This window comes from Mixophyes fleayi, chromosome 7 (genome assembly GCF_038048845.1).
Source record: "Mixophyes fleayi isolate aMixFle1 chromosome 7, aMixFle1.hap1, whole genome shotgun sequence".
NCBI classification, from domain to species: Eukaryota; Metazoa; Chordata; class Amphibia; order Anura; family Limnodynastidae; genus Mixophyes; species Mixophyes fleayi.
The window spans coordinates 5,110,731-5,254,909 of record NC_134408.1 but is presented as its reverse complement, the minus strand read 5'-3'; the positions used below and the strand labels follow the sequence as shown (position 1 = coordinate 5,254,909).

The following is a 144,179-nucleotide window of genomic DNA, read 5'->3' as shown; positions in this document are numbered from 1 at the left end:
GTCTGAAGAGGTAGGTTTTCAGAGAACGCTTGAAAGTTTGTAGACCAGAGGAGAGTCTTATTGTGCGAGGGAGAGAGTTCCATAGAGTGGGTGCAGCCCGAAAAAAGTCCTGTAACCGAGAATGGGAGGATGTAATGAGGGTGGAAGAGAGATGCAGTACATACAGCTGTCTGGAAGCTGATTGGGAGGATCAATGAGAAGCTGCAGATAACTGTTTTTTCTTTCCTGAGTAGAGATGGGAATCTTTATCTTAATTTGGGGTCCTGGACAATTGTGTGACTTCCCCTCAATCTCCGGCCCTACTTGTGATCTCCCTCACGTGTACGTCCCATATTTTTATTCTCTTTCTCATCATCGTTTTGGTGGCAAATTACATGTGTTTCTCCATTTCTGCTCCACATCTCTTGTATTCGCCACACATTTCCTTCCTATATTTCTTTTAAGCTTCCCCATTCCAGCCCTCACATCCTTTATATGTTTCCCAAATCATCTGTATCCAATATTTCCTACAGGCCTTCCCCATGTCTACCCCCTGTTCCACATCACTGCCACATGTTGGCTCCCATCCATTTCCTCTATGTCCTGTTATTCTCCCCCTAACCTCTTCTTCTTCCTCTTTTACTATAAACAGTGCAGTCCACACTGTAATCACTGTCCTCAGATTTATTACCAGACTCATGGTCTGCTCTCTTCTCTGCAGATTCTAAGTGAAAAGCAAAAATATATAATATGAAGTTTGTTTGTTGGGATCAAGGACAGGAGACCCCCAAAGTGCAATTAATATGTTACATTATGCTGTAATATCACCATCTCCAATGTGCTTCAGCAGTAAGTGGTGGATGGAATCACTGCTGGTGTAAATTGTACTATGTATCAGCCCCCATAATACTGGTTAGCGTAAATAAAAGTGCCCAACCTGTACATGAATAAGGGTCTGATTATGAAGTGTAGATACAATCTGGTAACTGTGCATAGGTATTTTAGATCTGCATTTTTTTTATTTTGAAAGACAACATTTATTCCAATCTTAAAACAACCCCTTCAAATTCAATTATCACCAAATTGAAATAAAATACAAAATACTGAAAGTGTTTCAGGCTCTAAGTTACTTTGTCAATATCTGTCAGTGGACCCCAACCCAGCTGTGACTGTATTCACTTATGAATAACTGGATAGTTTCATCTGATTATAGAATATTTGTACCACAGCTGGGAAAAGCTCCATCTATTGCACCTGTGGGATGTTATGTTTGCAGATAGTGTATTACTGGGTGGAAAGCTGTGAGCCTGGAAAAACCCTGCAACATAAACGATGTAGTAGATAAAATCAGAGTTTCTGTTTCAAGTTTCTGATGTTCTGGGTAAATGTGAGCACTGGCGCCCTCTAGTGCAGTGGAGAAAATAAACGCCCTATTCTAACAATTCAAGAAACATCGCCATCCCCATATGCCTCACATTGTACACACAGTACATACAGCTGTCTGGAAGCTGATTGGGAGGATCACTAAGAACTGCAGATAGCTGATTTTTTTCCTGAGTAGAGAAGGGAAATCTTTATCTTAATTTGGGGCCACGGACAATTGTGTGACTTCCCCTCAATCTCCGGCCCTACTTGTGATCTCCCTCACGTGTACGTCCCATATTTTTATTCTCTTTCTCATCATCGTTTTGGTGGCAAATTACATGTGTTTCTCCATTTCTGCTCCACATCTCTTGTATTCGCCACACATTTCCTTCCTATATTTCTTTTAAGCTTCCCCATTCCAGCCCTCACATCCTTTATATGTTTCCCAAATCATCTGTATCCAATATTTCCTACAGGCCTTCCCCATGTCTACCCCCTGTTCCACATCACTGCCACATGTTGGCTCCCATCCATTTCCTCTATGTCCTGTTATTCTCCCCCTAACCTCTTCTTCTTCCTCTTCTACTATAAACAGCGCAGTCCACACTGTAAGTATAAAAGCTTCCCAAATTGTGAATTCTTGTAAGATCCTGTATAATGACGTCATTGCACAATGTCCCCAAATTCACAGTACAAACATCTTATTTACTTACAGATTGGGCTCTGCTGATAATAAAAGAGAAGGATGTGCCACGAGAGTCAAGGATCTGTTTATAATATAATACATTTGGTGCTATAGGCATCATGTCAATGTCATATTCCCCATGTGCAGAACTAGAGTATAAGGTGACTGTGAGGATGACTACAATCAAATATTATAGTCCTGTATGGGATATGTCTTGTGTTAGCATGGTTTTTGCTGATAAATTTGTGTTATTTATTATTACACCACAGAATTTACTCCCATCCCTAATTTGAAAAATTCTAGCACTTTTAGAAACTTCAGTATGAGACCATTACTCAGCTATTCCCTCAGTTATACCTTCTCAATGCCAATTTCTCTGTTACTTGGAAAAATGAAGCCATTACCTATATAGACATTATGGGGGGAATTCAATTGGCCGCGTTCTTCTTGAGAATAACGGAGCCCGCTCACTATTACCGCTATTAGGGTAATCTTAATGCGGACTTAATAATAGTTGTCTGTTTTACACGAAGATACCAAGTAACTTCCCAGATTAACAGTCATAGAATGGGAGCTTTTAAATACAATAAGAATCACATTATCTTAATTTTAAGAACTGTGCATGTGTGCAAGTCCTGGTACAATTGTATATAGTGATCAGTCACAGCAAGCTGGTACCTAGAGATGAAAGAAGTTGTGGCACAAGTGTTGCACAAATCACATTTTGTAGTGGAACAGACTGTTCTGCACATGTGCGAAGTTCCACGGACATGATCTTCAAGTTGCACATTTGCGTTACCTTTCCGAGAACCGGTATTCCACACTGTAGGGCTCATGTATACTTGGACAAATTTTACTTTCAAAAAGCAGAAATAAAATGAATTAAAAAAAATATACAATTATATGTTCGGAGTTGCAAGTATATACATAATATAGTTCATTGATACATTTTACCAATGAACTACATTGTATCTATGTAGTTAATTGCAGTTAGTTTCTATTTGGGGTCAACCACTACAAACCAATCAGTGTGACTTTCTCATTTTCTGACAAGTCAGAGCAAAGCTTCCGGTCTGTCATTAGCATTGCAGTTCAGCAAGTCACCGTCATCTATGTGTTTTATTTCTCCTTAACATTGGACTAAAAGCTTTATAAAAGATCATGGCCATGGATTTAGTTGAATCACCAGTACAGATCTTTCACTAGGGGCAAGCACATTTGTATCTATGACAGCTTCACCCCACAGAATGTGTCATAATTGCATGAACTTACTTGGCCTATGCAGGTTTGACCCTCCCCTCCCCTGTTCTGCTTCTCTAAGCATAAAGAGTAGTACATGTAAGATGCAGCCCAGTCTGCATAGGGACCTAAGCATGCCAATTCTTGTGTGTTTGCACTGTGGGGAAACATGAATTTACGCAAGAAAAGAAATGTCCATCCAACTGTATATGAGACCCTGTATTTGTAAATTCTGCATTTTGTCGAATTTATAGTTTATAAATGGAGCTGGGACCATGACTGTAAGAATTTTGCTTAGTGGTATGCTTGGGGTGGAAAAAGAACAAGGTCCAGTTATAAAAAGAAGACGGAGAACTAAACGTGGACACTCAACACCAAATTCCGTAGACGAAATGCATCAAATTCCAAAACCAAATGCAAAATGAGAAGAATATTCAGTGGAACAGTTTTGGAAATGTTACTCAACTCTACTCATATCTTACCTGATGGCATTAGAGGCTTTCCTGAAGCAAAGTCTTCGGGCTCATCCTCAGACCCACGGTCTAAGTTGTTAATTTCAGCTTGTAAGTTTAAAACAAAATTAAAAATAAAATATAGGAATCTCATTATGAATCATGTATACAATATGTCAAAAAATATAGATCTTGTAATTCTGCATTGTTTTCAAAGAGATTCAAATATAAATATGAAAATGTTAATATATTTATAAAAATAAAACATTAAAATAAATATATTTTCCTGCTGCCATCACTAAACCACCATTGTCAATCACAGCCTATAAGCAGGAACTATTTTGTTGATAAATGGATTTTTAAATACGGATGAGGATCAGAGGTGTTGGTGCAGTGACAGTAGTTGTGGTCTCTTTTCTAACCTGGGATGACACATACAGTGTGGTGTAAGTGTGGAATGTTCTGTTATATATGAGCTCTAACTTGGATCAAGGGAAGAGCGAGATGAGGACACACGATGAAGAGTAAGAACATAAAGAGAAGAAGAGATGGATTGGAGGGGAGACATAAGACAGGAAAGTAGAGGAATATACAGATTGGCATAAATAATGAGGGCCAGAAACGTACATAGAGATCAGGGCCTCATGTAGAGTTGGATGAAATTGACACTTAAATTGCAAGCGTAAATTGCATCCCATAGTTTAACCTGCATTTCAGAGCTACACATACGACTATGAATATTAAGCAAAATGCATACATGTAGTAAGATACGCTTAAAGAGTACCCTATGACAAAAGCATAAGACACACTTTTAGTGTACCATATGCTACGGGCTGTAATCCCAGCAAATAATGCGTTCCTCCCCAAAAAAAGTGAAAGTATCCATATCTCCTTGCTGGAGCACAGGTGTATTCATTACTGACTGACACATTGTAACAGATCCACAGGTGGTGTAATTCTTTTACTTGTGACCTACAAAACCTGCACTGTTAGGTTATCCTAGGATGGTGATAACACAAGAAGGACTTCTCTGTGGATATTTCTCAGTCATTCTGAATGTTATTAAATAGATGTGGGGGTTTTAGAATATTTTGACATTTTCTATCCCATATAGATTAGGAAAACAGCTCTGGAATAATAAATACTGATGATGTAATAATGCTATAATCCCCGCTAAATCCTAAATAGCACAGGAATAACTAGGAAGATTAGGGAAAAAACTGTACAATGATATATCAAGTGTTGTCAGAATGCTAATTAGGAACAAGACTGTAATATAGATCTTTATTTTGCTTTAACAACACAATGATAAATACAAATACTTAATAACTTTAGTTTTACACTGAAATTTAAAAATGACTTAGGACGTGCCCTACCCCAACCATAAATCTGTCCCTGCATTTTAAATTTACCTCCACTCCAATGCAACATGGTTTTGCCCAGATGCAAAGTTACTACTTTCTTTTGCTTTGCTCTCCTTAATGAATCAGGCCCTGAGTTTCTTTGTTGATATGAATGACATGGTAGGGTGACCCCAAAATACAGTTGGTATGTTAGCTTAGGATGCAATATCACCATATCCAATGTATTTCCCCATCTTAGCTCATAACATTCAATATACCTCCAGTTTACTATCTTAACTCTATTATTAGGCATTTTCCTTTACAGTCTGTCTCCACTTCAGTCTATGATGGCCACTGATGCTAGGCTTCTTACCTACCCAAAAGCACAACCTAGCAGTTTTTATCTGCCTATCTATTAACTTGTTCTCCAAACCTACAAAGCCATGTACAGGTTTTCTTCATCTTAAGCCCCAACTCAAATATGCTTCCTACCATCCATTATGCCTGTCCTACAAGCTGCTGTTCACCACATCTCTTGTTACCTCCTAACACGCACATCTATAAAATATTTCCAGAATGACTCTACTTCTCTCCATCAGACTGTTCCCTAATTTCTAAATCTTCAAGTGTTTGCTGTAAACTAACCTGAATTCTCTAAGTCCATCATCAACCTTTAAACTTTCCATGTGCCTTCTACTTGTTTCCCCACAATCCATATAACAAGGCCCTTTCACCCTTTTATTAGTGGTTGATTTGGCATGTATGTATCCCTTAAACTGTGCTAAATGAAATGTTAGTGTTTAAAAAATACTGGCACCATGATGGTATCAGTGTAAGCCAGCTGATATCTTACCTGATGGTATTAGAGGTATTTTTTCAGATGCAGCACCAGACTCGTGGTCTGACCTCTCCTCTGCAGCATCTAAGTTAAAAACAAATAATAAATGTAATCCTTTTATTTTGCTTTCCTCTTAGTTTATATGTTGGGATGAATGGCATGGTAAGGTGACCCCCAAAATACAGTTGGTATTTTAGTTTATGATGCAATATCACCATCTCCAATGTATTTTCCAATCTTGGCTCATAATATTCAATATATCTCCGGTTCACTATGTTAACTCTCTTAACAGGCATTTTCCTTTACAGTCTGTCTCCACTCCAATCTATGATGGTTGCTGATGCTAAGCTTATTGTCTTCCAAACAGCACAAACTTAGTAGATTTTATCTGCCTTTTTGTTTTCAAACCTACAAAGCTATGTACAAGTTTACTTCATCCTACATCTTAAGCCTCGTCTCAAAATACGCTTTTCCCAGTGTCCATTATGCCTGTTCTACAAGCTGTTGTTCACCACATCTCTTGTTACCTCCTAATACACACATCTATAACATTTTTCCAGAATGACTCTCCTGCCCTTGTACCCTCTCCCACTCTCCATCAGCATCAGACTGTCACCTAATTACTTTATAGTGTTTTCTGTAAACTTAACCTGAATTCTCTTAGTCCTCCATCATCCTTTAAACTTTCATTTGCTTCCTACTTGTTTTCACTCAGCCCAAATCTTGTATCTTACTTGTTCCATTTTACATTTAGATTGTAAGCTCTTTTAACAAGGCCCATTTCACCCTTTTATTGTTTGTAGTTTGGGCATGTATTTACCCTTTAAACTATACTGGATAAAATGTTGACATTTTAAAAATATTGTCATCATGTTGTGATCAGTGTAATCCAGCTGATATCTTACCTGATAATAATATAGATAATTCTGAATCACTGTCCTCAGATTTATTACCAGACTCATGGTCTGCTCTCCCCTCTGCAGATTCTAAGTGAAAAGCAAAAATATATAATATGAAGTTTGTTTGTTGGGATCAAGGACAGGAGACCCCCAAAGTGCAATTAATATGTTACATTATGCTGTAATATCACCATCTCCAATGTGCTTCAGCAGTAAGTGGTGGATGGAATCACTGCTGGTGTAAATTGTACTATGTATCAGCCCCCATAATACTGGTTACCGTAAATAAAAGTGCCCAACCTGTACATGAATAAGGGTCTGATTATGAAGTGTAGATACAATCTGGTAACTGTGCATAGGTATTTTAGATCTGCATTTTTTTTATTTTGAAAGACAACATTTATTCCAATCTTAAAACAACCCCTTCAAATTGAATTATCACCAAATTGAAATAAAATACAAAATACTGAAAGTGTTTCAGGCTGTAAGTAACTTTGTCAATATCTGTCAGTGGACCCCAACCCAGCTGTGACTGTATTCACTTATGAATAACTGGATAGTTTCATCTGATTATAGAATATTTGTACCACAGCTGGAAAAAGCTCCATCTATTGCCCCTGTGGGATGTTATGTTTGCAGATAGTGTATCACTGGGTGGAAAGCTGTGAGCCTGGAAAAACGCTGCAAAATAAAAGATGTAGTAGATAAAATCAGAGTTTCTGTTTCAAGTTTCTGATGTTCTGGGTAAATGTGAGCACTGGCGCCCTCTAGTGCAGTGGAGAAAATAAACGCCCTATTCTAACAATTCAAGAAACATCGCCATCCCCATATGCCTCACATTGTACACACAGTATATACAGCTGTCTGGAAGCTGATTGGGAGGATCACTAAGAACTGCAGATAGCTGATTTTTTTCCTGAGTAGAGAAGGGAAATCTTTATCTTAATTTGGGGCCACGGACAATTGTGTGATTTTCCCTCAAACTCCGGCCCTACTTGTGATCTCCCTCAGTTGTACGTCCCATATTCTTTATTCTCTTCCTAATCATCGTTTCAGCACCAAATAATGTGAGTTTCTCCATGTTGGCTCCATATGTTTCTTGCAAATTTCTGTTCCACATCTCTTGTATTCGCCACACAGTTCTTTCTTATATTTATTTTAGGCTTTCCCATTCCTGCCCCCACATCCCTTATATGCTTCCCAAATCATCTCTATCCAATATTTCCCACATGCCTTCCCCATGTCTACTCCCTGTTCCACATCACTGACACTTGTTGGCTCCCATCCATTACCTCCATGCCCTATTTTTCTCTTTCAACCTCTTCTTCCTCCTTCTACTATAAGCAGCGCAGTCCACACTGTAAGTGGAGAAGCTTCTCAAAATGTGAATTCTTGCAAGAACCTTGTTTAATGACGTCATTTTTCAATGTCACCAAATTCACAGTACAAACATTTTTTACTTACAGATTGGGTTCTGCTTATAATAGAAGAGAAGGATGTGCCACGAGACACAAGGATCTGGTTATAATGTAATCCCTTTGGTGCTATAGGCAGCGTGTCAATGTCATATTCCCCATGTGCAGAACTAGAGTATATGGTGACCATGACAATGATTACAATCAAATATTATAATCCTCTATGTTATATCTCTTGTGTTAGCATGGTTTTTGCTGATAACTGTAATATATATTACTATACCAGGGGCGCACGGAGGATTTTTCAGGGGGAGTTTCCTCCACCCCCGGAAAAAACAAAACCCCAAAGAGCTGGCGTGCATCCGCCCGTGCATGCATGGCAGCTCCGTTTCGGCTGCTCTGTACTATACAGCAGCCACGGCGCTGTCAAAGAAGCGTCCGCGGCGGTGCTGTATACAATACAGCACTGCCGCGGAAGCTTCTTTGAGAGCGCCGCGGTTGCTGTATAGTACAGTGCCGATATGTAGGGCACTTTTTTAGCCAAGGTGGGGGGGGGGGTTTGGAGACCCAGAAACCCCCCCTGCATGCGCCACTGTACACCACAGAACTTACTCCCATCCCTAATTTAAATAATTCTAGAACTTTAAAAAACTTATATAAGGCCCTTACTCAGCTATTCCCTCAGAGTTATAGCTTCTCGATGCCAATTGCTCTGTTCCTTGGAAAAAAAAAGCCATCAACTATTTAGATATTATGATCCCAAAAGATTTCTCTAAATTGGAATCTCACAAATGTTCAAATTTTAAAGTTTTTTTTTTGTAATTTGACTAAATCTGTTTTCATCTTTCAGTATAATTTGCAGGGATCTTAGGGAGCCCTGTTCAATATACTGTTATCACTGGAGTGACTAAGTTCTTAATTACATCTTACTCAACAGCAATCCCAGCAGTTTTAAGTGCAGGGCTGTTTTTGTCAACCCTCTGACAGGCTTAAGATGAGCGGGGGGCAGTACAAGGGTCAACTCAGTTGGTAAACGCTCCTGTCAGTACATCAGATGATATCTTACTTAATAGTCCTAAACCATCAGGATCCTCCTTTGTCTCAAGTTCTAAATTCTCCATTACAGCACCTAGTAGAAAAAATAAATATGTAGATAAGAGTCTCATTATGAACCATTGATACAATCTGAGGTGCTTGTAGTTCAGCATTATTTTACTGGGCAAACAGAAAGCAATGGTTGTACTACTTTGAAGATAACACTATGTTCCATACATTATAGATATACACTGTCTGTATTTTATCCGTGTCGGGATTTTCTCCATGTCAGTAATTACACTGTTGGGATTTTCATGTCAATATTATTTTCTTCAGTATTTTCACCATCGGAAATATGACTACCATCGACTGATTTCTGTGTTTTGGGTTTGGTGAAGCTCTGTTTTTAGGAGCAGTCAAAATTGTATAAACCTTTTCCTCTATTATATAAAATATAATTGAACCTTTATTCTGATAAAGAGGGGAAGTATAATAGAATTCTAATAATAAATGATCTGTCATTTATTTGAACTATGCTTGGTGCAACTTGTTGTCAGGAATATAGATTTTACCAACCAAACAAATCTCCAAAACATGAGAGAAACGTTACGTAGAACATTTGAGCGTGACACCGTATTAGATCTACATTTTCGGTATAGGATGTAAATGCCATGAGTCTGAGTGGACGTAGAGCAAGGTGGCCTCAATGTGACCAGTCCTGAGCTGCTATGTTTGTCTGAAATAAACGTGCTCTGCTTGTACACAGTCACAGGACGTCATTGTTTAGACACTTACAAGATATAATAAGATGTGAATGTCCCAGTGATTAACCCTTCCCCTCCCTCTTAAATCCTGTTGTGTTTTTTTCTGTTGTTTCATCGTGATATCTCTCGTGCTATATTTATGCATCAAACCCCTGGTTCCCAACCTCTTTATTAGCTGGACCATCCAGTGTCAGTAGGCCAATGTTCTGTGACCCCAAAATAGTCACCTCAAAGTAGAATGTATTACATATGTGACAACCGGGGAACCCCAAAAATAGAATATGGGACCCAACTTTGTTTTCCAACCCACAAGTTATGGACCTCTGCATTAAACCACACTGAAATTAATTTAACTGTAGACGTTGATCAGATGTTTTAGATTAGGATAGTTCCAAGCACCTCCCTAGTAACTGTACATACAGAACAGTTATTATTCTACAATAAAACTCACCTCTCTTCGGTATATTTACTTTATTTTCATCCATAGTTCCAGGACTCGGTCTTCTGACTTCTCGTCAGCTTTGTTTTTCTTCTATTTTGATCGTCTGTAGTTTCTCTTTCACTTTGTAATCATCAACGCTCCTCCTGATATGTTCAGTCATCTGCAGTATGTGGACTATGCACTTGTGACATGTGATAGGCAATTACCTGCTACACAGAACCCATGTTATTTCCTGAAGTCACCACTTTGAGGACTATGCAGAATGAAATAAAATGTGTTTTATGCAGTAAAATATGAGTTAGAAAAGAACATTTAAAATACATTCACAAATACCCTTGAGTCCATTTTCCAAACACCCTCCAAAACAAACCATAAAATGCATTAACTACATAAGACACATACACAACAAAACATAAACATAGAATTGTGTGACTCAAGGTAAAAAATGCAATTAAGAGTGTGCAGTACGTACAGGATGTGGTGCTTCCTGTGATCACAGAGAGCCCCCTGCTGGAGAAACATGGATTAGCTCTCATATTAATAAAATATATAAAGGATAAGTGAGCTCTAGTTGGAGCTGGTATATTAGCTCAAATTAGAGAAAACAAAAAGTTGATGTATAAATAGAAAAATATATATGACATTTCAATATGTGACAGAAAAAAAATGTACTAAAAAACACACATTAAGTTATATATATATTGGTGAGAACAGAATAAGGAGACTGTGGTTTTTCAGTGGCTTAAGAAACACAACAAATACATATTTTGCCTCAGGGTGTGGTGTGGGGTGGGGTACACTTGACACCAGTCACTACAAAATGTGTGATTGTGCAAAGAAAATAGCTTGTTCGGTCCCGATTTATGAGGACCAAGCCTGTGGCTCGGTACTTTCCACTTTTGCCTTATTGCTCAACTATTACTAACCCTGATTAGCCCATACAGGGAATTTCACAATAATTCTAGTAAAAAATCACCTCAAAAGAAAGGCAATCACCTGTATCAGCAAATTATCAGACTTATTTAGGTAAAAACACTATTTTCCTTCTGTTTGACTGTATTGTGTTGTACACCTAGTTTTGTTGTCCTTCTAACCCCTGATATGCAGAGCGTACAGTTCAGCTAATTTGCATCACAGTTTCTCTCCTTCAAGAGACCTTCATCAGTTGGGTAAACCTTTCTAAATCCCTTTTTACCAACAACCTGACCTTCTTCTGTCCACAATGTCTTTCTCAATGGTTTGAGCATTAACCTCATCTAAGAGAGTAAAGAAGTCAGCAGTATTATACCCCAGGCAATTATCACCACAGCCTGTGGGGGGAAATGCATTTTACTATTTCTGCATAACAAAACATAATGTCAGTGTACCCCACTACTAGGGGGTGATCCTAAAAGTCAGGCTAAGGTGCTTCCTACAACCTAAAGTCATAACACTTTCCAGTCACTGTCTTTTCCCTCATGCAGGGCTAATGTAAATCAGGGTTCTGTTCTTCCATAACTGTGGATGTAAACGTGCTGTATTCCAGTGTGAAAGTTCCTCAGAGGGTACAAGCATGTCCTGATATAGCAGGACATCTGGTGCAGCATCAACGCAAGTCTCACGAGTGGAGGAAATACCATTTGAACCACTGAAAAACAAAAGTGTCTTTATTTTGTCAAAATTACAGACATTTGGATGTAAATGTTATTGCACAGAAGGTAACATCACAGACATCAATTACTTTTTATATCAGGGAATAAGTATGAATAATTATGCAATGCATCTTACTAGTTGCTTTGTATACAAATCAGTACAGCCCTTGCAGGGTTTAGGACACAGAATATAATATGTAATTTGATTAGTGCATCACCTGCATTGCATACAATGATTTGTTTCTTATCACATCACCGTTCCCCTCACTTTTGTTTACAGCTATTTTTTACCTCAACCAAGTATGAATGTCAGTTAATTACGATATTTTTAATAGCACACCTGGAATAGTCTTCACTCTTCCAAGCTTCAACGGAATATGGTGCTTGTCCTCAAACCTCTACACCAACCACCACATCTTCCAGCCAGACCTCAGCGCTCTCTGTGGGCTGTGATTATGATATCAGCAATAAGTTTTAAATTATTATTATTATCATATATTTGTAAGGCGCCATAGTGCTCCGCAGCAACGTACATGAGGAAAAGCGGTATATACATAAAATAGGGACATACAAGGTAGACAAAATAAATGCAGACATGAAAGATGTGAGTTGGCAAAGAGGTGACATAGGTTAGAAGACTGGGTGGATATTAGAGATTTGAAGAATGTTTGTTTGGCAATTACATGGGCAGCGCTGTAAGATGAAAGGATTAATTTAAAGTGGAGGAAATTGGGATAGGAATGAGATTTCCTACATTGGCGCTCAGCAGTGCGGGAGCACTTTTGTAGGTAGCGGGTCTGTTTGATGGGCCATGGTTGGGGTTTGGATCATCAGAGACTATATGTAGTATCTGGAGCTGCATTGTCTAGGGCTGAAGTGAGTGTTTTGTTGAAGAAAGAGGCAGCCTGATTAGGACAGGACAATGCAGTAATTGGAGAAAATAGTTGTTTTATTGAAAATAAGAAGTGGTTTGGGTTAAGAGTGCTTAGGTTTCATTGTGTACATGTGTATTTGGGTGCAGGGGGTAAGGTATGAGGTATGGTGAGGCTGAAGGAAAGGAGGTTGTGATCGGAGAGTGGGAGTGGGAAGGCTAAATTGGAGACCGTGGGATTATCAATGGGAATGTTTTAATTGCCTAGTATGAGTGTGGACAGGTCAAAGGATAGGAAATAATTGAGCCAGGCCGCAAAGTTGTCAAGGAATTGGGAAACTGGACCTGGGGGTGATAACTGACAGCAACACGAAGGTTGAGAGAATAAAATAGACAGAGAGTGTGGACTTCAGAGGAACAAAATGAGAGGGAGGGTTCAGAGGGTATGACCTGGAAGGTACAGCTTGGAGAGAGTGGAATGCCTACTACACCACCTTGTCTGTTTCCGGTTCGGGGAGTGTTCGGGGAGTGTAGCTGTGTAGTCCCGCATAGGATAGAGCTGCAGGGGATGTAGTGTCAAAGCCAAGTTTCTGTAATGCAAGTAGTTTGAGGGATTTAGAAATGAATAGTTCATGGATGGATGTAAGTTTGTTACAAACAGATCTGGCATTCCATAGTGCACAGGGAAGAAAGGGTAGTGGAGATATGTGGATAAGGTTGGCAGGTTGGGAGTACGGGATGGGTGGAAAGGTTATATTGACAGTGGTCCCATGAGCTTACTGGTACAATGCAAATGTTTGTTGCTGTTTTTCCAGGATCCTTTAGGAATATTTTAGGTCTCTGATAAGATGACCATTATGCTTTTTTAGAGGTTTATATAATTTGTCTTTGTCAACGCTGCCCCAGGATCTGATGTATAGGTAGAGCTCACTCATCTTGGTTTGCTGCTTGCGGTGTCATATGCTTCACGTGTCAGCACTTCTTGCTGCTCAAGTTAATCTAGGATGGGATCAATCAGCGGCAGCTACTTATCAGAGCAACACAAAGCTTATCCACAAAGTGGTCACCAGGCAAAGTAGTAAATATAAAACTAGACAAAAAAAAGTTGGCATCGTCATGGGATTTATCAGAATGTCTCAATCAAACAAGCAGCTTGCAGACTAAAGGTAATAGGAAAAGTCAATGATGTTGATAAGTTAAATGTGGAAAATATAGGGACCAATTAGATATATATATATATATAGTGACAGATAATAGTGATGTTGGTGATTATCTTAAGCCAGTTTAAAAAAGTATCCAAAACAATTAATTTACAGTCCTTTCTGGTTTTTCAAAATGGCAGTCATCTTTAGTGAACCTGCTGTTAAGGTAACAAATTAGGAAAAGTTGACCTCTGATAGTGTAGATTGTATAAAGACATCCAGTGAATAAATTAAAGTGAATAGAGGTAAGCATATCTGTAATTAATTTACGTCGTCAGACTCCAATCCTAGGGATTGGTAACAACACTCACTTTACAATGCATAGAACAAAAACAGGAAAGGACAATATAGTGTCTAAACTAAATATAATTTTAATAAACACTATACAAGTTAAATCTACATCACATTAAAAATGAAAAAGCAAATCTGTACTAAACATCCAAGGGGCTGTTTCCAGTAGTTCCAAACAAAGCTGCTTTGTTTCCTGCGGTTCCTTGTACCTCTCAGTGGTGTAGTGATGGTGCTGGTGGTCCAAACAGAATTTAGGAAGAGCTTATTACACTTTTAAACCATTCACAACAATATACCCTACGCATTTTGTCCATTTACAGACTTCATCAGGTTGAACATACATAGTAAGCTATGTAATTTACTATTATGTGCACCACATATTTATAGCTACAGAAAACCTAATGTGAATGCTCCAGCATTTCTAGGTAGCCCATTGTGCCCAATTACATCATTTCAGATAACTTTCATATCTTATATAGACCTTTTTCAAGATACAAAATACAGCGCATGCGCTGCTAGGCTTAAAATTACACATAAGTGTCACCCATGGTAAGAGGGGAATCTGGTGCTGTTGGAAAAATGTATTGTATACATGTAGGGCCTGAGTCATTAAGGCAAAAAATGGGTAAATGTTCTCTGGGACAAACCATGTTACAATACAAGGGGTGCAAAATAGTTTATTGTTTTGTGCATAAGTTAAATACTGGCTGTTTTTTCATCTAGCACACAAATACTTAATAGCTTTATTACTACACTGAAATTTAAAGTTGATCTAGGACATGCCCTACCCCAACTATAAATCTGTCCCCACATTTTAAATTTACCTCCCCCTCCAATGCAACATAGTTTTGCCCAGGTGCAAATGTTACTCCTTTTTTATGCTTTGCTCTCCTTAATGACTCAGGCCCGTAAAGTACAAGTGTGTTCAAAACTGGTACCATGCTCTACTAGTCCTAAGTAAAAAGTCTGCATTGGCCATACTTTATTAGTGCTCACATATAGATTATAAGTGTGCTTTGCATCATTTTCTAGTGGACCTTAAAGAAGGCTGATATAAACACTCCATGGACCATTGTCTATTAGGCTAGAAGGAGAGGATAGATATCTGTCTATGCAATTCTTCCACCAATTCCTAGTAGATCCATATATCTGAATGCTCATAAGGCATTTATAAATTATAAAACTCATACAATGTTATAAAAACATATTATCTGATAGTGTTAAGAAGCATAAAAACCAGAGTAAATGTAGCAGAAATAAAAACAATTATATTTACAAAAATGGAACAATATTATAACTTTCATTTAAGGAGATAAAGTATTTAATTAGTAAATTCAGATTTCTTTAAAGATAAATATATGGAGCCAGAACCATGTTTACATTTAAAAATGCTTAGAAACTGAATGGATTTCCACTTTATTTTTAATATTGCGTACATGTTCCTGTATTCTGAGTTTAAGTGGGCATTTTGTTTTGCCTATGTGTAGTACATCACAAGAGCTTTTTATTAACTATATTACTGATGTAGTTGTACAATTGATTAGTTGTTTAATGTGAAACTGTTTGGAATTATTGTAGCTGGCACATGTGTTATGCATTGGGTTGATATTTTGGGCTTGGCACATGTTATAGTGATTGCACTTGAAGAACCAAGTAGATTGTACTACCAGGATACTAGAAATAGTCTTATGTGCCTGATTGAGCATACTGGGGGCTAGATTGTTCTTCACATTTTTTGACGGGGACAATAATATTCGGTTTATCAAGAAGACATTTATTTAGGATTGGGTCCATGTTAATATACCCCATTGTCATTATCACATCCAAGCTGATCACTTTACAGCCACTAGTCACCAGTCTAGAGCATATGATAGGAGAGTGTAGGTAGCTGGAATGAATGAACATTTGCTAAATGCGTGGTTTCTATATGTAGTTCAGCATTAGATTTGGGGTTACTCATTGTGTAGTTATTTTTTCACTTGGCCTGACACTGATCTACAGGCATTCACTTCACCGCATGGCCCAACACAAGCCATTCAGCACCCTATACATACATTAAACAAACAAACAAACTCTGGGAAATGGAATGTCTCCTGCTGTCTACTGCACTTTAGAGCTATTGTCATTAATGTCCCTTATGCAAGTAGTTGAATCTCTCAACAGCTGTCGTTCAGCCAATGTTTTCTGCCAAAAAGGTTTAATCTCAACATTATGAATACCATTACCTATACATTCACAGTGTTGAATTAAAACTTGATAATATATACCCTAACAAAATGTTAGGCAATCTAGCTGAGCTTTAAACAACTACTGCCCTCTGCCTGCTCAAGCTCCTTCCCAAGGTCATCTGCTTTAAGCATCATGTCCATTTACCCCTTCCCCTCACAATGTCCCTAAAGAGCAAGAAAAATACCCACTTGGATAGAACTCTTCTTTCTCTATCTGAACAGTTGAATTTGTAGCCACCAAATTCCCCCAGCCCAAATGCCCCACTATATGAGGAATTGGGAGCCAGAGTAAAACATTCCAACAGAAACTCAGAAGAGCTAATAGTGACTTCAATGCTGATGTTACTTTCTTGGTCAATATAACAAATTACCTTGGAACAAAAACAGACAAATTGTAGATGTACAAATTGTAAATCTACAATCTGCAAAGAACTAGAGACACTGATGTAGAAACAAAAGGATCTAGAAAATCGATTCTGAATAACATAAGACTTCGACATATACTGAAAATATTAAACACCCAATTCATCCCATCACTCCTAGTGGGATTATTTAAACATATCCTCCCTGACACAGCTGAAACTATCCTGGTCTGGGACACACAGAGGCCTCATAAATTAGCCTTCACTTATATGCAAAAGATGTAAAAATACCTCTGGTTGCTATAAAATGAAGGACAAGTTCATGTATACTATCTGTAATTGCCTACATATCAAATATGAAAAACAATATATATACCTTTTCCATGACCTTACTACCTCTATAATACAAAACACTTAGGAGTTCAAAGGAATTGTCAAAATATGATATCCATCCTTTAGAAATTGGGGATCCTATCTGAACCAATACCATGGGTCTTGACTACAGGTCCCCCAAATGCACTTACCAAAGCCTCACTCAATTTAATCGCAAAGAGTGAGATCTCATATACACCAGAAGACACCTCCACATGATTAGCGTCACATTGCTCCATATAATACAGATTACATAGAGCAACATCTGCCTTCTATTGTCCTTTTATAATTTAACTTCTTGTTGGAGCTGTCTACCCTCTATACTACTACGACTAAGAACTACTTACTCACGGGACTAAGGAACCTATATAAGCTGCTACAAAGTGCACTTTTATGCTAAGCAGAGTAATATTCAGTAACAATAAGTTCTATTAGCAAAGTGTGGAGCAGCTTTACCCTATTCAGACTGCAGCTAATTTTAGGTGTAAGGTTCATTAACACAGTAGAATTCGAAACTGTTACAAAATCTTAGCAGCTATGTTCAGGTTTATAATGTAGTTCCAAAGAAATGAATAACTCTCTTCTGACCACTGCTTGCTTAACCTTTCATGTTCTCAGTATATAGTCTCTATAGATTGCTTTATTAACATAAGACATAGCCATAATGTAATCATAAAGTAATGATTGCCACAATAATTCATAAGTCAATGCTGCCTCCTGTTATGTTATGAATGGTGAGATAGTTCTAACAGCAATCAGTTTGCTGGTGGTTTTCGTGAAACCGCTGCTTCAAACGTTCAGCGGTTTGTATGTTGTCAAAGCTAAAAGTCGTGACTGCGATGTTGAACACTTTATTGGATGAAACAGGAGTTCTTGAGCAGTTTATCAGCGGTTTTGTCTTTAACACATCAAGCTGTTTAAATTCGCCCGTAAAAACGCCTCAAATCAGCGATTTAACAAAACCACTGTTTTTATACATTTACCAATGGTCTTGGATTAAGACTTGATGTAACTTCAGATTTAGGACGTAGTTAATGTTAGGGCAATGTAATTGTCAGTATTTTGATTATAAGACTGAGCTTAGAATTTACTTTAACTTAAACATTTTAATTTTAAATTTCAATGTAATCCAGACTCCTTAAGAAGTATACTAGTGGATCTCCTAATGACAAATTATATGCGTACAGAGAAAACCATCTGCACTAAATGATCCCTTAATGACATCAATTGCTGTATTTCTTCTTAATTAAAACACCTTTGAACTGTGCAGGATGATTGTGATGAAATCGGGTCCCACTGGACAGAGGTCTTTTATTCATCTCCTGTTTCTCATAGTTTAATGTACTTTTTTTTATCCTTGGCCAAGTCTAAGTATATACACCAGAGCATCAGTGTATTATGTGTATTGTTATTTCATCTTAGTAGGTATATTTTACCCTTTGTATCACCTACAATAGTGTATATATTAGAAGTATAAACTGTTGCCATATTGTGTTAAAATAATAGGACAGCGGAAGCAATTTTGCTTGTGTTGGCTAAAAACCAATTGTCTCAAATGTCCAATCCAAATCCGGATCCCAACTTTATGCAACTGTTGACAACAGGGTAATCAGTAGTTCCCCCTATCTGTTGTAGGAAATTAGACACTGCACACCATCTGAATGATGTTAAATCAAGGAGTGTAATCTTTCTGTTACCTTCACCAGTTAACTGTGGCATCAACACGTTGGCCCAATAAAAATGTCATAGGTTCAAGAACACCAGGGAGGCTAGTCCACTTGCCGATGGGACATAGTGGGAACTAGACAGCTTACCGCTCTAGAATGGAACAGGTGAGTTGTAGCTACTTCAGCACTAGCTAAGCCTCGGTCTTTGAAACACTCGGTGACTGGTACAATTCCGCGGTATAAGAGGATCCAGGGTCAATTTCCAAATTGGTTTTAAAGTGACTCACACTGTTGTTAGATGATTCAGATTCCGGAAGTAACAACCACAGTATATAAAGGAGTGGAGTCATTAATAGGTATATTTAGTATAAACAACTGACGCGTTTCTTCACCATTCGGTGATTTCATCAGAGGAACAAGTCTCTCAAAATGCAAAACTCCATATGGTAAAATGAGAAGCATAAGTAACCATGTACTTTGAATAGCGCGTTCTAATTAATCAATTGTAACAGTTGTGAGCAGAATTTATCTGTGTTAGTGGTATCTTACAAATGAGTTTAAACACACATATATCAAAAACACATATAAGATAATGCCTCTGCATTAGTGAAAGACAAGACGTATAAAAACATAATAACTTGTTGATAAAAATCTAAATAAATATTAAGGATTCTAGGAAACTTTTATTTTAATATCATTTAATTAAATTAGTTCAATATCCAAATTCACCCTTATTAGAGATACTCTTATATTTCTTTTCAGGTGGAATCTTAAAATAATCTACATAATGAAAAATAATAATGACATTTATAATAAAAATAAAAAATACCAACTTAGCTCCATAATCATAAAAATGAAAAAAATGAAAGAAAAATGATATTTAAAACAATTCACTTCAACTGGGAGTCAGTCTTAAGACTCCCACATCAAGTATATCTCATTACTGACTCAGAACTGCTTGAGCCACCTGTTGGTTTAGTATCACAATACACGTACAGAAGACTAAGTTACTTAAAGGCTTATATTAAACCAATGTAAATGATTGCTAAAAAAACAGTCCCCTGGCCTTATTATATGTTATTTGATTAGATTGGGAATCAATTTCAGAGCTAGTAGTTCTCCACACATATAGCAGATTACAGCTACATCTAAGGAAATAGGTGACATAATTCATATTACAGTCTATAAATCCTATTATATGATACTGTACATCTTTAAATACAAATATTTTCATCTTGAACTCCCATATCTGTAACAATTACTGGTTTTGATGGAAGCCAGCTATTTGTCTTTCTATTTTTAATATTTAACCCTTTTTTAAAAATCACCTTAGATTTTATTGGAAGAATGTAGAGTCCTGCTGTAATGTCTTGTACTTATTATTAACTATCCTTTTAACCTGTCTAGATTTTGTATTGATCCTGGAAATAAATGCTTCACCAAAAAGATTGTGAACAGCTCCTTCTACTTGACTCAGAGAGCTAATGTGATTATTTTGTAATTTTTCTTTCAACCTATTCTCTGATCGGGATGATTTTAGAAGTAGCGTTCTCTCTCTTTCTATTTGATTTAGTTTTCTCCAGAATATAAGGAGGATATTCCCTATCTTTAAAATTTTGAATCAGTTCTTTAACTTATATCTGAAACGTTTCATGTGAAGAGCACTTGCATTTGAGCCTCAACAACAGACCCATTGTAATATTATTTTTCCGTGGTTTTTAATGTGAGTTTTTGTAATGTAGATAGGTCGTAAAGTCTACATTATTTTTATAAGCCATAGAAGTAATGGTCAAATCTATAATTCTCAGTGAGAGGTCCAAGAAATCCATGATGAAATTTGGTATCGATAAGTGAATCTCATATTATAATTATTATTTTTTTAAATCTCTTTATTTTTGCAAAAACATGAGCTCCACACAGTAGGTTACATAAAAAGAAAAAATAAGTTGAGGTAGATGAATCAAGACATAACAATGAAAGTATATAAAGTTATTACAAAACATGAAGCAGATTATTACAGAAAATTTGTTTTAGTATTTAAACAATGAATTAATCTATATAAATAAGAGAGTTGAGGAAATGTAAATTAGACTAGAAGGTTGATCCAGTCTACCAATGAATTATAAAGAACTCAACTACCGTGGAACTCCATAAAGTTATTACAGAATTTTTATCATTTTTTTTCCTATAAAATAAGGGGAAAAAAAAAAGAAGAAGAAAAAAGGGGGGGGGGAAAGAAGATAGAAAAAGTGTGTAAAGAAGGGAAGGACGGGGGTAAAGGGGAGAAGGGGTATATCTTAAGTATATATCGGAGGAGAACAATTTCAGGTTGCGGGCGTTGTTGCTTGATGGTAGGAGTACCAGAAGTCCCAGACCTTGTGAAAATTTAGAATTTTGTCATGGAGAAGACTGGTAATATATTCCATAGTGGCCAAGTACCACACACGGGAAACTACACTTTGAAGGCTAGGTGGGTGGGGGGATTTCCACTCTTTCGCTATCTGCAGGCGAGTAGCAGCACAGATGTGTTGGACAAGTCTGTCTCCCTGTTTATTTAGAGCTTTAACTCGGGAACATAGCAGCATGACCATTGGGTCGGGCACCACCTCGATGTCTAAAATTCTTGTTATTAGATCAGCAACCAACGACCAAAGATTACAGATACTAGGACATGTCCACCAAATGTGGAAAAATGAGCCCACCTCTCCACAACCTCTCCAACATAGATCTGAGGTACCAGGATAAATTGTATGTAGTCTTGCAGGCACCAGATACCATCTAGTGTATACTTTAAATGTGTTCTCTCGTATTGAGGTATTGATGGAGATTTTAGAGATTCTCACTCTGAGCCGAGACCATCCCTCCTGATCCAGGATCCTGCCAGTGTCCTGAAGCCAAGCCTCCTCGAAGGATTCAATTGAATTAGATTTTGGACTCAAGAAAATGTGATACACCAGTGATATCAATTCTTGAGAAACTGAGCTGCGCATACACCTCCTCTCGAAAGGTGAGGGTTTACGTAGTTTGGAGGACCTGCAGAGTGATTGTATGAAGCCTCTGATTTGTATGTAAGCAAAGTGTAAGGATGAGGGGAGACCCTTTTTCTCTCTGATATCTGGAAAGGTCTGGGGAGCATATTCTCCCAGAATGTGGGTAAACTGAGTGATGCCCGCCTCTTGCCAAGGACGTGAAAATGACTGACTGTTTCCCATCGGGAAATCTGGGTGGTGCCACAGCGGGGTGAGTGGAGAAGGGAATGAGGTGAGTTCCCACTTTTTGTGGAGCTTATCCCACAGGTTAAGTGTAAACTGTATGGAGGGGTGCGAGTACACTGAGGCCGGCCTTTGATTCCTGGGGAGCCAGGGTAATGAGTTCAAGTTGTGGGTTGGAGTATGGGCATTCTCCAGATCGACCCATCTTTTAATCCCCGGAGCAGACTGCCAGGAAATGATATGGCTAAGGTTTACAGCATGATAATACCGTTCAAATAGCGGCAATCCGTATCCTCCTGACTGAGAGGATTTAGCTAAGCAGGATCTTTTAAGTCTTGATTTTTTCCCTTGCCAAATAAAATTGCCGCAGATAGTTTGTAAATTCGCTAGATAAGTGCTTGGGACTGGTATGGGTAATGTCTGAAAGAGGTAGAGGACTCTTGGCAGAACGTTCATCTTTATTGCATTAATTCTACCGAACCAGGATACAAAAAGCGAATCCCATTTTGACAGGTCCCTTTTTATTGAGTCAAAAAGGGGAGTATAATTAGCATGGAACAGTTGTTTATATTCTTTTGTGATCTGGATCCCCAAGTAACGCACCGCCTTGGGGCGCCATTGAAAATCGAACGAGGATTCGAGTATAACTTTAGTAACATTGGAGACTTGAAGCGAAAGGGCTTCCGATTTAGTGCTATTAATTTTATAGTCTGATAGGAGACCGTATTCCTTAAGTTCCTCGAGAAGATTTGGGAGTGAAATAAGGGGATTTGAGAGTGTCAATAAAACGTCATCTGCGAATAACGAGATTTTAAAATGACGGGGACCAATTTGTATCCCTGAAATGTCTGGGTTTCGTCTGATAGCCGCTGCCAAAGGTTCTATGCTTAGGGCGTACAACAAGGGAGATAAGGGGCACCCTTGTCTGGTACTGTTGCCTAAAGAGAAGGCCTGGGACTGAAGTCCATTAGTCAAAACCGAAGAGGAGGGGCGATGGTATAGTGCCTGGATGGCCGTTAGGAAGGCCCCGTTTAAGCCGAAGTGACTTAGCGTGCTAAACATGAAAGGCCAAGAGAGTCTGTCAAAGGCCTTTTCGGCATCTAATGCTAGGACAACGGATGGAATCTTGTTCTGATTAACATGGGCAATAATGTCTATTGTGCGCCTAGTGTTATCTAGAGCCTGCCTAGTGGGAACAAAGCCCACTTGGTCTGGGAAGACCAAAGTTGGCATATAGACATTTAAACGATTCGCCAGTATTTTGGCAAAAAGCTTGATGTCTGCGTTGATTACTGATATTGGGCGGTAACTAGGGCAGCATGTGGGATCTTTATTAGGCTTAGGGATTACCACTATATTGGAGCGAGTGGATTCAGCATGAAATTTACCCCCCGTGAGAATGTAGTTAAACAGCTGGGTCAGGTGGGGCACCAGTTCTTTGGAGAAAGTTTTGTAATATAACATCATGAAGCCATCAGGACCAGGGGCCTTAGAGTTCTTTTGAGATTTTAATGCCAATACTATTTCTTCACTGGAAATATCTTCGTTAAGGGAAGAGGCCTGAAGGGAGGTTAGCGAGGGTAATGAACATTTGTCCAAGTAGGTATTGATAGTTTGAAGAGATGCTCTAGGGGAGGTCTGGTCCTTGTGGAGGTTGTACAGGTTTTCATAGTAGTTATGAAAAGTTTTATTTATGATCCTAGGGTCGTAGGATAGATCCCCCTTTTTATTTCTGATTGAGTTGATCATTTGAGAGCCCCGCTTGGCTCTTAATCTCCTGGCCAGGAGCGAATCAGCCTTGTTCCCTTTCTCGAAAAAAGTTTGATTAAGCCATCTTAATTGGCGTTCTGTTCTCTCTGCGAGAATAGACTGAATTTCACCTCTGGTTTTTTGTATTTCTTGCATAACCAAGTGGGTACTAGACTCCTTGTGCAATGCTTCCAGACGTTTAAGCTGGAGTGTAAGTTTATTGAGAGTCTCATTGCGTTCTTTTTTTCTGCGAGAGGCAAACTGAATGACATCCCCCCGTATGACCGCTTTGTGAGCTTCCCAAATAGTGGGGATCTGGACTTCTGGATTTGAGTTGGTTTCAAAATATTTTGTGATGGAGTCAGATATTAGGTCTTTAAACCCCGGGAGTTTAAGAAGGGTCTCGTTTAATTTCCAAGAGGTTCTGCCCCGAGGACTCCGAAACAGGTCAACCGTTAAAGATAAGATAGAGTGATCTGACCACGTATTAGAAACTATATCGGCCTTTTTTATATTTTGGAAAATATTTGTACAACCCATGAACATATCAATCCGTGAGTAAGTTTGATGGGGAAAAGAGTAAAACGTATAATCCCTAGATGTAGGGTATAACGCTCTCCAGACATCAAATAGGCCAGCCTCAGTGACCTGTTTTAGCAAGTGTTTTGTATGTGAGGATGGGGGGGAGGAATGTCTGGGGGCAGATCTGTCTAAAAGGGGGGACATGACCGTATTGAAGTCCCCTCCAAGTAGAAGCAGACCCTTACGAAATTGATGTAATTCAGAGAAAAAGTGTGTGAAGAAGGTTGTCTGACCTGTATTTGGAGCATAGATGTTAGCAAAGGTTATGTCGAGATGGCCAATCTTTCCAGATAAGAAGAGGAACCCGCCCTCAGGGTCATTCTTGACTGCAGACATGACAAACGGCACTGAATTGCGAAGGAGAATGGCAACTCCATTTTTTATTGAAGGGTGAGAGGAATAATAGACACTGGAGAATCTTCTTGAGGTCAAGGAGGGATGGCCGCCGGCCCTGAAATGAGTCTCCTGCAAAAAATTATATCACCATTAAGTTTGTGTAGAGTGTGGAATAGCATGGAACGCTTTTGAGGTGTGTTGAGCCCTTTAACATTAAGGGAAAGTGACGTAAAAGTCATGGTCAGTATTCTAGGGGGGGAATACCAGGAAGTAGAGAAATAGTCTCCAAAGCTGCAATACGAGGGGGTTAGGGAGGAGGGGGGGATGACTGGGGAGGGAAAAATAGAGTAAAGGAAAGAGAAAAAATGTGTGAGGAAATAGAGAAGAAAGGTAAGGGAGTAGGTTCAAGCCTCAGAGGCCAAGGAGAAACCTACTAGGATAGTGCCTAATAGATCTATGTAAGCCAAAAAACTAGGCAGATTATGCCTATTCTAATATCTAAACTAAGGCACAGAGTTTGGGAATGCGTAAAGTATTTAAACTACAAAATGAACGTTTAAGTAAATCCCAGTATATACGGGTGCGCGGCCAAGAGGACAGAGAGTGTCCCCCGCCCGTCTGTGAATAAAACATTAGAATGAAACATCAGCTAAACATGCAATCGGTTACAACTAAGGTAAAGCGTCCAAAGAACCAACATGAGTATGTAAACATTTGCTGAGAAATTAAGACAAAATATAAACATTTGAAGGTCAAGAGAGGACGAAAAGAAAGGAAAAATAAAAACAGTGTTACTTCAAGTATTCACAATCAAAAAATCAACTTTACAAATCACGGAGGTTGTTGCGAAGAGCTATGGGAATTTCCTCCAACGGTCCTGTCTAGACGAAAGAGATGGAGCCTGTGAAGTAAGTCCTTTCCTTCGTTAGGGGTACGAATCGATTCCGAGCGTCCCTCCACTTCGATTATCAGGCGAAAAGGGAACCCCCAGCGATATTTATAGCCATTCTCTCTGAGGATGCGTGTTACCTCCCTGAGATCCCGTCTCTTGGCTATCGTTGAGGGAGCAAGGTCTTGGAATATTTGGATACGAGTTCCTTCAAAGAGAGTGTAGGGGGAATTCCTGACTGCATTAGATATGAGCTCTTTGGTCTTGAAAGATAGTAAACGCAAAATTACGTCCCGGGGGGGATCAGCATCCTTCGGCCTAGGTCTCAGAGCCCTGTGTATTCGTTCGATCTCCAACGGGTGATTGGATAATGTGGAGTTCAGAGAGGAGAAGAATCTGATCACGTATTCCTCCAAATCTTTAGGTTCGACTGATTCAGGTATATTGCGAAGTCTGAGGTTATTGCGGCGTTCCCTGTTCTCGACATCCTCCAATTTATCTCTCATGAAGTCGTTTTCTTTGAGTAGAAAATCCAGGTCCTTTGAGGCCTCATTTTGAAAGGTGAGTGACGACTCCATTTTGTTTTCCAAAACCGATGTTCTCTTGGAAATTACAACCATTTCTGCTTTAAGATCCCCTATAGCTTTCTGGAGATCCACGGAGAAAGCGTTGGTACGCTCAACAATTAGGTTCCGTAGTTCAGCAAAATCTGCCTTGGTTGAGGGGATGGTTGTGGGTGGAGGGTCCTGACCGCCGGGGTTCCCCGAAGGTGAATGAGGAGGAGATGAAGAAGGAGCTTTGTCTTGGCGGGAGAAATGTTGAGTGATCTCTCCTGTAGTACCCTTGCGTCCTCTTCCTGCGGGTTTATTCATGTTGGATGCAAACTCGCTGAGGAGCTGAACACTGACGTTGAGTATGAAGTAGACGGGTGGGGGACAGATCCACGTGGTCTAGGTGGACATAACTCCGGTCTCCGCTATAGCAAAGTTACCCAGAACAATTGTGCCAAAACTGGATACTTGGGGAGACAATGATATGTCAGGAAGACAATAGGTGAAAATAGTTGCTACAGCTGTGTATAGTAGTTGTAATGAATTTCAGTGGCGACTAGGGGGCAATATGGCTCCACTGAGAAACAAAGTAGAACAGATTATGTAGTGCTGTATATTAGATGACCAGGCAGGTGAGGCCAGTGACCCGGCAGGTGAGGCCAGTGACCCGGCAGGTGAGGCCAGTGACCAGGCAGGTGAGGCCAGTGACCAGGCAGGTGAGGCCAGTGGTCATTTGGTGGGCGACTCCAGATGAGGGTGGCCACAGACGCTACAGGGGTAGTGAGAGGGCAGTGGGCAACTATCACCTCACAGCGCAGCTGGGTAGAGATGGTATAGTAGGTGGGACTACTTACTGTGCTGTGGAGCAGGGAGCCACCGGCTTAGGCTGCAGATGTCCTGGCAGCGAGATCGCGCTGCCGCTAAGCTCCGCCCACCACCGGAAGTTAGGAGGTAACTGGCACTTTAGTCCGGGGATGCCGCCGGAAGTAGGCCCCTCTGTCGCTGGTGAGAGTTGGTCCCGGTGAAGAGGCCCTCGAGGTTGAGTGGTGACCCAGGGAGTGTGCTGCACGGAGACAGCCAGCCAGGTAAGGGGGGAGGCGGCAGGATAAATCAGCGCTGCCCCAGCCACGAGTAGGCGTGCGTGTAGCTACGCGAGGATGACTCTCCGGGACCCCCAGCCTCTCCTCTAGTTAATGAGGTGACTTTTATCAGAGGGCGCAGATGGTAGGGGATCTTTTTCTAGAAGTTTAGGGGTTTGGAAGACGGAGCTCCGGAGAAACGCGACCATTCAGTATGGCCTCCAAGCCACGCCCCCCTATTATAATTATTTTTATTGAATGCTTTAACAAAAGATAGTGCCTTTGCTTCACCTTCTTTCCAAATTATAACTAAGTCATCAATGTATCAGCCAAATAGGACCAGATCTGCCCTGTGCTCACCTCCCCACACATGGGTGTCTTCAAATTCACTCATCTATAGGTTGGTGTAGCTCGGGGCAAAGTGAGTCCCTGTGGCCATACCCATCAACCATAAACAAAATAAATTATCATAAATGAAAGAATTATGTGTAAGAATGAAAGAAATTGAGTCAATCAGAAATTGTCAATGAGAAACCGTAATGCTGGAATCCTTGGTTAAGGCATTTTAAATAGTTTTAATCCCCAACTCTTGGGGTATATTTCAATATTATGCCTCCACATCCAAGGTCACAAAGGCATAAGTCTCTTGCCACTTTATAGATGATGATGTATTAAACAGTCTCATTTCTGTTTTAAGTAAACTTTCCAAGGTCAGGAGAACTATTATAAAGAAGCATATAGACAGTTAAATAATACTACATTCTATACAGTTTTAAATATAGCTCCAACATTGAATTTTCAGAAAGAACTTGGGACCCTCTTGGAGAGAGCCATAGAAATGAAAGTTATCACGAAAGAGGAATTCCACTTTTTACTTTCTGATCATCCTATCTCAGCAATTTATTATTATTTACGCAAAATTCACAAATGTTTGAGCACTCCACCTGGTTTTCCTATATTTTCAGGTATTGGTCCCTTACACTTGCTCACTTTTCCCTACAGAATCCTCTTCAAACTCCTCACTCTCACCTACAAAGCCCTTTCCAATTCCTCTACTCCCTGCATCTCCCACCTCATCGTCATACATATTCCTTCTCGCCCTTTAGATCGGCCAATGACTACTGCCTCCCCTCCCTTCTAGTAACATTGTTTCATCCGAGATTTCTCCTGTGCTGCCCTCCACCACTGGAATTATCTCCCTTATTTAATCAGATTGCCGCTAGCCTGCAAAGCTTCAAATGCACACATAAACCCTGTTGATTAAAGCCTACCATCAGACTGGTTAGCAACTCTTCTACTATGTTTATCTCCTCTCTTCATGTGACTTTTTTCTCAAACATGAAGTATTCCTCACCCACATATATCCTTCACTCTTTGTATCACCCACTGTTTTCTAGTTCCCCTTGCACCCTGTTCGTTTACCCTTTTCTTTAGATTGTAATATCCTGCGAGCAGGGCTTTCGTCCCTCCTCTACCCCTTTTCTTGTTATCTTTGCCCTTGGCTTGCCAGCAATATTTTGACCTCTTCCCTGGTCTCAATGCCCTTGGTCTTCACATCTACCTTGTCTTCACACTGCCATGCACAATAGCCATCTTATTCATCACATCCTCTTCCTTCACCTTCCATCTCCATTTTCTCCTATTTGGTCCTACTGTCTTTTACCACCCCTCCTTCTAGAATGTAAGCTCTCACGGGCAGGGTCCTCTCTACCTATTGCCCTATGTCTGTCCACTGTCTGACTCCCTCGTATGTCCTGTCACTCATCTGTTCTAGTTACGTGTATTACCTCGTCTATTTGTTACTTGCTTCTGTATCCGGAGTTATGGAATCTGTGGTGTCTTTTAAATAAATAAATAAATCATAATAATAATTTAGTAAAAATGTATTTATGAAATCAGACTTATGTGAATTAATAAATATATGGTGCAGTATGTCATTTAAATATAATGTAATGAATAATATAAAGCCAATTGACAACTTGCAATTAGTTATAAAGAAAGCTGTGTATCTGACAGGGCTTGCACTGCCTGCACAATATTCTCTCCTTGCTCCCTTGCACTGATGTGTATGGAGAGGATGCATCTGCTAGTGGCTGAGCCCATGTTTCCCTCTGCTTTGTTGCACTTGTCTCCAACATGTCCACTTCTGTGTGATCACATGGACATAAACTTGACCAATATACAGTTTCATCTTGAATGAACGAGAAACAGTGGTTGCCTGTGAACTACTCACCAATCAGAAACAGCCATTGTACTTCTCAGACAGTACTGCGGCTGCTGACTCTTACATGGGTAAATCCCTGGTAAATAGACCACAGGGCTAAGTTTGAAGCTGTAAATTGGAGGATACCCAGGCAACTGGAGAACCCACCAAGTGTGCGCCTGCTTCTTTTGAAACATTAAACAAAGATAAACACTCACATAGGCACAGGAATGAACACACACACAAAATCATACACACAAATAGGCAAATGTAAACACATAGACACATGCGTACACACATACACACAGAGGCATATGTATTCATTAAATACACCTGTGTGCACATACATACACATGGATACACACACAGGAAAATGCATACAAAACATATATTTATGAAGAGATAATTTGGTGCTCTTCTGTATATTGTTCTGTATCTTTAAAACAACAAGATCTAGCACCAACCCCACATAGAAAATAGATAATAACCTCACATGGTGATAAATTCCAGGAGATTGAGGTTACAGCGTCTGAGGATCCACAAGTATTTATTTATTTTTGTATTTTGTGAGTAAGTTGGAGTTCATTTGGAGTGATTTGGCTGCTTTTTTTCAGTAATTGGAGTGCTCTCTGGCATTTTTATCTTATTATACACAGGCATGTGTACATGCACACACAATCATACACACACATAGACACATGCATATGGTGGATATTTATATATCACTTCAATTCATTCTCTTTCTACTCCTCTTTTACTGTAAATGAACCAAATTATAAATAGCAGACAAATAGCTAGTTTCACTTTTGGTTCTATTGTAGTCTATAAAGGACGTTACCTGTTCTCCACCTTCTCATTGTCTGTGAGCTCTGAAGAACACGGCAACCAACACAATATACAGCAATCAAACATGGATGAAATTTCTAAAATGACTGAATATATCACTAACTTCAGTCTAAATGATTGTCCCAAAGGTAATAGGGGTTTTACCCGCGTTCTCATCCAACTCTTTGGCTTTTTAGGTCATGGAAAGTCATCATTCATCAACTCCTGCAAATATGTCCTAGAAGATGGAGAGTTTAAGACTATTGCAGATGTGACATTATCAGATGGAGGTAACACTATGGCGAGAATCACATATCCACTGACGAAGACACTTACTCTAGTGGACAACCGAGGCTGCTCCACCATGAAAAACTATGAAGTAGGAGAAATTTATGGACAAATTGGTACGTGTATAAGAGCATTTGTATTGCACATGTATTATTCATGTATAATTTAACACAAAATAATATATATATATATATTCTTTCGTGTTTCCTCAATCATGTTTATTTATAATGTCATGCTTTAAGAGACTGAATACACTCATAATATATTTAATAATACATCTCTCCCAGGCAATCTGTTACCACTTGATGCCAAGGTTGAGTGGAGTAAAAATTCAGGACTTATGGAAAAAATTGTTGATGCAGAGAAATTAGTGCAAGGCTCTGACTTCATCTATCCAGTATTTGTGTACAGGTAAGAGACCAGTATTCCACTTACCACTCAAATCTTTTGTATGTACATTATTATAACACTGCATAGACTTGTGAAGTTTTATAAGCTTGCATGACACAATGTTATATTTACATACTGTTAGCATGTTTTGTTTTCTGAAACACATATTTTGGTGCCATCAAAACATTTTGTGGAAAGTTTGATTATTTAAATTGATTTTTATAGCCAATATTGGCTTAAACTAACATTTCATTATGCTAAATAACTTTCATGCTGTGCTCGCAGTGAATGTCGGGCGTGATGACGTCATCACGCCCGACATTCACTGCGAGCGCATCACGGAAGAGAGGACCAGGGAGTGAGCCGGATCGTCACCAGGTGACCGCAAAAGTTAAGTTTCTTTTTTTTTTTCTTTACAGGATTTTTTTTACAGCAGACCTGCCAGGGCCCCCTTTCCCCCTGGGCCCCCGAGCACCTGCCCATCGTGCCCAATGGGAAAGACGGCCCTGGGGACATACTAAGTAGACAATAAAATACAGACATGAATACAGCGAGTGTGGCTCAGAGTGGAGATTGGGACAGTTGTGAGGGAGCATTAGTGTATATAGTGTTATCGGGGATAAGGTCACCTCTAAAAAAGAGAGGGATTTTCAGAGAGCATCTAAAGATTTGAAGGCTGTTGGAATGTCTGATTGAGCGTGGTAGGGAATTACGTAAGTGGGGAGTGAGAGATGGTTACCAGAGACAAGGCGCAGGTCAGAGGGAGATCTAAGAGGGCAGGAGGGAGGGTATTTTGATATGAGATATGAGATGTATGCAGGGGTAGTGTTGTTGAGGGCTTTGTAGGTAAGGGTGAGTAATTTGATTCTGGAGGACACAGGGAGCCAGTGTAGGGATTTGCAAAGTGGAGCAGCAGATGTGGAGCGGTGAGAGAAGAAGATCAGTCTTACAGCAGCATTTAGGATGGATTGAAGTGTGGCTATATGGGTGCCAGGAATGCAGGAGGTTGCAATAGTCAAGATGAGAGATGATGAGAGAATGAATAAGAGTTTTGGTAGCATGGTAGCATAAAATTATTACTATACATCCATGTGTTTTTGGGCATGATTCTTTAAAGAACGCAAAGTGAACACAGTTTACGTTTTCTAAAACAAATGAAAATTGCACACACATATGCCTGTATCAAAGTACAAGCAGATATGAACAAATGTTTCCATTTGAATGCGGGTATAAGTACTCTCTGGCTATACAGCACTTGCCATAAGCAGACAGACAGAGTACACTTCAGGATACACACAATGCAATATAAAGACCCAACAGAACATCTGTTAATACTATAATCATTTTAAATATACAATTAAAAAAATATATATAATTTTATTAACATGAAATATATATATATATCAGATTTTTTTTAATGTCAACTCTACACAAAATGCTTTTTTACAGTTACTCTTAATTGCAAACACATGTTCTAGCATGTATATGCAACCATCATCTCTTTCAAAGGAAAGCTTAATATTAATGTTAGTAAATATTATTTTATAGAACATGAGGCAAATACTTGAAACAAACTCCCAGGAAATGTAGTATTGAAAAATAAAAGTAATAAAAGAACACACGCCCATGCAAACATACACACATGCAAAAATACCAGTAATGGAATGTAAACAGACTGGTAAATGCAGGTCTTTATTTAGAATGCAATACGGGTAGCAAGTATAAAGGACATGGACCTTAGAGGCTTTGAGAAATCCCCTTAGTTGCTGGGCCCCATATCAGCTGTGCCAACATGGGGGTCCAAGCGAGTTACAATAAGGACTAATGATTAAGTACCCTAGAAACCGATACTGTGTTACTCAGTCAGGAATTCTCAAACTCCAGATGACCTCTTGGTTTTCTCAATTTTCATTCCTATATAATAACTTTTATTAAATGAACAAGTTGGTGAATACTTTATTGGTTAAATAATGTTTAGCTCAACTGAAATATATTTGGCTGGCTGAGGGAATCACAATGCTATTATAATGCTAGTGCTGGTAATCCTTTATTAGGGCTGAGAATTGAAACCACAATATGGCCATCCCAGCGTGGCAGTCCTTTCTTCAGTGTGCCCCACCCACAGCAGTCCCAAAATTGATAACAGGGAATATGAATTCCTTTGTTCCTACATGAAAGCTCCCACAAGGAGAAAACTGCACTACCCAGCCAGACGAAATTCCTTTGCTTCCTGTGGTCACCACAGACCTGACTAGGGAGTTCACTTTCATCAGGCTGGACAGAAGAAGACGCATATTTCTAAGATTAAGAAACAAATGTGGAACATTGGCTGTGACACTGAATCCACCTGACAAAATTATGGAGATGCAGATCCAGTTATTGCCTTGCAGTAGAAATGAACATGGGGACTGCATCCAAGAGAGTTACTTGGAGAAGATGTATTCATCTCCTCTGAGATGCTGATCTGTAACCACAACAAGGCAACATGGAAGAGGACACATCCATCCTAGCAGAGACCTACAGACTGATTTGCATTCAGGACTTTTAGACCCCCCCCTAGTGCTGGTAAGACTATTCCCTAAGACAGCTCCTTCAACGTGGGGTGCCGTGTGGTTTTTATTCATGTTTGTTGAAATAGACTCTTTTAGTGCTAGTGTTAGTGCTACTGCTACCTGTCCCAATAGGTTTTGATACTGTGGATATAAAAATTATACACATCCTTATCGAAATTGCAGGTTTTTGTGATGTAATGCCTGAAATTAAGATATATCATGTTAAAACTTTTTCCACATTTAATGTTACCTTGAAAACAATAAATTTCAAGTGAAAAACAAATGGACAGTTCTTAGAAAAAGAAGTGAAATTCAAACTTACAATTCCCTGGCTGGGTAAGTGTGCACATCCTTTCATAATGGGGCAATAGCTGTTTTCAGAGTTTACCAATCACATTCAAATTAATGTCCAAAGCTAATTAGCATATATATGCCAGCAGGTGTGCCAAGATAAATATTGGGCTCAGGTACAGCAAGGGGGTGTGGTCAGACCAAGTTGGTGACATCTCCCACTACACAAGCAGAGCAGGACCCCTGTGTTTTGTACCTGTCAGAAAGGGAAGTGATGGTGATTAACCTGCCAAAAAGATCAACTGTCCCTGTAGGATTTCTTTGCAGTGTTCTTGGTTGCGTCCTACTGGTAAAGCCATGACCTGCAAGGAGCTTTCAAAAGATTTAGTTCTCATTATTGAAAGGAACCAATTAGGAAAAGGATTTAAAAGAATTTCAAAATGTAGCACAAAAGGAATATTGCCAAGATCAGGACGACCCTCCATAGTTGATGACATTGCAAGGAGAAAGCTCATAGAGGCTTCCAAGAGGTCTATGGGATTATTAAAGGAGCTGCAATAATTTCTGTAAGGAACTGGCCATCCAGGCACGTGGCAAAAATGTCTGGATTCTGCACATATCAGATTATGGGGTACGGTGGCAGGACGGAAGCAATTTTTCACAAAAAAGAACTTTTATGCCTGTTTGAATTTTTTTAAAAAATACATTCAATCTTCCCAAACCATTTGGATTCTCATGGCTTGATGAGGCCAAGGTTGAACTTTTTGGCCTTAATTCTAAAATATATGTTTGTGCAACGACAACAAAGCTCCAGTCCTAAAAAAAACACCATTCCTAATGTGAGGCATGGTGGTGGCAGCATCACGCCTTTCGGCTGCTGCTTTTCAGCTTGAATGGGGCTTTAGTTAGGAAAGAGGAGATAATGAATAGATTCAAATATCGAGATATTTTGGCTTATATAGAGTATGTAAACCTGCTGGTCTCTGCCAGAAAGCTGAAGACGAAAAAGAATTTCACATTCCAACATGATAATGATCTAAATCACACATCCAAGTCAACCAACGGAGGCTTCAGAAAAGAAAGATCAACATCTAGAGATGGCCCAACCCGAGCTCAGACCTTAATCCTAATAAAAACCCATTGAATGACATAAAGAGGGCTGTGCACAGGAGATCCCCACGCACCTTGATGGACCTTGATCCTTTCTGTAGGGAAGGGAGGGATAAAATTCAAAGTCCAGGGGGTAAATGTATCAACTGCGGATTTTTTCATCTCGCCGCTATCCGGCGAGTTTGCAGTGAAAATTTAAAGCGGCAATGGCTTTAAAGGCATTACCGCTTTAAATTATCACTGCAAACTCGCCGGATAGCGGCGAGTTGAAATTATAGGCAGTTGATATATTTACTTCCAGGTGTGTGAAGTTGACATAGACTTATTCAAAAAGTCTCACTGCTATAATAAAAGAAAAATGTGCTTCAACAAAGTATTAGTTTCGGTGTTTGCACACTTATGCATCCAGGGTATTGTAGGTTTTTTATTTTCAATTATTTTTCTTAATATATGTTTATTTATTTTTACTTGAATTTCATTGCTTTTGAGTTCACATTACATCTGGATAAAGGTGTGACATGATATTGTCTTGATGCTTTTGGCTTTAAATTTCAAAGACCTGCAATTCATACTCTTTTATATCCACTGTAATAGGTTGCCTTCTGTGTCGTGTTATTATTCAATGGTACTTAAAAAAAAAAATAGAAGTCCATTAATAAAGCTGTAATTTTTTGTATGGTACACCCCATTTCCTTTAAATAATGATGACACACAATTGCAGTAGGGATGCATGCAGCCAACATCCAGACGTTTGCATTGCATTGACAGTAGCTGCTGTCCCTAGGTAGTTAGAACCATGATGTTTGGATTTATTGATCTTTATCTGCCAACAATATTACATATTTCTGTGTCCGTCTATATTCAATTATTTACTAAGAGCAATTAAATAAGGTATAATATTTCTACATAATTATACAATACAATGTATAGAGTAAGTGTATTGACATAATGATGTAATTGTATAATGATGTGACTATCTTCTAGTGTGATGAGAGGAATATCTGTCCATGAAGTAAAAGAATTAAAGGAACTACTGACCAACGCTAGAGACCTGACAGGTAAGAGTGATGTTAGACCAAGAGATTTAATATTCAGCTCATACTGGAATATATATAGTGGATAGACTGCATGATAGTGTATATGTTGTGGATAAAAACTATGTCATATAATCACTTTCAAGTTCCCTTGTTATTGAGCAAATAGTAGTGTCTTTGGGCCTGATTCATTAGGGCATGAAATGCGTGTATTTCGGCTTTGCACACTCTTAATTTCATCAAGGCACGTATCTCAAGATAGGTGCGCTGTTGAAATCGGGAGCAGGTCTGCTGTGCTCTACTACACAATACGCTGCAGAATACGTCTAATATCTATGTGGATTATAAATACGACAAAGAGCATACATTCATGGCCAAAAGTTTTGAGAATGATAACTTGAGAAACAAGTATTATTTTTCACAAAGTCTGCTGGATCAGGTTTTATGATGGCAATTTGCATATACTCCAGAATGTCATGAAGAGTGATCAGGCAATTAATTTCAATGTCCCCCTTTGCCATAAAAATTAACTTCATCCCAAAAACAACATTTCCACTGCATTTCAGCCCTGCCACAAAAGGACCAGCTGACATTAGATCAGTAATTCTCTCGTTATGACAGGTGAGAGTGTTGACGAGGACAAAGCTGGAGATCACTCTGTCATGCTGATTGAGTTAGAATAGCTAAATGGAAGCTAAAAAAGGAGTATGGTGCTTGAAATCATTGTTTTTCCTCTGTTAACCATGGTTAATTGAAAGGAAACATGTGCAGACATTGTTTTGCACCACCACTAATGCAGAGCTTGCTCAGGAATGGCAGCAGGCAGGTGTGAGTGTATTTGCACGCACAGCGATTTTTGGAGGATGGCCTGTTGTCAAGAAGACTAGCAAAGAAGCCACTTCTCTCCAGGAAAAACATCAGAGACAGACTGTTATTTTGCAAATGGTACAGGGATTGGACAGCTGAGGACTGGGGTAAAGTCATTTTTCTGATGAATCCCCTTTTAGATTGTTTGCGACATCTGGAAAAATGCTTGTCCGGAAAAGTAAAGGTGAGCGCTACCATCAGTTCTGTTTAATGCCAACAGTAAAGCATCCTGAGACCATGCATGTGTGGGGTTGCTTCTCAGCCAAGGGAGTGGGCTCATTCACAATTTTGCCTAAGAACACAACCATGAATAAAGAATGCCTTTTCCAGCATGATGGAGTACTTGCCCTAAGTAAAAAATGATAACTAAGTGGCTCGGGAATCAAAACATCGGAATTTTTGGTCCATGGTCAGGAAACTCCACAGACCTTAATCCCATTGCGAACTTGTGGTCCATCCTCAAGAGGCAGGTGGACAAGCAAAACCCAACAAATTTTAACAAACTCCAATCATTGATTAGGGAAGAATGAGCAGACATCAGAACAGTATGTGGCCCAGAAGTTGATTGACAGCATGCCAGGTCAGATTGCAGAGGTCTTCAAAAAGAAGGGCCAACACTGTAAATATTGGCTCAATGCCTTTGACACTTATGAAATGTTTGTAATTTTACTTCAGTATACCATAGCAACATCTGACAAAAAGGTCTAAAACACTGAAGCAGCAAACTTTGTGAAAACTGATTGTTGTGTCATTCTCAAAATGTTTGGCCATGACTGTACAGAAAAATATATAAACACATGTTATAGCATGTATACGAGTCTGTCATGACTAATGATCAGGATTTAGATTAACCCTTTAGCTGAAGCAAGCTACACAGCAGAAAAACAAGCAATTTTGAGATGCCAGAGCCTTGAGTTTGTCCAGAGCTCATTGAGTTTGCCTCATGAAATTTGACTGTGGCAAAAATGCACCTTCCCACCCCATTCACTCCCAGAAATGGTAGGCTGTAGTAAGTGTCTTTTACGTTCCAATACACAATGAACAGGGCTGAATTCAAGGAGGTATCTCCCGGTTCTGTGCATGCGCAGAGTGATTTTGTGTACTACACTCAACATCGGCAGATATGTGCCTTAGTGACTCAGGCCCAGCAAGTCTACAACCATAACAGGCAGCTGTCAGTGGCTCCTTCTTGTTGACAAGCTCAAAAGCTCTCTAGCTGTGCAAGATTCTTTATGACAAATAATATGTGTCAAATAATGTAATCCACACAAACTGTATCATGTATACCACAAACATACTCAACAACTTCATTATTCTACCTAATTATACCATAGAAAAACTCAGCCTTGAATGTGATCCTAATCCTGCTGAGCTGCTTGCTTGCTGGCACACTTACAGTAAAGTAGCAATACTATGGCTTAAAAATTCAACTCTACCACCCCACTCTCTAACCCCGGTACTGTGGTATTTCTTTGAGCGGTCTTATAATAAGGGTCTTGTTATAAAACTTTTTTTTACATATAAAATTATTATACACATTATAATCTTATGTCTATTGAATAGTTTGGTATTAACATTTAACATGAAACACATTTCCATACTGCATTTTTGCTGAACTGCCATCCACGTAAAAAATATTATCTAGAAGTAAATTAGTTACCAAACATTTATGAACCATTCTGGTGTAATTGCCTACTTGATAGCTTTCATTTGTAATTCAACTAGTCTCTGCTAAATATAAATAGGAATATAATCAACTGTAATACCCTTTAATTAAGAACTTGACTTTCATTTCTGCTGTTTGTGTCTCAAAGTGGGAATCTTCTGTACATTTTTTTTTATTCTTTTGAACTGATCCACTGGTATGTTTTTAAGCTAATTATTATAATGATGATGGCTAACAGCTTTGGTATAGGAATTACAGGTTAAGTTTGTTTATGAGGGAGAATTAAGTCTTTTTATTTAACAGAGATTCTTCTTTGGATAGTACAAAGATGCTCAAAATAAATATCTTAGTGTCATCTTCTTCATTCCTCTGGTTTATAATCATACCCTTCTCTTCCGATCCAGAAGGATTTTCCTATTTTTCCTACTTTGACTGTTGTAAACTCTATTAGTAGTTATTGCTTAATTATCTTTCACTGACCTAAAAAATGGGGGTTACATTCTTGACTAAACTTTAGAAAAAAAAAATTCTTAATTTTTTTCTGATTTCGATTGTACAATACAATTTCTACCTTTGTCTGGTGGCAGGAAAAGTAATAATACATGTGATGCCTAGTGGGGGGTAATGTGCATCTGGGGAAACAGGATGGCGAGCACTGAAAAATGACTTAATTAATCATAGTTCAGGGGCGAGCTTATATGAAATATTCTGATGATCTCTCAGTGTCTGCTGCAAGAGTGCTAAAGAGAGAAGAGAGAAAAAGAGTGGGGTCTGGGTGTTTGTGTGTTTTTTCATACTTGCCAACTCTCCCGGAATATCCGAGCGACTCCAGACATCCAGTAGGTCTACCAGACTCTCAGGAGTGTAAGGGAACCTTCTACATCTGACCACTTCCTAGTGAAGTGGAGAGCATCCTAGCCACCATGCCGTGATCCCCTGAGAATCACAAACATTTTGCCACACCCCATCTGTAAAATGATGGCAGGAACAAAATGATGTGATTCGTCAAGCCCCGTCCCCTCCACCCATAACCATTTTGTATTTTATGCACATCATTGTTTAGTTAGCAGGAGTCTTGAGGAACATCCACTAATTTGGACCATGTGTTACCCTAAACTTTACATATATATTAACTTTTTTATAGAAACCAACTTGTGTTTTAGTTTTAATATTTTTATAAGGATGCAGGTAACCCTAACTATCCCCCCACACAAATTATAAAATCACATATTTTGTGCTGCATAGTTGCTCAGACCTTCAGTTGCATAGACTGCATGTGTGTATTCCAGTGATCACACAAATCTGTGAATTAGCAGCTCCACCATTGTGTGAGTGACAGCAATCTCACTACATGATAGTGCTGAATCTGCAGCCAACCACAGGATGTGATGACATACCATGTCTGTATTGTGTGAGTGACAGCGATCTCACTCCATGATAGTGCTGAATCTGCAGCCAACCGCAGGATGTGATGGCATACCATGTCTGTATTGTGTGAGTGACAGCAATCTCACTCCATGATAGTGCTGAATCTGCAGCTAACCACAGGATGTGATGACATACCATGTCTGTATTGTGCAAGGAACACATCTATTAAGGTTGCTGCCTTAATCATTGTAATTTCATTGCTTTTTGGAGTTTGAGTGGAAGTGAATTGAAAGTCTTCTTATATTTTAGATAATATGTAAGTTTAACAAGCCTTAAGTGGACATGTTTAACCATAAGGTTTTTATGGAATATATATATACAGTATACATATGTGTGTGTGTAAATGAAGAGCAACATTTATGCTGTATGGTGTCTCTACAGGTATATTTCCAATGGTCGTCCTTACCCATAGGACACACTCAAATTTTAATGATATAAAGTCCAAGTTTGAGAACATGGGAGTGGAACAAATTATTCCTATTGAAAGTTTCACCCCAGAAGATCACTTAAAAACAAGAGGAAAACATGAGAATATTCTGAAGTTTTTCATTGAAGTGATTAAAGATGTTACATACCGACTAGAACATCTTATAGATCCAGAAGCATCAAGAAAGAAACAGAAGAAATTTGTTCTTAATTATATTTTTGAGAATACATTGAAGAAGGACAAGGAGGTATTTGAAAGAAATGTTAGATCAATTCTAGTTAGAAAAAGTGATCCTCATTTTCATCATCTGCTATTCATAAGTGAGGTAATAAACAAAGATGAAGATTCATTTTGTGTTTTACTATAGATATCAGTTGTAATTTTGCTTTGCAGCTCTAAAACCAATCCATTTAAATGAATGCTTTATTGAATATAATTAATTGTATCCCAACTTTTATTATTATCTAAAAATCATTCTGTGGTTATTTGTATTATGTGATTAAGATGGATTTATCTTAACACTTGATAACTTCCCCCATCTTGGTTGGCGTAACATGGGCACCCTGCTAGTGGACGTTTCTTCTATTTCTTTCCAAGAAGGAAAAGTTGCTGTTCTTTTATGTGCAGTCAATGAACCTATTTTATAAACATCATCATCATCACCATATATTTGTATGGAGCAACCAATTCCACAGCGCTGTACAGAGAAAATTTGTCAGTCACATTGTGAGATGGACATGGAGACTTCCTATCAATCCACGTCTGTAGTAAATAAAATATAGACATTTAGGGGATCATATGTTCCGGTGATTGAATTGCACCTGTATGTCTATGCACAAGGGGCTGGTGCAGAGTTAGACTCACTCTTAAAAAAGAGCATGGAAAGCGAGCGTATTTCTGCCCATACGAATCGCGTAATGTGTCCGTTTCAGCATCAGTATCATGCAAGTGGTTTACGATAATAGCTCTATAGCAGGTGCAAAACATATGCATCAGCCTGCACTTAAACGTCCTTGCCTCCCCTATCCCACCTCTCCAGGAGCAGACTGATGTAAGTACCAGAATCACGCAGGTCTGCAAAGAAGCATAAGTGTGCACCCACTTTCTGGGCATGCACAGAACGATTTAATGCAAGAAACGCTGTGCAAACAGGAGTATGATGTTTGTCCCTTTGCATATATGTACAGATTTTGACTGGAGAATGGGCAGATCATGATAATCCCTAAACATATTATATAGGTACATGGATTTCCCAATGCTTCCTAAAGCTCAACATGTCCAAAACAGAGCTTCATTATCATCATCATCATCATCATTTATTTATATAGCGCCAACATATTCCGTAGCGCTTTACAATTTCGGACAAACGTAGTAATCTAATAAACAAACTGGGTAAAACAGACAGAGGTGAGAAGGCTGCTCGCAAGCTTACAATCTATTGGACAATGGGAGATTGACACATGAGGTTAAGTCTACATTTGCAGTCGGCCCAGCCAGACTGCAAAGGTAAAAGTGACTCATAAGCTAAATGATCCTGTCACACAACAATGTTGGTCAAGGGGTAGTTGTATAACGGGTGGTAATAGGGTAATGCAGTGAGCTTAAGAGGGTGGCTGAGGAATGTTATAAGCTTTTCTGAAGAGGTAGGTTTTCAGAGAACGCTTGAAAGCTTGTAGACCAGAGGAGAGTCTTAATGTGTGAGCTTATTATCTTCCCCCTGCCAGAGTCACCACCTGCCCTCAAATCACTCTCACAATTTCCTTAGTCTCCCAAGCCTGCTGCCTTGATGTCGCACTTGACTCCTCCCTCTGCTTTATGTCTCACATCCAGACTCTCTCCAGGTCCTGTCGTCTCCACCTAAAAAACATTGTCAGAATACGCTCTTTTCTTACTCATAATGCTACCAAAACTCTTATCCATTCTCTCATCATCTCCTGTCTTGACTTTTGTAAGCTCCTCCAATCTGGCATTCCTGACGCCCATATATTCACACTTCAATCCATTCTAAATGCTGTTGCAAGACTGATCTTCCACTCTCACCGCTCCACATCTGCTGCACCACTTTGCAAATCCCTACACTGGCTCCCTGTGTCCTCCAGAATCAAATTCAAAATACTCACCCTTATCTACAAAACCCTCAACTACACTACACCTTCATACATCTCAAATCTGATATCAAAATACTCACTCTCCCTCCCGTCCTTTTAGATCTACCTCTGACGTGCGCCTTGTATCGTCTCTGGTAACCACCTCTCACTACAAGACTTCTCCAGTGCTGCTCCCCACTTATGGAATTCACTACCCCGCTCAATCAGACTTTCCCACAGCCTTCAAATCTTTAGACACTCTTTGAAAACCGATCTCTTTTTTTAAAGGTGACCTTATCCTCGATAACACTATTCTCACTAATGCTCCTTCACAACTTTCCCAAATTTGCTCCTCTTGTTTCAGCTATGCCCTCTTTGACTTAGAATGTAAGCTCTCTAAAGAGCAGGGTCCTCCATACCCTTTGTTTTCGTGTCTGCCTTTATTTGGTCTACCTTGTTTGTCTCTGTTTTATGTATGTACTGTTTTCCCTAATGTATGGCGCTGCAGAGCACTGTGGCACCATACAAGTCTACGATAATAATAATAATATAGGAATTATTAATGTGCCTGATGCAATGAAAAGCATAATGGTGTCTTTATGATACTGATATTTAAACCTAGCACTACCAAGGCATGTGCCAAATTTGCCTGCCTCACCATTTTTGTACTATGTGGCTATTGCTAAGAATAACTTTTTTTTTATATTTAGCTCTACCCATGTGTGTTTAAATATTTTTTTGCCTGAATATACATGGCTTTAAATGGTACCATAAGAAATTATTTTTTTTATTGATGACCATTATATGGGGAAAATATTAAGCAGTTTTCCACCAAAATGTCAAATTTTAATTGACCTAACACTTCTATCCAATTAGAATAATGGTGGCGTATTCATGCTGGGGACTCCAGAAGTTTGGGGAACTTCCTTGGAAAGTGTTGTACTTGGGGTTCTGTCTGTGCTCACAGCAGTGTGAATGAGAGGGGCAAACAGTTCTCTGGTCATTTTTAAAGCATTTTTGTTTGGATTTCAAATATCCTGTGTTGTCAACATGAACAGAAGACCTAGAGCAGCCATGCTGGGAAAAAATTCTCCTAGACTGCGAGGTCCACGTCCTTGGCATAGGCATAGCTTACATAGATATACATTGGAAGGTTGTTTTCCTTAGTTTTAATTTCTTAGCTACTGTAACAAAATTAGCCAACCCATTAACTATACCCCTTATTTTATTTTGTTACTTCAAACATTTACAGGTGTAAGGGTTAATTTTTTGTGAGGGGGCAGTATTTCTCCCGTAAATATTTGAAAGTTAGAATCTATGTAAATACAATTCCCCTAAGACAATTAAACATTGTAGTGTTGACATTGGTTTTCACAGATTCAGATAGTGTGATATTCTACCAATGACCGTAATTAAATGTAATATAAATGATAACATACATGTTTTGACTTATGCATTCATGTTTTTTTTTCTCATTAATTTTAATTTTCTGCTCATGCTAATTTCATGATGTCCTGCACATTAGTTGCACTAAGAATATTGGCATTGTTTTTGTAAAGCAACAGTATTTAAAGACCTGTTTATTGATGATTGGGGGAAACTATCTAGTCTGCATGGGGACCATATATCAGTTTGCTTATGATTAATTACTTTATACTTTGCTTTTAAATAAAAGAATTTGATTATTCAACTTTCTGCGTTGTCTCATATTTCCATAAAAATAAATAGTGATGTAAATAGCCGTATGCAGATGGCTGGAGGAGAGAACAACCAGTACAGTGGACCATTCTGAGTCAAACACAGGTGCACCATTAAAACACCCATCTGTCAGCTCACAATGTTTATGTTCCTTTCTAGTCAGTAGTGAGGAGACCACATAGAACTGAAACAGCCCAGGGGGTAAATGCATTAACTAGCGATTTTTGAAAGTCGCCGACTATCGGCAACTTTGCAGGGGAAATTTAAAGTGGCAATGGCTTTTAAAGGCGACTTGCAAAAACCGCTAGTAATAAATTTACCCCCTGGCATGTGTGCCTAATGATCTTCTGAGGCGCTTGTTTGACCTTAATACTCCCTGGTCTCTCTGCAGCATTTGATAAGGTGAACAATGGGATTCTAATAGGGCACCAGCAGAATTTCTGGGCTGGTCACAGAGAAAGTTTTCAGGAGTATACTCATCTGTTCCAGTGACCCTGTAATGCAGTTCCACAGTTTAATCAATGATTATTGCTGTAGTCTATTCCTGAGGATACTGTGTAGAGCTATATTAATAGCATTCAGATGCAACACCAGGTATCAGGAACAAGGAGACAATACGTTACAAAGCCAGATATCAGGAACCAGGATACTGCTGAATGCAGAGCCAGGAACTGCTTTATGCATGTCAGAAGCAAACAGTACACAGATACAGGAACCAGGAAGCTATAATGTAACAATATCAATGGCAATGTGTGCAGGATAGGTGAGAACTTATAAAGTTGACCTGCATAGCAAAACTGAGAAACATGTAGAATGCAAGGTAGATGAAAAGCTAACACTACCACAGACTGAACAAATCAGACATAATGACCTGCCTGGACTACCAGTACAATGCAGACGAAACTCAATTGTACCCGTTCTTTGCTCTGAGTACTAAAAACCTAATATCAATCCTAAATTACCATCTGCATAAAATATATAGAGCATTGAGACCAGAAAAAACATCCACTCCTAAATACACATACTAATACAATTATTAAAAAAGGATGTTTTTAATGTTGTCACTTAATAGAACACATATATTAAACAATTGCTGTTTAGTACAACAAATTAGGAAATGCATATATATAATAGCAAAACAAAACTCCAATTAACAGATATCATGCTATAACCAATTATGTGCTGTAATGGTAATTTTCGGCTGTTTAGAACATGAACATAATTTCTCAATAGTTCGCAGAAAATCTCTCAGAATAGTGTAAGTGCTCTAATTCTAGTACTTTGTTTCTGTAGAAAAAGTATATCCAGTAGATGGTAACTCAAATATTCCAGGCATGCAGAGGTAGATAGCGCAAAATATATAACAAAGGTATGAATACCATTCCTCCCACAATGGAATGAGTTTTCACTCTAGCTCTCCCCAATGCACTTACCAAAGCCTCCCTCAATTTAATGGCAAAGTGTGGGATCTCGCTCACACCAGAAGTTACCTCTACATGATTATTGTCACATTGTTCCATATAATAAAGATTCTATAGAGCAGCATCTGCCTTCCATTGTCCTTTTTTTAATTCAACTTCTTGTTGGAACTGTCTACCCTCTATACTACTACGACTAAGGACTACTTACTCACGGGACTAAGGAACCTATATAAGCTGCTATAAAGTGCACTGTTACACTAAGCAGAGTGATATTCAGTAACAATAAGCTGTATCAGCACAGTGTGGAACGGCTTTACCCTACTCAGACTGCAGCTAATTTTAGGTGTAAGGTTCATCAACACAGTAGACCTCTGAAACTATCACAAAAGCTTAGCAACTAACTTCTGGTTTATAATGTAGTTCTATATAACTCTCTTCTGGCCACTGCTTATCCTTTCATGTTCTCAGTATACAGTCTCTATAGATTGCTTTATTAACATAAGACATAGTCATAATATAATCATAAAATAATAATTGCCGCAATGATTGATAAGTCAATGCTGCCTCCTGTTATGTTATGAATGGTCAGATAGTTCTAACAGCAATCAGTTTGCTGGTGGTTTTCGTGAAACCGCTGCTTCAAACGTTCAGCGGTTTGTATGTCGTCAAAGCTAAAAGTCGTGACTGCGATGTTGAACACTTTGTTGGATGAAACAGGAGTTCTTGAGCAGTTTATCAGCGGTTTTGTCTTTAACACATCAAGCTGTTTAAAACCCGCCCGTAAAAATGCCTGAAATTGGTAATTTAAGAAAAACAACTGTTTTTAAACATTTACCGTTGGTCTTAGATTAAAACTTGATGTAACTTCAGATTTAGGACTTAGTTAATGTTATGGCAATGTAAGTGTCAGTAATTTGATTATAAGATTGAGCTGAATATTTACTTTAACTTAAACATTTTAATTTTAAATTTCAATCTAATCCAGACTCCTTAAGAAGTATACTAGTGGATCTCCTAATGACAATTTATATGCGCACAGAGAAAACCTTCTGCACTGAATTATCCCCTAGTGACATCAATTGCTGTATTTCTTCTTTATTAAAATACTTCTGAACTGTGCACATATGTGTGTGGCAGGATGATTGTGATGAAACCGGGTCCCACAGGACAGAGGACTTTTATTCATCTCCCATTTCTCATAGTTTAATGTACTTTTTAATGATTTGCCAAGTCTAAGTGTATACACCAGAGCATCAGTGTATTATGTGTATTGTTATTTCATCTTAGTAGGTACATTTTACCCTTTGCATTACCTGCAATAGTGTATGTATTAGAAATATAGACTGTTGCCATATTGTGTTAAAATTATAGGAAAGCAGAAGCAATTTTGCTTGTGTTGGCTAAAGACCAATTGTCTCAAATGTCCAATCCAAATCTGAATCCCAAATTTATGCAACTGTTGACAACGGGGTAATCAGTAGTTCCCCCTATCTGTTGTAGGAAATTAGACACCGCACACCATCTGAATGATGTTAAATCAAGGAGTGTAATCTTTCTGTTACCTTCAGCAGTTAACTGTGGCATCAACACGTTGGCCCAATAAAAATGTCATAGGTTCAAGAACATAGGAGAAGCTAGTCCACTTGCTGATGGGACATAGTGGGAACTAGACAGCTTACCCCTCTAGAATGGAACAGATGAGTTGTAGCTACTTCAGCACTAGCTAAGCCTCGATCTTTAAAACACTTGGCGGCTGGTACAATTCCGTTGTATGAGAGGATCCAGGGTCAATTTCCCAATCGGTTTTAAAGTAGCTCACACTGTTGTTAGATGATACAGATTCAGGAAGTAACAACCACAGTATATAAAGGAGTGGAGTCGTTGATAGGAATAATTAATATAAACAACTGACGCGTTTCTTCACCATTCGGTGATTTCATCAGAGGAACAAGTCTCTCAAAATGCAAAATTCCATATGGTAAAATGAGAAGCATAAGTAACCATGTACTTTGAATAGCCCGTTCTAATTAATCAATTGTAACAGTTGTGAGCAGAATTTATCTGTGTTAGTGGTATCTTAGAAATGAGTTTAAACACACATATATCAAAAACACATATAAGATAATGCCTCTGCATTAGTGAAAGACAAGACGTATAAAAACATAATAACTTGTTGATAAAAATCTAAATAAATAATAAGGATTCTAGGAAACTTTTATTTTAATATCATTTAATTAAATTAGTTCAATATCCAAATTCACCCTTATTAGAGATACTCTTATATTTCTTTTCAGGTGGAATCTTAAAATAATCTACATAATGAAAAATAATAATGAAATTTATAATAAAAATAAAAAATACCAACTTAGCTCCATAATCATAAAAATGAAAAAAATGAAAGAAAAATGATATTTAAAACAATTCACTTCAACTGGGAGTCAGTCTTAAGACTCCCACATCAAGTATATCTTATTACTGACTCAGAACTGGTTGACCCACCTGTTGGTTTAGTATCACAATATATGTACAGAAGACTAAGTTACTTAAAGGCTTATATTAAGCCAATGTAAATGATTAAATATTTGATTAGATTGGGAATCAATTTTAGAGCTAGTAGTTCTCCACACATATAGCAGATTACAGCTACATCTAAGGAAATCGTTGACAAAATTCATATTACAGTCTATAAATCCTTTTATATGATACTGTACATCTTTAAATACAAATATTTTCATCTTGAACTCCCATATCTGTAACAATTACTGGTTTTGATGGAAGCCAGCTATTTGTCTTTCTATTTTTAATATTTAACCCTTTTTTAAAAATCACCTTAGATTTTATTGGAAGAATGTAGAGTCCTGCTGTAATGTCTTGTACTTATTATTAACTATCCTTTTAACCTGTCTAGATTTTGTATTGATCCTGGAAATAAATGCTTCACCAAAAAGATCGTGAACAGCTCCTTTTACTTGACTCAGAGAGCTAATGTGATTATTTTGTAATCTTTCTTTCAACCTATTCTCTGATCGGGATGATTTTAGAAGTAGCGTTCTCTCTCTTTCTATTTGATTTAGTTTTCTCCAGAATATAAGGAGGATATTCCCTATCTTTAAAATTTTGAATCAGTTCTTTAACTTATATCTGAAACGTTTCATGTGAAGAGCACTTGCATTTGAGCCTCAACAACAGACCCATTGTAATATTATTTTTCCGTGGTTTTTAATGTGAGTTTTTGTAATGTAGATAGGTCGTAAAGTCTACATTATTTTTATAAGCCATAGAAGTAATGGTCAAATCTATAATTCTCAGTGAGAGGTCCAAGAAATCCATGATGAAATTTGGTATCGATAAGTGAATCTCATATTATCAATGTATCAGCCAAATAGGACCAGATCTGCCCTGTGCTCACCTCCCCACACATGGGTGTCTTCAAATTCACTCATCTATAGGTTGGTGTAGCTCGGGGCAAAGTGAGTCCCTGTGGCCATACCCATCAACCATAAACAAAATAAATTATCATAAATGAAAGAATTATGTGTAAGAATGAAAGAAATTGAGTCAATCAGAAATTGTCAATGAGAAACCGTAATGCTGGAATCCTTGGTTAAGGCATTTTAAATAGTTTTAATCCCCTACTCTTGGGGTATATTTCAATATTATGCCTCCACATCCAAGGTCACAAAGGCATAAGTCTCTTGCCACTTTATAGATGATGATGTATTAAACAGTCTCATTTCTGTTTTAAGTAAACTTTCCAAGGTCAGGAGAACTATTATAAGGAAGCATATAGACAGTTAAATAATACTACATTCTATACAGTTTTAAATATAGCTCCAACATTGAATTTTCAGAAAGAACTTGGGACCCTCTTGGAGAGAGCCATAGAAATGAAAGTTATCACGAAAGAGGAATTCCACTTTTTACTTTCTGATCATCCTATCTCAGCAATTTATTATTATTTACGCAAAATTCACAAATGTTTGAGCACTCCACCTGGTTTTCCTATATTTTCAGGTATTGGTCCCTTACACTTGCTCACTTTTCCCTACAGAATCCTCTTCAAACTCCTCACTCTCACCTACAAAGCCCTTTCCAATTCCTCTACTCCCTGCATCTCCCACCTCATCGCCATACATATTCCTTCTCGCCCTTTAGATCGGCCAATGACCACTGCCTCCCCTCCCTTCTAGTAACATTGTTTCATCCGAGATTTCTCCTGTGCTGCCCTCCACCACTGGAATCATCTCCCTTATTTAATCAGATTGCCGCTAGCCAGCAAAGCATCAAATGCACACATAAACCCTGCTGATTAAAGCCTACCATCAGACTGGTTAGCAACTTTTCTACTATGTTTATCTCCTCTCTTCATATGACTTTTTTCTCAAACATGAAGTATACCTCACCCACATATATCCTTCACTCTTTGTCTCACCCACTGTTTTCTAGTTCCCCTTGCACCCTGTTCGTTTACCCTTTTCTTTAGATTGTAATATCCTGCGAGCAGGGCTTTCGTCCCTCCTCTACCCCTTTTCTTGTTATCTTTGCCCTTGGCTTGCCAGCAATATTTTGACCTCCTCCCTGGTCTCAATGCCCTTGGTCTTCACATCTACCTTGTCTTCACACTGCCATGCACAATAGCCATCTTATTCATGACATCCTCTTCCTTCCCCTGCCATCTCCATTTTCTCCTATTTGGTCCTACTGTCTTTCACCACCCCTCCTTCTAGAATGTAAGCTCTCACGGGCAGGGTCCTCTCTACCTATTGCCCTATGTCTGTCCACTGTCTGACTCCCTCGTATGTCCTGTCACTCATCTGTTCTAGTTATGTGTATTACCTCGTCTATTTGTTACTTGCTTCTGTATCCGGAGTTATGGAATCTGTGGTGTCTTGTAAATAACTAAATAAATCATAATAATAATTTAGGAAAAATGTATTTATGAAATCAGACTTATGTGAATTAATAAATATATGGTGCAGTATGTCATTTAAATATAATGTAATGAATAATATAAAGCCAATTGACAACTTGCAATTAGTTATAAAGAAAGCTGTGTATCTGACAGGGCTTGCACTGCCCTGCACAATATTCTCTCCTTGCTCCCTTGCACTGATGTGTATGGAGAGGATGCATCTGCTAGTGGCTGAGCCCATGTTTCCCTCTGCTTTGTTGCACTTGTCTCCAACATGTCCACTTCTGTGTGATCACATGGACATCAACTTGACCAATACACAGTTTCATCTTGGATGAACGAGAAACAGTGGCTGCCTGTGAACTAATCACCAATCAGAAACAGCCATTGTACTTCTCAGACAGTACTGCGACTGCTGACTCTTACATGGGTAAATCCCTGGTAAATAGACCACAGGGCTAAGTTTGAAGCTGTGAATTGGGGAATGCCCAGGCAACTGGAGAACCCACCAAGTGTGCGCCTGCTTCTTTTGAAACATTAAACAAAGATATACACTCACATAGGCACAGGAATGAACACACACACAATCATACACACAAATAGACAAATGTAAACACATAGACACATGCGTACACACATACACACAGAGGCATATGTATTCATTAAATACACCTGTGTGCACATACATACACATGGACAGGGCCGCCATCAGGGGGGTACGGGGGGTACTGTTGTACCGGGCCGGGCTCACCAGGGGGCCCAGTACAACAGCTTAGCACAGACTTACCTGGGGCTCTGTCATGTGATCTGTCACAGGCAGAGCACATGATCGCAGGGGTATTGAATCCTCCACCCCTGCGATCGGATCCTGGTGCCTGGCTGTCACGGTGACAGCCAGGCTGAAGACAGAATAGCGGAGACCAGCGGCGGGCCTCCAGGTAAGTATGAAAGTATGTGTTGCTCATGGGGGGGGCGCTCATGAGAGGGGGGCCCGGGTGGTGGGCGGGGCCCGGGTGGCACGGGGGGCCTGCACTGGGCCCGATTTTTTCTGAAGGCGGCCCTGCACATGGATACACACACAGGAAAATGCTTACAAAACATATATTTATGAAGAGATAATTTGGTGCTCTTCTGTATATTGTTCTGTATCTTCAAAACAACCAGATCTATCAACAAACCCACATAGAAAAGAGATAATAACCTCACATGGTGATAAATTCCAGGAGACTGAGATTACAGCCTCTGAGGATCCACAAGTATCTATTTATTTTTGTCATTTGTGAGTAAGTTGGAATCATTTGGTGTGATTTGGCTGCTGTTTCCAGGAATTGGAGTGCTCCCTGTTATGTTTATCTTATTATACACAGGCATGTGTACATGCACACACAATCATACACACACATAGACACATGCATATTGTGGATATTTATATATCACGTCAATTCATTCTCTTTCTACTCCTCTTTTACTGTAAATGAACTAAATTATAAATAACAGTCAAAATAAATAGTTTCACTTTTGGTTCTATTGTAGTCTATAAAGGACGTTACCTGTTCTCCACCTTCTCATTGTCTGTGAGCTCTGAAGAACACGGCAACCAACGCAATATACAGCAATCAAACATGGATGAAATTCGTAAAAATACTGAATCTATTTATAACTTCAGTCTAGATAAATGTCCCAAAGGGAACCAGGGTTTTATCCGCGTTCTCATCCAACTCTTTGGCTTTTTAGGTCATGGAAAGTCATCGTTCATCAACTCCTGCAAATATGTCCTAGAGGATGGAGAGTATAAGACTTATGCAGATGTGAGAGAAATTGATGGAGGTAACACTATGATGAGAATCACTTATCCACTGACGAAGACACTTACTCTAGTGGACAACCGAGGCTGCTCTGTCATGAACAACTATGAATTAGGAGAATTTTATGGACAAATTGGTACGTGTATAAGAGCATTTGTATTGCACATGTATTATTTATGTATTATTTAACACAAAAATATATATATATATATATATATATATATATATATATATATATATATATATAGATATATATGAGTCCACTTCTATCTTTGCTGTTGTCTCACCCAAGTTTATTTTTAATGTTATGCTTTAAGAGACTGAATACACGCACAATATATTTAATAATACATCTCTCCCAGGCAATCTGTTACCACTTGATGCCAAGGTTGAATGGAGTAAAGATTTAGGACTTGTGGATAAAATTGTTAATGCAGAGAAAATAGTGAAAGACTCTGATTTCATCTATCCAGTATTTGTGTACAGGTAAGAGACCAGTATTCCACTTACCACTCAAAGCTTTTGTATGTACATTATTATAACACTGCATAGAGTTGTGAAGTTTTATAAGCTTGTATGACACATTGTTATATTTACATACTGTTAGCATGTTTTGTTTTCTGAAAAACACATATACATATTTGCCATCAAAACATTTAGTGGAAAGTTTGATTATTTAAATTGATTTTTATAGACAATATTGGCTGATTTCCATTATGCTTAATAACTTTAGTCTTGTAAAAAGTGATCAATCAAAGCTTGAGAAAAATAAAAGATATGACCACAATTACTTCCCTGTTTCAGTCAACAAATGTAAATTATTATTATTAATATTATAGATTTGTAAGGCATCACCGTTCTCCGCAGAGCCGTACAGTATGGAAAACAGGACATACATAAAGCAGGGACATACAAAGTAGACAAAAATAATAAAGACATGACTACAGCGAGTGTGGTTCAGAGTGGAGATTGGGACAGTTGTGAGGGTGTATTAGTGTGAGTATTATCATCTGAGAAAAGGTAGGCTCTAAAAAAAGAGATGGGTTTTTAGAGAGCATCTAAAGATTTGTAGACTGTAGGAAATTCTGATTGGGCATGGTAGGGAACTCCAAAAGTGGGAAGCAGCATGGAAAAGTCTTGTAGGTGGGAGTGAGAGGTGGTTACTAGAGACGAGACAATGTGCAGGTCAGGGGTAGATCCAAGAGGGCAGGAGGAAGACTATTTTGATATGAGATATGAGATGTATGCAGGGGGGGTGTTGTTGAGGGCTTTGTATCTAAGTGTGAGTAATTTGCATTTGATTCTGGGAAGACACAGGGAACCAGTGTAGGGATTTGCAAAGTGGTGCAGCAGATGTGGAGCAGTGAGTGGAAGATCAGTTTTGCAGCAGCATTTAGGATGGATTGCAGTGTGGCTATATGGGTGTCGGGAATACCAGATAGCAGGAGGTTGCAATAGTCAAGATGCAAGATGATCAGAGAATGGATAAGATTTTTGATAGCATGGTAGCATACAATTATTACTATACATCCACGTGTTTTAACCAATTAACATATTAAGCATGATTCATCAAAGAACGCAAAGTGAACACAGTTTACCTTTTTTAATAAAACAAATGAAAATTGCACTCACATATGCCTCTATCCAAGTACATGCAGAAGAAATGTTTCCATTTGAATACAGATCTAAGTACACTCTGGCTATACAGCATTTGCGTATGCAGACAGACAGATCGCACTTCCGGATACGCACAATGCATATATGCAATATAAAGGCCCAACAGAACACCTGTTAATAATATAATCATTAAAAATATACATTTAAATAAAACATATCATTTGTTAACATGAAATATATATATATATATCACATTTTTCTTAATGTCTACTCTACACAGAATGCATTTTTACAGTTGCTCTTAATTGCAAACACATGTTCTAGCATGTCCATGCAACCATCATCTCTATCACTCTGCACTTATACCTGACCTGTAGTTGGTGCAAGTGATACGGCTAAAAATCACATACCTGAGAAATGCCCAGAGCTTGAATCAGACTAATATGCATGCGCTTGATCTTGACCCTTACTGATTAAGTGCATACCTCTCCCATTCTACCCTTCAAATCGCAGGCTGAGAGAAATGTCATTTGTGTTCAAACCTTAACTGCATGTACTTGTATCACTGGCATATAGACCATTTTTGAGCATGCACAGAGCAATCAGGCAAAACATGGCACACAATGGAATTTACATTCTTTAATGAATGAGGCCCATCATGTTCTTCTATCATGTGTAAGGAATTGCTGAAATAAAAAAAATCTAAGTAAGGGCTTCAGAGATTGCACAGGATCTTAAGCACAAAACTTAGTAGAACTTAATATCTCTAATAAGAATGAGAGAAAACAGGGGGAATGATTGAAATATTTAACATTGCTTCTGGTAAATGATTTGTGTTTTCAGTAAGATTCAGGATGGAGTCTTTCCAAAATCAGTTGAGCTCTAAAACAAGGAAACCATTTTAAACTAGTGGGGAAAGCTCAATAGTAATGGTAGTAAATATTATTTTATAGAACATGAGGCACATACTTGGAACAAACTCCAAGGAACTGTAGTATTAAAAAAATAAAAGTAATAAAAGAACACACACCCAAGGAAACATAAACACATGCAAAAATACCAGTAATGGAATGTAAACAGACTGGTAAGTGCAGGTCTGTTTTTAGAATAAAATACGGGTAGCAAGTATAAAGGGCGTGAGGCCTTAGAGGCTTTGAGAAATCCCCTTAGTTGCTGGGCCCCATATCAGCTGTGCCAACATGGGGTCCAAGCGAGTCACAATAAGGACTAATGATTAAGTACCCTAGAAACCGATACTGTGTTACTCAGTCAGGAATTCTCAAACTCCAGATGATCTCTTGTTTTTCTCAGTTTTCATTTCTATATTATAACTCTTATTAAATGAACAAGTTGGTGAATACTTTATTGGTTAAATAATGGTTAGCTCAACTGAAATATATTTGGCTGGCTGAGGGAATCACAATGCTATTATAGGTAAAGGACCTGTTGTTGGAGAATCCTTTATTAGGGCTGAGAATTGAAACCACAATATGGCCATCCCAGCGTGGCAGCCCTTTCTTCAGTGTGCCCCACCCACAGCAGTCCCAAAATTGATAACAGGGAATATGAATTCCTTTGTTCCTACATGAAAGCTCCCACAAGGAGAGAACGGCACTACCCAGCCAGACGAAATTCCTTTGCTTCCTGTGGTCACCACAGACCTGACTAGGGAGTTCACTTTCATGAGGCTGGACAGAAGAAGACACATATTTCTAAGATTAAGAAACAAATTTGGAACATTGGCTGTGACACTGAATCCACCTGACAAAATTATGGAGATGCGGATCCAGTTATTGCCTTGCAGTAGAAATGAACATGGGGACTGCATCCAAGAGAGTGACTTGAAGAAGATGCATTCATCTCCTCTGAGATGCTGATCTGTAATCACAACAAGGCAACATGGAAGAAGACACATCCATCCTAGCAGAGACTTACAGACAGATTTGCTTTCATGACTTTTAGACCCCCTAGTGCTGGTACGACTATTCCCTAAGACAGCTTCTTCAAACTGGGGTGCCATGTTGTTTTCATTAATGTTTGTTGAAATAGACTCTGTTACATTGTTGCTAAAGTGTCAATGCTTCTGCTACCTGTCCCAATAGGCTTTGTTACTGTGGATATAAAAATTATACACAGCCTTATTAAAATTTCAAGTTTTTGTGATGTAAAACCTGACATCAAGATATATCATGTTAAAACTTTTTCCACCTTTAATGTTACCTTGAAAACAATAAACTTCAAGTCAAATAGACAGTTCTTAGAAAAACAAGTGAAATTCAAAACTTACAATTCCCTAGCTGGGTAAGTTTGCACATCCTTTCATAATGGGGCAGTAGCTGTCTTAAGCGTTAACCAATCACATTCAAAATCATGTCCAAAGACAATTAGCATACACATGTCAGCAGGGTCGCCAAGAGATATATCGGGCTCAGGTACTGCAAGGGGTTGGGGTCATACCAGGTTGGTGACATCTCCCACTATACATGCAGTGCAGGGCCCCCACACAGGCCTGATATTGTACACCTGTCAGAAAGTGAAGTGATGGTGATTAACCTCCCAAAAAGATCAACTGTCCCTGTAGGATTTCTTTGCAGTGTTCTTGGTTGCATCCTACTGGTAAAGCCATGACCTGCAAGGAGCTTTCAAAAGATTTCGGAGTTCACATATTTGAAAGGTACCAATTAAGAAAAGGATTTTAAAAGTATTTCAAAATGTAGCACAAAAGAGATATCGCCAAGATCAGGACGACCCGCTATAGTTGATGACATTTCAAGGAGAAAACTCATAGAGGCTTCCAATAGGCCTTTGGGAATATTAAAGGAGCTGCAAGAATTTTCTACTGGACATCCAGGCATGTGACAAAAATTTCTGTATTCTGCACACATCAGGTTATGGGGTACGGTGGCAGGACGGAAGCAATTTTTAACAAAAAAGAACTTCTTTGTCTGTTTAAAAAATTAAAACAAAAATACATTCAATCTCCTCAAACCATTTGGATTCTCATTGTTTGTTGAGACAAAGGTTGAACTTTTGGGCCTTTATTCTAAAATATATGTTTGTGCAAGGACAACACAGCTCATCACGTAAAGAACACCATTCCTAATATGAGTCATGGTGGTGGCAGCATCATGCCCTGGGGCTGCTACTTTTCAGCTTGGATGGGGGCTTTAGTTAGGATAGTGGACATAATGAATATATCCAAAGATTAATATACTTTAGCATATATACAGTACATAAACCTGCTGGTCTATGCCAAAAAGCTGAAGATGAAGAAGAATTTCACATTCCAACATGATAGTGATCCAAATAACACATCCAAATCAACCAACGGAGGCTTCAGAAAAGAAAGATCAACATCTAGGGATGGCCTAGCCCGACCTCACACCTTAATCCCAATAAAAACCCATTGAATGACATAAAGAGGGCTGTCCTCAGGAGATCCCCATGCACCTTGATGGACCATTCTGTAGGAAAGGGTGGGATAAAATGTAAAAGTCCAGGGGGTAAATGTATCAAGGTGGGATTTTGCAAAATCAGCGGTTTTCTCGGGAGAGTTGACACTCACTGATGTATGAAGCTGATATTTCATTTAAAATCGCTAGAGATGTGTTTCTGTCAAAAATGCTATTTCCAAAATCGATAAAGATCAAACTCCCGACTGTCCCACTCTGGCTATACAAGTCTCAAATGTTTGAAGCTACGATTAAGCAAACTCTCCTGCGTTTGCTTTAATACACGCCAGACACAACACGCTGCATTCTAGCAGCGTTTTCTGTAAACACATCACTGTTACACTGTCCTGTCATACAGCCGGAGGTCCCGGCAGCTGTCAAAACTGTAAAAAATAGAATTTATTTTTTTTAAAAAAAAGTGCGAAGTCCCCCTGCCCGGCCACTACTAACCCTAGTGCTGCCAGCCTACTGCTGGTTCCTTGAAAATATGGGAAAAAATTTGCATGGGGTCTCTCCGATTGTTGATGAACCAGCTCTAGGCAAACCAGCCAGGGTCGGTGGCACCATAGCAGGGGGACACGTGGCAGGGGTCCCACTGCCATAATGACAAGCAAACACCAGGCTGTTCAGCGCTGTGATGGATTACCTAGGGAGTGGGGTCCACTGAAAAAAAACGAGTGGCCCCCCCTCTAGGGACAACCAGCCCAGTGCTGAAAGCACTAGGGCTCTTCCTACACCCCTGGGTGGTGGGTGTAGGGTAATAACAGCAAAATAAGTAAAAAAAAAACAAACAGATGCCATTTTGTTCTGTGGAAATACAAGTCCCAGAAAGCCAGGGTTCCATAAATAGTGTGGGCATGCTGATACTTGTATAACTACAAGCACCAGCATACCCATGGCAGCCAGGCCATGTTGGCACTTGGAGAACCACAAGTGCCAACATGGCCTGACACCCACGGCTGGCTGAGACCTGTAGGTCCACAAAAGAAAATGTTTACAAAACCACAACACCCTCATTAAAACCACATACTATTAATGCAAATAATCAAACCCCAATAAAGCCACTAAACATCCTCATTTATACTATATGATTTTATTAAAAATAATAAATCCCCAAAATACTCACCACTGATATTTTCATCTGTCGTCAGCAGCTTTTAATCCTAAAATGTTTGTAAACCAAGTCTCCATAGATTTGTACCCAAAGTCTGGCTTGTAATGTCCCAAAATAATTTGTATCCAAAAGTACGGCTTGAAATGACCCAAAAGAATTTCTATCCAAAGTCCAGCTTGAAATGTCCCAAAATAATTTGTAAATCCAAAGTCCCTGCTTAAAATGTCTTCTGTTCTTCTTTGGCAAAAAGCCCCCCTTGCTGCTTGAAGTTTTCAGTTCTTCTTGGACAGGAGGGTCTCCTTGTTGCTTGAAGTCTTCTTATCTGCAGCCAGGAGGGCCCCATGTTTGTAATATTCCATCCAGAACATGCTTGCTTGAAAAAAAGAAAAAAAGAGGAGAGCATAGGGGATTTTCCCACGCTGTCGTGGGAATCCCCTAATACTATAAATAGTCCTCACGCATGACCTAAGTTCATTGCGTATCAGAGCTTCCGCACTCTAGAAGCTGTTTGCAGCAGCTCTCCTCTTTTTCTTATTTTTTTTCAGCAAGCATGATCTGGATGGGATATTACACTACACCCACCGCCCAAGTGTGTAGGAAGAGTCCTAGTGCTTTCAGCACTGAGTTGGTTGTCCAACGAGGGGGGGGCCCGCTCATTTTTTTCGGCGGACCCCACTCCCTAGGGAATCCAGCCCAGTGCGGAACAGCCTGGGGTTGGTTTGTCATTATTGCAGGGGGACCCCTGCCACATGTCCCCCTGCTACAGTGCCTCCAACCCTGGCTGGTTTGCCTAGTGCTGGTTCAGTGAAAATCGGGGGGACCCCACGCAAATTTTATCCCCGATTTTCACGGAACCAGCAGTAGGCTGGCAGCAATAGGGTTAATAGTGCTAGAGCGCTTTTTAAAAAAAAATATTTTCTATTTTTTACAGTTTTGACAGCTGCCGGGACCTCCGGCTGTATAGGCAGTGTAACAGTGATGTGTTTATTAATCTCGCAGCTACAACACAGAAGAGTTTGCTAAACATGGGAGTGTTTGACATTGCAGCAAATCACCAGAGATGACCAGTGATTTTGCAGATCAGGGTAAAAATCTCAGTTTAATACATTTGAGAACTTTTGGACTAAAATTGCGGGTTATCCCCCGCGATTAGCCGCGATTTTAACATGCTGAAAGAAACGGACATTGATACATTTTACACCCAGGTTTGTGCAATTGGCATAGACTTATTCAAAAACACTAATTGCTAGAGTAAAATCAAAATGTTTTTCAACAAAGTATTAGTTTAGGTGTTTGCACACTTATGCAACCAGGGTATTGTAGGTTTTTTTTCCAATTATTTTTCTTAAACTATGTTTATTTGTTTTGTTTTTTTATTTTATTGGTTTCAAGCTCACATTACATGTGGATTAAGGTGTGACAAAATTATCTTGAGGGTTTAGGCTTTAAATTTCAAAGATCTGCAACTTCAGGTGCATACTCTTTTATATCCACTGCAATAGGTTGCCTTCTGTGTCGTGTTGTTATTCAATGCTGCTTAAAAAAAAATAGTAGCCCATCAATAAAACTGTAATTTTTTGTGTGGTATACCCCCTTTCCTTTAAGTAATGCTAACACACAATTGCAGTAGGGATGCATGCAGCCAACATCCAGAAGTTTTCAATGTGGATGACTTGCATTGATGTATTATGGGGCATACATCAAGAGCCTCAGAATGTGTGTATGTGTGATGAAATGATCTATGACATTAGCTGCTGCACCTCAGTAGTTACAACAATGGTGCTTGGATTTATTGATCTATATCTTTAGAATGTAAGCTCTTGCGTGGAGGGTCCTCTCTACCTACTGTCCCACGTCTATCTCCTCTACCTTGTACGTCCTGTCACGTCTTTTGCTGCACTCTGTGTGAGTCCCCAAAACATTACTCACACTCATCTGTGCTACTGACATGTATTACCTCATCTATTTGTTACTTGCTTCTGTATGCGGCGCTACGGAAACTGTGGTGCCTTATAAATAAATAAATAATAATAATAATCTGCCAACAATATTACATATTTCTGTGTCAGTCTATATTCAATTATTTACTAAGAGTGATTGAATAAGGTATAACATTTCTACATAATTATACAATACAATGTATACAGATAAGTGTATTGTCATAATTATGTAATTGTATAATGTGTTACTTTCTTCTAGTGTGAAGAAAGGAATCTCTGTCCATGAAGTAGAAGAATTAAAGGAACTACTGACCGCAGCTAGAAACCTGACAGGTAAGTGTGACGTTAGACTATGAGATTAAATATTCAGCTCATTCTGGAATATATATAGTTGATAGACTGCATTATATTATATATGTTGTGGATAGAAACTATGTCATATAATCACTTTCAAGTTCCCTTGTTATTGAGCAAATAGTAGTGACTCTGTGCCTGGATCATCAGGGCATGCACACTAAGTGCAACCTGCTCAATGTACGTAGTAAAAACCTGTATTTCGGTTTGCACACTCTCAAATTCATCAAGGCACATATGTCAAGATACATGCGCTGTTGAAATCGAAGCTGATGAAATTGGGAGCAGGTCTGCTGTGGTCTACTACGCAATACACTGCAGGATATGTCCAATGCCTATATGGATTATAAATTTGCCAAAGAACTACAGAAAAATATATAAACACATGTTATAGCATGTATACGACTCTGTCATCACTACTGATCAGGACTTGGACTAGCCCTTTAGCTGGAGCATGCTATACAGCAGGAAAAACAAGTAATTTTGAGATGGCCAGAGCCTTCAGTTTGGCCCCTACTGAAAACTGACTATGGCAAAATTTTGTGTACAATACACTCAAATTCGACAGATATGTGCCTTAATGACTCAGGCCCAGCAAGTCTACAACCATAACAGGCAGCTGCCAGTGGCTTCTTCTTGTAGACAAGCTCCAAAGCTCTCTAGCTGCGCAAGACTCTTTATGACAAATAATATGTGTCAAATAATGTAATGCAAACAAACTGTATCATGTATACCACAAACATACTCAGCAACTTCATTATTCTACCTAATTATACCATAGAAAAACCCAGCCTTGTATGTGATGAATTTGTGATCCTGTTAGGCAGCATTGCATAATAGAGGGTCACTAAGATGCCCTACTTTATAGCAATACGTGGCTGTGACAAACTGCTCTGCATTTAAAATCTGGATTTGCAGAAATCAATCCTCATCAATGTACAAATCTGCTGATGCTTATAGGCTTCTATGCCATATAAATCTGGATGACTAGAAGGAATCTTCCTCTTAGTCACCTTTATGTCTGTGCGCTGGGTGCTGACTAGATTTTTGTGGAATAGTGCTTACTTTATGCTTAATAATACCTGCTCCCTATGGACATTAAAGCAAAACTAACATCTGCCCCATTGCATTTGTGCACTCATGTTATGCTAAACTCTTAAGGGAAAACATGCCATCTAGGTATGTGTGAACCTTCCTGTGTGTGTGCTCTGTGTACATGTTATACAATAGCCTTTTCTTTGCTCTTTCACTTAATACTGCAAGTCAGCATTAGTTTCATTGTCCTCTTCAAGCACTGTAGGCATCCTGTTTACATCTGTTCCAGCTATTGCATGAGTTTGTCTTTTTTTTTGTTTCAGGGCATGCTGTCTATTCTGACCATGCTTGGTCAGATGGCAAGTAAGATACTACTGTGTTATATCCACTTGCAAAAAATTTAAGCAAAATCAAATTGAACATTTCCTCTCAGAGTTTGAGAAAGTGGTTGCAGGAATTGTGCCTGATGTAGGGGGATTTGAGGGGAATAGCAGACCTTGCCCTCCCTACATTTTGGACAGGAATGAGGGACTGTAAAAAAGGAGTAGTCTTGTTGGCGAGAGGGGACAGGTATGATGCCTTTGGGTGAGGCTGCATCTCAAAGCAGCTGGTGTAGGAGAATTATTATGGGTAATCTTGCTCCATGTCCATGGGCTTTGGGGCTGGTGGTTCAGTGAGAGGGCACATGATCAGAGGGATGGAGAACATGCAAAAAACTTGATGGAAGTTTGAAAGGGGCAATACGACATGGAATAGGGTTATGTATCCACTGCACAGGAGGGAAGGAAAGATCAACTAGGGTGTCTGGGACCAGTAGAAGTCTGCTACTGACATAAGCAAAAGCAGAGGGAGGTGGGCCTGCATGTTAGATGTACTTGGCACTGGTGGGAGGGAATCAGTTTGAGGAAATGCCAGTGGTAGCTGGTAGACACAGCAATGGGGTGACAGGCTGACATGGTATTAGATAAAATGAAGGTACATGGGTAACACTGGCACTATTATGTCCTCTGGGACAGCTGTCTCTGGGGTTTCTGCCTATATAATACGTACCCTTTGCTACCTTCCTGGTATCCCTGGTGGTCCAAATCAACCATCCACATCAATTACAGTAATGTTGGTGCTGAGATGATGTCATTGGAATCTCCCAGATGCCACAGGGTAGGTGCAAGGAAGAATGCTCAAGGAAGTGAGGCTAAAAACGGAGCTAGAGGAGGAGGCTGGGTGGACGACAATGGCCCACAAGGCAGGATACATTCATCTGACTGTCCTTTGGTCTTTTGCTTTCTTTTTATGACTTTAGGGTTCTTTATTTAAATAGTTCTCCTGGAAGAAGAGGGAAAAGGCTGCACAGGCTTTAAATGAACATAGGTAGGGAATAATGTCTACCTGACTAAAGTGACACACCCTTCCCTCCACCTGCAGCGCAGCACCGAGGGCCCCAGCCTAAGTCCTAATCCTTCATAAGATGGCTGTCAGTCTCTCTAAGTGCACAGTAAAACTCTTAACACCCCCGTTGCTGGCACACTTACAGTAAAGTAGCAACACAGTGGCTTACAAATTCAACTCTTCCACCCAACTCACAAAGCTTCTAATATAAATATAATTTATTACAAGTGTCATTAGGAGTTTGTTTTTGGTAGGGAGAAGGAGATATTCCAGGGAGTTAGGGATTGAGTTCCTGTGATCTCATGTATCAGACTCATGGCTACTGTCCAGAAGTGTAATTATTTGAGGCAGTCCCAGCAAATATTCTTAAAGGAACATATCTGGTCACATGGCCACCAAGTGGGGAAGAAGGAGTGCATCCTGGAGGGATACCATCAGTAATGGGTTTCTAGGTGTTTTCTTAAAAATTGAGATTGATGGAGCTCCTGAAAAGGTTGGTCTAATTGTGGCCAGTTGCCTGATCCATGATCACCACCATTCACATCTTCCTCTTGAACTCATTCAGTACTTTGTTCTGGGTGAGTAATGAACCTGTTGATAGGAAAGCGGAGAAGGCACAAATAATCTAAGGTAAACAGTAAGGTCAGAGACAAGATATGTTTGTATGTTCTCCCCGTGTTTGCGAGGGTTTCCTCTGGTTGTTCTGATTTCCTCCCCCAGATACTTTGATCAACTTTTAAGCAAGTTTATGAGAAAAGCAGAAAGATTAAAGTACAGCATTTCTGATATGTTGGGATTTTTTTTGTTGTTGCTTGAAAGAGAGAGCTAAAGGATTGAAATTCAGAGAAATAATTCGGAAAGTGCAGCCATGAGATGAGTGAAGGTAAGGAGTACAAAATCCACGTATAATGCAATTTTTTTTTTTTGGGAGCCTTCCTATTCCCGGAGATATTTGGGTTAGCTCTAATTCTGGCTGCAAGAGGCTAAATGACAAGGGAGAATATAAGAGGGGAGAGGAGGCGGCCTTGTCATGTACGACTGAAAAATTTAAACTAAGCTACTGAGAAGCTATTGAAAGAGATTGTACAGGAAGATTTATGGAAAAGAGCTAGAACACAATTTAGAAAGACACCTCATTCTGTTAAATCCCTTACCACCCTCTAGAGCCAATATCATTTAGCTTAAACAAATATTTGTGTACCTGCATAGCTTATAAATAGCAATAATCTAAACTAAACTGGATCACAATGTGATCCATGAAAAAGCAAATTAAAAATGTCATTAACCTAGGTGCCAGTAAGTTAGTTATTCTTTTTAGATAATATTGCGCTATAAAGCCATTTGGTTCAGACAAAGATTTTAGGGATTTATTTGCTTGGGAGACTACTTCTGGGGAAATATCCAAATTAGGATAGGCCACTTTTAATTGAGTTACACATGGGAGGTTGCAGGATTGGAGGTGGTTGATTGGAGTGGAAATAGATTGTGAGTTTTGTAAGGGAGCTATACAAGAAAATAGGATTTTCCTATTTGTCCTATTTCCCCTCTTACGGCTCTACTCCCTCGACTCTTGTCAGATCTATTTGTAATTGATGCTTCATTACCTTTTACTGACCTAAAATTACATTCTTGACTATACTAAACTAAGAGCACCTACATTCATGTGCTAATAACATTAGAATAGTAAAACCAACCTGTGTGATAATTGGCATGCAGATAAACACAGTGGTCCTGATTCATTAAGGAAAGTAAGGCAAAAAATGAGTAAGTTTTCTCCTGGACAAAACACTATTATTTTCAAATAAACACAGGAGAGTTTGTTAAACACGTGAGAGTTTGCTAAACACTGGAGGGTTTGACATCGCAGCAAATTGCCAGAGATGACCAGCGATTTTGAAAATCAGGGTAAAAATCATAGTTTAATACATTTGAGAAATTTTGCACTAAAATCGCTGGTTATCACCCGCAATTTGCCGCAATGTTAATACGCTGAAAAATTCGGACCTTGATACATTTACCCCCTGGTTTTTATTACACATGGTTGTCACAAGTAGATGTTCAAAGCAATGCCTCCATGTGCATGTCTATGCCAGGTCTGATCAGGTTTATCCTTGTCATACTGGCTTCCTCGGAGGTTATCTTGTTACTGCTGATTTTCATGTAACCAGTTAGGCCCCTGGGGTTCCAGTCCTCTTATACTGTGGGTCGTGCCCCCAGTTGTCTCTCTGCAGGTCCTTCTAACCTGTCTCTGCGTGAAGATAGGTCTCCCCGGCAGTAAGACCATCTAAGTGGCACTGAGCTACGAGATCAGCAAAGTGTTGCATGGGTACTTGGACCCACCTCCTCCGGAAGTCAATGGAAGTTACACATTGGTGGCACAGTGGAAACTTTATCTCTAGGCTTCCGTACCGGAAGTAGGCCCTCCTATGTAGAAGTCGGAGCTGAGCGCTCCGAGTACAATCCAGATGCTAGTGGAGAGACTGCAAAGGGAACGCGGCGGTCCACTCAATCTGCGACGCAGGCATGAAGTTGGATAGACCTGCAGGCGCGAATGTGTTGAAGCGTGCCTCAAGGGATGCGGGAATTAGCGGTGAACTTGCGGGTAGGGCAGTGCACTACTCTCACACCATGGGGTCCCCACACCAATCACAGAAGCCAGAAATGTGGGGAAGGAAGCCCTCAGATGACCAAGCGGAAATAAAGCCACAATGCCACGTCCGTAAAGCAGAGTCTGCTCGTTTTCAGGGCAACTGAGTTCAAAAAGCCCCATGGAGATCTTCCCACTTCACCGGCAAGTGTCAGGTCAGTAGGGTCAATAAACCTTGTTAATCTGCCCGGGTTTGGAGTTTGTTTTCTGTCACTTTACACAGAGCACAGCCAGTCAGAATGGTACCCAAATCACACTTCCCTAGTCACTTTTTTTGCTTTACTTTCATTAATGAATCAGACCAAGTATTGTTAAATCTTTATTATTTATTATTATTATTATTATTATTATAAATACCACAACAACTACTGCTACTACTATACTACTACTACTAGGACTACTACTAGGGCTATTACTTTCAGGGGAAACTGTTTAGGAAATGATGAGATAAATGACTTGCTTTTTTTCTGATTGTGATTGTACAAAACAATATGTCCCTTGTCTGCTGGCGAGGGGCAGGAAAAGTAATGAGACATGTAATGCCTAGTGGAACGTAATCTGCATCTGGGGATGATGATGATGAGGATTATGATGCTGGTGAGCACTTATAAATGACTCTAAATCAATCGTAGCTCAGGGACGAGCCTATTTAAGATATTTTGATGTCTTAGTGTTTGCTGCAATGGTGCTAAAGACAGAAAAGAGAAAAAGAGCAGAAGTGGTTTTTAAATTAACGGTCTGGTTTTTTTTGTGTTTATATTGTGTTTTATGAGCATCCCTGTTTAGTGAGCAGGGCTCTTAAGGAACATCCACTAATTTGGGAGTCCATGTGTTATCCTAACCTTTACGTATATATTTACTTTTTTATAGAAACCAACTTGTATTTTAGGTTTAATACTTTTATAAGGATGCAGGTAACCCTAACTATCCCTCACACAATTTGTAAAATCACATATACTACATAGCTGCTCAGACCTACAGTTTCATAGACTGCATGTGTGTATTCCAGTGATCACACAAATCTGTGAAATAGCAGCTTCACCATTTTGTGAGTGACAACAATCTGACTCCATGATAGTGCTGAATCTGCAGCTAACCACAGGATGTGATGACATACCATGTCTGTATTGTGTGAGTGACAGCAATCTGACTCCATGATAGTGCTGAATCTGCAGCCAACCGCAGGATGTGATGACATACCATGTCTGTATTGTGTGAGTGACAGCAATCTCACTACATGATAGTGCTGAATCTGCAGCTAACCACAGGATGTGATGACACCATGTCTGTATTGTGTGAGTGACAGCAATCTCACTACATGATAGTGCTGAATCTGCAGCTAACCACAGGATGTGATGACCAGGGCCGGACTGGCCATCTGGCACTTCTGGCAAATGCCAGAAGGGCCGATGGCTATATGGGCCGGCCCAACTCCCCCTGTCTTCTTGGTGGCTGGTGGTTCCAGGAACCAGCCACCTCTGCTGCGCGCTCCCCAGCTCCCTTCCCCGTTATGCTGTGCAGCCAGTTACACTGGTGAGTTTCCTGTTTTTTTTTCTAATTAGCTTTTTTTTTTACTGAAGAGGGGGAGGGTGCCGCGATTTTCGGGGGGTGCCCGTGATTTTCGGAGGGGGGGGTCGCGGGGGTGCCGCGATTTTCGGGGGGTGCCCGCGATTTTCGGAGGGGGGGGTCGCGGGGGTGCCACGATTTTCGGAGGGGGGGTCGCGGGGGTGCCGCGATTTTCGGGGGGGGGTCGCGGGGGTGAGAGCCAGGGGGTGCTGGGAAAGGGGGTGAGAGCCAAGGGGTGCTAGGAGAGTGGGTGAGAGCCAGGGGGTGCTGGGAGAGGGGGTGAGAGAGCCGAAGGGGGTGCTGGGAAAGGAGGTGAGAGCCGAAGGGGGTGCTGGGAAAGGGGGTGAGAGCCAGGGGGTGCTGGGAAAGGGGGTGAGAGCCAAAGGGGGTGCTGGGAAAGGGGGTGAGAGAGCGGAAGGGGGTGCTGGGAAAGGGGGTGAGAGAGCGGAAGGGGGTGCTGGGAAAGGGGGTGAGAGCCAGGAGGTGCTGGGAAAGGGGGTGAGAGAGCCGAAGATGGTGCTGGGAGAGGGGGTGAGAGAGCCGAAGGGGGTGCTGGGAGAGGGGATGAGAGCCAGGGGGTGCTGGGAGAGGGGGTGAGAGAGCCGAAGGGGGTGCTGGGAAAGGAGGTGAGAGAGCCAAAGGGGGTGAGAGCCAGGGGGTGCTAGGAGAGGGGGTGAGAGAGTGGAAGGGAGTGCTGGGAAAGGGGATGAGAGAGCGGAAGGGGGTGCAGGGAAAGGGGGTGAGAGCCAGGGGGTGCTGGGAGAGGGGGTGAGAGAGCCGAAGGGGGTGCTGGGAAAGGGGGTGAGAGCCAGGGGGTGCTGGGAGAGGGGGTGAGAGAGCCAAAGGGGAAGGGGGTTCTGGGAGAGGGGGTGAGAGAGCCAGGGTGGTAGGGGGTGCAGGAAGAGGAGTGAGAGAGCCGGGGGGTAGAGGGTGCAGGAAGACGCGTGAGAGAGCCAGGGGAGTAGGTGGTACAGGAAGATGTGTGAGAGCCAGCGGAGAAGGTGGTGCAGGGGGTTAAGTGAGAGGGACAAAGGAAAAGATGGTGCAGGGGCATAGGTAAAAGAAAGTGTAAAGGGAGAGACCTCTTAAGAATGGGAATGTCAGGGATGCAGCCATCATAAAACACAAGTAGTAATGAAGAATGGAAATGCACAGAGGGGACAAGTGGTAAAAAAAAAAAAAAAAAACAAGCCTTCATACTCCTTTCACCTATATTTTCTATACCCCCACTCCTAAATTTCTGCTTCGACCACTGCCCTGTATTCCTGCTCCCGACTGCCTGTGTGAGCTGACAGCTGCTGATCCCTCCTCGCCCAGGGCGCCCACTAGGAGAACAGAACACAGGATGCCATAATCAGGTAAGTTCATATATTTTCTCGTGTGCAATATGTTTTTAACCATCCTTTCTTGAACTGGGGACACTACAGCGTATCCAATAATGTTTAACACTATGTATTGCTCATTATTGCGCTGTAAAGTTTTTTGCATATTTATCTGTACAGAGATTTTTAATTAAGAGGAAAAAACATTGCTTGTCATAAATTTTATCTGTAATTGTGTCAATATATCTATTTTTGTTTGCATTGTAAATTATGTATTAAGCTGCTCTTGGGAGACTCACACTCAGTATCTGATATGCTGTACCAATTTTTATTTGTGAATGAGTTTTTATCTGAGCTTTACTAATGATTTGGGGGCACTACTATGCCATAATATGATTTGTGGGCACTTTTGCATGACCGAATATGTATTGAGGGTAATACTATGTGGCATAATATGACCGTGGGGCACTACGATGTGGCATAATATGAACTGGGCACAAAACGGTGTGGCATCATATGAACTTCTGCCAAAGGCAAGTCTTTCATTGTTGAATATGACGGGAGCCCAAAGAAGTTGCTGTATCGGGGCCCAAAATTCCTCTTGTCAGCCCTGCCTGTGAGTCAAGGCGGTAGACGCCTCCAGGTAAATAATCTAGATGTTTCCTATCTAATCAAACTGATGGATCACATCCAATTATTTCTCACCCACCTCCTCTATCCCCCTTAATTTATATACTGTGTTATTTAAAATGAATAGAAAAGACGCATATCCAATTACTGTAGTAAAACAAAAATATTTTTCTGTGACATTTTGCTGTAGATGGAAATACTTTTAATGCGGCCGTGTGGGTTCAATTGATCATTTAATAGTTATGTTTTTTTTTAGATATATGTTAGTTTTATTTCATGTGGAATTATTCATGAAAATTCTGCCATTACTATTTAATTGAGGGAATAGGGAACCTGTTACCTATGTGTGTGTGTAAGTACTCTGTTCGTTGTTGCTATTTTGTGGGAGATTTGAAAAAAGCAAAACATTGTTTCCTACAGTGGCGTCTGTATAATTGGTGGTATTGCTGTAGTATGGGGTGGCGTGCTGGTGGCAATGTTGTAGTGTGTTTGGTGCTTAGTATTGCTAATAAGTAGGAGAGGGTATTGCTATAATGTGGGGGGTGATGCTGTACGCTGTAATGTGGGGGTGATGCCGGTTGCTGTAATGTGGGGGGTGATGCCGGTTGCTGTAATGTGGGGGGTGATGCTGGACGCTGTAATGTGGGGGTGATGCTGTACGCTGTAATGTGGGGGGTGATGCCGGTTGCTGTAATGTGGGGGTGATTGATGTAGTATGAGTGTGTGTGGGGGGTTATTTATTGCTGTAATTTGGGTACTAATAATGTATTGTCATGGTGTTTATTGATGTAATTGGGGTGCTAATAATGTAATATTGAGGGTCATTAGGAGAAATAAATACCCCCCCCCCCCCCCACACACACTCATACTACATCATGTTGTACTGTGCCAGCATCAGTGTGCAACAATATAGTGCATGGAGCCCACAACACGTGGGCCTGTGTGCTTTAAATGCCAGGGCTGATTTTTAGTCCCAGTCCGGCCCTGGTGATGACATACCATGTCTGTATTGTGTGAGTGACAGCAATCTGACTCCATGATAGTGCTGAATCTGCAGCTAACCACAGGATGTGATGACATACCATGTCTGTATTGTGCAAAGAACATGTTTATTAAGGTTTCTGTCTAAATTAGAGATGCTCACTGACCCCCGTTTTTGGTTTTGGATCTGGAATACCGCAAAACCGCCCTTGCATGTTCTGGTTTTGGTTTTGGTTTTGTTTGGTTTTGTTTTGCAATGTGCTAAAAATTAAATTTTTTGGTCTAAAATAACATAAGTTTGTGCTCCACCTGTTTCTTGGATAAGTGAGGTAATTCTACAGCTAATAAATGTCATCAAGCGCTGACCCCCCCCGGGATGTGTGCTTTTATCAGACAAAAACCAATCCAGGGTGCCAGACAACGCACTGAAAAGAGCTATTGAACTCCATAGCAAAAAAGGCAGTTGGGTGTCTAACTGTATTTTACACACTAAAGTTATAGTCAAATAGAAAAAAAATCAGCCTATAAAGACTGTACGATCAATATAAATGCCCAAAGCAGATTTTGTGTTTGGGTGTTTATTACACCCAAACATTAGTAGTGCAAATTCTGACAAAAAACTGTTTAACCCCTGCTAGGCCCTCCTTAATTCTACAACTAATAAATGTCAAAGAGTGCTGAGCCCCCCGGGATGTGTGCTTTTATCAGACACACACCAATCCAGGGTGCCAGAAAATGCACTAAAAAGAGCGAACGAAATTCATAACAAAAAAGGCAGTTTGGTGTCTATCTGTATATTACACCTTACAGTTATAGTTATATATAAAAAAAACAGCCTGCAAAGACTGTACGATCAATAGAAATACCCAAAGCAGATTTTCTGTTAGGGTCTAGATTATTCCCATACATTAAAATTGATTTAGAAAAAGAAGCAGCCAGCAAAGACTGTACAATAAAACAGAAATGCCCAAAGTAGATTTTCTGTTTGGGTGTATATTATTCCCAAAGCTTATTATTAGAAATGATGAAAAATACTGTTTAATCCCTGCTAGCCCCTTCTTAATTCTACAGCTACACACACCAATTCAGGGTGGCAGGCAACGGTCTAAAAAGAGCTATTGAAATTCATAGCAATTGGGTGTCTGTCTGTATTCTACACCCTACACTTATAGTTAAATAGAAAAAGAAGCAACCTGCAAAGACTGTAACATAAATAGAAATGCCCAAAGCAGCTTTTCTGTTTGGTTCTAGATTACACGCTACACTTATAGTGAAATTGAAAAAACAGCAGCCTGCAAAAACTGTACCTTAAATAGAAATGCCCCAAGTCACTTTTCTCTTTGGGGGTAGATTACTCCCTACACTTATAGTGACATTTTTAAAAATATGTTGTCATCATCATCTTCAGCATCATCCTCACCCTCATCAGTGTGTACATCATCATCACAGACTATTGATTCATCTCCGCTGGAATCCGCCATTAGATAATTGTCAGTACTTGGATGTATTTGCCGGTAAAGGCCTTCCTCGTGGAAGATGTAGTTCATTTTGATAAACATCATCTTTTCACATTTTTCGGAAGTAACATCCTACGTCGATTACTGACAAGGTTCCCGGCTGTGCTGAATACTCTTTCTGAGTACACACTGGAGGGTGGGCAGCTTAGGTATTGCAAAGCAAGTTTGTACATGGGTTTCCAAATGGCTTGTTTTTCTAAACAGTATGGAAAGGGACTGTCTGACATATCCATATCAATTAACTCTTGAAAATGATCCTCCACCATCCTTTGCATGTTAATAGTAGGATTGGATGGAGTTATGGGCGAGGTCACACATTTTTTGGTTAAATCTTTCAAACCAGTCCATATGTCAAACTGTTGTGGTCTGCCCCCTGCGTCATCCCTGCTTCTGTTTGGAAAGTGCAATGTTTTCCGAGCAGCAGCTGCCTGAGAAACTGAAGGAGGAGACGTCGTCAAGCCAAGGCTCAGTTCAGCGGACAACTTGCTGACCAATAGCTCCTTGCAAATGTTCACATCTCGGTCATTTTGAAGCAAAGAATCAATGTAGGTCTTAAACCTAGGATCAAGCACAGTCGCCAAAACATAGTGATCCGAGTTCAAGATTTGAATAACTCTTGGATCATTGCGAAGCAAAATTAAGTACTTGATCTACAAGGCCAACATACTTTGCGGAAATGCTTTCTTTCATCTCCTTCTTCAGTTTGTCAACTGCTTTTTCAATAGTCGAATTAAGGAAATGACTTGGCTCAAGCTAGCAGAGTCTGCACTGACCTCACATGTCACAACTTCAAATGGTTTCAGCACCTTGCACAGCACTGAAAGGATTCCCCACTGTGCAAGAGTGAAATACATACCCCCTCCTTTCCCAATGTCATGGCTTGTGCAATACGCTTGGATGGCTTTGCGCTGTTCCTCCATCCTCTGAAGCATGTACAGGGTGGAATTCCACCTTGTTAATACCTCTTGCTTAAGTTGGCGGCAGGGCAAGTTAAATTGTTCTTGGAGCTGCTGCCATCTCCTACATGCTGTGGCAGAATCCCGGAAATGTCCTGAAATTTTACGGGCCACCGAAAGCATCTCCTGCACCTCATGGCAATTTCTAAAGAAGCTCTGCACCACCAAGTTTATTGTGTGAGCAAAACAGGGAATGTGATGGAATTCACCCAGCTGTAATGCTTGCACAATATTGTTGGCGTTATCAGAATAACAAATCCTGGGGGGAGTCCGAGTGGTATAAGCCATGTATCAATGACATCCCTTAGTTTTCGCAACAAATTATCAGCTGTATGCCTGTTAGTGAAGCCGGTGATAGAAAGAGTGGCCTGCCTGTGACAAATATTACGTAGTGGTGTACATGCTGCTGCTGTTCCTGCTTGTGAAGGCGAATGACCAACCCAGTGGGCTGTCATAGTCATATAGTCTTTGGTTTGCCCACTTCCACTTGTCCACATATCTGTGGTTAAGTGTACAGTGGGCAGAATGGCGTTTTTGAGCACAATTAGTACATTTTTACGAACGTTTTGGTACAGTTGCGGAATAGCTTTACGTGAAAAATGGTGTCGCAATGGAATTTTGTAACGGGGACACAAAACATCAATTAACTATGAAAAACCAGTTGCGTTTATTGTGGAAATTGGATGCAGATCCAACACTAGCATGTCGCCATGGCGTCTGTGATGCACTTTACAACTGGGTGACTGCTGTCATATTTGCTTCCTCTAGCAAAAGATTGTTTCACAGTTAGTTGCTGTAAAGTACTAGATTTACCCCCAGCAGCAGCAACAGCAACAGCAGTGGGACTGACGCTCATACATTCTTCAGAGGAATCAATTATAGTGCAGGAGTCATCGAGTCTTACCAAGTGGGATGCAGGACTAACTCCGATTGCTACTGAGGATATTGATGAGGACGGTGTTGTGGGTGTAGATTGCAGACGTCGGGATGTAGGTGACAGAATGATCCTAGCTGATGATGGAGTGCTTGTTATTTTTTTCCACAACTTTCAGCTTTCCCCAACACCTTGCCCTGAACTCTCGTCAAATGGCGTAACGTGGATGTGGTTCCAAGATGGTTAAGGTCCCTCCCTCGACTGACTGTGGCTTTACATACACTATAAATGGGTATACAACTGTTGTCAGGATTTGGGTAGAAATAATTCCACACATAAGAAGTGGCTTTTTAGGACTTATGCCCAGGCATGACAATGGCCATCTTCTTGTCATGTGAAAGAACTGTTTCCACTAGTGCAGGACTTACACAAACAACCTCATCCCCATCAACATCCTCATTAGCGCCCTCATCGGCTTCACAAATCTCCCCATCATCCTCTTCCTATTCCAAAGTGGCATCCTCAATTGTGTATCAACGACTACACTCGGGCTGTTCAGGCACACATCAGCAGAAATGCTGAAAGGGCCCTTCTTTATGGGTGCACTATCAGAATGGTCACGATTACACATACCACTCGTGGATGGACTCTCCTGAGGGAATAGTGTCATTTCTGATTCTGAGCATACATTTTCTGCTAATGCCTTACTGTTTTCTTGCAGCTCGGCTTTCACACGTAACAGTAGTTGTGCACCACTTTTGGACTCCAAATTTCTTGGTCTTGCTTGGTCACAAGTGACCTTACAGGAAGAAGCCTCAGTAACATTTTTAGATCTCACACTAATAGAGAAAGGCGAAGGCCTCATTCTTTCTTTGCCACTGCATGTGTAGAATGGCATGTTAGCAATTTTTTTTTTATCGGCAGTTAACGTTTCCTCTATTACAGCTCTTTTTCTTTTCAACACGGTAAAAGGTGTATTTATGTGTGATTTTTTCCCTGACTTCAAAAGGCTATCTACTTTTACATAGGCTTTACCAGATGATGTACAAGGAAGACTACCATCAGGACTGGTGGCAGCAGCTGCTTGCTGCTCCTGCTCATATGTGGACTGCTGTGAATCCATTTTAATGAGACCCTAAACACTTGTAGTGCAAATTCAGAAAGATATAGTGCTGGTATATAATAATTTCAGCACCGCAAAATAGCTTTTCTACAAGAGGGGAATATCTGACAGCCCAAACACTTGTAGTGTAAATTAGGAAAAATGCCTCCTACTACTCTCTTCCTGCTCTAATTACTCCTCCAAATACTCCTCCAATTACTGCGACCTAATCCTTCTCTCTCCCTATCTCAAATGGTGCTGGATGTTTGTGGAGGCAGCTATTTATTCATTCTAAAAGTCGCAAGATCCGAGATCCAATGACATCACAATGAAGTTTTGCCTCGTTTTGGATTCCGAACAGGCGGGAGAGTACCGAGCCGACTCGGCTCAGGACTCGGATTCCGGAAGTTCGGGCGGGTTTAGTTCTCGGGGAGCCGAGCCCGCCCATCTCTAGTCTAAATCGTCATAATTTCATTGATATTTGGAGTTTGAGTGGAAGAGTTTCAATAGTTATCTTATATTTTAGATGGTGTGTAAGTGTAAGGTACCTTAATAGGACATGTTAAGCATGTTAAAGTTGTTTGTTTATAGAATCTATATATACATATGTGTGTGTGTAAATGAAGAGTAACATTTATGCTGTATGGTGTCTCTACAGGTAAATTTCCAATGGTCGTCCTTACCCATAGGACACACTTAAATTTTAATGATGTGAAGAAAAAGTTTGAGAACATGGGAGTGAAACAGATTATGCCTATTGAATGTTTCACCCCAGAAGATCACTTAAAGACAAGAGGAAAACATGAGAATATTCTGGAGTTTTTCATTGAAGTGATTAAAGATGTTACATTCCGACTAGAACATCCTATAGATCCAGAAGCGGAAAGAAAGAAACGGAAGAAATTTGTTCTTAATTATATATATGAGAATGAATTGAAGAAGAAGAATGAGGCATTTGAAAGAAACTTGGAAAGTAAAAAATCATCTTGTGTTTTACTGTAGTTATCAGTTGTACCTTTGCTTTGCCACTCTGAAACCAATCCATTTAATTAAATACATCATTGGATGTTATAAATTGTATACTAACTTTTATTATTTTCTCAAAAACATTCTGTGGTTAGTTGGATTATGTGATTAAGATGGATTTTTCGTATTACTTGGTAACTTCCCCAATCTTGTTTGGTTTAACATGGTCACCCTGCTAGTGGACTTTTTTTGTATCTCTTTTCAAGAAGGAAAAGTTGGTGCTTTTTCAGCAGAAGTCAATGAACCTATTTTATAAACATCATCATCATCACCATATATTTTTTATATGGCGCAAACAATTCTGCAGCGCTGTACAGAGAATAAATGTCATTCACATTGTGAAATGGACATGGAGACTTCTTATCACTCCACGTCTATAGTAAATAATATTTAGACAATAAGGGGATTATATGTGCTGGTAATTGAATTGCACCTGTATGTCTATGCACAAGGGGCTGGTGCAGAGTTAGACTTACTCTTAAAAAGGGCATGGAAAGCGAGCGTATTTCTGCCCATATGCAGGGATGTATGTATCTCAAAATGCACCCGTTTCTGCATCAGTAGCATGCAAGTGGATTACAATAATAGCTACATAGCAAGAGCAAAACTTACACATCAGTCTGCACTTAAACACCCTTGCCTCCCCTACCCCAACTCTCCAGGAGCAGACTGGCGTTAAGTGCCAGAATCACGCGGGTCTACATAGCCGCAAATGCGTGCGCCCACAATCTGGGCATGCACAGAATGATTTAATGCAAGAAACGCTGGGCAAACACGAGTATGATATGAACAGACAGATGATGACACCCCTCTATCAACCCACAATATTTATGATCCATTCCAGTCAGGATTCAGGAGACAACATAGTACAGAAACGGCCCTGGTATGTGTGCCTAATGATCTTCTGAGCCGATTGTTTGATCTTAATACTGCCTTTATGCAGCATTTGATATTGTGAACAATTTGATTCTAATAGAACACCAGAAGAATTTCTGTGGCAAGTCACAGAGAGAGTTTTCAGGAGTAGACTGATCTCCAGCAGTGCCCCTGTAATGCATACTTCCACAGGGCTCCCATGCTATTTGCAGTATAGATGCTACCTGATGGGAATTTACAGGAATACAAGATGGTGTTGTAGTAAACACAATATGGATTTTATTGCAGTACACAGCATAAAATGGATATTGTAGTAATCAACAGAAACCAGTTGATAACACAGACTCTATGGTAATGTAGGGATCTACCAATCTTTGTATCAATGCAGAAATATAACACAGTCTCTGGGGATACACGGGAATATAATGCTGTCTCTGTGACACTGCAGAATTATAACAGTGTGGCAATACGGAAATATAACAGTCTTTGTGGCTGTGCAGGAATATATACTGAGAATGTCCCAATGATTGATCAATGATAATTGCTGCAGTATATTCCTGAGGATACTGTGTAGAGCTATATTAATAGCATTCAGATGCAACACCAGGTATCAGGAACAAGGAGACAATAAGTTGCAAAGCCAGATATCAGGAACCAGGAGAGTGCTGAATGCAGAGCCAGGAGCTACTTAATGCATGTCAGAGACAAACGGTGCACAGATACAGGAACCAGGAAGCTAGCATGTAACAATATCACTGGCAATGAGTGCATGATAGGTGAGAACTTATAAAGGGCAGCCTTCCAATTAGCACTCAGAGGGAGACTCACCTGAATTGCATAGCAGAACTAAGTAACATGTAGAATGCAAGACAGATGAAAACCTAACACTACCACTGGTTAAACAAATCAGACCATGACTACCATTACTATGCAGATGATACTCAATTGTACCTGTTCTTTGCTCTGAGTATTAAGAACCTAATACCAATCCTCAATGGCCATCTGCATAAAATATATACAGCATTAAGCCCAGCAAAGACATCCACTCCTAAACACACATACTAATACAATTATTAATAAAGGATGTATTTAGTGTTGTAACTTAAAAGAACACATATATTAAACAATTGCTGTTTGGTACATCAAATTATTAAATGTGTATATAGAACAGCAAAACAAAACTCCAATCAACAGATATTGTGCTATAACCAATTATGTACTGTAATGTTAATATTTGGCTCTTTAGAACATGACAGCATGTATCGGACACAACATAATTTCTCAATAGTGCGCAGTAAATCGCTCAGTATAGTGTAAATGCTCAAATTCTAGTACTTTGCTTCTGTGGAACAGGTATATCTGGTGGCTCAAATATTCCAGCCATGCAGAGGTAGATAGCGCAAAGTATAGAACAAAGGTATGAATACAATTCCTCCCACAATGGAAACAGATGGACACTTGATATCATAGGTTGCAATTATTTCCACGTGCACCTATTAGAATACTATGAAAAATGTATTCAAACTTCAGATTGACTTACATTATTGCAGATAGACTTGACCAGTGCGGCAACAAATAACTTAAAAATAAACTAAAAAATTATCTGAATGCTAAGTCTTTTCCTGTATAATTGTGTTCATGTAATAGTAATTACATGTTGTTGCATTATTTATCCTTGTAATATGTTTCAAAATATATTAGATGTGTTATATCAATTGAACATAAAAAGTACGACTACAGGTTATGCTTTTCTGATGATTGCACAACTGTGAATTCAAAATATGGATCTTGTCTCTATGGAATAAAATTACTTTTGAAGTTGCCACTTTACTGTTGTATTTAAATAAATAAAGAAATCTTTCCAAAAATATATTCTGTCCATTCCGGTCACATGACCCTTTATTGACTGATTGATAAATCTGCTTAGTTCTTGAAAATATGTCACAGGAAGCATCAAGATACTTTCATCCTGCATTAAAGAAGTATTACTGATAACTGCTTCATGACTCTGGACTTCCCACAATGGTCAGACTTCTTGGAACCTTCGGATTCAGCTGAAAATAAGTTTTATAAATAAGCTCCACCATTCCTAATATCCAGGCTCTGATTTTTACAGACATATACTATTAATTCAAATGGTTGCTCAGCTTTGGTTTAAACGGCTGACTGTTATCTTACTGGTGCTAAAGTTTAGCAGCCACGTTTAGCTGAATGTTGCTTCTGCTATATCACAGCTCTCCTGTTGATTTGCATGCATTGATGAATAGCGCTTCTAAGGAATTGTATCCCTTTTACTATATACCAGTTTCTGATTTGACTTTTTATAATGTGTACACAGTTTTTATGCCATTAAACTATTATTTGTGAAGTTGTATCCATAGATTTTAGGTGTTTTTTCAGTTTACCCTTAAACACTGTTTTCTATTTAATGAATATTAAATAGACAATGAAGAATTTATAAAAGTAAATCTCATTTGCATAATATTAATTTATAGTATTCATCAACTGTCCTCTAAAATATTATATTGCACTTCTTTTAATTGCAATCAATTTGCTACTCTATCATCCATGGATTCTTTGGGTCTTTCAGTCTGTTACGGTCATATAAGCTCCATGACTTCTAGTTTTAAATAAATAATTCACTTTTAGTTCTAGTTGTGTATTAATTATAATTAATACATAACTAGAACTAAAAGTGAATACAATTTATATAATTTCTGAACCGCTAGAATGTTGACAGGTACTGTCACGTAACAAGCAGGAGAGTCCACTAATTGGTATTTGCACAATTGATCAGGGAGACTCAGAGTCTAACAGACCCTTGGTATTCACCTGGGACCCCCGCAAGGGAGTTTGGGCTTCACTGCAAGAGGGTGTTCAGATTGTGGTTCTCAGGGACAGTCACCAGCATAGTAACAGGAGTAGACAGACCTGGTCAAACAGATCCGGATCAGAGCCAGCCAGGTAGAACATACACAGGGGTGATGCAGAGCATAGACAGGGTAAGCCAGAAGCCAAAAAAGAGAAGAGCAATAAGGCACCAAAACGCAATCCGGAAGAGTAGTTTACGGGTAAGCTAAGTCAAAACCAAATGTGATGCAGTAGACAGGAACAACTGGGATGTGCTGGAGCAGGTAGTGATTCCAATACTTTGACACCTTTGTGGTGCCAGAGGCTGCTATTTAAGGAAGAAGGAAAGCCCTGATTGGGAAACAAGATTTCGGTGGTCAGATAGGTAACTAGGAAAGCGTCCCGTTGCCTATTAATGGCACACTTCACTATCTGCACATGCATGCATAGTGCGTGGCCGGAGTGTAGAAGGAAGCGTCCTGTTGCTAGGCAGTGGGACACGACTGTTGAAGAAGACAGGAGGCCGTCTTCTGCACCTAGTGTCAGAGCGGAGACGGCACCTGACAGGTTCTTTCAAAACAGTAGATTTCAATCTCTCTTACAAATGTCTTTGTGTGTCTCTTTGAAACATTTTGCAAGATGTTTTGCTCCTGCAGTTAGCTTACATGTATCATGGGTAGGCGCATATCTGTCACTTTTGGCTTCTGCTATAAATCAGACCCTGTTTGCACCAGGATTCAAATTTATTTCACAACAGTATTGTGAAAATTACAATGTTGGTAAGTGCAGAGCCAGCATCACCTTTAGACAGCTGCCTAGGGTGCCGGGCTCTAGGGGGACGGCAGTGTGGCCGGGTACCCATACTAACAATATATCTAAATGAGACATTGTTAGTTGGTGTGGGTGGTATAATCGCCCGTCCGCTATTTCCCCAGTGCTTACCTGTAAAGCATCCCTCTGGTGCCTGGTCCTGACAGCGCTGTGACGTCACAATGCTGTCACTGGAGAGGAGCCGAGAGGCTCCAAAAGGCAATTAAAAAACAAGAAAGAAGAAGTGGAGAAGATGAGAGAAAAGAAAGGGTAATTATATTAATATAGAGAAAATGGAGGGAGCGGGACTGAAGAAAATGGGGGGGCAGAGGAGCCTGCAGAAAACATGGAGAGGGGGCTAGAAAAAATGGGGGCAGATGGGGATAGAGAAAATGTGGAGAGGGGACTGGAGAAAATGGGGGGACAGAGTGGGCTACAGAAAACATTTAGAGGGGGCTTCAGAAAATGGGAGGGGACTGGAGACAATGTGGAGAGAGGTGGCTGGAGAAAACAGGATGAGAGGGGGCTAGAGAAAATGGAGGAGAGGTGGCTGGAGTAAATAGGGGGGACAGGTGGCTGGGGAAAGTAGAGGGGGGCTGGAGACAATGAGGGAGAGGTGGATGGAGAAAACAGGATCAAAGGGGGCATGAAGCTGGTTAATTATTAAAATCTTGTGGGCAAGAGGGCATGTGAGAAAAAACTGTTTGGTAGGGCAGTATGTTTGAGAAAAGCTGGTGGGCAGGGTGCCCATTTGAGAGAAAAGCTGTTGGGGAGGGGGGCATGTGTGAAAAAGCTGGCTAGGGTGTCTAGGGCAGGGGCATGTGAAAGCTGGTGGAATGGATGTGGCATGGGTGACAAAGCTGATGGGTGAGGGTGGCATGTGTAAGAATAGCTAATGGGCAGGTGGCATGTGTGAGTAAAGCTAATGGACAGCGGAGAACATGTCAGTATGTGACAGGTGAGTGATTTAAAGTTTTCTGTGCTTTGTTCTGAAATCTAACATTTGGAGCCTCTCCTATATAAATCCAACATCTGCTCCTGGGCAGCAGTGAAGCCTGGACAGCATTCTGCATCAGACATTAGTGCATTTGAAATGCAGGCTTCCCAGCCAGCCAGGAGGAGTTAAGAGCTACTCTTTTTATTTTATAGAAGTCAAGTGTGTGAGGGGCTAGGAAGTGGGAATTGGGGGAGGAGGGGATGTAGGCTGAAGCTTTACTTAGGGCGCCGAGAAACCTTGCACCAGCCCTGGGTAAGTTTCAATAGGCGCACCAGGCTACACAGCCCCCACCTTGGGGCCCATTTATAATTCCACAGATTGATTTCACCTAGGGGAAAAATTGTTCCAGGTTCGAATATGTTTTGTGAAATGTTTGCATGTGTTCATAAATAAAGAAAGAATCATTTCACCGGACAAGCAACAAATGAAGTTAAGCTCTAGGAAATACATATCAATTTCAATGTCCAGATTATAAAATATTTCAATCAAGATAAGTGCAGAAACATGCTTACACTGACCTGATGCATTGGAGACAGCTATAGTTAGCATGATATCCTCCACTGACAGAAGGACATGACTAAGGCCTCAATAAATATGAATGGAGCGACCTATAAGATTACCATCATCTCCGCCAGTATTGTGGTCACCAGGTGACTCACATACACCATGGAATGAACTGATTTATTTAGAAAGGGATAAGATTCTGTAGTGATTTTATTAACTACACTGGTTTAATTAAATCATTACTTAACCTATTTACTTTGTTTAAACAATGTAGGTTTAATTAATTTCTTAAAATACCCAGATTGTTAAAGAAATCTCTAGACATATAGGCTGAATAGACAGCACATATTTAAAGCAAAACAACTGAAATGATCAGTATAAGCAGATGATGCCTGATGAAGTATTTTGTTTCAAAACTTGGCTACAGGCCCTTAATTTTCCACATAGATCAGGCTCCCATAAGCCCATGTGCTCTATATCTGGAGAAAAATCTGAGTTTGAAGATTTGTATTTTAAACTATAGTATAAGTGTTTTCTCACTTGATCTATTGCTGGTTCTGGTGACTCCTTCCAGATATTCTGCATCCAGGACAGAAGGACAATTTACCCAAAAAGGCGAGGGGACTACCAGAATGCCCAAAGTCTGTTTCATTCTGTCTACATTGTATTTTATAAATCTAAAACCTCCTTGCATTTCAGTTGTGAGTACAATACATTAAAATAAAATAAATGATAATAAACCCCGTTTGATCAAATGGAAGCTTCTCCTTTACTGTTGTCCAGAACCCTCCATTCTCATTTCAATTGCACAATATCCACTTGCTGTGGTCGTGTTTCTCCTCCCTTTCTCTCTGCTGATGAACTCTTACAGAGATGCCACATGGACTTTCTCATAAGCAGTTACAATTGTTATTCCACTACCTAATGCATTATTTGTTCGCCCCTCTCTCATTTGGGCAGGGTCATCTTTACATTCTGTCTCATATCATTGTATGTTATTTATCTGTTTCATAATTCTCTCAATGTACAGGGCTGCATAGTATGTTGTTGCTTTCTAAATAAAGGATATTCATAATAATAATAATAATAATAATAATAATAATACATTATCTTTTCTTATAAGTTAGAAAAAATTAGAATAATGCTGTAACATGTTGGAGAGAAGAAATGTGTAAAATTGCTTAATTATGCATGATTTGACATGGAATTTGGCCTTAAGTCTTCTGCATCTAATTTCCATATCATATTTGTTTCACCCAGACATCTCCCTTGTTATACCACAACTGTACCACAGATCAGAATGAATTGACATATTGTTTATATTAATTCAGCTAAACGTAAATTTCACAACTAGAATTCATAATGCTATTCTGTGGAATGGAGAAGAAACAGCGGAATTCAAACATTCTATCACCGGAACTTCACAATTCACCACACAAATGTGCCAACTTAGAAGGTCATTTATAAAGTGTCTTCATAGCAACATGTTACATTTACACTGCTGCACCTGGACAGTTGTGGTGCCCCAAAACCCTGTTAAACAGCACAGAGGAAGTACATAAATGCTTTTAAAATGCAGGGCTACAAGGGGTTGCTAGAGGCTGAGAAAGACACAGTGGGAATGACAGTTGACAGTTGAACTAAAAGGACGTACCCAGGAGGATGTGCAGGAAGGAGGAATGTGTGTCATAGCAACAAGTCCACTAACTTTTGTAATAACTGTGAACTTCCAGAAGGCAGTGGGGAGAGGAAAGTTCTAGACTTCTGAGGGAGAGAGATGAGGTTTATGAGTGACAAGAAGACAGACCGAGAGATAAGAAATCTGAGTTGAATCTTTCCATGTAGCTGCTAACTACCTCAGGAACAGGCTGAGAGAGATAAGAGGTATAACTGCTGGAAGTCCATCATATGAAGGAACTCTAGTTGAAAGTACAGTAGGTCTGCAAATCACTTTTGTCACAGATTCCTCCACTTGCTTTCCTCCATGCTGACAGATTTAATGTACTACAAAATTCTTGTGCACAGGTCAGCCCAGGACTGAGTGTAAAATATGGTAACGTTACCAGGGATAATATTGGTGCACCAAATGTTTTAGATGAATGTTAATGTTAAGTGATTTACCTAAAAATTGATTTATTGATATTGAAGATGTTATCGCTATTCTGCCTTATACTCTCCAAGTGTATATTATATGTTAAAATGCTATTGTGCTCTATGTTGATCAAACGATTATTTTGTCATTACCATTGAGCTGAAGGGGTCAGTGGTGCGGTGGCTTACCAAAATTATCCTTACTGCATTCTTAATAAACCCAAGTTGTTTAACATATCCTTGTCCCTTTCATTGAAGTATTTATCTCCTGACCACCGGATATCCGAACAGAAAAGAACCTGACTCGTGTCTGGAGGACAAGGTAAGAGAAGGAAATCCCATCCGTCTCGACCACCACACAGTCAGCCCAGCACACATGAAGGTGCTCTCCACTCTTATGACCCACATTAGATGTGTATCTCATTGTGTGGAGAAAATATATAGAGGTGACACTTTTCTAGCGTGTAAAGGTCACATCCACGTCCATCCACCTCCTTCATTAGCAGACTAAAAGCTATAGGATAAACTTTTCTTATCTCTCCTAATGTTCTACTGCTTGGCTTAAATTTATGTATGGTTTAAAGTAACCATGACAGTGAGCAGAGCAAGGGACCCCCATAAAAGCCCTTCTCTGTCCATCAATCTTCAATTCCACAAATTGAATCTAATTTCTTTTATGATCTGTAAAACAAGACACAACATGCTAGAAACACCATTACTATGCCCAGCTCCTCCACAGTTTTTCACCTTCAGTGTTAATGTGTCAGGTGCCACAAAACTCTGCAGCATTAAACAGTAGGAATAATGAAGATGGTGCACATGAGAGATATAGGATAGAGAGGGTCCTGTGCATGAGAACTTACATTCCAGAGAGTGAGGCCAATCCTGAGACAATAAGAACTTGTGGAGTTCAGATTGGAAATTGGGACTATAACTGGTAAAATACCCAGAGGGAGTAGTGTTAAGTATGGGTAAGATAGGCTATAGAGAGTATACTTGAAAGATTTAAGTTTGTGGAAAAGTCTTGTTTTGTGTGGTAGAGAGTTCAATAAATGGAGAAGTGAGAGGTGGTGAACAGACAGGAGGCATTGTGCAGGCCAGATGCAGAACTAAGAGGGCAATATTATTATTATTATTATCATTTATTTTTTAGGCGCCACAAGGGAAAATATATCATGGTAAGGTCAGAGATGTATGTGGGGGGGGGTGGGTTGGGATGACTTTGAAAGTGAGGGTGAGTATATTGAAATGGATCCAATAATGAGGAGTCAGTTTAGGGAATTGAAGAGTGAGGCAGTGGATTTGAGGTGACAAAAGATTTAGATCAGTCTCACCATAACATTTAGGACAGTTTTCAGCAGGGTTAAATGGGTAGGGGAGGTACAGATAGCAGAAGGTTGTAATAGCCAAGAGATAAAAAGAGAATTAGTTTTTTCATGGGTTTTGAGGTGAGTGTGTTGGTATTAAAAGCAAGGTGTATGTAATCTTCAACTACTAGAACCGCTTCTCAAGATGTTAGTCTTTATCTTCTTCCTGAGGCACTAGATACGTTCCACAGTACTCCGTTGCCCCCTGGACTTAAGCTCGCGTACTAGTAGTTTTTTATTTACAATTGCCAGGTGGAGTGGAGAGAACATCTTGGGAGGTAGTGAGCAGCCTTGATGGTTTAGTAAAGTAAACTGATAATCAGACTTTCATTTGCCCAGTGGAGTAGACAGCACAAGGTAGCAGGCAGTGAACAACCAGGATACTATTAACAGAACTCACAGGCAGACAGGCATCATTTAACACAAATTGATCTGGTGAAGTGAATAGCACACAGTAGCAGGTAGTGAACAACCAAATAGTGCAGTGTTGCAACAAAACAATTAAAAAAATAAAAAGTAGACAAAAAAGTGCTGGGTGTTGAAACACCGCTACATGAAAAAATTAATTTGTGAAAATATGTAAAACAAGTAACATTTATTTGTTATAAAATTACATTTAAAACTAGGGATGTGCACTGGCGACTTTTGGTGTCTCGTGTTTTGTGTTTTGGATTCGGATTTTCGTGATGTTTTGGGTTCGGATTTGTTACGCAAAACACCTGCCGAAAGGTTTTGGTTCGGATTTAAGGTTTTGGATTCGGATTTTTTTTGAAAAAAGCATAAAAAGTTCAAAAATCAAGTTTTTGGGCTTATTTTCACTCCTATGCTATTATTAACCTCAATAACATTCAACAACAAGCATTTCCACTAATTTACAGTGTATTCTGAACACCTCACAATATAGTTATTAGTCCAAAACGTTGCAACGAGGTATCTTTCTGGACTGCGTAGTGGAGTGGTCCCCACAATATAAATTAAAAACCCTGAACTTGTATGAATCGCACCAATAAATGTATCTGGACTGCGTAGAGGAGTGGTCACCACAATATAATAAGAAAACCATCAACTGGTCTGAATCGCACCGAATAATGTACCTGGACTGCATAGAGGAGTGGTCACCACAATATAAATTAAAAACCCTGAACTTGTATGAATCGCACCAATAAATGTATCTGGACTGCGTAGAGGAGTGGTCACCACAATATAATAAGAAAACCATCAACTGGTCTGAATCGGACCGAATAATGTACCTGGACTGCGTAGAGGAGTGGTCACCACAATATAAATTAAAAACCCTGAACTTGTATGATTCGCACCAATAAATGTATCTGGACTGCGTAGAGGAGTGGTCACCACAATATAATTAATAAAAAACCCTGCACGGGTCTGAATTCCCCCAAAAAAAATTCTGGACTGCTTAGTGGGGTGGCCCTGGTACCCAATTTGATACCGGGCCACAATATAATTAATACACCCTCAACTGGTCAGAATTCCACCAAACAAGTATCTGGTCTGCATAGTGGGGTGGCCCCGGTACCCAATTTGATATTGGGGCCACAATATAATTAATACACCCTCAACTGGTCAGAATTCCAGGGAACAGATGGCGAACACCGGATGTACGTCTAAAACCAACATAGCAGTTAAGGGCGCAGTTCCTCTTTTTTGTGACTGCACAAACAATTAACGTAGTAATAGAAATGACAGTTTTTGTTTTTGTTTTAAATAGAGAAAGAAAGAAGGTAGTACTAGAAATGGCAGGGTTTTTTTGTTTTAAATATAGAAAGAAGGTAGTACTAGAAATGGCAGTTCCTCTTTTTTGGAACTGCACAAACAGTGATGAAAATGAAGGTGGAGCTGGTGGCATGTCACGGTCCTCTTCAGAGGACAATCTCCTGACCAGCAGGTCTTTGCACCGCTGTAGAATTGTGTCCGCCGGAAACAGAGACACAACATACGCTTTAAACCGAGGATCGAGAACGGTGGGCAGAATGTATTCCTCTGACTTTAAAAGACTGACCACCCTCGGATCCTGGCAAAACGTACGAAGGGCTTCATCCACAAGAGCTACATGCTTGGTGGAATCGCAATGGTTTACCAGCTCCTCCCTCACTTTCTCCAGCTTCAGCATTAGGAGGAAGTGGGTCTTGATCTTTCCAACTTTATACTCCAAATTTTGGTTTTCCATTATATGTAGCACAAGAGAGCGTACCTCTAAGCCACACACACTCGGCAAAGCCTTTAAAAATTATATGCGGCACAGGAGAGTACCACTGGACTTATACTGCTGAATCAGTGAACTTTGTAATATATCAGTACCACTGGACTTATACTGCTGAATCAGTGAACTTTGTAATAGCAGTACCACTGGACTTATACTGCTGAATCAGTGAACTTTGTAATATATCAGTACCACTGGACTTATACTGCTGAATCAGTGAACTTGGTAATATTGCAGTACCAATGGGCTTATACTGCAGGATTGGTTTTGCAAATTTTGTTGTAATTAAAAAAAAAATGTAATTCGTTTTTTGTATTTTTTTTTTTATAACTTTTTTAAAAAATTTTAAACACTTGGGAATATTGGGGAAATAAGAACTATGCCCTTAGAAGCACAGAGCACAGGACACAGGACCACTGGACTGAACAGGACACAGCACAGGACCCAGCTGCACCACTGAACTCAAAATTGACAGAGCACAGCACACAGCACCACTGGACTGATACTGCAGAACACAGCAAAGCACAGCACAGCACAGAACTAAACAGCACAGCACGAGATCTACCAGGACAGAGGACCACCTAACACACCCTCCCTCTACCCTGATCAATGCCCGAGTGAAGATGGCGGCGACTAGCGGGGAATTTATAGGTTCCGAGTATCGCAAGATCCGACAGCTGGATTATGACTCCGAGCCTCGGTTTCAAGTTTTCATTTGGCGCCAATACCCGGATCTGTCTCGGATCGGCAACGTTCGGGTGGGCTCGGATTCAGGAAATCCGAGTGCGCTCATATCTATTTAAAACACCACAAACATTGCTCAATACTTGATTAATAGGAATACATTCTGATCAGTGCACTGATCTAGGAAGTAATAACAAACCAATCTAAATAATTAAATCTGTTATGGTCATAAAAATATGCAGTCACATGTGGTGAAACTCAAATCAATGATACATAATTGAACAAATCTTCTCAATCTGTTAAAGGAGTTAGAATGGAAAGAAAACTGTGCTTTACTGACTTTGGATTTAGAATCCTTATACAGTAATATACCACACGAAAAAGAAATTCTAATGATTTGAAAAATATTATCAGAGGATCACTCCATATCAGAAACTCAGTGTGACTTTATAGTTAATTCCATTCAATTTATTTTATCACAAAATTATTTTTTGTTCAATTATGCATATTATCTACAGGTGTTAGGAACTGCCATGGGGACAAGGATCACGCTGAGTTACACCAACCTATATATGGGCGTCTTTGAGGAGGCCCATATGTTTGGAAGTGGTTTTGGTGCAGACCTGGTCCTCTATGGCTGTTACATAGATGATTTATTTATTATTTGGGGGTGGTAAATCACAAGCACGTTCCTTTGTCACTTCACTTATACTAATGAATATAATTTAAAGTTTTATATAGATATCACAAAACGATTATGGATCTTTAAATTTCTGTACACTGTGGGCTTTTGGAAACTTCCACCTTCTAAAAGAGGGAGGATTTGTCCAATTATATCCACTATAATAGTGCACATTACTATACATGGAAAAAAAACATATATAAAGGACAACTTATGTGTTTTAAAAGGAATTGTACTACTGAAAACACCTTTGGTTCACAAGCACTAGAAGTGATTTTTTAGAAAGGAAATATCCAGAGAAGATATTGGAGAATGCTCTAAAAGATGTATTGAGTATAAATAGAAATAACTTATTGATAAAGAAACAAACTCTCCCTGGCGCTAAAAAAGAGGGGGGTTGCGGTGGAAAAATATAAATATTAGTTAATTTTCAATGTATAGCGTTTCTTATTAAACACAATAAAACATGCAGTTCTGGCCAGAACACAATACAATACAGCAATGGTTTATCACAATAGTTACACTACATTTTCTATGCTGCAAATGGGGAGCATAGATAGCACCACAAGCAATCTGTTGGTCAGTGAAGACTAATAGACAGAAAGTTATATATGGCAATCAGTATATTCTGTGCCAAGTCTATAGTAGTGCCAGGATGGCACTTAAAAAAATCAAACTTTTAGAGTCTGAAAGGTGGATCCTAGGAAGTTAGATATCACAGTATGTTTCTAAGCAAATATATACGTTCCAATATATAGGACAGTCCAAAGAGGATCAAAAGGGATTTACTCGTTCCTGGGGGAGCTTGTATGTAAGTTTTTCTAACCTCCCCTAGAAAGATCGTGGGGCGGCGTTTGTCTGGACGTAGAAGCTGTAGTAGTGGCCTCTCCAGTGTTGCACACATGTGCAGAACGTGTTAGTATTTCCCAGTTGTTCCTTCGGTAGTAAGTGCTGACATGCCTGTGGAATGTGGAAGCACTAGATGCACTACCTGCATATATTTAGGGAATAAACGTACAGAATTTGCACATGCGGGTAAAATCTATAAAATCTGAGGCTTTATTAATTGTAATACATGCTATGTGATTTATGTGTTGAGGTGTAGGTGTCACATAAGCGCATATCACAATGGAGAGATTAATAGTTTATCAGTATTCAGCCAGAACACAGACAGAAGGGGTGATAGGTATGAAAGATTGTGTACACAAGAAGTTTTTTGGATACATGAGCTGAATGCATTGAGCCTAACTGGGCTAAATGAAGCCTTAGAATGAAATGAAATTCTTTCCTAAAAGATGTTTAATGTTATAAGCCTTTAGAGGTAGGTTTGCTCTATTTGTGAAGGAGACGCTATTGGAATAAGTAATTTTTGAAGTTACTTCAGAGATTTGAGAAGTGATAAAATGAGAAAGACTTTACATGAGAAAAATTTAGATTAGAATATTTAGATTTTATATTAATTATATTATAATTATAGATTTATTTAGTTGGGCACTATTTGGGATTGAAGCAAATTTCACCGAATATGTCTGTGAGCTAAATGGGAGTTTAAGAACATATTCCATAGACAAAAAACCTTGCGGTTTAACATGTACGATTAAGGTTCCTTACACACCATCTAATGTGTAAGAAAGGTATTGGAACTCTAAAATTCAAACTCCAAAAAGCAATGAAATTATGACAATTAAGGCAGAAGCCTTAATGTACTAGTTCCTTGCGCAATACAGACATGGTATGTCATCACATCCTGTGGTTAGCTGCAGATTCAGCACTATCATGGAGTGAGATTGCTGTCACTCACACAATACAGACATGGTATGTCATCACATCCTGTGGTTAGCTGCAGATTCAGCACTATCATGTAGTCAGATTGCTGTCACTCACACAATACAGACATGGTATGTCATCACATCCTGTGGTTAGCTGCAGATTCAGCACTATCATGGAGTGAGATTGCTGTCACTCACACAATACAGACATGGTGTCATCACATCCTGTGGTTAGCTGCAGATTCAGCACTATCATGGAGTGAGATTGCAGTTAAGAACCACTTGGCGCATATAGTTTCCACTATTTTTCCTAATCCCTAATACCCAACATATTTATATTGGTCTATTATATTAGCCTATATCACCTCTGTTAGATGCCTATTCTACCTATCCCCTATCCTCCATTTCCAGTGCATGTCTTTTTCTCACACATAACCCACTGTCCACTAGCTATGTGATCGCATGCACATATGCCATCTACAAGTGCACCAGCTTTTTTCTCCTGTGTACAAGTCTCTCACATGACACCCCATTCTCACCAGCTTTCCTTTTACAAATAACCACCCTGCGCACCAGCTTTATATTCACTTGTCACCTCCTTTGCACCATTTCTTTCTAATATCTCACCCTTCGCACCAACATTTCTTTCAAATGTCATCCTGTGCACACCAGCTTTTCTGTACATGTCACTCCCTCACACTAAAACACATCACCCCCTTTTTCCTCACATTACATGGTACAATTTTTTCTCATGTCACCTCTGCACACCAGATTTTCATACATTGCACCCTGTACGCCACCTTTTTTCCTATGTCAACCCCTCCGCACCAGCTTTTCTTTAACATGTCAGCCCCGTTCCCTCCAGATTTTCTCACACGCCATCATCACTATGCACAGGTATTACAATCACATGCCACTCCCTGCACACCAGCATTACAGTCCCATGTAACCCCCCCTGACTACCAGCTTTTCTTTCATGTCACCCCATGCACACCTGCTTTTCTTTCACAAATCACCCCCTGGCCACAAGCTTTTCTTTCACGTCACCCCATGCGCACCTGCTTTTCTTTCACATATCAACCCCTGCGCACCAGCTTTTCTTTCCCGGCACCTCATGCGCACCTGCATTTCTTTCACATATCACCCCCTGCGCACCAGCATTTCTTTCACATATCACCCCCTGCGCACCAGCATTTCTTTCATGTCACCCCCTGCCCATCAGCTTTTCCAGCCTCTGAAGAGTCGGGTCACAATGTGGATATCATTGATTATCATTGTATTTATTGATAATAAATACAATGATAATCAAAAAGTGATAATAAACAAAGATATAAATAAACATAAAACATAAACAAAACACCTCCAACAAATATGTGTGGCAGCCAAGTCTCCAATATCGGATGGTTAGACCGAAAAGAGGTATCAAAATGATAAGTTATGGAAGGACGGCGCCTTCAGGTGTAAAACAGATAATTGTGTATATATAGTCAGTAAGCTCAGAGAGTCCAGAGAACATAAAATCCCGAGAAAAATAGTAATGCAGGTGGATATCAGCATATAGCAGCATATATCAGCAAATCAGGTGAGACACTGTGCAGATTAATAGTGTAATAGTGTGCGTACCAGAAATAAGAAAAAATAACAGCTTATCTGTATATAGGCTCCTCAGTCATCCCAGGTGGTGATTCCCTTTGCTTGCAGAGACAAGATGCAAATATAGTATGTTCTATTAAAAACTGCTGCATCACCACTTGTCACAGATCTCAAACAGAAGTACAGCTAGGAGTCACGAATTTGGTGAAAACACTCTGTTTATTTGCAGAGAGGTATTAACAACAGGTAATAAGGAGCAGTGATAAATACCAGGTTCCAGCTGATGCAGAAAGTAGCATGAATGTCCAGAAACAACCAGGAAAACGGTAATGCAGGGTAGCAGAGGGTAGGTATTAACAACAGGTAATAAGGAGCAGTGATAAATACCAGGTTCCAGCTGATGCAGAAAGTAGCATGAATGTCCAGAAACAATCAGGTAAGGACAACAGGAAATTACATCAGGATTGGACAACAGGAAAGGACATCACAGGATGGGACAACAATAACCAGCCCTGTGTGCTGGGAGTGACAGGTATATAAAGGGAAAACCACACCCAGGTGCATGGGATAATTGGTGAACAAGTTAACCCCTAAGGCAAACAAGAAAGGCATAATAGCAGCACCTCTGGTAATCAGAGGTACTGCTGCAATACAATACAATAATAGACACAAAGGGCAGGAGCTGCCATGCAAAGCAGCATGTAATGCATAAGCTGAGGGCAGATCGTGACACCGCTCAATAGTAGGAAAGATAAAAGAAAGCCATATGGTGTAGTATTTTTGCAAACAATTTATTCAGCAGATTAAAAATATAGAATGCAAACTCACAATGAAGATAATAAATATAAGCTTATCTGTATAATATACAGGCGAGATCACTGGTAGTCATATCCCTGGAGGTAGTTAAAGATGTCCCTCTCTAGGCTCCATACAAAAGCTCAGGAAAAGGTGATATCTTAATTTGTTACTCCCAGGGTAGATCAGTGAAACAGGGTCTCAGATAGTACAGTTGTGGGCCTCAAGGCGTTTCGTTCAGTTTGAACTTCATCAGGAGGAATTAGGTGATATTAAAAACTATGCCCTTTATATAGGGGTGTGCAGTGCCTTTTTGCGCTAAAATCGCGGGCAAATGACGTCACAGCGCATGCGCAGAGCGCCGCCGGCCGCCTTTTTTTTTTTTTTTTTTTTTTTCTTTTTTCCCTTTTCCACCTTTTATTCCTTTCATTTAAAAATGACACCTTATGGTGTCATTAGTATATTAGTACATTCGTGATTGGGCAGTGGTGAAAGGGCTTTTTAGAGGATGCAGTAGAGCAGGGGTCAGGGAACTTTTTTACCCTTTACCCCCAAATATATTTAAATACACCGACATTACCCCCTTGATTTGAAAGGAAGGAAATCATATATTGTTAATTATTCAATTCAAAATTTTATTGAATCTATTCAAAATTTCTTTGAAAGCTTCTACTTCAAAACTTCAGGTTTTGGAGAAATGATGGTGCTTCATTTTTGATACGCGAGCATCAATATTGGGGCATTTTGGTGTCAGAGCAATTTGGGTACAGTCTTCAGCGTCCAATCGATTTCTCTGATTTGTTTTTATGTTCGTTAGAGTGGAAAATCCTTGTTTGCAAAGGTAGGTTGTTGCAAAAGGCAGCAACTTTTTGACTGCCTCCTCATGTGCAATTTTGAATGCCTTTGCAGCTGTTGACATCCAAAAATATGACATATCTGATTTGTTTTCAAATGCAATAGGGGGTCTTCATTATTGCATCAAAGCTCAAGAACTGCCTCTGCCAACCCTTGAGGCTCTTCTGGTACAACAGCAGTTTCCCATTTAAAGGGGTCTACAATCCAACTGACAGCATGTGAATCGGCAGCATTACCCTCAGGAATTTCATTTTTACCCCATTTGGGGTAATTTACCACTGTTCCCTGACCACTGCAGTAGAGGAACAGTGGGTGTTGTTAGACTAAGACAAAGTACATTTATAAGTATGGGCATTGATCTCCATAAAGGGAGATATGCAGTGGCGATTTTGGTTAAGGGAAAATTTCAATTTCAAAGTATTGGTGGAAGTTATTAAGCAAATGTATGGTACTATATAACAGTAAAATTCATGAGGTTTGTGCCAGGGTAAATAAATATAAAGTGCATATATGTGGAACTAGATAGTACTTAGGTAAGTATATTGGGGCATTTCATTTAGTGATAAGACCAAAGTGTTACTAAATTAATTAACTCCCGATATAGATAAAATACGTTTGTTTTCTACACACAACATTATGAATGGACTTCATGCATATTAAACATATATCTATATATTTTCATAAAAATAAAATTTATTAACATACAACCCATATAATAATTTCACCTCCCACTGCGCACCAGCTTTTCTCCTATGTCAACCCCTGCACACCAACTTTTCTTAAACATATCAAGCACTGTGCACATACATTTACCATGTCACACCTCATGCCCAGCGCAACAGCTTTTCACACACATCCTTCGCTGCACACCAGTATTTCTCACAGGTCACCCCCTGTGCACAAGCTTTTCTTTCAATGCTACCCCTTGTGCACCAGCTTTTCTTTCACTTGTCACCCCTTGCACCAGGTTTTCTCAAACATGCTCTCCACTGTCCACTTTCTTACCCCCTGGATAGACCAAGAACCTCATCACATTTTCCCAGAGTTTTTATTATTCCCTGGAGCCCAGTCTATCCTTGATCAGATCTCATCACTCAGCTTCCAGCCTGTTTTGAGCCCCTGGCCATATCCCCACTTCATTACTTCCAGGACCCCAGTCTGACCACACATCATTTGGGCCAGGATCTCTCTACCAACCCTCTTCCCTCATCTGCTGGGAGACATATCCCCTCTGCTGCTCAGTTTGCTCTGGTCAAACTTACTTGGCTGCCTTTCTCCATTTCTGGCCACCCAGTCACACTCACCCTTCAGCAGGTAACTAATCAGACTGTCCCCATTCCACTCTTCATCTGCAATTTTTCCTGACCAGAGCCAAGCAGTAACTCATTGCACCATTGACTGCAGGTCACTGTTCGGGGTAGCTGGGTACCACCTATTTATATATATATATAGATATATATACACACACACACACAGAGAAAGAGATATGATGATGAGCTCAGAGATTAAAATCTCTACATGAGAGAAATCAACTATGTTTTTTCTCTGAAGTGAAACCATTTTGAGAACACCCAGAACACACCTCTATCTGACATGCGCAATGCTATGAAATGGGGCATATTTTACCAAATTGTGAAAAAACTAAACAGTTCTCAAAAATGTCACTCCTAAAAGGCACTCCACTGCCACTATAGCTTTATAATAAAACAAACCTCTAGGGGTATATTTACTAAGCTACGGGTTTAAAAAAGTTGAGATGTTGCCTGTAGCAACCAATCAGATTCTAGCTTTCATTTATTTAGTGCATTCTACAAAATGACAGCTAGAATTATGTTCTGAATTATGTTCTCCCCAAAAAAAAAAGAAAAACTGACTTTTTGCAATACAGGAAGTTGAAAAAAAGGACAGCTAGACAGGGAGATTTTCAAAGTTCGATTATTCCTATTTTTTCATTTTTTTATTATTTATTTCTGAAATTTGACATGCAGCACCCAGAGGCGGTTCTCCATTGGCATGCCAAATTTCAGCATAATAGCTATAACACTATTTAAAATGCAGTCCCTCAAACACCATGCCCCCCTTTCACAAAATTAACATGGCGGAATGCGATTTGTTAGACTCAACCTTATTAAAAGGGACAGAGAAAGCAGGATCTCTGACAAGCTCCTGATAATGATCTGTGGTAATAGAAGGTTACATCAGATCCCGCACTGTAACCAAGTGTTAGAATAAAGGAGTCTGTGCTCCAACAGGTAACTGGATTATCCCATAGAATGCAAGCTTGTGAGCAGGGCCTTCTCACCTCTTTGTCTGTTTTACCCAGATTGTTTATTAGTTTACTATGTTTGTCCCCAATTGTAAAGCGCTGCGGAATATGTTGGCGCTATATAAATAAATGATGATGATGATCATGATGATCCATCTATACCAGTTTTCCTGCAACGTCTAGTAAATGCATTGTTTTATCTCTCAGGGTTCTCCTTGTACCCAATGCAGAGGGCACATCAGAGCTATGTTGTATCTCATCTGCCTGTTGATATAAATATAAAAGTACCAGAGAGATAATACAATTTATTTAGTTAAAATTGCAGCAGATTATATACAAATCATTACAAAATGTAACTTTTATCACTGGGCAGACTGATCTACAGATTTTTTTACGCTGGCTGTAGTAGTCTATAAAAAGGTGTCTCCAGCTGTGGCAAGTGACCCCCAGGGTACTTAAGCCCGATGGACTAAGAATGGGTAGGCATGTGGTATATTCTACTACACTTTAATAGACGGCAAACATTAATAATTGTGAAGGTATAGTAACTGTATCCCTGAACAATTATCGTCCAATCAGTGTACTGGACTGAAGCATGCATTACAAATGTGTATATAGATATATACAGGCCCGGCGCTACCATTAGGCAGCGTTAGGCAGCTGCCTAGGGCGCCAGGCACTGGGGGGCGCCACTGAAATCGTGCACATCTATAAAGCGCCGCACAGCTTTATAGATGTGCACGATTTCATCTGATCCATGGGGGGGTGGGGTGATTGATCACCGCCGCCCCCCCCCCTAACGCTGGGACATGCTATCTCCCGCCCCTCACTGACTGTCGGGAGTGACGTCATCATCATGTCCCAACAGTCAGTGAGGCGCCCGCAAGAGAGGAGCAGAGCATGGAGAAAACTCCATGGTAAGTACAGAAGTGTGTGAGAGTGTGTGAGAGTGTGTGAGTTGGGAGGGGAGAGAGAGGACATAGGTGTTGCAGGGGGGGGAGTGAGGACATGGGTGCTGCAGGGGGGGTAGAGAGGGCATAGGTGCCCCAAGGGGGGGAGAGAGGACATGAGTGCTGCAGGAGGAAGAGAGGACATGGGTGCTGCAGGGGGGGAGAGAGGACATGGGTGCTGCAGGGATAGAAAGAGGACATGGGTTCTGCAGTGGGGGAGAGAGGACATGGGTGCTGCGGGGGGGGGGGAGAGAGGACATGGGTGCTGCAGGGGGGGAGAGAGGACATGGGTGCTGCAGGGGGGGAGTGAGGGCATGGGTGCTGCAGGGGTGTAGAGAGGACATGGGTGCTGCAGGGGGGGAGAGAGGACATGGGTGCTGCAGGGGGGCTTGGGTGCTGCCGGGGGGGATTGAGGACATGGGGGCTGCAGGGGGGGAGAGAGGACATGGGTGCTGCAGGGGGGAAGTGAGGACATGGGTGCTGCAAGGGGGAGAGGAGATGGGTGCTGCAGAGGGGAAGAGGACATAGGTGCTGCAAGTGGGTGGGGAGAGAGGACATGGGTTCTGCAGGGGAGGAGAGAAGACATGGGTGCTGCAGGGAGGAGACAGGACATGGATGCTGCAGGGGGGGAGAGAGGACATGGGTGCTGCAGGGGAGGAGAGAAGACATGGGTGCTGCAGGGAGGAGAGAGGACATGGATGCTGCAGGGGGAGAGAAGACATGGGTGCAGCAGGGGGGGAGAGAGGACATGGGTGCTGGAGCTGGTGATAGGACATGGGTTCTGCACCGGAGAGAGAGGACATGAGAGCTGTGGGGGGAGAGGACATGGGTTCTGCAGGGGGGAGAGAGGACATGGGTGCTGCAGGGGGGGAGAGAGGACATAGGTGCTGCAGGGGGGAGAGGACATGAGTTCTGCAGGGGTGAGAGAGGACATCGGTGCTACAGGGGGGGAGTGAGGACATGGGTGCTGCAGGGGGGGAGAGAGGACATGGGTGCTGCAGGGGGGGAGAGAGGTTATGGGTACTGAAGGAGGGGAGAGAGGACATGGGTGCTGCAGGGGGGGGGAAAGGACATGAGTGCTGCAGGGGGAGATAGAGGACATGGGTGCTGCAAGGGGGGAGATAGGACATTGGTTCTGCATGGGAGGGGAGAGGACATGGGTGCTGCAGGGGAGGGGAGTGGACATGGGTGCTGCAGGGAAGAAGAGAGGATATGGATGCTGTAGGGGGGGAGAGAGGACATGGGTGCTGCAGGGTGGAGAGTGGACATGGGTGCTGTAGGGTGGGAGAGAGGACATGGGTGCTGCAGGGGGGAGATAGGACATGGGTGCTGCAGGTTGGGAGAGAGGACATGGGTGATGTAGGAGGGAGAATAGGGGGATGCGGGGTAATATGGGGTAGAAGGAGGGGGATGGGGCTAGTCTCCAGCACTAGATAAGCTATGTGTTAGTGGCATTGGTCACAGGTGGATAGGTAGGAGGAGATAGTGGGGGGGATGTGAGGTAATGGGGATAGAAGGAGGGGGATGGGGCTAGTCTCCAGCACTAGACAAGCTATGTGTTAGTGGCACTTGGTGAGGGGTGGTTGGGTAGGAGGTGATAGCAGGGAGCGTGTGGGGTAATGGGGGTAGAAGGAGGGGGATGTGGGCTAGTCTCAAGCACAAGACAAGCTATTTGTTAGTGGCACTTGGTGAGGGGGTGGTTGAGTAGGAGGTGATAGTAGGGGGGGTATGGGGTAATGGGGGTAGAATGAGGGGGATGGGGGCTAGTCTCAAGCACTAGACAAGCTATTTGTTAATGGCACTTGGTGAGGGGTGGTTGGGAAGGAGATGATAGTAGGGGGGATGTGGGGCAACATTATGAAATCCCCTATCTTTAAAATGAGGCATATTTTACCAAATTGTAAAAAACTGTAACTTTGTCAAACTTGTGAACCCTCAAAGGCATTCCTCAGCCCTAATAGCTTTCTAACAAAACTTACTGCATGTCTTTAAACGCCCTGTACACCGAGCTACGCTCTCCCAAAAAAAACAGAAAAACTGTGACTTTTGCAAAACAGGAAGTGGGAAAAAACGGCGAGATTTTGAGTTTTAGAGTATTCCTAAATTGACATTTTATATTCTTTTTTTCTGAAATTTGGCATGCGGCACCTGTGGACAGTTCTCCATTTGCATGCCAAATTTCAGCTTAATAGCTTTAATACTTTTTAAAATGTAGACCCTCAAACACCATCCCCCCCTCTTACAGATTTCCAATGGCAGAATGTCGTTTTTTAGATGCAACCTTAATATAAGAGCATGACTGTGCCCTTATAATATATATATATATATGTATATATATATATATATATATATATATATATATATATATATATAGCTGTCTTGCCTGTGCCAAAGTCTCCAGGAAATGTCATACTTATCATACTTTTTGCCAATGGACAAGAAATAGAGCCTGTAGAGCATGGTTAGTATCATATAAAGTTTCATCCTTTGAAACTTCCTGTTTGTCTTCTGAACCACATTTACTTACCCAAGGAGATCTCAATGACCTTGTCTGAGATTTGAACCTATTTAAAAGACAAGCAGAACTTTCAGTCTTGAAACACTGGAATTTTCTCCACATAGAAAGGAAGATGTTGTTTTAGATATAGGCATAGTGACTTTAAGGATTTCCTTTACTCTGAAGATGGACTTGTTTAATGCAATAATGTCAATTCTATTATGGAAGCACTTGGTCACTAGATGTTGGCTCATGCTGCTGATATGAAACAAACATATGAAAGCATGAAACTCCTGCTAGATACAATCAAGTATGAATAATATAAATATAATGTCTGTGGTGACGTAAAAGGCATAGCACTTTTGCTTGGACTGCAACTTGGCTTCACAAAGTAGTGTTGTTTTCTTTGTGAGTGGGACAGCTGAGACCGCAGAAATCATTACGCTCAGAAACAGTGGACAGCGGACATCACTAACCCCAAGAAAATAGTACACCACTTGTTGAACCGGATAATGTATATCAACCTCCACCCCATATAAAACTTGGTCTTATGAAGAACTTTATTAAAGCAATGGATCGAAGTCGACTTGGATTTGCAATTTGCATTTGAAAAAAATTCCTGAGGATCAGTGATGCAAATATCAAAGAGAGGATCCTTGTAGGACCTCAAGTAAGAGAACTGAGTCACGATGAGAGATTCAATGGTCAACTGAATCAGGCTGAAAAAGCTGCATGGGAGTCTTTCAAAAGTATTTGCTGGAACTTCTTAGGGAAACATAAGGCAGACAACTATGAAGAAAGAGTGGACAATCTTCTATAATCTTACAAGACCATGGGATGTAACATAACAAAAAATACCTTTCTTGGACTCACACCTGGATTTCCTCCCAGAAAATCTTGGAGCAGTCAGGGATGAACATGGAGAATGGTTCCACCAGGATACTTCCATAATGGAAAAGCGGTATCAGAGCAAGTCCAAGTATACGTGCTGACTATTGTTGGACCCTTAAAAGGGATGCTCCTGAGGCAAAATTCAGCAGAAAATCTTATAATTTTACATTTTAAATGAGTTAATCGTTTACTATGTATGTATTGTTAAACTTTATTTGGGGATCATTCAAAATCCTTACGTGATAGAGACATTCTAAAATCATGTATGAGTTCAACACATAAAATATTATTAGAGTCACCTATATATACTCTTGTGACAAAAGTAATAACAGTTTTGTTAACCAGTGTTGTCTTTGCAGTAAAGTTTCTAAAATGTCAATTTCCAATCTAGCCAGATTCCTTTCCCCTGAATAAGTGCTGAAATAAACTATGTTCTATTGAACATGAAGTTTGAAAATAACTCTAATTGACGCGCAAATCGCTATCTGAAGGAAACTTCCACATAAGACAAATAGGAGCTGTTTTCTAAAAGTTAAGTTGTTATTGTTGACATATTATAAGGAAACCAGCTATTTGTCTTCCCTCCTTTTTTATAGATAGACTCAGGTAATGCACTAGGTGCTAGGATATTTTTAATATTTAACCCTTTTTTTAAAAATCACCTTAGATTTTATTGGAAGAATAGTTATAAGTGTAGAGTCCTGCTGAAATGTCTTATAATTATTATTAACTATCCCTTTATCCTGTAAATAAATGTTTTACCAAAAAGATTGTGAACAGCTCCTTCTACTTGACTCAGAGAGCTAATGTGATTATTTTATAATCTTTCTTTCAACCTATTCTCTGATCAGGATAATTTTAGAAGTAGCGTTCTCTCTCTTTCTATTTGATTTAGTTCCCTAAAAGTTTTCTCCAGAATATAAGGAGGATATTCCCTATCTTTAACATTTTGAATCAGTTCTTTAACTTATATCTGCAACATTTCATGTGAAGAGCACTTGTGTTTGAGCCTCAACAAGGGACAGGTTGGAATATTATTTTTACATGATTTATAATGCGACGGCCGGGACGCAGGTGAGTGAGTCGCGGCGGCTGGGCACCGCCGCGGCTCGTAACAGTACCCCCCCTTGAGGAGGGGTCGAGGGACCCCGACATCCCGGTTTTCTTGGGAATCTCCTGAAGAACTCCTTCAATTGTTTAGGGGCATGGAGTCGTCTTCGCGGAACCCAAGACCGCTCTTCCAATCCACGATTCCTCCACTGTACCAGGAAGTGCACCTGCCCCTGCACTCTTTTAGAGTCGAGGATTTTCTGGGCCACAAATTTTTGTGGTAAGTTCCTAATTCCCACAAAAGGCCCTGTAGACTGGGATTGATTCGGGTATAATACTGGCTTAAGTAATGAACAATGAAATGTGTTGGGGATTTTCAGAGAGCCAGGGATCTTCAGTCTAAAAGCTACCGGATTAATCTGCTTGGTGATCATGAACGGACCAATAAATTTAGGCCCCAGTTTTTTACAAGGCTGTCTGAGCCTAACATTCCGAGTTGTAAGCCACACTTTCTAGCCCACTTTGAATGAGCAGGTGGTACGATGGCGGTCCGAATTTTTTTTAGCAGACAATGAAGATTTCCTCAAGGAGGACTGAACTTTCCTCCAAATTACGTTCAGATCAGCAGCTGTGGAATGAATCTCCGGGATACCAGCAGACTAGAGAGAATATAGCGAATTAGACCTGGGATGGAAACCGAAGTTACAGTAGAACGGGGAAGTTTGAGTAAATGAGTGAGATGAGTTATTGTAGGCAAACTCTGCCCAGGGCAGCAAAGAGGACCAGTTGTCATGGAATTCTGAAGTATAACATCGGAGGAACTGTTCCAGTGACTGGTTAACCCTTTCAGTTTGCCCATTTGACTGAGGGTGATATGCAGATGATAAACTGATCTTGATTCCAAGGAGAGTACACAAGGATTTCCAGAATTGGGCTATGAACTGAAAACCCCCGATCGGAGACGATGTCAGTAGGAAGTCCATGGAGCCGGAAAATATGTTGAATGAATAAGACGGCCAAATCCCGAGCAGTAGGCAGTTTGGTTAGTGAAATGAAATGTGACATTTTGCTGAACCGGTCTACCACGACCCAAATGGTAGTGTGTCCTGTAGAAGGTGGTAGATCAACTATAAAGTCCATGGACAAGTGCGTCCATGTTTTTGCAGGAATGGCCAAAGGAACTAATTGACCCACTGGACGGGTCCTGGGGACTTTGTTTCTGGCACATGACAGGACGTGACTCTTGACGTCAGCAGACAAAGATGGCCACTATACAGTACGGGAAAGGATTTCTAATGTCTTAAAGACTCCTGGATGTCCAGCAGTTTGACTATCGTGTGCTTCAGCAAGAACTGCCCTCCTCAGATGGACTGGGACAAACAAACATCCTACTGGAGTATTAACAGGAGCTAATCTCTGAAACCTCTGTAAAGTACAGCTCAGGTCTTGGGTTAACCCAGCATGAATCATAGACAAGGGGATAATAGGTTCTGGATTAGTAACCGGAGCATGGTGTACCAGAAAGCTTTTGGACAGGGCGTCTGCCCGGACATTCTTAGATTCTGGACGATATGTAATTACAAAGTTAAAACGAGTGAAGAACAGCGACCAACGAGCCTGCCGAGGGTTCAGTCGTTTGGCCGACTGTATATACTGCAGATTTTTATGATCCGTTATAACGGAGATCTGGTGTGTAGCGCCTTCTAACCAATGTCGCCATTCCTCAAAGGCCCATTTGATTGCCAACAGCTCTCGGTTTCCCACATCATAGTTGGCCTCCGCTGAAGAGAACTGGCGAGAGTAATAGGCACATGGATGTAAGCGGTGAGGCTGGGAATCTTTTTGAGACAAGATTGCACCCGCCCTGACGTCAGAGGTATCCACCTCAAGGATAAATGGTAACTTAGGATCCGGGTGTCTGAGGACCTGAGCAGACACAAAGGCGTTCTTCAGGGTTTCAAACGCAGTTATTGCCTGAGATGTCCAGTTAGCTGGGTCGCTTCCCTTGCGAGTCAAGGTGACAATAGGAGCCACAATATCCGCAAAGCCACCAATAAACCTCCTGTAATAATTGGCGAATCCCAGGAATCTCTGGACCGCCTTGAGGTTATTCGGTTGTACCCAGTCTAGGATTGCTTGGACCTTGGTTGGGTCCATGGAGAATCCTTACGAGGAGATAATATAACCAAGAAAGGATACCTTCTGAACCTCAAACTCACATTTTTCGAGTTAAGCATAGAGATGATGTTTTCTCAACTTTTGTAAAACTTGTCTGACATGACCCTGGTGTAGTGACAACGAGTCCGAATATATGAGGATGTCGTCCAAGTAAACCACAACGAAATGTCCCAGAAACTCACGTAGCACTTCATTAATTAGATCCTGAAATACTGCAGGGGCATTACTGAGACCAAACGGCATGACCAAGTATTCATAGTGGCCAGAGAGTGTATTGAATGCCGTCTTCCACTCATCACCTGCTCCAATACGTATGAGGTTATATGCACCCCAGAGATCAATTTTGGTGAAGACTGTTGCACCTCTTAGCTGATCAAACAATACAGAGATGAGAGGAAGTGAATAGGTGTTTTTGACTGTGATGAGGTTCAATCCTCTGTAGTCAATACAGGGTCTTAGCCCTCCGTCTTTTTTAGATACAAAAAAACAACCAGCTCTTACTGGAGATTTGAATGGCCTGATGAAGCCCTTTTCCAAATTCTCCTCAATATACTCCTGCATGGACTTGGTCTCGGGAGCTGAGAGGGAATACAGGCGTCCCTTAGGCAACTTGGAACCAGGTATGAGCTCGATAGCGCAGTCAAAGTCACGATGAGGTGGTAGGGTATCCGCCGCTCTCTTGGAAAACACGTCCCAGAAGTCGTGGTATAGTGAAGGAAGTTGCTCCGGAATAGACTGGATCACCCGCAGCGGTAGTGACAAGCAGGACCGTTCACAATAAGAACTCCAGTGGACAATTTCTCCTTTTATCCAGTCCACTACAGGGTTATGCCGGGAAAGCCATGGGTGGCCCAGGATCAAGGGCACCGATGAGCAATCAATAAGGAGAAAGGTTATTGATTCTGAATAGAGGGCTCCGATATTCAACTGTAGTGGCGGGGTCTCCCAGGAAATCTTGCCACCAGGTAACGGAGCTCCATCTAAGCCACAGACAGTAACAGCAGACTTGAGTCTTACCATTGGAATTTCAGCAGCGCGGGCGAACCCGACGTCAAGGAAATTGCCCGCAGCTCCACTGTCAATGAAGGCTGCTACGTCCACGGAACGGGTATTGAACGTGAGCTGCGCAGGGATCAATACGGCATTTTTCGGGGAGACAATCTGCAGACCTAGGTGAACTTTACCCCCGTTCCCTAGGCATGCTCTTTTCCTGGCTTATTTGGGCAGGAACGGGAGAAATGGCCTCTTGTGCCACAATACAGACATAGGCCTTGTGATCGTCTCCTGTCTCTTTCCTCAAGGGAAAGACGATATGCTCCCAATTGCATCGGTTCCTCACCATCCGTGGAAACAGGAACGAAGGCGGATGGAGGTGATGATGACTCCTTTTCGGTTTTCCGCTCTTTAAACCTCCTGTCAATTTTAATGGAGAGGTGCATCAGATCCTCCAGAGAGGTAGGAGATGGGTATTGCACCAAAGAATCTTTGATCTATTCCGATAGGCCGAGACGGAACTGACTACGTAAGGCGGGGTCGTTCCATCCACTATCAGGAGACCATCTACGGAATTCAGCACAGTATTCTTCCGCCGACCGCCGGCCTTGTTTCAAGGCCCGTAGATGAGCTTCCGCGGAGGCCACTCGATCCGGGTCATCATATAGTAGACCCAATGCCTCAAAGAAGGCGTCTACGGACTGCATGGCAGGACTGGTCTGTGGAAAAGAAAAGGCCCAGGACTGGGGGTCACCTTGTAGGAGTGAAATGATGATCCCGACTCTTTGATGCTCTGACCTGGAGGAACGGGGTCTTAACCGAAAATAGAGCTTGCAGCTCTCCCTGAAATTCCGGAACAGAGATCTATTTCCAGAGAAGCGATATGGCAAATTCATCTTAGGTTTACAGGTGGAACTTGGAGTGGGTTGAGAAGTTTTTACGACTTCTTCTTGAACAGACAGACGCTCAGCCAATCCCTGGATCATCTGATACAAGGACTCAACATGGGCTGCTAAGGCTTGTGCCGGAGACGGTGTGGATCCGCTTCCATCCATCGCAACCTCGTCTCAGTTTGTGGGCCGGTTATAATGTTAGGAACCCCTCCAGCCAGCACAACACAACCCGGAATCTACTCTGCCAATCAGGTGTTCACTGGAGCCCCTGATGGTGGGGACAGACTTGGCCGCAGACTGACAGAGGGTCGTGAAGTGTGTCTTGGTTAAGGAGAACCCAGGCAAGCGGAGTGAGGTCCACGCAGAGGTCAAGGGCCGGCAGCAGACAAAAGTATCGGTAAACAAGCTGTGGTCAGGGGTCACAGGCAGATAGCAGAAACGGTAAACAGGCCAGAGATCAGGGTCACAGGAAACACAAGCGAAGTCCAATTCAAAGCCAAGGGTCATACACGGGAAATCAGTAGCAGTATCAGGATACAGGAACAGGAACAAGCAGGTCAGCAGACTGGAGCACAGAAGCTATAACCGGCAATGAGGGAGCAGACCTCATTGCCTTAAGTACTAATGGCCACCAATCAGAGCCTAGCTCTGAATTTAGATACAGCCCCCTGCCTAGCTAATGAGCAGGATAATCAGCCCACAGGCTAGAATCTACAATGAGCACGTGCGCCCGGCTTCCTCATCGCCAGGACGCAGCGCTGAGGCGTCTGCCCGTTGCCCCGGCAACGGCCGGGTCATGGCCGGAAATGACGTCCCGGTCGCCATAGCGACGGCCGGGACGCAGGTGAGTGAGTCGCGGCGGCTGGACACTGCCGCGGCTCGTAACACTGTGCTTCACATTCTTTCCAAATTATAAATAAGTCATCAATGTATGAGCCACAGAGGACCAGATACGTCGTGTGTTAGACGTAAGATTTCTGCCCGGATCGCCGGCACTTCCATGCATGTGTGGAAGGCTTCCATTGCAGGGCAACGGGACGCTATTCTAACCACCGGTGGCGGCCGATGACAGCGCCGCCGCCCCTCTCCCTCTCATTGGCTGCCCATACTATATAAGGCAGTTCCTGTCCTCCCATCTGTGCCAGAGTATTAGGTCTTCCTCTTTGCTCCAGCGTTCCTGTGATTTGGCTTGCCTGACTACCTCTGATATTCCTGTGTCCCTACTACCAGGATTGTTTGACTTCTCTTTGGATTTTCCCTTGTGCATTGTTGCTCCATACTGTTACCGACCTGGCTTGTCTGACCTCTCTTCTGGATACCCCCTTGTACCCCGTTGTCAGCACGTTAGATTCCGCACCTTCCTCTCGAGTTGTGCCAACGTTAGCAGGTACTCTACGCCTAAGTTGTGACAGTCACAAAGGCATAAGTCTCTTGTCACTTTATAGATGATGATGTTTTAAACAGTCTCATTTCTGTTTTAAGTAAACTTTCCAAGGACAGGAGGACTATTATAAGGAAGCATATAGACAGTTAAATAATACTACATTCTATACAGTTTTAAACATAGATTCAACATTACATTTTCAGAAAGCACTTGGGACCCTCTTGGACAGAGCCATAGAAATGAAAGTTATCACGAAAGAGGAATTACAATTTTTACTTTCTGATCATCTCAGCAATTTATTATCATTTACGCAATATTCACAAAAGTGTGAGCTCTCTACCTGGTTGTCCTATAATTTCAGGTATTGGGTCCCATAAACTTGCTCCCTTTCCCCTGCAGAATCCTCTTCAAACTCCCCACTTTCACCTACAAAACCCTTTTCAACTCCTCTACTTCCTGCATCTACCACCTCATCTCCTTCTTTCTTCTTGTCGATTCGATCGGCCAATGACCACTGCCTCCCCTCCCTTCTGGTAACATTGTTTCATCCAAGATTTCTCCTGTGTTGCCACCACCACTGGAATCATCTCCCTTATTTTATCAGTCTTTCCTTAGCCTGCAAAGCTTCAAATGCACACTTAAACCCACCTGTTGATTAAAGCGTACCATTAGACTGGTTAGCAGCTCTTCTACTATGTTTATCTCCTCTCTTCATGTGACTTTTTTCTCCAGCTTGAAGTATACCTCACCCTCATACATCTTTCACTGTTTGTGTCACCCACTGTTTTCTAGTTCCCCTGTCACCCTGTGTGTTTACCCATTCAATTAAGATTGTAATCTCCTGTGAGCAGGGCTTTTGTCCCTCCTGTACCCTTCTTCTTGTTATCTTTGCCCTTGGCATGCCAGCAATATTTTGCACCTCTTCCCTGGGCTCTATGCCCTTGGTCTCCACATCTACCTTGTCTTCACACTGCCCTGCACAATAACCATCTCATCCATCACCTCCTCTTCCTTCGCCTTTCATCTCCATTTTATCCTATTTGGTCCTACTGTCTCTCACCACCACTCCTTCTAGAATGTAAGCTCTCACAGGCATGGTCCTCTCTACCTATTGTCCTATGGCTGTCTACTGTCTGTCTCCCTCATATGTCCTGTCACGTCTTTTTCTGCACTCTGTGTGAGTCCCCATAAAATTACTCATACTAAATTGTGCTACTTTGTGTATTACCTCATCTATATGTTACTTGCTTCTGTATCCGGAGTTATGGAATCTGTGGTATCTTTTAAATAAATAAATAGATAAATAAATAAATAATAATATTAATTTAGGAAAAATGTATTTATGAAATCAGACTTATGTGAATTAATAAATATATGGTGCAGTATGTCATTTAAATATAATGTAATGAATAATACTCGCAACTTAATATAAAGAAAGCTGTGTATCTGACAGGGCTTGCACTGCCTGCACAGAATTCTCTCCCTGCGCCCTTGCACTGATGTGTATGGAGTGGATGCATCTGCTAGTGGCTGAGCCCATGTTTCCCTCTGCTTTGCTGCACTTGTCTCCAAAATGTCCACTTCTGTGTGATCACATGGACATCAACTTGGCCAATACACAGTTTCATCTTGGATGAACGAGAAACAGTGGTTGTCTGTGAAATAATCACCAATCAGAAACAGTCATTGCACTTCTCAGACAGTACTGGGACTGCTGACTCTTACATGACTAAATCGCTGGTGAACAGGCCACAGGGCTAAGTTTCAAGCTGTGAATTGGGGGATGTCCAGGCAACTGGAGAGCCCCCCAAGTGTGCCTGCTTCATTTGAAACACAAAACAAAGATATACACTCACATAGGCATAGGCATGAACACACACAGACAATCATACACACATGTAGTAGACAAATGTAAACACATAGACACATGAATATACACATATAGTTGCATGAGTACACATACACACAGAGGCATATGAATTCATTGAAGACACCTGTGTGCACATGCATATACATGGATATACACACAGGAAAATGCATACACAACATATATTTATAAACAGATATTTTGGTGCTCTTCTGTATATTGTTCTGTATCTTCAAAACAACCAGATCTAGCAACAGCCCCACATAGAAAATAGATAATAACCTCACATGGTGATAAATTCCAGGAGATTGAGGTTACAGCTTCTGAGGATCCACCAGTATTTATTTATTTATATTTGCATTTTGTGAGTAAGTTGGAATCATTTGGTGTGATTTGGCTGCTGTTTCCAGGAATTTGAGTGCTCCCTGTTATGTTTATCTTATTATACACAGGCATGTGTACATACACACATTCATACACACACATAGACACATGCAAATGATGGATATATATCTATTACTTCAATTCATTCTCTTTCTATTCCTCTTTTACTGTAAATGAGCCAAATTATAAATAACAGACTAAATAACAGTTTCACTTTTGGTTCTATTGTAGTCTATAAAGGACGTTACCTGTTCTCCACCTTCTCATTGTCTGTGAGCTCTGAAGAACACGGCAACCAACGCAATATAAACCAATCAAACATGGATGAAATTCCTAAAATGACTGAATATATCACTAACTTCAGTCTAGATAAATGTTCCAAAGGTAATAGGGGTTTTATCCGCGTTCTCATCCAACTCTTTGGCTTTTTGGGTCATGGAAAGTCATCATTCATCAACTCCTGCAAATATGTCCTAGAAGATGGAGAGTATAAGACTTATGCAGATGTGAGAGAAATTGATGGAGGTAACACTATGAAGAGAATCACATATCCACTGACGAAGACACTTACTCTAGTGGACAACCGAGGCTGCTCCATCATGAACAACTATGAAGTAGGAGAAATTTATGGACAAATTGGTACGTGTATAAGAGCATTTGTATTATACATGTATTATTTATGTATTATTTAACACAAAATTATATATATATATATATATATATATATATATATATATATATATATATATATCTAAGCCCACATAATATGATTAATAATACATCTCTCCCAGGCAATCTGTTAACACTTGATGTCAAGGTTGAGTGGAGTAAAAATTCAGGACTTATGGAAAAAATTGTTGATGCAGAGAAATCGGTGAAAGACTCTGACTTCATGTATCCAGTATTTGTGTACAGGTAAGAGACCAGTATTCCACTTACCACTCCGAGCTTTTGTATGTATATTATTATAACACTGCCTAGAGTTGTGAAGTTTTATAAGCTTGTATGACACATTGTTATATTTACATACTGTTAGCATGTTTTGTTTTCCGAAAAATATATATTTTGGTGCCATCAAAACATTTAGTGGAAAGTTTGAATATTTAAATTAGTTTTTATTGCCAATATTGGCTTAAAATGACATTTCATTATGCTAAATAACTTTCATCTTCTAACAAGTGATTCCTACTCTATGTTTAAAAGTGATCAATCAAAGCTTGAGAAAGATAAAAGATATGACCACAGGTTCTTCCCTGTTTCAGTCAACAAATGTAAATGATTATTATTATTATTATTATTATTATAGATTTGGAAGGCATCACAGTTCTCCGCAGCGCCGTACAGTATGGAAAACAGGACATACATAAAGCAGGGACATACAAAGTAGACAAAAAAATACAGAGATGAATACAGGGAGTGTGGTTCAGAGTGGAGATTGGGACAGTTGTGAGGGTGTATTAGTGTGAGTAGTATTATCGAGGATTAGGTCACCTCTAAAAAAGAAATGCGTCATCAGAGAGCATCTAAAGATTTGAAGGCTGTGAGAAAGTCCGATTGAACGTGGTAGGGAATTCCAAAAGTGAAGAGCAGCATAGGTGAAGTCTTGTAGGTGGGAGTGAGAGGTGGTTACCAGAGACGAGACAAGGCGCAGGTCAGAGGTAGATCTAAGAGGGCGGGAGGGAGAGTATTTTGATATGAGATTTGAGATATATGAAGGGGTGGTGTTGTTGAGGGTTTTGTATGTTAAGGGTGAATAATTTTAATTTGATTCTGGAGGACACAGGGAGCCAGTGTAGGGATTTGCAAAGTGGAGCAGCAGATGTGGAGCGGTGAGAGAGGAAGATCAGTCTTGCAACAGCATTTAGGATGGATTGAAGTGTGGATATATGGGTGTCAGAAATGCCAGATAGCAGGAGGTTAGGAGGTTGCCATAGTCAAGATGAGAGATTATGAGAGAATGAATAAGAGTTTTGGTAGCATGGTAGCATAAAATTATAATTATACATCCATGTGTTTTAAGCAATCTACATATTGGGCATGATTCATCAAAAAACGCAAAGTGAATACAGTTTATGTTTTATAAAATGATGAAAATTGCACTCACATATGACTGTATCAAAGTACAAGCAGATATGAAGAAATGTTTCCATTTGAATGCGGGTATAAGTACTCTCTGGCTATACAAGACTTGCCATACGTAGACAGACAGATCGCACTTCAGGATACGCACAATGCAATACAAAGGTCCAACAGAACATCTGTTAATACTATAATCATTTTAAATATACAATTAAAAAAATATATATAATGTTTTTAACAGGAAATTTATATATGTATATATATATATATATATCAGATTTTTCTTAATGTCAACTCTACACAAAATGTATTTTTACAGTTGCTCTTAATTGCGAACACATGTCCTAGCATGTATATGCAACCATCATCTCTATCAAAGGAAAGCTCAATATTAATGTTGGTAAATATTATTTTATAGAACGTGAGGCACATACTTGGAACAAACTCCCAGGAAATGTAGTATTGAAAAATAAAAGTAATAAAAGAACACACGCCCATGCAAAACATACACACATGCAAAAATACCAGTAATGGAATGTAAACAGACTGGTAAATGCAGGTCTTTATTTAGAATGCAATACGGGTAGCAAGTATAGAGGACATGGACCTTAGAGGCTTTGAGAAATCCCCTTAGTTGCTGGGCCCCATATCAGCTGTGCCAACATGGGGGTCCAAGCGAGTTACAATAAGGACTAATGATTAAGTACCCTAGAAACCGATACTGTGTTACTCAGTCAGGAATTCTCAAACTCCAGATGATCTCTTGTTTTTCTCAGTTTTCATTTCTATATTATAACTTTTATTAAATGAACAAGTTGGTGAATACTTTATTGGTTAAATAATGGTTAACGCAACTGCAATAGTTGTGGCTGGCTGAGGGGATCACAACGCTATTATAGGTATATATGTTGTGGGGAGAATCCTTTATTAGGGCTGAGAATGGACATCGCAATATGACTATCTCAGCGTGGCAGCCCTTTGTTCAATGTGCCCCGCTCACAGCAGTCCCAAAATCAATAACAGGGAATATGAATTCCTTTGTTCCCACATGAAAGCTCCCATAGAGAGAGCACTGCACCCAGCCAAAGAGAAACTAAATTCCTTTGCTTCACATGGTCACCACAGACATGACTATGGAGTTCACTCTCATCAGGCTGGACAGAAGAAGACGCATTTTTCTAAGATTAAAAAACAAATTTGGACCTGTGGATGTGACACTGAATCCACCTGACAAAATTATGGAGATGCAGATCCAGTTATTTCCTTGTAATAGAAATGCACATGAGGACTGTATCCAAGAGTCACTTGAAGAAGATGTATTCATCTCCTCTGAGATGCTGATCTGTAACCACAACAAGGCAACATGGAAGAATTTGCATTCAGGAATTTTAGACCCCCTAGTGCTGGTAAGACTATTCCCTAAGAAACACAGAAAATTCCCCCAGCACACTGCTATAGCCAGCAATAGACCTGCCATTTCTACTGTAGATAAAAATGTAAAAGTCTTAGTTGCACACATTTGCAAATGTATATTAAAGCCACTCGCCACTCCACGGCGCTTTTGCTAATAGGGTGGTCCTAACTCTAAACAGTGAGAGTCCCATATATTTGGGCCATACATATGTGTTTTTAAATTGAGAGCTAACTTACCAGTTACCCAGAAAACCTCCAAACAGCAATTCAGCGCCAGTACTCCCCCACAGCTACTGACACCAACATGCCTCTCAGACAAATACAGAAGTGGAAGTTGCTCAATCAATTTATAGGCTCAGAGCAGGAGGCTCATAGCAGGACTTTTCCCTAAGACAGCTCCTTCAACCTGGGGTGCCGTGTGGTTTTCATTCATGTTTGTTGGAATAGGCTCTGTTACATTGTTGCTAAAGTGTTAGTGCTACTGCTACCTGTCCCAATAGGCTTAGTTCCTGTGGATATAAAAATTATACACAGCCTTATTGAAATTGTAGGTTTTTGCGATATAAAGCCTGAAATAAAGATATATCATGTTGAAACTTTTTCCACCTTTAATGTTATCTTGAAAACAATAGATTTCAAGTGAAAGACAAATAGACAGTTCTTAGAAAAAGAAGTGAAATACAAAACTTACAATTCCCTGGTTGGGTAAGTGTGCACATCCTTTCATAATGGGGCTTGAGCTGTCTTCAATCACATTCAAAATCATGTCAAAAGCTAATTAGCATTCACATGCCAGCAGGTTCTCCAAGGGAAATATCGGGCTCAGGTACAGCAACTTTTGGAGCCCCTTCAATAGCCTCCAATGGGGGTGGGGGTCACACCAGGTTGGTGACTTATCCCACTACACAAGCAGTGCACGGCCCACACACAGGCCTGATAGTTTGCACCTGTCAGGAAGGAAAGTGATGGTGATTAACCTCCCAAAAAGATCAACTGTCCCTGTAGGATTTCTTTGCAGTGTTCTTGGTTGCGTCCTACTGGTAAAGCCACGGTCTGCAAGGAGCTTCAAAAGATTTAGGAGTTCCCATTAATGAAAGGTACCAATTAGTCAAGGAATTTAAAAGAATTTCAAAATGCAGCACCAAAAGGGATATTGCCAAGACCAGGACGACCCTCCATAGTTGATTACATTTCAAGGAGAAAACTCATAGAGGCTTCTAAGAGGCCTTTGTGAATATTAAAGGAGCTGCAAGAATTTTTCTATGGAACTGGCCATCCAGGCATGTGACAAAAATGTCTGAATTCTGCACATATCGAATTATCGGGTACGATGGCAGGACGGAAGCAATTTTTCACAAGAAAGAACTTTTATGTCTGTTTAATTTTTAAAAAAATAAATAAATTCAATCTCCTCAAACCAATTTGATTCTCATTGTTTGTTGAGACAAAGGTTGCACTTTTTAACCTTTATTCTAAAATATATGTTTGTGCAAAGACAACACAGCTCATCACCCAAACAACGCCATTCTTACTGTGAGGCATGGTGGTGGCAGTATCACGCCTTGTGGCTGCTGGTTTTCAGCTTGGATGGGGGCTTTAGTTAGGATAGAGGAGATATTGAATATATCCAAATATCATGATATGTTGGCTTATACACAGTACATAAACCTGCTGGTCTCTGCAAGAAAGCTGAAGACGAAGAAGAATTTCACATTCCAACATGATAATGATCCAAATCACACATCCAAGTCAACCAATGGAGGCTTCAGAAAAGAAAGATTAATAACTAGGGATGGCCCAGCCCAAGCCCAGAACTTAATCCCAATAAAAACCCATTGAATGGCATAAAAAGGGCTGTGCACAGGAGATCCCCACGCACCTTGATGGACCTTGATCCTTTCTGTAGGGAAGGGTGGGATAAAATGTCAAAGTCCAGGTGTATGAAGTTGACATAGACTTATTCAAAAAGACTCACTGCTATAATAAAAGCAAAATGTTCTTCAGCAAAGTATTAGTTTCGGTGTTTACACAATTATGCAACCAGGGTATTGTATGTTTTTTATTTTCAATTTTTTTTTCTTAAAATGTTTATTTGTTTTTACTTGAATTAAAGGTGTGACATCATTATCTTGAGGCTTTAGGCTTTACATTTCAAAGATCTGCAATTTCAGGTGCATACTCTTTTATATCCACTGTATTAGGTTGCCTTCTGTGTCGTGTAAAATAGTAGCCCATCAATAAAGCTGTAATTTTTTGTATGGTATACCCCCTTTCCTTTAAATAATGCTAACACGCAATTGCAGTAGGGATGCATGCAGCCAGCATACAGAAGTTTGCAATGTGGATGACTTGCATTGATATGTTATGGGGCATACATCAAGACCCTCAAAATGTGTGCATGCATGATATAATGGATCTATGACATTAACTGCTGCCCCTCAGTAGTTACAACCATGGTGCTTGGATTTATTGATCTTTATCTTTCGAATGTAATCTCTCGTGGGCAGGGTCCTCTCTACCTATTGTCCCACGTCTGTCTCCTGTCCATTGTATGTCCTGTCTTTTGCTGCACTCTGTGTAAGCCCCCATAGCATCACTCACACTTATCTGTGCTACTGACATGTATTACCTGTATCCGGCGCTATGGAATCTGTGGCGCCTTATAAATAATAATAATAATAATAATAATAATAATAATCTACCAACAATATTACATATTTCTGTGTCAGTCTATATTCAATTATTTTCTAAGAGCAATTAAATAAGGTATAACATTTATACATAATTACACAATACAATGTGTACAGTAAGTCTATTGTCATAATGATGTAATTGTATAATGTGTGACTTTCTTCTAGTGTGAAGAAAGGAATCTCTATTCATGAAGTAAAAGAATTAAAGGAATTACTGACCACAGCTAGAAACCTGACAGGTAAGTGTGACGTTTGACTATGAGATCTAATGTTCAGCTCATACTGGAATATATATAGTGGATCAACTGCATTATATTGTATATGTTGTGGATAAAAACTTTCAAGTTCCCTTGCTATTGAGCAAATAGTAGTGACTCTGGGCCTGATTCATCAGGGCAGGCACAGTAAGTGCAACCTGCTCAACGTACGTATTAAATGCATGTATTTCGGCTTTGTACATTCTGAAATTCATCAAGGCACATATGTCAAGATACATGCGCTGTTGAAATGGAAGCTGATGAAGTCGGGAGCAGGTCTGCTGTGCTCTACTACGCAATACACTGCAGGATATGTCCAATGCCTATATGGATTATAAATTTGCCAAAGAACATACAGAAAAATATATAAACACATGTTATAGCATGTATACGAGTCTGTCATCACTACTGATCAGGACTTGGACTAGCCCTTTAGCTGGAGCATGCTATACAGCAGAAAAACAAATAATTTTGAGATGGCCAGAGCCTTCAGTTTGGCCCCTACTGAAAATTTACTATTGCAAAATGCCACTTCCCACCATGTTCACTCCCAGAAATCGTAGGAGGTAGTAAGTTTCATTTACATTCAAAGACTCAGAGAACAGGGCTGCATTCAAGGAGTTATCTCCCAGTTCTGGACATGCGCAGAGTTATTTTGTGTACAATACATTCAAAATCGGCAGATATGTGCCTTGATGATTCAGGCCCAGCAAGTCTACAACCATAACAGGCAGCTGCCAGTGGCTTCTTCTTGTAGATGAACCCCAAGCTGCGCAAGACTCTTTATGACAAATAATATGTGTCAAATAATGTAATCCAAACAAACTGTATCATATATACCACAAACGTACTCAGCAACTTCATTATTCTACCTAATTATACCATAGAAAAACCCAGCCTTGTATGTGATGAAATTGTGATCCTAATCCTGGTAAGCAGCATTGCATAATAGAGGGTCACTAAGATGCTCTACTTTATATCAATACGTGGCTGTGACAAACTGCTCTGAATTGAAAATCTGGATTAGCAGAATCATTCCTCATCAATGTACAATCCTGCTAACGCCTATAGGCTTCTATGCCATCTAAATCTGGATGATTAGAAGGAATCTTCCTCTTAGCCACCTTTATGTCTGTGCGCTGGGTGCTGACTAGATTTTTGTGGAATAGTGCTTGCTTTATGCTTGATAATACCTTCTTCCTAAGGGTATTAAAGCAAAACTAACATCCACCCCATTGCATTTGTGCACTCATGTTATGCTAAACTTCTAAGGGAAAACATGTCATCTAGCATGAACCTTCCTGCGTGTGTGCTCTGTGTACATGTTATACAATAGCCTTTCCTTTGATCTTTCACTTAATATTGCAAGTCAGCATTAGTTTCATTGTCCTCTTCAAGCACTGTAGGCATCCTGTTTACATCTGTTCCAGCTATTGCATGAGTTTGTTTTCCTATTTTTGTTTCAGGGCATGCTGTCTTTTCTGACCATGCTTTGTAAGATGGCAAGTAAGATACTACTGTGTTATATCCACTTGCAAAAAATTAAAGCCAAAGCAAATTGAACATTTCCTCTCAGAGTTTGAGGAGGTGGTGGCGGGAATTGTGCATGATGTGGGGGGATTTGAGGGGAATAGCAGACCTTGCACTCTCTAAACTTTAGACAGGAATGAGGGACTGTAAAGAGGGAGGAATCTTGTTGGCCAGAGGGGACAGGTATGATGCCTTTGGGTGAGGCTGTATCTCAAAGCAGCAGGGTGTAGGATGATTATAATGGATAATCTTGCTCCATGTCCCTAGGATGGGCTTCGGGGCTGGTGGGTCAGTGAGAGGGCACATGATCAGAGTGGTGGAGAACATGCATAAATCCTGATGGAAGTTTGTAAGGGGCAATGGGACATGGAATAGGGTTATGTATCCACTGCACAGGAGGGAAGGAAAGATCAACTAGGGTGTCTGGGACCAGTAGAAGTCTGCTACTGACATAAGCAAAAGCAGAGGGAGGTGGGCCTGCATGTTGGATGTACTTGGCACTGGTGGGAGGGAATCAGTTTGAGGAAATGCCAGTGGTAGCTGGTAGACACAGCAAGGGGGTGACAGGCTGACATGGTATTAGATAAAATGAAGATACATGGGTAACACTGGCACTATTATGTCCTCTGGGAAAGCTGTCTCTGGGGTGTCTGTCTATATAATATGTACCCTTTGCCACCTTCCTGGTATCCCTGGTGGTCCAAAGGTGGAATCAACCATACACATCAATTTCATTCATGTTGGTGCTGAGATGATGTCATAGGGATCTCCCAGATGCCACTGGGTAGGTGCAAGGAAGAATCCTCAAGGGAGTGGTGCTAAAAATTGAGCTAAATGAGGAGGCTGGGGGATGACAATGGCCCACAAGGCAGGATACATTCATCTGACTGTCCTTTGGTATTTTGCTTTCTTTTTCTGACTTTAGGGTTCTTCCTTTAAATAGTTCTCCTGGAAGAAGAGGGAAAAAGGCTGCACAGGCTTTAAATGAACATAAGTGGGGAATGTCTACCTGACTAAAGTGACACACCCTTCCCTCCACCTGCAGCCCAGCATCGAGGGCCCCAGCCTAGGTCCTAATCCTTCATAAGATGGCTGTCAGTCTCTCTAAGTGCACAGTAAAACTCTTAATACATCCCTTGCTGGCACACTTGCAATAAAGTAGCAACACAGTGGCTTACAAATTGAACTCTTCCACCCCACTCCCACAGCTGCTAATATAAGTATAATTGATTACAAGTGTCATTAGGAGTTTGTTTTTGATTTGGAGAAGGAGATATTCCAGGGAGTAAGGGATTGAGCTCCTGTGATGGCAGAAGTGTAATTATTTGAGGCAATCCCAGCAAATATGCTTCAAGAAACCTATCTGACCACATGGCCACCAAGTGGGGAAGAAGGAGTGCATCCTGGAGGGATACCACCAGAAATGGGTATCTAGGTGTTTTCTTAAAAATGGAGATTGATGGAGCTCCTGGAAAGGTTGGTCTAATTGTTGCCAGTTGTCTGGTCCATGATCACCCCATTTTTCTCTCCCACTTGAACTCATGGAGTTCTGGGTGAGTAATGAACCTTTTGATAGGAAAACAGAAAAGGCACAAATAATCTAAGGTAAACTGTGAGCTGCAGAGACAATATATGTTGGTATGTTCTCCCCAAGTTTGCGAGGGTTTTCCCTGTTTGTCCAGGTTTCCTCCCCTAGATACTTGGATCTAGATTTAAGCAATTTTATGAGAAAGAGATTAAAGTACATAAATTCTGATATGTTGGGATTTTTTATGTTGCTTGAAAGAGAGAGCTATAGGATTCAAATTCAGAGAAAAGATTTGGAAGTGCAGCCATGAGATGAGTTAAGGTAAGGAGTAAAATATCCACATATAATGCAATCTATTATTTTTGGGAGCTTTCCTTATTCCCTGAAATGAGGGGAGAGGAGGCAGCCTTGTCAAGTACCACTGAAAAATTTAAACTAAGCTACTAACAAGCTATTGACAGAGATTATACAGGAAGTTTTATGGAAAAGAGCTAGAACACAATTTAGAAATTTATGGCCAATGCCACCTCATTCTGATAAATCTCTTACCATCCTCTAGAGCCAATATCAGTTAGCTTAACAATAATTTTTGTACTTGCATAGCTTGTAAATTGCAATACTCTTAGCAAGAATGGATCACAATGTGATCCATGAAGAAGCAAATTTAAAATGTCATTAACCTAGGTGCCAGTAAGTCAGTTATTTTTTTAGATCATATTCTGCTATAAAGCCATCTGGTGCAGGCAAAGATTTTAGGGATTTATTTGCTTTGGAGACTACTTCTGGGGGGTTATCCAAATTAGGATAGGCCTCTTTGGATTGAGTTAGACGGGGGACATTGCAGGATTGGAGGTGGTTGATTGGAGTGGAAATAGATTGTGAGATGTACAAGAAAATAGGATTTTCCTATTTGTCCTATTTCCCTTCTTGCAGCTCTCCTTCTTCGACTGTTGTCAACTCTATTAGTAATTATTGCTTCATTACCTTTCATTTGCCTAACAAATGGGACTTACATTCTTGACTAAACTAAACTTAGAGCACCTACAATCATATGCTAATAACATTAGAATAGTAAAACCCACCTGTGTGATAAATGGCATGCAGAAAAACACAGTGGGCCTGATTTATTAAGGAAAGTAAGCCAAAAAATGAGTAACTTTTTTCCTGGACAAAACCATGATAGAATGCATAGGGTGCAAATTACTATTTTATTTTGCACATTAATTTAAACACTGGCTGTTTTTTCATGCAGTACACAGATACTTTATAGCTTTATTTTTACTCTGACTTTAAAAGTTGATCTAGGACATGCTTTACCAAAATTATAAATCTGTCCTCACATTTTAATTAAATTTGCCTCCCCCTCCAATATAACATGGTTTTGCCAAGGTAAAAAGTTGCTCACTATTTTTTTTCGAAATAAATTTTTACTGAGTTTTGGAAATCACAGACAGGTTATTTATGAGAAACAGTCATAGTTACATTGCTGGGAGTGTAAGAGCGGTGGAAAAGCAACATGACGCAAAGCCATTATGGAGTTGTTTGTATACAGCTAAGACCAAGTATGTCTAAAACTTAGAACCTTATGACAGACAACATACAGACAGAAAGAGATAGGGAAGGACAGAGACAATAGAACATGGAAGCTGTGTGTGTGTGTGTGGGGGGGGGGGGGGTAGGGTATTTAGGGACTTTTGTAACTTCAAACCCAACATGTTTGGAGTTACACTATCAGTGCAATATGGAAAGACATATCATATCTTTAGCATCAAATATATTAGTGCACCCTCTAGGCTCTGAGCTATTGAGTAAGGGAGAAGGCTAACGTCTGGAATTCTGTTGAGTCTGTGAACTTTAGCCAAGGGCCCCAAACAGCGTAAAACATTTGACATGAGTCTGTAGCGGAAACATGTATTTCATCCATGGACCTATAGAGTTCCAATCTATTGAACCAGTCTCAGATAGTAGGTGGAGCCGTGGTTCTCCATCTCACTAGACTTACCGCCTTGGCTGCTGAGATAAGGAATTTCAGTTGGCATTTTTTGAAACAAGCTAAAGGCATGTCTATATTGTTAAGGAGCCAGAGTGCAGGGGCATCAGATATAACCTGGCCTAAGAGTTTCTGTGAGAGAGCTCTTATCTTGGACCAGAAAGGCTATAGTATAGGGCAGTACAAAATATGGAGTGGGGAACCAGGTCCTTGATTGCATCACCAGCAGGAGCTAGAAACTCTGCAGTAAATTTTGCCAGATGTGCGGGACATCTATACCACCTATTAAGAAATTTAGACTGAGTTTCTAAGATCGAGACATTAGATGAGCATGTATGAGTTGTTTGAAAGAATTTTTCCCAATTAGTGTCTTGAATTTCGAATCCCAAATCCGTTTCCCACACTCCAGCATACTTCGGCAAAGAACTGAGTAGGTGTTCTACCACAAGTTTGTAGCTAATAGGAAGGGAATGTGGGGGGCAATGTGGCATGCAGCAAAGAGTCTCGAAGACATCACTTTCGTTTAAAGTGAGTTTCCTGAAAAAAAGCCACGTCTGCCCCAATCTGTCTCAATTCTTTCAAAGCACGAGATTGTTTCTCTGGGAGGTTAAGGCATTTTGCATTAATTAAGATTAATTTATGTAGGATATAAGTTTTCAGGGAGAGTGCTGCTGTTGCTACAGAAACAATGTGGTTGGCCTAACATATTTATTGGATATAGAGCTGCCTTGGTTGTGGGCAATAGGAATGGAAACAGATAAGGTAAGAAGGTTGGAGTGTGTGGGGTAGGGAGTACACAAGGGGAGGAAGACAATACAAACAAAAACAGACACATACAGAAAAACAAATAGTTAAAACTCGAACCACTCCAGAGAGGTTAGCAGAGCATCCAGGAAACAAACTTCCATGTGCCTCCAGACGTGTATTGAAGGTGATTTGATCAATTTTTAAATGGTCAAGTGTCCAGGGTTTCCAGAAATACCCGACGTCTCCTCACCGACATCCCACCATTTGCCAAGAGTCAACATTTGGATAGAGGTGTGCTAAATGGTTTTGCCTTTCAGGCAGAGGCACTTTTTGTATTCCAAGTTAGGAGCAAAAGGTTTAATATTCTGCGTTGACCTCAGGAATTCAGTCTTTCCATTATTGGAAACTTGAAGGTTGTGTTAGGCTGCTGGCCCTGATCACCAACCCACAGAACTAGATGACTGAGGTCTTCGCCTATAGCAGCCGCCTTTCCCTTAGAGCTGGACGAGCTTACCGGTACTCGGATGCCCCCAGGTCTTATCTCCAAGTGTAGTGTGGGTTGGTAATACAGGACCACAGCGGCAGGCCAGGAGACTGGTAGAAAGCAGCGGGTAGTCCAAATGATAGACAAGGTCAAGGGTCACAGGCAAGCAGGGTAATCAATAAACACGCCAGAGGTCGGGGTCACAGGCACGGATGCAAGGTCCAAGGTACAGGCAAGAAAGGTCGGGGTCACTTTTAAAACAGGCATAGTCAAATAATCCAAGCAGGGTGGTCAGAAACAGGGAATCAAACAGAGTATCCACAGGACAGGGACTGGGAAGCAGGAGCAGGTCAGCAAGACTGGAACAGAGAAGCTATAACCAGCAGTGAGGCTGCAGACCTCACTGCCCTAAATGCAACAGTCAGCCAATCAGAGCCTAGCTTTGAAATTATACACAGACCGCCGCTAATTAATAAATTAAACCTAAATAGCTTTCAAGCTATTACATTAACTTTGCGTTCGCGCCCGGCTGTCCCTTGTTGCCGGAAGGCGGCGCTACAATGATAAGCTAGGGTGCTAGGCGGAAATGACGTCCCGGTCATCAAGATGACGGCCGGGACAGCAGGGGGCGCAGGAAGCGAGCTGCGGTGGCTGTGAGTACCGCCACGGCTCGTGACAGTACCCCCCCTTAAGGAGGGGTCAAGGAACACCAACAATCAGGTTTCTTAGGAAATTTTTTGAAGAACTCCTTTGAATGTCTTGTAGCATGAAGTTGTCTTCGCGAAACCCAGGAGCACTCTTCCAAACCGCGATTCCTCCACTGTACTATGCAGTGCACCTGACCCTGCACCTTCTTAGAATCGAGAATCTTCTGAATTATATATTTTTGAGGTTTGTTCTGATGCTGTACATGCGAACTTGGAAGCTGGGATTGATTTGGGTATAGCACAGGTTTAAGCAGGGAGCAATGGATTGTGTTGGGGATCCTTAACGAACCTGGAATTTTCAATCTAAAAGCTACGGAATTAATCTGTTTGACAATGAGGAAGGGACCGATGAATTTAGGCCTCAGTTTCCTGCAAGGCTGTCTGAGCTAATTTTGCGTGTATACAGCGACACTTCCGGCCCACTTTGAGAAAGCAGGTGGTACGGTGGCAGCCCGAAAATGTTTTTCCAAAAAATGAGGCTCGTCTCAGTGATGACTGCACTTTTTGCAGATGACCTTGAGATCCCTGGCTGTGAAACGAATCTCCGGAACACCAGCGGACTTGAGAGAATACAAGGAATTGGTTCTGGGATGAAAACCAAAATTGCAGTAGAATGGAGAGGTTTGAGTAGATGCATGACACATATTATTGTAGGCAAACTCTGCCCAGGGTAACAAGGAGGACCAGTTGTCGTGAAATTCTGAAGTGTAACAGCATAGGAACTGCTCTAAGGACTGGTTAACCCTTTCAGTTTGCCCATTAGACTGAGGGTGGTATGCCGATGAAAGACTAATCTTGATGCCAAGAAGGGTACAGAAGGATTTCCAGAATTGTGCTATGAATTGAGGACCACGATCAGAAACAATGTCAATAGGAAGTCCATGGAGACGGAATATATGCTGGATGAACAGGATAGCCAAATTTCGAGCACTAGGGAATCTGGTTAGTGGTATGAAGTGTGACATCTTGCTGAATCAGTCTACCACAACCCATATGGTGTTGTGTCCTGCAGAGAGTGGCAGATCGACTATAAAGTCCATGGACAAGTGAGTCCAGGGTTTTGCAGGAATAGGCAATGGAACCATCTGGCCTACTGGACGATTCCTGGGAACTTTATTCCTGGCACAACCCTCGCAAGAGAGAACATAACTCCTGACGTCAGTAGGTAACGATGGCCACCATACAGTACTGGAAAGAAATTCTGATGTTTTCTGAATTCCAGGATGTCCAGCAGTCTTACTATTATGTGCTTCTGCAAGAACCGCCTTCCTTAAATGAACCGGAACAAATAAACATCCCTCCGGGGTATTATCAGGAGGTAATCGTTGAAACCTTTGAAGTGTAATGCTCAGGTCTTGGGTCAGCCCAGCGTGGATTATTGAAGGAATGATAGGTTCTGGATTTGTAATTGGAACATGGTGTGCCAAGAAGCTTCTGGACAGAGCATCTGCTCGGACATTTTTAGAACCTGGTTGGTAGGTGATCACAAAATTGAATTGGGTGAAAAATAGCGACCAACGGGCCTGTCTGGGGTTCAGGCGTTTGGCTGACTCCTGCAACCCCTCCAACCAATGTCGCCATTCCTCAAAAGCCCGTTTAATTGCCAATAGTTCTTTATTACCAACATCGTTGTTGGCTTCTGCTGAAGAGAACTTACGGGAGAAGTAGGCACATGGGTGTAGGCGATGAGTATGAGGGTCCTTCTGCGATAAGATAGCGCCGGCACCAATGTTAGAGGCATCGACCTCCAGAACAAATGGTTTTTCAGGATCCGGGTGTCTAAGGACCTGAGCGGATACAAAGGCATTCTTCAAGCTCTCAAATGCGGTTACTGTTTGAGGCGACCAGTTAGTTGGATCCATTCCTTTGCAGGTCAGGGCGACAATAGGAGCCACAATGTCAGCAAAACCATAAATGAACCTTCTATAATAATTGGCAAAGCCCAGTAACCTCTGCACCGCCTTGAGATTATTTGGATGCACCCAATCCAGGATGGCTTGGACATTGGTTGGATCCATGGAGAATCCCTCAGAAGAGATTTTGTAACCCAGGAAGGATACCTTCTGCACATCAAACTCGCACTTTTCTAATTTGGTGTAAAGGTGGTGTTCTCGCAATTTCTGTAGAACCTGTTTGACGTGACCTTGATGTAAGGATAAGGATTTAGAATAAATGTAGATATCGTCTAAATAGACAACCACAAAATAGTCAAGGAAGTTCGAAGAACCTCATTAATAAGATCTTGGAACACTGCAGGTGCATTGCTAAAACCAAACGGCATGATCAGAAATTCATAGTGGCCAGAATGTGTATTGAACGCTGTCTTCCATTCATCTCCTTCTTTGATACGGATGAGGTTATATGCTCCACGAAGATCGATTTTAGTGAAGACTGTAGCACCTCTTAGCTGATCGAATAATACGGAGATTAGAGGAAGGGGATAGGTGTTCTTGACTGTAATGAGATTCAGTCCTCGATAGTCGATACAGGGTCTTAGTCCTCCATCTTTTTTGGATACGAAGAAGCATCCAGCTAATACTGGAGATTTAGATGGCCTGATGAAAACTTTCTCTAGGTTTTCATCAATAAACTCCTGCATGGATTTGGCCTCTGGAACAGAGAGAGAGAGTATAAACGTCCCTTGGGTAACTTGGAACCAGGAATAAGCTCGACAGCACAGTCAAAGTCACGGTGTGGTGGTAAAGTGTTAGCAACCTTTTTGGAGAACACATCTCAGAACTCATGATATTGTGAGGGAAGCTGCTCAGGAATTGACTGAATGATTTGCAGAGGCATAGCTAAGCAAGACTGTGTACAATAAGAGCTCCACTGGATAATTTACCCTTTCACCCAATCCACAACAGGGTTATGATGGGAAAGCCAAGGATGGCCCAGAATCAATGGAACTGACGGACAGTCGATAAGAAGGAAGGTCATGGACACTAAATGGAGAGCTTCTATGTTTAGTTGCTGTAGCGGGGTCTCCCAAGATAATCTTGCCACCAGGCAATGGACTCCTATCCAAGCCACAGACAGTAATAGCAGACTTGAGCGTCACAGTCGGAATTCCAGCAGAGCAGGCAAACACTAATTTCAAGTTACCCGCAGCTACACTATCAATGAAGGCCGACAGGGCCACAGAACTGGCACCGAGAGTGAGTTGTGCGGGAATCAGAACAGCATTATTTTGGGAAACAATTTGCAAACCTAAGTGAACCTTCTCCTTGTTCTCTAGGGATGCTCCCTTTACAGGTTTGTTAGGACAAGAGCGGGAGAAGTGGTCTTTATTATCACAGTAGAGACAAAGACCTTGTGATTGCCTTCTGTCTCTTTCCTCAGGAGAGAGGGGATATGCCTCTAACTGCATGGGTTCCTTATAATCCGTAGGAACAGGAATATATGCAGAAGAAAAGGAAGATGTCTCTTTCTCTATCTTCCTCTCCTTAATTCTCCTGTTAATTTTAATGGTGAGTTGCATAAGGGTCTCCAATGAGGTGGGGGAAGGATACTGCACCAGTGAATATTTGATATGCTCTGACAGTCCTAGGCGAAACTGGCTGCGTAACGCTGGATCATTCCATTCGCAGTCAAGCAACCATCTGCGGAACTCAGTGCAGTATTCCTCTGCAGAACGCCTCCCTTGCTTTAAGGCCCATAGATGAGCCTCAGCGGAGGCAACTCGATCTGGGTCATCATAGAGCAGGCCCAATGCATTGAAGAAGGTTTCCACAGACTGCATGGCAGGACTCGTCTGAGGCAGGGTGAAGGCCCAAGACTGGGGGTCACCCTGAAGGAGGGAGATGATAATCCCGACTCTCTGCTGTTCCGAACCGGAAGACCAAGGTCTCAGCCAAAAGTAGAGCTTGCAGCTCTCCTTAAAGTTCCGGAATAGGGCTTTAACTCCGGAGAACCGGTCTGGCAAATTTACCTTGGGTTCACCGGCGGGACCTGATGTAGCTTGTGTAACCTTGGAGGTCTCCTCTTGAGTGGGCAGACGCAGGGCCAATCCCTGGCCCACTTGATACAGGGTGTCAACATGACCAGCCAGAACTTGGGATGGAGACGATTTGGTTTCGCTTTCATCCATTCCAATTTTGTCTCCGGAAATTCTGTTTTTGGGCCGGTTATAATGTTAGGCTGCTGGCCCTGATCAACAACCCACAGAACTAGATGACAGAGATTTTCGCCTATAGCAGCCGGCTTTCCCTTAGAGCTGGACGCGCTTACCGGTACTCAGATGCCCCCAGGACTTAGCTCCAAGTGTAGTGTGGGTTGTTAATACAGGACCACAGCGGCGGGCCAGTAGACTGGTAGAAAGCAGCGGGTAGTCCAAACGATAGACAATGTCAAGGGTCACAGGCAAGCAGGGTAATCGATAAATACGCCAGAGGTCGGGGTCACAGGCACGGTTGCAAAGTCCAAGGTACAGGCAAGAAAGGTCGGGGTCATGAGCAAAACAGGCAGAGTCCAATAATCCAAGCAGGGGGGTCATACACAGGGAATCAAACAGAGTATCCACAGGACAGGGACTGGGAAGCAGGAGCAGGTCAGCAAGACTGGAACAGAGAAGCTATAACCGGCAGTGAGGCTGCAGACCTCACTGCCCTAAATGCAAAAGTCTGCCAATGAGAGCCTAGCGGCTGGGACTCCAGGGGGCGCAGGAACGAGCCGAGGCGGCTGTGAGTACCACCGCGGCTCGTGACAGGTTGAAGGGGGAAGTCCCAATGATATTTAATATTCTTAGCAATTAAGATGTCTGTCAGCGGCTTAAGCATACGGCGCATCTGCAGAGTAAGCCAGGAAAGTTCCTGGACGATCTGGAGTTTATTGCCATTATATTCTATAGAGTCTAATATTCTGGTCTATAAAAGAGTTGCCTCCTTCTACACGTAGTAATGTAAATAGCAAATCAAATCTCTTGGGTGGTCTGATGGTAAGTCTCAGGGCTTCAGTGCCCTATGAGCTCTATCGAATTGGACGGCTGTGGATGGCTCCTGCTCTAGGATTTAATTTAAATTTTTGGTGGAAAAGCGATCAGGTCTTGTGTGGGTATGTCTTTGGGGATCCCTTGGATTCGTAGGTTGTTTCTACGTCCCATGAGGTAAAGATCATCCACCCTGCCTGCTTTTTTAGCAAATGAAAATCCTGAGCTTGTCGATTAACATTGAGATGGTTATGGTGAGCCGTAGATTCTTCTTTGAAGTACTCGAAGGCTGACATGTTAGTTGGGTTAAGTCGGCCTGGAGGGTTGCGACTTCCTGCCTGACTGACTGAATACCTATCTTTAAGTCTACTCTCCAGCAGTTCAAAGTCTATTTTAGTGGGGAGTTCAGCTTTTGTTGATAAGGATTTAACCGGCTGTAAGATAGCCACAATGCCTTGATTCCCACTGATTGAGCATGGATAGGATGTAGTCTCAGCCAGAGGAGCCAACTCTGCGGCCCTCAAGACTTCTGGTGAGGAGTGTGGGCTTTTATCTTGTTCTGTATAGGTAGTAAATGATGTGAGATATTGCCGTAGATCTTGACGGTTAGATATATCTCCAGGTTTTCATGAATTCCGCTTGGACTGACCTCTCCTGTCTTTGCCCATTGACAGCACGGGATACAATAATTGAAAGAGAGAGACAGATGAAGGCTGTCAGATAAGTTGCTGCGTATAATTAGTCTGTTTTGTCACTTGTCACATCCCCCCATTGGATGAATTAGTCAGCCATCTAACTGACAACACATGGTTGTCACAAGTATTCAGAGCAATGTCTCCATGTGCATGTCTATGCCAGGTCTGATCAGGTTTATCCTGGTCATACTGGCCTCTTCGGAAGGGGATCTTGTTACTGCTGATTTGCGAGTAACCAGTTAGGCCCCTGGGGTTCCAGTCCTATTGCACTGCGGGTCGCGCCCCCAGTTGTCTCTCCGAGGGTCCTTCTAACCTGTCACTGCGTGAAGATACGTCTTCCCGGCAGTAGGACCATCTAAGTTGCGCTGGGCTACAAGATCAGCAAAGTGTTGCGTGGGTACTTGGACCCACCTCCACCGGAAGTCGACAGAAGTTACACGTTGGTGGCACAGTGGAAACTTTATCTCGAGGTTTCTCCACTGGTAGAAGGCCCTCCTATGTAGAAGTCAGGGCTGAGCACTCCGAGTGCAATCCAGTTGATAGCGGAGAGACTGCGAAGGGAGCGTGGTGGCCCACTCAATCTGCGACGCAGGCCTGAAGGTGGGTAGACCAGCTGGCGGGAATGTGTTGGAGCGTGCCTCAAGGGATGCGGGAGTTAGCGGTGATCTTGCGGGTAGGGCACTGCACTACTCTCACACCATCGGGTCCCCACGTCAGTCACAGAATCCAGAAATGTGGGGAGGGGAGTCCTCGGACGGCCAAGCGGGGTGAAGCCGCTATGCCATGCCCGAAAAGCAGAGTCTGATCGTTTTCAGGGCATTTGAGTTCAACAAGCCCCAGGGAGATCTTCCCACTCCCCTCACCCGAGTTCAGCCCCTCAGGGCAATCTCTACCAGTTCCAAACCGAACTCCGTGACTCTACCTAAACATTACCACTCCTTTTTGGATGTATTTGATAAAGTTCGTTCGGAGTATTTGCCTCCTCATCGCCCCTGGGACTGCCCTATTGAACTTCAGCCTGGGAAGATTCTTCCAAGGGGTTGGGTATACCATTTATCGTTACCCGAGACCAGGTCTATGTCCGCCGGTGCAAGTTTCTTCTTTGTAAGGAAAAAAGATGGGTCCTTGAGGCTGTGTATTGAATACAGGGGACTCAACGCCATAACTATCAAAAACCGCTACCCCAATCCACTCATCACTGAACATTTTGACCAGATTAAAGGAGCCTGGATCTTTCCTAGACTTATGACGAGCCTATAACATCATCAGAATCAAATCTGGAGATGAGTGGAAGACCGCTTTTAATACACGCGACGGTCATTACGAACACCTTATAATGCCATTTGATCTATACAATGCACCAGCTGTATTTCAAAGTTTTGTCAATGAAATATTCAGAAAACTCCTCTATGTTTGTGTGGTCGTATATCTAGACGATATTCTAATCTTTTCTCAAGACATCTCATCTCATCGTCTCCAAGTGGCTGAGGTCCTCTCCAGGTTACGCCGTAACCAACTGTTCTGTAAACTGGAGAAGTGCTCTTTCGAACTTCATCAAATACCCTTCTTTGGATACAACGTATTGGGATCTGGACTACAAATGGACCCAGATAAAGTCAAAGCAATCTTGGACTGGCCTCTTCCTATAGGTCTCAAGCCCATTCAGCGATTTCTTGGATTCCCCGATTATTATAGACGCTTCATCCGTGGTTAAACTTCCATTGTGGCTCCGATTCTGACTCACTCAGAAGGGCTCTAACCCCAAGTCTTGGCCCATAGCCGCCCTGGAGGCTTTTGAATTCCTTAAAAATGCCTTCACTTCTGCACCCACCCTCTGACAACCTGACACTTCCTCTCTGTTCTTTCTGGAGATCAATGCTTCCAACATAGGCGTAGGAGCCGTCCTCTCTCAGAGATCCCCTCGAGGTCAGTTTCATCCCTGTGCTTTCTACTCCAGGAAATTCCTCCCTGCAGAAGAGAATTATACTATTGGGGACAAGGAAGTGTTAGTTATCAAAGCATCTCTAACTGCATGGCGTTATCTCTTGGAAGGGGCACGACATCCAGTTACCATTTTTACCGACCATAAGAACCTTCTTTATCTCCAATCCGCGCAGTGCCTGAATCCCAGACAAGCACGTTGGTCCCTTTTCTTCTCCTGCTTTGATCTCTGCATAACGTTTAAACCTGGGAACCAAAATAAAAGAGTGGATGCTCTATCCCATGCATTTTCTTCACATATGCTTTCTGATTATTGTTCTTCTCGTCCTATCCTGGACCCCAATTTCCTCGTGTTCACCACAGGGCTCCGAGCTCCGGTTCCTCCACCTGGGAAGACCTTCGTTACCTCCGGTCTCCGCCGGAAGCCTCTAAAACATTTCAATTGTATCCTTTTCTTCGGTCACTCTGGGGTTCGCAAAACTACCGAAAAAATATCCAGAAATTATTGGTGGCCAAGCCAACATTCCGATGTCAGGTATTTTGTCTCCTCCTGTAACGTTTGCACGCAGAACAAGTCTGTGCACAAGCCTCCCGTGGGCCAACTGCTTCCATTATCCATTCCACAGGAACCTTGGACCCATATTAGTATGGACTTAATTTCTGACCTGCCATCTAGCAAGAACTGTACTGTCATATGGGTCATGGTGGACCGGTTTTCCAAGATTGTCCATTTCATTCCTTTGCCCGGCCTACCATCCTCTTCAGTGTTAGCATCCCACTTTGTCAAAGAGATACTCCGGTTGAATGGCTGTCCTGTCTAAATAGTCTATGACCGAGGCGTCCCATTTGTGTCTAAGTTCTGGAGATCTCTCTGCAAGTGGTTGGGAATCAAATTGAATTTTTCCTTCGCTTACCACCCTTAATCCAACGGGTAGATGGAACGGGTGAACCAGGACCTAGAGTCTTACCTCAGGATGTTCTCTTCCGCCAATCAGGGCAATTGGGTGGATCTTCTACCTTGGGCTGAATTCTCCCACAATAACACCTTCCATGAATCTACCTCAACTTCTCCCTTTTTGGTGGTCTATGGACATCATCCTCCTCTTTCCAAATTTACATCCCTCCCTCCCACCCAGGTTCCTGCTGCCGATGCCTTGCAACGCAATTTCCACTCCATCTGGACCCAAGTAAGAGCCTGCCTTAAGAAGTCCTCTTGTCGCTACAAATTAGCTTCAAATTAGTACTTCCTCCCTTCAAAGTCGAAAGGCAGAGTATGGCTCTCCAGCAAAAACATACATCTCAAGGTGCCTTGTATGAAACTGGCTCCGCGCTTTATTGGTCCATACAGTATTGCTCGAGTTAATAACCCGGTTTCTTTCAAGTTGCAGTTACCTTCTTTCCTCTGTATTTCTAATTCCTTTCACGCTTCCTTGTTGAAACCATTAAAGATCAATCGCTTCTCTTCAGCAGCATCCTCCACCGTTCCAAGAGTTCATCAGGAGGAGAAATTTGAAATCAAACAAATCCTGGATTCCAAGTACTATAATGGTGGTCTGAAATATTTAGTGGATTGGAAAGGCTACGGTACTGAAGAACAGTCATGGGTACGGTTCTCCAACATTCACGCACCACGGTTGTTGGAAAAGTTCCATAAAAAAATCCCTTTGAAGCCCTGTAATAGGTGTGCAGTGCCCACCTTTAACAGGATGGGTACTGTCACACGCCGGGCGTTCGGGCCATAAACCTGATCACCAGTGCTCTTACCTGCTCCTGCCATCCGCTCGCTCCGGGATGGGCGCCGCCATCTTTCCTCCGGGTCTGCGCATACGCAAACCCGTTCTGTCAATTCCCTCTGTTCTTCGTGTTGCTATTTTCACGCTGATGTGGCTCTCATACCTGTTTGTCTGCAGAGCTGACACTCTACTACAAGCGCTACTTCTCTTTTCTTGTGGAAGCTGTTGACTTCTGAACCAACATCTCCTAAGTGTTTCCTGCTGCCATGCCAGTGGTAACCTGTTTGTCTGCAGAGCTGACACTTTATTACAAGCGCTACTTCTCTGTTCCTGTGGAAGCTGCTGACTTCTGAAAAAACACCTCCTAAGTGTTTTCTGCCGCCATTCCATTGGTAACTATTTGTCTACTGAGCTGACATTTTATTATCCTTTGCCATCTCTGATTCTCCTAGCCTGTCTCTCTAAGAAGTATTCCTACTTAGGGCCGCGACCTGCGAGGAAGATGCAGCTAAGCAAAAAACCGCCTTGCAGCTGGTCCCTGGTGAATACCGTCTCCTTGTTACACTCCACGACTTACTAGGGTGTTTTATCTAGTTTCCGGCAGGATCCTGTCCATCATACCGTTTTGGCATTCAGGTGCATGACAAAGGATGTGGTTTTTTTTTGTGTTTATCTTGTGTTTTACGAGCATCATTGTTTAGTGAACAGGGCTCTTAAGGAACATCCACTAATTTGGGGGTCCATGTGTTGCCCTAACCTTTACGTATATATTAACTTTTTTATAGAAACCAACTTGTATTTTAGGTTTTATACTTTTATAAGGATGCAGGTAACCCTAACTATCCCCCACACAATTTGTAAAATCACATATTTTGTGCTACATAGCTGCTCAGACCTTCAGTTGCATAGACTGCATGTGTGTATTCCAGTGATCACACAAATCTGTGAATTAGCAGCTCCACCATTGTGTGTGTAACAGCAAATTCTCCATGATAATTCTGAATCTGCAGATAACCACAGGATGTGATGGCATACCATGTCTGTATTGTGCAAGGAACACGTCTATTAAGGTTTCTGTCTTAATCGTCATAATTTCATTGCTATTTGAAGGTTAAGTGGAAGAGTTTCAATAGTTATCTTATATTTTAGATGGTGTGTAAGCAAGTGTAAGGAACCTTAATAGGAAATGTTAAGCTGTAAAGTTGTTTGTTTATGGAATCTATATATACATATGTGTGTGTGTAAATGAAGAGTAACCTTGATGCTGTATGGTGTCTCTACAGGTATATTTCCAATGGTCGTCCTTACCCATAGGACACACTCAAATTTTGATGATGTGAGGAACAAGTTTGAGAACATGGGAGTGGAACGGATTATGCCTATTGAATGTTTCACCCCAGAAGATCACTTAAAGACAAGAGGAAAACATGAGAATATTCTGAAGATTTTCGTGGAAATGATTAAAGATATTACATTCCGACTAGAACATCCTATAGATCCAGAAGCGGAAAGAAAGCAACGGAAGACATTTGTTTTTAAATATATACCTGAGAATACATTGAAGAAGGAGAATGAGGCATTTAAAAGAAACTTAAAATCAATCCAGAATTGAGAAAGTGAAGATTAATCTTGTGTTTTACTGTAGATATCAGTTGTACCTTTGCTTTGCTTTCTTTTCAAGAAGGAAAAGTTGCTGTTTTTTCTCAGCAGAAGTCAATTAACCTATTTTATAAACATCATCATCATCATCATCACCATATATTTAGATGGCGCAACCAATTCCGCAGCGCTGTACAGAGAATTTTTGTCATTCATATTGTGAGATGGACAAGAAGACTTCCTATCAGTCCACGTCTGAAGTAAATAAAATACAGACAATAAGAGGATCATATGTGCTGGTAATTGAATTGCACATGTATGTCTATGCACAAGGGGCTGGTGCAGAGTTAGACTTTCTCTTTAAAAAGGGCATAGAAGCAAGCGTATTTCTGCCCATATGCAGGACTGTATGAATCTCAAAATGCGTCCGTTTCTGCATCAGTAGCATGCAAGTGGTTTACAATAATAGCTATATAGCAGGCGCAGAACTTATGCATCAGCCTGCACTTAAACGCCCTTGCCTCCCCTATCCCACCTCTCCAGGAGCAGAGTAGCGCTAAGTGCCAGAATCACACAGGTCTGCATAGGAGCAAATGCGTGCGCCCACATTCTGGGCCTGCACAGAGTAATTTAATGCAAGAAACGCTGCGCAAACAGAAGTATGATATTATGAACAGACAGATGATGACCCTCATCTATCAACCCACAATATTTATAATCCATTCCAGTCAGGATTCAGGAGACAACATAGTACTGAAACAGCCCTGGTATGTGGGCCTAATGATCTTCTGAGCCGATTGTTTTATCTTAATACTACCTGACCCCTCTGCAGCATTTGATATTGTGAACAATAGGATTCTAATAGAACGCCAGAAGAATTTCTGTGGCAAGTCACAGAGAGAGTTTTCAGGAGTAGACTCATCTCCAGCAGTGCCCCTGTAATGCACAGTTCCACAGGGCTCCCATGCTATTTGCAGTATAAATGCTATCTGATGGGAATTTACAGGAATACAAGATGGTGTTGTCGTAAACACAATATGGATTTTATTGCAGTACACAGCATAAAAGGGATATTGTAATAATCAACAGAAACCAGCTAAAACCACAGTCTCTGTTGTAATTCAGGGATCTAACAATCTTTGTGGCAATGCAGAAATATAACAGATTCTCTGTGGATACACAGAAATATTGTGCTGTTTCTGTGGCAATGCAGAATTATAACAGTGTGGCAATATAGAAATATAACACAGTCTTTGTGGCTATAAAGGAAGAAATACTGAGAATGTCACACAGATTGATCAATGATAATTGCTGCAGTATATTCCTGAGGATACTGTGTAGAGCTATATTATTAGCATTCAGATGCAACAGAAGGTATCAGGAACAAGGAGACAATAAGTTGCAAAGCCAGAAATCAGGATCCTGGAGACTGCGGAATGCAGAGCCAGGAACTGCCTTAATGCATGTCAGAGGCAAACAGTGCACAGATACTGGAACCAGGAAGCTAGCATGTAACAATATCACTGGCAATGAGTGCATAATAGTTGACAACTTATAAAGAGCAGCCTTCCAATTAGCACTCACAGGGAGACTCACCTGAATTGCATAGCAGAACTGAGTAACAGAATGCAAGACAGATGAAAACCTAACACTACAACTGGCTAAACAAATCAGACCTGGACTAACATTACTATGCAGATGATATTCAATTGTACCTGTTCTTTGTTCTAAATATTAAAAACCTAATATTAATCCTTAATGGCCATCTGTATAAAATATATACAGCATTAAGCCCAGCAAAGACATCCACTCCTAAATACACATACTAATACCATTATTAAAAAAGGATGTATTAAATGTTGTAACTTAAAATACCACATATATTAAACAATTGCTGTTTCGTACATCAAATTAAGAAATGTGTATATATAACAGCTAAACAAAACTCCAATAAACATATATCGTGCTATAACTAATTATGTGCTGTAATGTTAATATTCAGCTCTTTAGAACATGACGACATGTATCGAACACAACATAATTTCACAATAGTTTGCAGTAAATCTCTCAGAACAGTGTAAATGCTCACATTTTAGGACTTTGTTTCTGTGGAACAGGTATATCTGGTGGATAGTGACTCAAATTTTCCAGGCATGCAGAGGTAGATAGCGCAAAGTATATAACAAAGGTATGAATATAATTCATCCCACAATGGAAACAGATGGACACTTGATAGCATAGATTGCAATTAGTTCCATGTGCACCTATTAAAATAATATAAAAAATGTATCAAGATACTTTCAACCTGCATTAAAGAAGTATTACTGATAATTGCTTCATGCTGACTGACACAGAGTCTCTGGACTTCCCACAATGGTTAGGCTTCCTGGAATCTGGGGATTCAGTTGAAAATGAGCTTGATAAAAAAGCTCCACCATTCCTAATATCCAGGCTCTGATTTTTTTTACAGACATATACTATTATTAACACTTGTGGCTCAGCTTTGGTTTAAAAGGCTGACTGTTATCTTACTCCCTGGTGCTAAAGTTTAGCAGCCACTTTTAGCTGATTGTTGCTTCTGTTATATCACAGCTCTACTAATTATTTGCATGCATTGATGAATAGATGAATTTATAAAAGTAATCTCATTTGACTTTTTATAATGTGAACTCAGTTTTTATGCCATTAAATTATTATTTGTGAAGTTGTATCCATAAATTTTAGGTGTTTTTTCAGTTGACCCTTAAACACTGTTTTCTATTTAATGAATATTAAATAGACAATGAAGAATTTATAAAAGTAAATCTCATTTGCATAATATTAATTTATAGTGTTCATCAACTGTCCTCTAAAATATTATATTGCACTTCTTTTAATTGCAATCAATTTGCTACTCTATCATCCATGGATTCTTTGGGTCTTTCAGTCTGTTGCGGTCATATAAGCTCCATGACCTCTAGTTTTAAATAAATAATGCACAACTAGAACTAAAAGTGAATACAATTTACATAATTTCTGAACCACTAGAATGTTAACAGGTACTGTCACGTAACAAGCAGGAGTGTCCACCAGCTGGTATTTGCACAATTGATCAGGGAGATGCGGAGTCTAACAGACCCTTGGTATTCACCAGGGACCTCCGAAAGGGCGGGAAAATCGGAGCACATCCCCTGGAGAGTTGACCCCCAACTTTGGATATTTTGGTTTGAACTAGCCTATGATCTGCAACATCCTGGACCTTCCTTAAACCTGGACCAATAGAAGCAAGCCACATCATCTGCATTGTTTTACTGTATTTCTGTCTGCATATAAGAAGGAGCTCTTCCTCTAGTGAGCAGTCATCTTTCACCACAGACTTCAGACCTGAATGACTGTTCACTGGATTCAGAGTGCCTGTGTCACGGGCACTAGGAGTCTTGCCCAGGAATACAACAGATGACTGGACTTACCAGAGTAGTGAAGTTCACACAACGGTCCTCTGGTAGCGGGGTGACTAGCGGAACAGATATCACAGCAGATGGAGAGAGAATGTGAATAAATAATAGGAAAGTCAGTGACTTGCAGCAATCTTTGGTCAGTGAATCAGCGTCTAGCTGATAATGTGGAAAGGCAGATTTGAACACGGAGATCAGGATGGACGTGAGTAGATGCAGGGAGGTAGCAGGGAAGTCAGTGGTCTGCGTACAGCAAGTTGTACCACTGCTTATGGTGAAGAGACTTGTCCAGGTGCAGGTAGGTAGCGGGGAAGTCAGTGGTCTGCGTATAGCAAGTTGTACCACTGCTTATGGTGAGAAGACTTGTCCAGGTGCAGGTAGGTAGCAGGGAAGTCAGTGGTCTGCGTATAGCAAGTTGTACCACTGCTTAATAGGTGAGGATGTGTACAAGTGTTGATGAGTGGAAGCATACAAAGATAATAGGATGCAGACACTGAGAGCACAGTGGAACTTGATCCCAATAGGTATGCAGCGTAACAATAACAGTCTATAGCGGGTATGGATACCGCTGCTGAGCGTGGAAACTTGTCCTAGCGGATATGCAGAGTAAACGTAGAAAGTCAATAACAGATAGGCATACCGCTATTCAGTAGAACAGTCTGTCCACAGGGAGATGCAGGAAACTGCAGAGACGCTGGATGGCAGAGACGAGTGTAGGAACCACAGGTGAGTAGATCCGGTAATCAGAGTCCAGCTGAGGACACAGGCAGGAAACAGGAGACTGTAGCAGGTATGGAAACCAGCGATGAGAAGCACAGGGAATCCACAGGAACTGAAGACACTAGTAGTACACAGGAGATAGTAGCGGGTATGGAAACCAGCGATGAGTAGATCAGGAATCAGCAGGAAACTGAAGACACTAGTAGAACACATGGGACACCTTCAGAGACTCACAGGGAATGAGACTCCAAGATCAGGCAATGAGGTAATGCACACAGGTGCCTTAAATAGGGAGTTGCCTGATCAACCAATTTGGATTAAAAGCAACAGTCACAAGAGTTCTTGGGAGCTGCGCATGCGCAGACCATCAGGATGGCGGACGGCCGCGGTTCAGGATAGGTGCCGGCAGGAAGGCTAGGGAGCCACGCACCAGCGCAGAGGCACTCACGGTCCGGTGAGTGACAGCCTGCGATAAGTAACGGCTGTACTTATTTTATTTTTCTTGAATTATTCTGCTACTTTTGGATAATAAATATTCGACAATGGCTATTGGATAGCGACAAAACGTGCATAACAATTTGGGGGCTCGCGGAGGAAGTTACGCTACCGGACGATACGCAAGACCAACAGATTTCGGTTCCGCAGCAAAGGGTGGATTGACGCGTCATATACGGGTAAGAATGCAATGTGTTCAAAACCTGTTTATCATTCTGTGTTGTGAAACCGAATGTCCGTTTTTGCATAATCTGAAGGAGCACTAACTTGAATCTAGGGACAAAAGAGAAAACTGTTTCTTTTTATTGTCATGTTGCCTTTTTAATGTATTGCATTGCTTAGCGTATGTGTACTTCCTGCATAGCGTATGTGTACTTCCGGTAGATTTGCCAGGTGTTTAAACAATTGTTTTGATAGTTGTTATACATGCATAGTATAATCACTTGTTAAAGCCTCTGAAACGTTATTACTATTGTTGGGAACTTTGATTTTCTGCGCAGAAAAGGTGTATGTTGTGTGATTTTGTGACTTAAATACACTAAGGTTTGATCTATTGTTGAATAGAGTGTCAGTTGCTTTCTGACGAGGCAGGTGCCCATTTGGTGAACGGTATATTAGGCAGGTATACCGAAGGCGAAAACAAGGGAGGTTTTCGCCAAGGGCGCCCAATAGCAATTGCAGGGTTTACTGATAATTAGTATTAGTAAGTGGTGCGATATGACCGCACGGTAAGGAAAACGTGATTGTGATTAGGGAGAGCAGCTTGGAGGAATTATATTGGAAAGGCTGGTTGATTGTATCGACTTTGTGCTACCAGTGATAATAAACTCAACAGATTTGTGAAAAAGACAGGTTATTGCAGTATTCCTGTGGTTCACGCGGATATTTCTTTGTTAGGGGCCCTCGTTTGGTGCGAGAGGAAGCGAGTGGACGCGGCTTGAGCAAATACGTCCACGGCCATTAGAGCTCTCTAGCGGTAGATTGGCTTGTAGCAAAGGGTTGAAAGTGTTTGCGGAAGAGACAGAGTACTGCGGATTTATCTGTGGTCCACATAGTATTGTTCAACATGTGTGCTAAGCATACGCTAGAGATGGCCAGTGTACTGCCTAAGGAAGGGCCTATTGGTTCAGCGAGATTTCTAATGTGTTAGAAATATGGTGCATATGCAATGGCGTATTGCGATAAGTGGGTCAAGATGACCAAGGATTGTGCTAGGCCTTTCCCAACAATAAGAAGTTTTAATTCAGAGGTACTAAATAATGTTAGAGATAAAGTGAGATTGATCAAATCAACAAAAACGAGAATTAAACATGATGATTGTTTGAAATTGTGGCAAATGGAAGGCAACACATGGCAGAGCAGCGAGTGCACAGCGGAAGTAGGCGTGGCGAAAAGCGCGCGCACAGCGGAAGTAGCCATTGAGAAGCGTGAAGAACTATGTGCAAGCGTGCCCCCGCCACCCTATGAGGCAGGGGGCGTAAGTACAGCCGTTATTAAAAGTGAAAAAATGGAAATTGCTAAGTTATATCCTGTTTTAAGTCAGTTTAAAGCAAGTGATTCTGAAGAAGAGGATGAACCCACTGTAATTTCAGCCATTGCCCATGCTGTTAATATACTAGAGGTTCAGCTTAAGTATGGAAAGGGGGCAGTGGCTGAGATAGGTGAGAGTAGTGGAGTGACCACTACAAGGGAAAACATCCAAGGTACTGAAGCAGCAGTTCCTGTGACTAATCCTGAAGATAGTGAACCAGTTGGTACTTATCCTGTCCGCACCATAGCAGTTCCTAATGGGAAAGCGGATAAGGATGGCATAGTTCCTGTAAGAAATGTTTTGATTCATTGTCCCTGGACTAGATCAGAACTATGTTCTATTATGACTGAATTCCCAGATCCTAGAAAAGAGTTGGCTAAGTGTCAGAAGTTTGTTAAAGACTTAGGAAACGCACACAAACCAACCAATAAAGATTGTCGGGTAGTGTTGAGGGCATGTCTTTCCCCCAATACTAACGTACAAAAATTTATTAAAGATTGTTCGTTGGAGGAAGACAACACCTTGACAGATGAGGTTAATCAAGAGAATATTGAGCAAATTGTCTCACATTTAGCCATCTATTTTCCAGTAGTAGTAAATTGGAGTAAAATTTTCACCATTAAACAGAAATATAGTAAAACTGCATAGGAATACTTCCCTAGAGGTCTGGCAGCAATAACATGGTTCACTGGGATATCAAACATAGGTGAGGATCCACATCACAGGGAGGTGGCTGTAGGGGTATCAATGGATGGTCTTAGGGAAAATTTAAAGACAAGGGTACAAACCTCATAACCTAATTGGAGAGGCATCACAGTAGTCTCTCTTAGGCAGTCTGCTGTGGAGCATGACAAAAACCTTTTTAGGAAGAAGGAAGAGAAAATTGATAGGTTAATGACGGTAAGTATACAAGCTCTAGAGGGAATGCATACACGACCACCAGCATACAACCCACATAACAAGAAACATAGAATAGTCAGGTGTTACAACTGTAATAAGGAAGGACATCTCATGAAAAATTGTAAAAAGGAAAGACACAATACACATAGGGGTGGGTCACATAGATATCCTCTAAGGAGGAATTCACATAGACTAGAAGACTCACAGCTGCCCGCGCATGTTATAGCAGCAAAATGCTGCGCGGGAAAGCGATAGTCAGCGCTAGGGGTCAGGTCATACCTGTAATCTACAGCCAGTGAGGTTAACAGAGAGTCTGAGGGGAGAACCAACAATGATAGTTGACATAGCTGGTAGGAAACAAACTTTCCCTGTAGATACAGGAACGGCCAGATCTGTGATAACCTCTCCTTTCAATCTACAGGTGACTAGTTAAACTATTCCAGCTATGGGGGTAACAAGGGAGAGTGTTACATTACCCTTTAACTAAACCCACAGAAATTACTATCGGCCCCTGCATACTAAGCATTCATTTCTCTTGGCTGTGGCAGCTCCTACTAACTTGCTGGGAAGGGACTTATTATGTAAAATGGGATGTGTCATATACTGTACAGCAGATGGTGTATTCCTAGATATACCAGAGAAGGGCGCGCATGAGGTACAGGATATATTGGACACCCCACAAAGGTTAATGTTGCACTCTACCATTATAGAACAAAGTCCATCTCATGTAAAGGGGATGTTGCTGGAAATACTGGATTCCCTATGGACCAAAGATGGACAGGACACTGGATTGATGGCAAATGTAGCTCCTGTGATGGTAAATCTAAAAAGTGGTAGGATAGCTCCAAAAATCCCACAGTATCCATTAAAACCAGAGGTGGAACTAGGGGTATATCCTGTTATTGAGAGGCTGTTGCATTAAGGGATTTTAATTCGTACATCCAGCACAGCAAATAGTCCTATTTTCCCTGTGAAGAAGAGTGGGGGAGGGCCTATAAATTAGTCCAGGACTTAAGGGGAATTAATAAAGTTGTTGAGAGCCAATTCGCCGTAGTGCCCAATCCAGCTGTCATCCTCATGCAGATTCCACCGTCTGCTAGTCATTTTACTGTAATTGATCTGTGTTCTGCTTTCTTCTCAGTCCATCTTCACCCTGACTGCCAATACCTCTTTGCATTCTCCTACCGGGGGGAGCAATACACATGGACCAGACTTCCCCAGGGGTTCATTGACAGCCCCAGTATTTTCTAACAAGCCTTACATGATTGTTTACAATCCTTTCAACCTAGCAATGGGTCTGTTCTGATTCAATATGTGGACAATTTGTTGTTGTGCTCTGATTCTTTTATGTCATGTTGACATGATACTAAATTGTTGTTGCTCCATATCTCGCAAACAGGGCACAAGGTGGCAAAGGACAAGTTACAGCCATGTCAGACTAAGGTCAAATACTGAGGACACTGTCTCACCCAGGGGCTAAGACACTTGACGGCCGACAGAATTGAGGTCATACAACACATGACTCTGCCGCAGAGCCAGAAGCAAATTCGTACCTTCTTGGGGATGTGTGGATACTGTAGATCCTGGATCCCAGATTTTTCTATTCTGGCATTACCATTGCAGGAGCTAGTCTCTTCCTCAAAACCAGAATATGTCGTACACACAGACGATGATTTAACTCAGGAGAGAAAAACCGCACCGGGTGGTTCATATAATTCCTCAATGATATATCAATCCTGTCTAATGGCATCATCCATAAAGATTGAGGATCGGTGCACCCGATCATTAATACATTGTAAATCAAGACACAAGGGAAAGAAAAGAAATGATCAAGTGGGGCACTCAAAATGAACCCTATGTTTGGATTATAATATATGTATATTGATTACTGTAAAATACTTCTTGAGGAGTCAGAGCAAGCGTTCTTTAATCTTAAAGATAGTCTGACTAGAGCACCTGCATTGGGAATACCTGATTATGAAAAGCCTTTTGAGCTATACTGTACGGAAGCTGATGGTTGTGCGGCAGGTGGCCTCACACAGAAACATGGTGACGCTAACAGACCGGTAGCATACTACAGTGCACAATTGGACACTGTGGCAAGATCACTTCCAACATGTCTCAGAAGTGTAGCAGCAACTGCTCCTCTGGTAAGTAAGGGCGAGGACGTAGTATTAGGACACGATTCAACTGTCTATACACCCCATGCAGTATCAGCTCTATTGAATTCAGCTCAAACCAGACATGTCTCTTCAGCTAGATTCACAAAATGGGAACTAGCTCTGATGACACCCTCAAATATCACCATCAAACGATGTAGCGCCTTAAATCCAGCTACATACCTTCCATATGTGTCTCGAGAGACACAAAGGGTGGGAGGTGAGGAGACCCTGGTTGGTGATGAGTTTGGCAAGAGTACAGATACGCATGATTGTATGGAATACATGAACCAGACCTTTACTGCAAGGCCCGACATACGTGACACCCCCTTAGAAAATGTAGATTTTACGTTTTATACAGACGGGAGTTATCATAGACAGACAGAGACAGAAGAGCTATGTACTGGTTACGCTGTTGTAGACGATCAGGATGTGGTAGAAGCTGAACCCCTTGGTCCACCTCACTCAGCCCAGGTGACTGAACTAGTAGCATTAAGGAGAGTGTGTGAGTTGGCAAAGGGTAAGTCAGCTAATATATATACTGACTCTAGGTACGCTTTCGGGGTAGTGCACGATTTTGGAAACTTTACGACAGCAGCAGGTACTCCAGTGGCACACTCACAACACATAAAAGGACTTTTGACAGCGATACAGTTACCCAGGACAGTAGTCGTCATTAAAATGTAAAGCCCATACCTCTGAAGAAGACCCAGTGTCATTGGGCAACAATAGGGCGGACGAAGCTGCTAAATTGGCAGCAGGGCAACCTATGACTGTATCGACCGAGACTATGATGGTTTTTTAGACATTAGACATGCAGAAATTAATTGAAATGCAAGATTTGTGTTCCCTGCAGGAAATGGCGGTCTGGAAGGCGAAGGGATGTGGTCAAGAGTCCTCAGGACTCTGGAGATATGGACAAGGTAAGCCTGTAGCTACCAGAACATACTATCCAAGCCTGGCTGAAGCAGCACACGGTCTGACTCACCTGGGTAAAGAAGGTATGTGCAAACTGGTGAAAGCATACTGGTGTGCACCTGGATTTTCCTCTCCGGCTGGTAAGAAGGCAATGTCATGTCTTGCTTGTTTGAGGAAAAATCTCGGGAAAACTATTCCAACTGAGCCATCCCACATCCCTCCTACAGACGGACCTTTTAAGGTAATACAAATTG

At 41.0% G+C, this 144,179-nt stretch overlaps 1 protein-coding gene across 1 annotated transcript; it reads left to right on the top strand.

Moving 5' to 3' along the window:
• The first annotated feature begins 30,553 nt into the window (after nucleotides 1-30,553).
• On the top strand, nucleotides 30,554-133,781 carry LOC142098421 (uncharacterized). The gene is made up of 8 exons (XM_075181268.1): nucleotides 30,554-30,910; nucleotides 31,082-31,205; nucleotides 60,865-60,938; nucleotides 75,634-75,948; nucleotides 109,680-110,087; nucleotides 110,240-110,363; nucleotides 115,799-115,872; nucleotides 133,453-133,781. Exons 1-8 carry the CDS (start codon nucleotides 30,592-30,594, stop codon nucleotides 133,779-133,781), a joined length of 1,767 nt encoding a protein of 588 aa, XP_075037369.1. The 5' UTR covers nucleotides 30,554-30,591.
• The last annotated feature ends 10,398 nt before the right edge of the window (nucleotides 133,782-144,179 follow it).

Bases quoted from the DNA above. Each gene is read 5' to 3' on its own strand.
- LOC142098421 (XM_075181268.1), top strand. From the start codon at position 30,592: ATGGATGAAATTTCTAAAATGACTGAATATATCACTAACTTCAGTCTA. The intron at 60,939-75,633 runs GTAAGTGTGACG...GTGTCTCTACAG, and splicing joins CGCAGCTAGAAACCTGACAG to GTAAATTTCCAATGGTCGTC. The intron at 110,364-115,798 runs GTAAGAGACCAG...ACTTTCTTCTAG, and splicing joins TATCCAGTATTTGTGTACAG to TGTGAAGAAAGGAATCTCTA.